The 121,896-nt window shown below is 37.2% G+C and overlaps 1 protein-coding gene across 6 annotated transcripts; it reads right to left on the bottom strand.

Annotated features, from left to right (window-relative positions):
• Nucleotides 1–484: 484 nt before the first annotated feature.
• Nucleotides 485–111,066, bottom strand: ADGRG6 (adhesion G protein-coupled receptor G6). 6 transcript variants are annotated; one of them, XM_071549197.1, is made up of 26 exons: nucleotides 110,747–111,066; nucleotides 105,148–105,248; nucleotides 69,336–69,677; nucleotides 63,295–63,915; nucleotides 58,054–58,122; nucleotides 54,869–54,952; nucleotides 47,671–47,756; nucleotides 46,357–46,409; nucleotides 46,224–46,277; nucleotides 36,952–37,094; nucleotides 36,157–36,271; nucleotides 32,965–33,026; nucleotides 31,328–31,535; nucleotides 30,684–30,849; nucleotides 27,569–27,709; nucleotides 23,909–24,025; nucleotides 22,729–22,774; nucleotides 21,153–21,259; nucleotides 18,314–18,441; nucleotides 16,796–17,064; nucleotides 15,223–15,337; nucleotides 13,873–14,156; nucleotides 9,904–10,005; nucleotides 7,602–7,754; nucleotides 5,415–5,461; nucleotides 3,223–3,308 (listed from the first exon to the last, which is right to left on the bottom strand). In XM_071549197.1, the coding sequence occupies exons 1-25, from the start codon at nucleotides 110,986–110,988 to the stop codon at nucleotides 5,448–5,450; spliced, it is 3,822 nt and encodes a 1,273-aa protein (XP_071405298.1). In that variant the 5' UTR covers nucleotides 110,989–111,066; the 3' UTR covers nucleotides 3,223–3,308; nucleotides 5,415–5,447. The 6 variants fall into 6 exon arrangements, with proteins under 6 accessions (XP_071405296.1, XP_071405303.1, XP_071405302.1 ...); XM_071549195.1 differs by lacking the exon at nucleotides 5,415–5,461 and having other exon boundaries at nucleotides 485–3,308; XM_071549202.1 differs by lacking the exons at nucleotides 5,415–5,461; nucleotides 110,747–111,066 and adding an exon at nucleotides 110,245–110,443 and having other exon boundaries at nucleotides 485–3,308.
• Between the last annotated feature and the right edge of the window lie 10,830 nt (nucleotides 111,067–121,896).

Genomic DNA, 121,896 nt, shown 5'->3' with positions numbered 1-121,896 from the left:
ATAAGTGTGTGTACTAATCAAGTGATTGGCTGAAGAAAATATTTCAGCAGTGAATCAAAGTATGATTACAAGTTGAATCAAGTTATTGATGAGGGGCTAAACTCAGCTGTAGTGAAACATATGAAAAGAAAAAACATTTGAGTTTTAGATTATTCATTTTTATTACTTTAAAATATCATCTCAGCATAATGTCTGTTGCCTTGATTTTCCTTTCATTTCTATGACATGACTGCTACCATAAATAAATGAGCTTGCATAACTTTCAGATCATTCACTGAATGTGGCATTGAGTAAATTACAGAAGGGAAAGGCACATTCTGACAAATGCATTCCTCTGACGAGATAGTGTTAGTCTTGCACATTTATTTCCAACATTTTGGCTAGGCTTGTACCTGCCTCATGTACTTAATAAACACAAGATTATTTTCCACAATTCCACTGTGTAATTTTTGGCATTAAACACTAAAAAATAAAAAGTCAACCATTCACTATTAAAAGACTTTAATTATTTGGAACACTAACATCAAAACTGTAAACTTGAAAAAGTTTCTTTTCACTTTAGTCCATCTTCAAACCTGTTACACTATATTTTACTGGCTAGTATTACGAATTACACTGACATGTTTCCTTATACTTGTAAAAGATAGAACTACAGTAAATTGTTTCACAAGTGTTTAGAAAAAACATATAACAATGTATTCTTTCCCTCTTCTTCTATAATAAAGCAGAAACATAGTTTTAAAGTAACAAGAACAGTCATTATATGGCTGAATATATTTGACATATTTAACCTCACAAATAAATAAATATATACAAGGGAGGTTACAGCATGTCAACTACAAAACAGAAGCTTTACACTGTAGAATTGAGAGTATTCAAGAGCACCTAACTGACACAGATAGTTTAAGATTACTACATGGTAGTAAAAAAAAAAGAAAAAATCTTAACTCAGCAAAAATATAGGTAACTGTACATTAAACTGATAGGTTACAGCTCAGCTTCATAAAGGATACTGTGTTTTCTTTTTAATTAAATTTTGCTGATGTTTAATTTTTCTGATATTTATATTTTACTTATGTTTTATTGATTCCTCATTTTTTCAGGAATGTTTGGTTTTCCTTCGCTTCCCTTTTGAACACCTTAGTCGGGTAGAAATCTCACAGTAAGCTGCTATGTGAACACTATTATCTACAGTAGTTAAGCAAGTAGGATGATAAAATATAAATTCAGTAAATGCTTGTACATAATCTCTCCCTAGATTATTTCACTTATTAAAGATATGACAACACTCATCGCTGTTATTAATTACATCTAAGATAATCGGGTTGACTTTCATTCATACCACTACAAAAGTATCTGCAGTTATGAGACTGAGGTTTCATTAAGCTTCATGTAGCAACAACAATGTTTCTGGATGGAATACCACCAAGACATCCTCCTCCAACAAGGTGTTTGCAGCCAGGGAAAATATGTCATCTGTGCGGTCACAGCATTAAATGATCTCTGCACACACATTTGTGCAAAGAGCAGAGAAAGCACAAATCCACATCCCCACTCACTAAGCATCCACCTGCTTGGCAGCTGAAAAATTTCAGCACAACTTTTTGTTACCTTCTTAATGCAAATAATTAAATATTTGGCTAAAAATAATTTGCTAAACAAAACTTTTAAAAATGACGACTTCCTTTAGGAGACATGACCTCTGAAAACAGTACTTGAAAATACCTGTGATGTTTCAACACATGCCTTCAGAAATGTGTGCAGCTACAATTTTTATAAGGCCTGTCATGGAGTGAAACATGCTTTATGAGGAGAGATGCCCTTTTGGTACTCATGGCCACATGCTAATGCGTCACATACTTATAGAGATTAAAACAAGCATTTTATGCTCTTGTCTATTCTCTGCACATACAACACCACAACCCTCAGTATCATTATGGACACAGTATAGCAATGCAAAATTTCCTGATATTGCCTGAACACTGTTTAAACTGTGTGCCTCCAACAATCTTGATCAAGTCATCCAATTAGGAGGCAAGGGAGGGATACTTGATAACATTACGTGCTTGGAAAAATATTTATTATTGGTAAATGTATTCCAGGTTATTCTAATGTTGCAATGTGATCTGATAGAGGTGTCTAAACATACAGTGTACCTCAAATACAGGGACCGACAAACTCGTGGATTTACAAAGAATTCATCTTGTATTTAAACACTTCAATCTAAGTTTTAGCACAATCCATTGTTTTTAGATTGTCTGTGGTACACATTGTGGTTTCCTCTGTCATATTTACTGTGTGCATTATTATAAAAAACTGTGTGGGGAGAGTTGTAGGTATGTATTTATAGATCTATATATAGTTGAATGTCTTCTGTTTTCTTTTATGAAAAAGAACATTAAACATTGACTTGTGATGGGTGATGCTGCATTTCATACACACCAATCAATAAATGCTGAAACATGACTTTGTGTAAATTGTGTTTCTACGTATATGGATATAAAATGGCATGAATTTACAGAACATACTGTTTTGGTAAGTAAGATTTGCCTGATTAGGTCTCTTTAGTCCAAAATGGTTTAAAAAACTTTTAACATTGGTGTTAGTGTTTTACTCACTTCTGAATAAAAAACAGATAGCACTAGACAGTCAAGAGGCAAGAATCTAACAAGTGTCATAGGGAAAAATCCATATTTTTCAAAAGAAAAAGACAATCAGCAAACTGTTCAATGAAAGCTTGCCTGTAGGGTGTGAGATGTCTTCTATTTTCTCCAGGAGTCACAACTTGTTTCTGTTTGGACTATGTAATTTAAAGTTAGGCTTGTGGCTCTTCAGCCTTAAAAAATATTTACACAGGATTACAATTAGCTGTCCAGGCATCATGTTGTCTGGGACACATTTAAAAACAGCTCTACCGTGGTGGAAAATTGTCTTTTTCCACAACAGTAAGACGGTAGAGAAAATCAGTCCTTAAGTGGAAGTTGTTAACAGCAGAGCATTATAAACTGGGAAAACATAACTAAACGGGTCACATTCTATGACATCTAGTATTCTCAATTTCAGGTAAACTTTTTGTCGCTCTTTGATTAAAAAAAAACCAAACAAACCAACAGAAAACCAGAAGCCCATTTAGAACTTTGTGCTACGACTAAATGTGTCAGACATGATGATATTTTTATAGAAGTTGTCAGAGTGAGGATTGCAGTACCCTTTGACCTTGTCAATAACCTGGTGGACAGGGATGATTGATGTCTGTTCTCCATCCTCTTGGGCAAATTTTGAAGATGGCTTGTCAAGAAAAACATTCTCTAGGAAGAAGAAAAAGCAACAAAAAGTTAGGGCCTCTTAAGCAAATTCATTGTTTAAGAGATGTGTCACTTCTACATAGCTATGCCTTCAATTGCCATTACTGCTGAATGCAATCATTGCCCTAAAAGCCAGAAAGGAACTCTGTGGCTTGTCATTATTTCTTCTAAATTCTTCTGAGATGCTTGGTTTTGTGGGCAGATCTTTCAGGTGTCTCTTGAAATTATCCCCCTATTCTTTTGTATAAAGTGTAACTGACTTCTATGATTTTTTTAATATATTATTTTCCTGTTAATGCTTTGTATCTTGCAAATCAAAAACATTTTGATAGCACTGCAATAGGGATGACCTTTGTAAATAGCATCACCACATAATAAAGTAGAGGAAAACGACGGTAAACAGATTTAATTATTTCAACAGTGGATGTTTTGAACTATGCACAGAAATAATATAATCTGTGCAGAATGTAGCAGATGTCCTGCATTTTAAAGCAGATAACAAGAGCTAAAACTGGCCTAAACTTTACTTGTCTAGCATCACCTTGTTTTTCCCATAACGTGGAAGGTACAGGCTGAACAACTGTGGGGGGGAAAAGATGCAAAAAATGAACATCCCTTCAGAGTCCATGAGCTATAAGCCAAGGATGAAACTGAAGTGAAAAAGAGCAAGGCAATTCCCAGACAGACTGGGAAAGTCTGCTTCAGCAGCTAACACTAGTGCTGTTCAGAGAACAGTCAGTAGGTAGAGCTCAAGTAGTGAGAAATGAGGAGAGAGCTTGTCTCTCATTTTCTCTAGTATATTGCCCCAATAAGCAGTCTTTCTTAACTTTTCCACTGTAGTGAATAAAGCAGCAATTAATTTTCTTAACCCAGGCAAGGTTTGCACCTTTGCAGGCTGACAGTAAGGTAGAATACCCTGGGAAGCAATGTTTTCTACAAGTGACAGTTTTGATGGCTGTTAACTAGACTTTGGTGAAATCACCTTCAAAAATTCCTTATTAAAGGATCATTTCAGAATGAAGTTTATTACTTCAAGTATGATTTCATAAAAACTTTTTTCTTAGAAATAAATTAATTAAAAATAAACAGAAAAGTAACTTGCCCCTGCAGAAGTCATGATATCAAGCCATAAAAGAGTATAAAGTGCTGCAAAGGAGAAATGGATTGCAGATTGAGAAATCAAAACAGTTTCCCTCAAGAAAACAGAAACAGGCATGTTCAGGCATATTGGCATGACTTTTTCAAAGCACACAAGAATGTCCATGAATAGCAGCAAATAGCTCCATGTCCAAAAGCAAATTTCTGACTACTGTGTCCCTTTCAAATATATGCATTTACTAACCAATGGCTTCACAACCAAGTACAGGGTTAAATCATATATCACTGAAATAAATGGGAGCTGGATCACCAAATTCTCTGCAGAGAAAATCTTAACTTCTCATTCATGGAAGTGTAACATAGGGTATTTAAGTACTATTTACAAGTAGTTTGTTTCAGTACATCTAGGGCACAAGATGCCAAAGTCTTTCATCCACCCATGAGGGTCCACCCAATATTTGTCTTGGTGCACTCTATATTCAAGCAGCAGTTCACAGGATGGCTTTCAGGTATATACATTTTGTTATTCAGAGTTATTTTGGGTGTGACTAGATATAGAAAACCCCAATGTCTAGAACAGTAATCTGATAATGGCCTTAGACGAAAAAGAAATACATTATCTTTGAGTTCCTGTAATAACTGCTATAAATACTAACAAATTTTCTGGAACTCCACCAGATTGGTTTTGCTTTTTAATGTATGCCTTGTGTGTGAGTATTTCAGAATAATTTCCTTTACCCAGACTACTGTACACAGGCCCTAACGTCAGGACATGGTCTGTTTTCTAAAATGGTACCTTCCAAATGCTTCGTGCCCCATGCAGAGTGCAGACACCCAAAGTATGAAGCAAGCTTATCCTCTGATTCAGCATCAATGGCACAAGACATGATAGTGAGAAATAAGCAGTGTTTTTGATTAGCAAAAACCTTTGTGGCAATGAGGACATCATGCAAGAAGCATCCCTCCACCCTGTTTCAACCATGCATTCAACAAAAGCAAGTCTCACTTTACCTGTCATGCTCCACCACTGATGAGGAAAGGGCCTTAGAAGACATTATCTATACCACAAACACATGAATGCTTGTGTCAATTCCAGGGAGCACATTATAACCACTTTAACAAGACTTGCCAAGACATGTAGCTATTACATTATTTGCCTGCAATTTAGCTAAGTCAACAAACTGAGAAGTTCAGCTGTATTAAAAAGTAGAATGTTATTTTTTATTATTTTAACACATAAGAAGATATGTCAGTAAATGTTAGCAGAAATTCCTGTGGAGTATCACAATAAGATGTGTATTTTTAGAGATCAAGCCAAAACACATTAAAATTTTAAAAATAAAACTGTCATACTCCCTTAATGGCCAATAAACCATCACATTACAAACTTTGATTACCTTGCCAATTGCAATACTTTTTAGGAATAATTTATGCGTGAGATTAAACTCATCATTTTTTAAGAAAGAATATGAGCAAATTTATTTTAACTTACTACTTCTTATCTGGTACGGTTTCTTTGTTTTGATTCAAGAACACACTTCAAAAACTCCAGCTCTCTCTTTTTAATTTTCAGCCTGATAAAATGCTCTGAGTCCAACAAAACATTTTAGTATATTTTTTTAATTAATCTCAAGACAAAGGGTCTAAAGACTGATCTGCCATGAGTACAAATGAGAATTCTCTGTCTGCAGACCACAAGGCTCTCCTACTCTACTATTAAATCAGCAATAGCACTGTGATCGGTGGGTTTTAAGGACACAGTTTGTGGGAGACTGATGGCAGAAGTGTCCCTTCAGAGGAAAGAGATGAAGTCAGCTTGACCAGAGCAGCTGGGTGCACTGCACACCAAACCTGACATGGTAGCAAAGACAGGCAGCCTAAGGAGGCAGCCACCAGCCATGTGCTCCCAGTTCAGTTGTGAAGAGCAGTCCTGAGAGCAAGCTCCAGTGTTATCAGGGAATTTATAAGATACCTCTTATTTTTACTGTATTCAAAGTGCATGTACATCATGTACATTCTCAATAACCAAAAAAATTGTGAAGTCTTAAAATACCTGATTCACAATCCCTTATGCTAATGGATACACTGATTACTGGTCAGTGAGAAAATAACTGTAATTCTTAAAAAAGGGGATTTCTAGACAAAAACTGTGTGCCTAAGCAAATCAGGTAATGATCATGAATTTTAAATAAAGAAGGTATTTCCTGTAAACTATGACATGATTCAAGAAAGGAGAGCGTATCATCTTAAAAAAGACAGACTTATGAAAATAATTTATACTAAAGAAACATCATAACTTTCATTTGTAAAATCATCTACTTCATATCCAAACATTGTTTCTAATAAATATTCTAAAGCAAGTAAACACATCTTTGGATTAAATATGTCAGCAGATTTTATTTCCACTATGTTTATAAAAGAGTATTCTGTAATAATGCTATGTGACTTTACACAGGACAAAAACATGAGTTCACAAAAACAAAAGTAACAAAAAAAAATGTGAACTACATAAGTGATTTTCTGAAATATAATCTCAGACATAACCAAACTTGTAAATCACTCCAGCTCCTCTCTTTCTTTACTCCCTTAAAGTCTTTTTAAAATGAGCACATTTTCATGGTATGAGCGAAATACAGATGATGCCTTTTATTACATATACCATTGACATCTAAGTAAATAAGCAGCAGATATGGCATGCTATTAATAGACGGGCAAGACAATGCATACTCTAGGAACACAGTATCCATTTCCAAGTAGGCTCCATTTGTTGTTTTACCCGTAAATGTTCTATAGTTAGATGGAAGGAGTTTAACCAAGTGAATCAGCTGTGGACTTGGACTCTGAAGACTTGATTCCTATTTCCAGCTGTGCTGCCAGCTTTCATGTTACCTTGGGAGTTGAACGTCATCTCTCTGTGCTTTGGCTACCCTGTGTTTACAATAGGATAATAAGCAAGATTTGCTTTCATCACACCTACTTTATTCAGTATGGGAACACACCAAGATCAGAACTATATACTGGATGTATTGTGTGTTAGGTAAGGATTCTTATTAAACAGTAACATATATTTTAAAAATACTGACACAATACAAATTGATGAAATTTTCTCACATTAACCTTTGGACAGAAACAACTACTGTATATTTAACACGAAACTGTGTATTCACAGATTCACTGTGTTACAGTGCAGGAACTCACCTGTATGGCTGTTTCGTTTGCAGTATGTATTTGTTGTAGATTTTGATTTGGATGTTAAGTAGGTTGAATTGGAGCCGATGGAACTAGAGGATAAGGATTTCCCAAGATTATCCGAACTCTTCTTTATAATATTGGTTGCTGTTTTGCTCCAATCTAAAAATGATTGGAAAGTTTTACATAAATAACTACCATAGATACTAAATGCCTAATTTATTCAATTATGGTTATTTCAAGTAACAGATGCATTTCTTAATATTGCTTGTAACAAACAGCCTATCCTTTTCCTGTTTGGTAACCTTGGTTCTTAAGAATCATAAAATTATTCCAACTTGATTTACTCTACCACTGTAGTTAAAAATTGGTGGCTCTCACACTCTAGAATTCATTTATTAAATTAGATTTGTTAGATTAGAACTGCAAGTAAGGCCTAGCTTTCCAGGATGCCAGAGAGGAGAGAAGTTTCATGATCTGAAGAGCAAAATCCAAAGGGAGGGATAGGAAATGGATGGATAGGATGATTTACAGTGAGAGCTTAATCTGCTGAGAAAGATACTACATACTAAGACATTTACACATGTGGTTTAGCGTATTGGTGCACCATTATCTAATACTCTTTATTCAGTCATTTGCATTTGAAGAGTTTTGTCCAAACCATTAACACAATAGGCTCTTATGCTGGAACAACTTCAAAAATTAAATTAAATAACTAATACTAATAAACTGAGTGAGAAAAAATAACACTGAAAAACTCATCACAGGTGTCCCAATACCAGGAGAATAAAAATATCTAACTACTTTTTATTATGTACTTGCAGGTAAGTGCAGGAAGTTTCACTCTTGAGTCATCTTGCCATTATTCTCTGTACTTCAATGAAATTCACAAAATGGAAAAGAAGTCCAAACCAAAGACACATAGGCCACTTTAGCCTTGATTTAAATCAAAGCAAATACTTTATCCTGAATCATTGCTAAAGGGTTTAAGTATGTAAGTTCATACTTGATTTATATTTCAGTGTTCTGACTGAAAACCGTGACAGGTTCATGGAGATTAACACCAGCCCATGGAGGTTGACTAGTTAATGCTAGGCATAATGACATCACATTAACTAGACCACTGAAGCATTGACATTCTTCGTGTTTTTATTTCTATCATATTCACAAGCTGCCCAACAGCAGCATGAAAAAAAATTGAAATACTTTGATCCATCTGTGTTATTCAGTTCGGAAGTTACAGCAAAAACCACAGAGAAACTGAACCCATAAAACAATTTGGATGTCTAATCAGAATGAATATGATTTCTCCTGATTTGTATTAACTCTTTGAAATAACAAAGCAAGTTTTCTTACTACAATGTGAAACATAAATATAGTATACAATGGGAATGCACTCCCTGAACAAAACAGATAAAGACAAGAAAAAGTCTAGATAGCAAAGCAGTTACTTAAAGCCTTGAAACAAGCCTTGGATGCCAAGCGACAAAGGACACATGGGTATATATAAAACTGTGATTACCTGGGATAGACAAGCTTACTGTAGTAGGCAATGACCTTATGCCACCTTACATCAACTGTAGATTTGAACACTAAGGAAGAACCGTATGAGAAAGAATTATATGGTTCAAATCACCACATCAGGCAGCAAAGCAAGACCAAGTTGTCTGAACACAGAAGTCTAATGCCATCCAAGATGGCCAAGGGGCAGGAAACTATAAATGCAATGGCCCAAGTGTTGTACTTTACATGTCCAAAGCAACTGCTTTCCTTCCTATCTGACTGTTGCAGATAAATTTTCTAATTTCTGAGTGTCTAATGGTCTCCTAAATGGTGAAGGAGAGACCATTTAAAAAGGCAAAGATAAAAGCAGAAGACAGAGTATTTCTACATGCTGTTTAAGAATTACTCCTACATCAGCTAACAGTCTACACAATTCAGTCAACATACTTTAATGCAGGAGAAAATGAGTAAGATGGATTTTGAATGACAGAGTTTGAATCTCTGAACCCTTATATATATATTTTTTTTTTGCATGGGCCAAAGGGCCTGCCAAAACCACGCTTATAGCACTACAAAATTTACCAGCTGCCTTCGGTGGAAAACTGAAAGACCTGGAGAATTTTTATGAAGCGATATCTGAAAAGCCCCTTGGCAACTGTTAGTACTGAAGTGACAGCCTATGATTAATCTATTTTTCCACAACTCTGGCTTACCTTGTATTATATTGAAAATGACATAGCAAGCTGTTTACCTGGACTTTTAAAGACAACTGCAGCACTGAAGGGGGGGAGCTGTGAACTGCTTTTACCTGAATTATCTGCCAGTCGGAATCTGCCACAACAGAGATGTCTCCTCCATTGTTTCTGCACATTTTCTTTCATAGCACAATGGAATACAAATATAAATAAACCTGTGACAAGAGCAAACAAACACCAAATTAAGCATGTATTTATAAACAGATTAACTAAAGTCTATTATCAAAAGATTATGGAGTACAACCAAGGAAAAAAAATCCCAAGACTTTGTTATTGTCATCTATGCCTCATTTAAGAGGTATGGAAATTAACTAAGGTTTTTCCATCCTCTAGTTACTATGTGAGTGTCTGGGATATCAGAATACAGAGAATAGGACCCATTTTATTGGCACATTTGATACAGATTGAGCTCGGTGTTGATTTTTAATTTTTTTTTTTTTTCTTGCTTAGAGGAGATTGATTAAAAGTTTTTTTCTTTGAACCAATTGACTATTTTGCATGCAACAGGACCGCAAGAGACAGATTGTAAAATAAACACAGACACTATGACATTAGCAAGGAGATATTTTATCTCCTCTCAAATCTGTGTCTACTGAACTGTGGGCTGTATTCTTTTAAAACCAGAAGTCTCATAAATTGCACTAACAGGTATCCTGAAAAAGTACACTTGGATTTATGTGCATCACACGCATGTACTTGAAATGATTATGAAAATGGTAAGAATATGTTCGCAAGTACCAATTAGGAGTTCAGCTACAAAATTCTGAAGAAAACTAACTTATTTCTGCATGCAATTGCAGTAGAAGTGTTTAAGTATGTTTTTGCAGAGTTGACTTTTCTCATGCAATTGTAAAATTTTTGTTTTCAAGACAGGAGATAAGCATCTTAACATGTGATAAAGTAGGTCTTAATAAGGCATATGGTACGATTTCATAATCTTACAGATGTACTTTGGAGCTAAATATAGTAGTTGGGACTCTCATATGCTCCTGGCTCTTCCCAGGCAGGCCCTGTCTGTGGAATCTTGTGTTGATCTCCGGCTTAGGCTGTTCTTGTTTTACTTGTATTCTCTGGTAGAGAGCCAACCGGAGACTGAACACCTGATGGCAAAATTCTACTGCCAAATCCCTCATGATTATATCTTAAACATGAATAAATGCTACATAAGGTGGGCAAACGTGGTCATGTGCCTTCCTCTAAAACCATTCCTTTATGATTGTCATGAATAGTTCCATATACTAATGTCTACTATGTTTCAGCTAGTATAACAAAATGGCAGGGTATAGCTTGGGTAATAATGCTCTGGAGAATCCAACTATCTTCTCTCCTACAAATTGCTGAGGTCTAATTTTGCACTAATGCATGTCATTGAACTGGACCTGTATTTGCTTATAGTCATCAGGCCAGGTTGAGATGTCTAGATCAGTTAAATTTAGGTAAAGGTTGTGTCATGAAATACATTTTTTCCAAAATTTTTGAAGAGCTGATGGGGAAAAAAAAGGAAAAATACAATTTAAAAAAGGCAAACATACCTTCAGGCATCTCATATGTAACTTCTCTTGGATTATGCTTATCCTGTTTGCATTTAGTGAAATATTTTTCTGTGTGATTTGTTTAAAACACAGAGCAATTCCAGTGCAATCACTACCAGCTCTTACAGGTTCAGAGATTTGCAGTCGTTTGTGGCCCAAAGATCCTCTTAGAGCTTCTGCATAGCTATAAACTTTGTAAATTGATGCTTTATTAAATTGCAGTGAATGTTTGAAACATTCTGAATTGTTAAGAAAGAAAATGCATATTCTGTTGTAATGCAAAACAAATGTACTGCATTAAGTACTTTGCCTTTGCCCTGTCTGGGCTTGGTCTCCAGATATTTTTTCTCTGTATTTCATTATTCATTAAGTTTACAATTGCTTTTAGTAGTACAGCTTTGGTTTTGTTTCCCAGAGACAAATCAGACCCTAGGCTTGGCTCTAGCTTGGCTCTGACTTCAAAGTATTTGGCTTGCCCAGGCATACATTATAAAATGAGCAGCCAAAAAAGAAATGTTCCCAGATTTTTTACTCTGAGTGTTGAGGAGAGAAAAGTAATTTCCTATGTAGATGAAATAGCAAAGTACAGTAACACCAGCAGTTGCTGCAATTTGCCTTTTCCCTGCCAGTGCACAGAAAATTGCTGATGCAGGCTGCTGATACGGCCTAAAATACTCATGCAGCTTTCAAAAACTTGATGGAGAACAAACGTGTTTACCAAGGTCTTGATAATTATGCTCATACTAATACTGATGAAAGACTTGTCATATGAATTGCTTCTTTGCTGCTAGGAAATGGTTGCTGACACAAATCCTAATTTTTTCTTTGCTCCATTCTGTCCTCTCACTGGTACATGAACACTGCACCAGTTATATGTTATTGGAAACATCCTATTCCTTTTCTCTTTAGCTCTGCCTCCCTCTTCCACAGCAATAAGCACTTCAGATAGGAGATTGTTATCGTTCTATGCTTGATATGACATGCCTGAGCTTATATTGTGTCACCATTGCTACCACAATCCATGAAAAGCTCATCATTCTTCTTTTTGTATTTACTCCTCAGCTTTTTCCTTTTCATCTTCTGACTTAGCTGCCTTCCAAATATTCCTTTTCCATTAAATAGTGCTATTACCCCACAGAGACTTAAACACTGGTGGTCAACCTTGTGTGCACTTTGCACATACAAGCTTAATTGATTGCACTGGAAATTCTGGTTACAGAAAGCTTTGATCCTTGGCACGCTTTTCAGAATTCAGATCTTTTTTCATGTTCTTTCCATACTTCTAATCTCTCTAGGCCCTCTGAATTTCTAACACAGACACAAAGCAGCAAATACTTCATTAAGCTGCTAAGGGAGTATCAGAATCTGTCCTTTGGAAAAAAAGGATTTAGTAAGAACAATAAACAATTTTTGCCTTTTTGCCTAGCATTTTAGGTTAAAACTGACCCAAACAGAACTCCACAACATTATTCTCTTTTCATGAAAGCTCAAGAAACCTTTTAGCAGAATTAATACATCTGAACTGTATCAGATAAATCCACACAGGGCAACATTAAGTACTTTTTCCATAAAGGGAAGATATTTTCCTGACCCTAAGAAAATTTAATTTTTATCTCAATATTTCTGTTGCACAACACATGCTCCTTTCATGACATTCTTAAGTTCACTTTCTGCTATGTTTCTTTTTCCTGGCAAATTAATTTTTATATCAATATGTGTGTGGTATAAAACATGCCCTTCCAATGATCTTCTTGGGTTTTTCTCTTAATTATGTTTCCAGTTGTTCTCTATTAGTGGGTAGGGCAAGTGTTGGTAGAGGTCTTATGGCATTTGATGCATACACAAATTTTAGCTCTGAGCTGAATTGTTTTTTAAATGTCAGCTATATAATTCTATAATTTATAGCCATTTGGTCACAATTTTACAGCATTTTTCAGAAAGACAAACTAACGCTGGAAAATTAAAATATTCAAAACTTCATTAAAGGAAAGGAAAATAATCTGACCATAACAGTCACTGGATTTTTCTTAAACAAAGAATATGCCAGAAGTCTGTGCTATCTCTCCACACTGAAACAGGAAAAGAGGTCTGAATTTTGTTGTATGAGTTTCTCACGCCTTCATAAAATAGTTGTGAGCTTTACATATTCCCTACAGGAATAAATCAAGGAAAAATGCTTCCTGTATTTGAAAAGAAATGTTGAAGGTGATACAGCACCCACCTCAACAGAGAACAGAGACTGTTAGTAATACCTCCATTTATAATATATTGTATTTTATGGAAAAGACTTTGAAACGTTCATTAATTTATGAAAGATATTCTACTTATATGTAGTTGGTATCATTATTCCATATAAGGGAAACCAATGATGGTTTAGTATCAATGGAAAACCTAGAGCCTGGATGTGAGCCCCAAGTCAAAACACATAGTATGCCCCAGAACAGCAATAACTCAAATATTATTTGTTCACGGAACAAAAATTGAGCTTACCTTGCAATGAATTGAAAATTGAGAAGAGGTACAGGAAAGCAAGAGTTAAGGGACCCCAGGCAAAAAAGGCAAATCCCCATGTCATGCCCAGCAGGAAGGTTAGGCTGACCACGCTACGGAGGTTCCTCAGAATCTCTTCCTTCAGGCTCCGATTAGTTCTTTTCCCATTCCTCCCACAGATTTGCACCATCACAACAATAAACATGGCAATATTCATTAGAAACATGATTCCAAAGTAGCCAGCACAAGTCACATAAAAGACAACTTCATTCTTGATCCAGCAGCTGTAAAAAAATACAAAAAAAAGATCATTTTTGGCTAATGCAAACTATCCCCTAATTAATCATATGACAACAAGGAAAAACAGTCTATTTCTGATTTCACTGACGCAGAGCTACACCTTAATATGAAACCTTTGTCCATTTTCTGTTTGGAAATAGGATGAAGGCCGGAGGCATCTTAAGTGACTATGGCCCATAGTATTGTCATGTTGGAAATCTGAGGATTGTATGACATTTTAGTCAAAACTAATCACAAAGGAAGTCCAACCTCAGATAGAAGCTATGGGAACTGCAATCCCATAATGAAAAGCTTAAATTTAGTACAAACAGCTTCACCACTGCCATCTGTGTGAAGCACAGCATATTTTAGTAACAGAATGGGCAAACTTGGATCTTCAGTGTCAAAATCTCAACTTTCTGCCCCTGGAGCTAAGGAGAATTTGTACCTGACTGGAAAAGAAGCAGGACTTTTGAGGTAGCCATTTGACAGCCAGACATGTGAGATACCTATCTTATATCTCTAGCAGCAAATGGCCTGAATGCTTAGCATGATACTGGAATAAAAATACAAAATGACACTTTTATTTATCATGACGAAGCTTTGCTAGGTAAGGAACAGAGCACTCATATAAAAATTTCAGCATTTGGAGATTATTAGCCGGACATAAAGAGAAGAACACAAAAGACTATTGAACTACATTGGCAAAAACTTGACTTACTTACAAATGAAACTATTTTTATACTATTGCTTTCTTTGCTCTTACCTAGAAAATATAGCTTTCATTTAAGATAAACCAAATTTTTATTTATATATTTTATTTTCCTGACAAAACTTATAAATTATTCTTTTGCCAGAGGAGTGCTTGTACCTGTCACTGGGTAATGCAGATTTCCCTCCAATTTTTCTTATGGCCTTCTTCACGCTTCAGATTTAAATAATTTAGAAGACAATTTTGCCCATTTTGCTTCTTTAATACATCTTTGACTTTTCCAAAGCAACTTGACTGATGTAATTTTTTTTTGCAGACTATAAATGCTGAATTTTAAACAGATCAAAAGAAATACTCACAAGTCATCTCCTCCTTGCCCATTAGCATCTTTGCCATATAACTCTTTGCCATAAACATGACTTGCATTTGTATTAGCACTTGCTAAAACAATTGTTATCACCAGAGCTGGCAAACCTGAAACACAAGAAAACTTGGGAGCTTTCAAATCTCTTACACCTTTAAAATCACCATGCTAAGCTGAATTATTGGTGTCCATCCCTATTGCTTTAGGATAGAGTATCCTGAGAATACTGCACTGAGAATACAGAAGAAAACAATTTTTCAAACAGTACAAATATGTAGAATTTTCAAAGCACTTAACAGGCATTAATGAATAAGTCTCATAATTTTCTGTAAGGCAGAAAACGTTATTTTAGTATGTGATATGGATACTAAAATAAAATCATCTCCCTTAATAAACCAAAGTTAAATTTGCAACTTCACATAGACTCTAGTGAGAAGATTAATAAGTTATTAAAAATGAGATCTAATGGAATGATGCTATTGGGATTTTTTGAGGGATTTTTTTTCAGAGATGCTAATGTGAATTCAATAGGTTGGATAACTGGGGGATATGAACTTAAACCTGTAATTTCTTCACCACTTCTCTCAACTGTAAGCATCCCTGCCCCATAATTCTTAATAATAAGGTAAAGGGAGCATTTTGGGAAAACAAACAACAATGCAGAAGAGAACCCTGTGCAGAAAGGTATAGCTCACACAAAAGAAATGTACGTTTCCTGATATGCCTTTTTTACATGTCTTATCCTTGCTATAACAGAACAGATTCAAAGGGGAAGAGGTTAATTTGCTTTTCCGACCACTCAGTCCTTGTCCTCTGCTGAGGTTGCCAATGGAAAGACATCAATTATCATCTGTACTGAGGTCAGTGCTCTAGCCATAAGGTTAATGGTTTTGTATTGTGTTGTATTATTTCAAACACAATATGTGCATTCAGGGAGAAGGCACACATTCCTGATATAGACAAAAATGAAGAATAAAAGCCTTGCTGCCTGAGCCTTGCAGCTATTTTTCAGTATTACATTTCCATTTCAGTCCTGCTTTGTACATTGCTTGGGGCAGCCACAATCTCTCTGTGGCTTAAACACTGTGCTGAAGCTCAGAAAATTTTGGTTGTCTCTGATTCTGCCTTTGTACTTGTTGACAAAAAAGTTTTTTTGTTTTTGAAAATCAATGCAAAGATCCCCATAGGATTTGCAGTAACTGCAAGAGTTTCTGCATTCATTGTGGGCCATGGGTCTCAGTCTCTGATACAACACTCAAGTTTTCCCTCTCCCATTCTGGCCTCTCTGGAGAGCAAGAACAGTCTCCCCACTCATCCTGGGGCTGTGAGCTGCTTGGGGTGGAGAGTGCCAGTTATAGTGTATTTACACAAACTTATACAGGGGAAGCTGGTGACAGAGAGGACTGGCTGCATGCCGGCACTGCTGCGGGCCAAGGGGAAGGAAACACCACTCTGATACTAATTCCGCTCTGCATTTCTGATAGAGAGCTTTTATACAACAGCATTTACACAGAGCATTTTATATAGCAGCATACATGCTAAATAAATATTGCTTCTTCTGAACTTACCCCAGCCAATGATGCAAAACTTCAGTATGTATCGCCGTATATACGTGTTGAACACCTTCACTAGAGCAATGTACATATGAACAGCTTCTAGTCCCATCCATGTAAAGGTGGCCAGAAGAAAAAAGTGCAGGAGTGCAGCTACAGCTATGCAGAGGCCATCAATATCAAATGATGCAATCCAGCCATCAAGCAAAAAAACCAGGTTAAGAAAGAGCAGGGCTGTGCTCAAATTCATCAGGATTTTGGATGGATAATCTCTTCGCAACTTCCTAATGAAAGAAATACAGGTGTACATGATTAACTTGCTGCAATCATGCAAGCCACTTACAGCAGCTGGATTTACCAGTTCATAAAGTCAACAAAAGTACAGGGATCTCCCAGCTGCGTTAGTGCAGTAAGACATAGTGATGTGTACTTCTGTGTGAGATTGCTGAAGGCTTCTGCTGTGTGTAGTGGGCTGTTCTTTGGGTCCTTAATGAGCTAATTAATTGCCACACTATTTTAGCAACTGTTTTTTTTTTAAATCCTTTCAATTTAAATATAAAACAGTACTTCATATTTTAGATGAAAACTGAAGAAAATGAAAACAAAAATATAGCTGATCAGAAGGTCATTATATATGTAAATCTTTGCTTAACTTTTGTAATATATTTTCCGGTCCATGTTGTTCTCCGTTTGTTTAGTTGGTTTTTGTGAAGAAAGACTGAAGGTCAAGTAGTTTTTCTTAAGTGATACCCATTCAAATGTAGGATATGAGGGGCAGACAAAAACTTCTGCCCTCTGGGACCACAACACTATATCATAGGGAATTTAACAGGAACGAAACCATTGAAGATACTTAAAACTTGAAAATCTCCATCTCTCCCCTCACCCCCAGCAAACTATCATTCTTTAGCAGCTACTATGTCCTGTCCTGTTAAAGGTGAAATGGTTTCTATGTGTTGACATGAATTCATTTTCTCTTTTCACAGAACTGTATCACTTCAAAACTTTTGTCTTCTCTGGAGTCACTTTCACATTTCAGTAGGACTGCTGTTGAAATTGCTGTAACACTTCACAATTTGTTTTATCTCTCTTCCCACTTCTTTCTGAAGGGCTTTAGAATGTAAAGGTCCTAGTTGGAAATTTCTCTTTTTATACCTGGGTCTTGTTATGCTCACATAGGCAAGTTTTGTTTTATTTTTTTATAAAAAGTGTTCTTGAGAATTTTAAAGTAATATGTATCTGTTCAGAATCTAGAGGATTCTGTATTTCCAGAAGAGCAAAATTTTGATGTACATTCACCTTATTCCCAGGCCTGAGTGGCACACCAGATTGGAAACTGGAGGAAAGACTCTGAACTTATGTCCCTTTTAAAAAAATTTTCACTTTACAGCAGTGTAACCATGATTTTATAGGTTTGATTTTTTTTAAACATAGATTTCCCTTCTTAAACCACACTATCCATATAATTAATTTACTTTTTTCAGCAGGTGTAGGTACTACCTTTGTGATGCTTTTCAGAGAATCACTACTTACTCAAATGCAATGTATGTCAGAAGAGTTGCAGCTGAAAATATAGCAGATATTCCGCAGCCTATGTAAGTGATAAAGGTCAGGACCTTGTTATTCTGTGGATCTATTTGCGTGCCAGTTCTCTGAAGGTCCTGTGTAAGAGAGAAGGAAAAGACATCAGTTATAGCCAACACCTCTTCTACGGGCACAACATTCTCTGTCGGTAATTAGTCAAGTAAAACTCAAAAGCACTTTGGCAATACCACTACAACCTTGACATTAGGGTTCAGTTTTACTGAGTGTACTTAGTCTATCGTTGCTATACCTCTCACTTCCTTCCCATAACTCTTCAAAACATTGTGCTTTAAGTATTATAACTGCTGGGAACAGCAGGTACTCAGAGCCTGATTCTGATCCTTAAATTCAGTACCAGGAATTCAAATGTCCTTCTCTGGAAAAGTTTCTAGTTTTCAAACTTTTTAGTTCTCTTGCTTACATACAACTCTCTTTCAGGAGACGTAAGATTTTGGAAAATGTAATTTAAAAGTATTCATACTGAAATGTGCAACATTCTTGGCAGCTTCTCATATTACTTTTTGTTATTAAAAGTTTGTAAGAGTTAATGTAACTAAGTATCTACAGATGAAACCGAGGGCAAGATATTGCATTTTGGTTCTATGGTCTGTTTTGACATAAATGCTAAAATTGTAACAGAAATGGTCAGAAAAGTAGTAACAAAGACAACAGAAAAAAAATTTGGAAGTGAAACAGGAACATTCTGAGGATTTTTTTCCAGTTTTCTATCTAACTGTAACTGTCACATAGTACCATGCAAGAATAAATGCCAGTGTTACTTCCTTTCTTAAGGACAAGAAAATATAAGAATATTTGAATCTATATCACTGCGGAGAAAATGCAAGCAAGAGCAAATAGATAATGATGTCCATTCTACAGTTAGTGTTACTGTTGGCCTAGAAAAACTATCTAGCAAAAAGAAACAAAATGGTACAAAATTTCACAGGCTTTGTAGGAAAAGGCAGGATCAGTTTGTTTTTATATCCTGTCCCAACCTTATGTGACAGTTTATATGTACCTAAGAAAAGTATTATTTGAAAATAATTTCACAGCCAAATTAAAGTCAGAAGTGATTATTTAAATGTAAAAGCAATTATAAGGATCAAAACTGTGTGAAAATCTATTGGAACACAGCACAAATTCAAAGAACTTCTGCCTTATTTCCTACAGCAAATGAAGTATTCAGGGAAGAGAAGGGACTCATTGAATACATCCTAAAGAAAGACTTTTCTTTCTCCCTTTGAGGATGAAAAGTGAAACAAGATCACAATTTATCTTGCAAGAAGACTCAAAGTTTGTGGCTTTTTTCATATCGACAACTCAGCATGATGTGAAGAGAGCTATGCTATTAAGAAGGGTCTTGAAGGCCACAGCTGAAAAAGTCAGAGCACGTCTCTCTTTTGGGGTTAAAGTCTTATATGACACTGCCAAGTACTTCCACTTAGGAGCACTGCTGTAACCAAAAGACAACATATTTTTTGCAGCTATGTTTTAAAGGCCAAAGAATGTTAATTTCATCTGGAAAGAAATGTTTCAGCCCATTACTAAGCATAAACAGTGACCAAATGTTAAGAAAAGATAGCAATATTCCATTTTTTCATGTTGGGCTTTTTCTTCCCCTGAAAAACTCTTCACAAAGTGCAAATTGTTGGAGGCAGGTGAAGGCTAGAGGCTATGCTACTGAGGCTGAAGTGCACTATATGGTTCCCTCTTTCATCTTCGTGGTAGGCATTGCTATACCTTTCCCCCTCACCAAGTCTGGAGACTTTGCTTAACACTTTGACAGAGTATGAGCTACAAGTTTTGTTCCAGCGCTCTGCAGGCAGACTTTTTCTAAGAGCAGGCCTGTAATGGAAGGCATCCCCAAAGCTGATTAAAGCCAAGTAACAAAACAACGAATACCTCTTTACTCATTGCACAAAAGAAGGTACTGCTTTAAACTTTTTGACATTAGGTTAATCTTGTCAGATTTGCAACCTATATTGGTGAGTGACAAATTAGCCTCTTGATCTAAGGATGAAAGGGAATTATAGTGCTCCCTTGACTTTTCATCTTTATTAGCAGTTTTACTGACTTTAGGACATTCCCCCCCCCTCTGTTTTTGCTGACAATATGTATCTCTCTTCCTTTTGTTCTGAAAACAGCACTTCCAAGTTTTTCTCATGATTTTTTTTTCTGTAAACATCTTCCCACTTTCCCAATATGAAAATTTCAAGTATACTTAACTTGTTTCTCCTTCACTTCCCTCTTGTTACACGCTCCTGTCTCAGCTGAAGGTCAGTTTTGACAGATTATACTATTAAGGAATATGTCAGGGATCCCCTGCACCTTAGGACTCATTGAGATCAATTTTTTCTGTTTCTCGGGGGAAGTGTTAGTTCTGGGCCTTGGTTGCACGAAACTGGATGTTATAATATGCTATTTATATTTGGTATTGCTCAGGAGTCGCAACCCCAGGTCTTTTGTGGCACAGCATTTTCAAAATTTAGAATACTATCATGGGCACATACTACTTTTTAAAAAGTAATATTTAGCTACTTGTAAAGAACATAGTGATAACAACAATAATATTCTTTCATTACTAACTTTATTCATTATCTCATTCCTGAATCCTTGTCACTAGCTACTTTGTTATGAAACTTTATGACAGTAAGGGGGAAATTATTATTAAAAATCATATGCAAAAGAAATAATCCAAGTAACAAAAATGAAAGTTGTCTTGACACAAGAGAAAAATTGCATTGCTGTTCCTAGGAAAGGTAACTTGGTGAAGAGAGAGTTTGCCTACCATTAGAACCCCAAAGTGCGTGAGGTGGTTGCACAAGCACACCGTTTCATTTTCATTAGACTCTGCGTCCACTTGGCAGCCTGCAGGGTTCCAGCCACCATTGCCACCTGTGGAAATGAAACACGAGGAACAGCTGTCCAACAACCACAAGTTAACCTCTCTTAACAGATTTCTCACTTCATCTTGTACAAATGCAGAAGTGCTTTCTCAAATTGAATGAGCGAGCATTAAAAACAACCAGGAGAGAAGCAAGTGTCAGATTTTCTAGTTTCTGCAGAGAATCACACCAGATGAGTGTCATAGTAATGGACTACTGAGAAGAAGCAATACATGGAAATCTATAATGAAGGTAGGGAGCTTTTAGGTTAGTGACTATGATCTCCAAAGTGGATCACACTTTAAGACACACCTTAGTTTTACCCAACAATAAGATGGTTTTAGAACTTCCTTTTACCCCACTGCTGTGATGTCTGTGCCTGTCTGTCTCCCACTCATACATCCTCAGGCACGTGAAAGCATTTATGGCCCAGGAGCAGAGGGTCCCACCCTTCCTCCCTGCAGCATGCAATGCAGAAGGTTAGAGTGGATAATCCCAATGTTCCCTTGTGACCTTATTAAAAAAACACAAAGTAAACTATTCCCTACTCACCCCACCCAAAAAGGCTATTCTGAAAAATAAGTAGAACGATTTTATTTTTAAAGATTAAATGTTAAAAACTAGAATCTGTGGGGTTTTTCATTTTTTTCCCCTTCTAAAACATGAACTAATCTTGTGGAATAGTTTATATTCTCTGACTTTTAAAGACATTTTTTTTCACAATTCCTGACAAAATTCAGCATTATTTGCTCTGTAACTTCAAAAACAATCTGTGAAGATGTTCCAAAACCACTTAAAGCTCTTCCCCACTTAAGCAGCCACTGGGAATAGTTTCTTCTCTGCGTGTTTCTCCTTTAATGTGCTTCTTAAGTTCAGCTTCCTAACTAGGTTCAAAGATTTTTTGCTCATTTTTATCCTCCTGTATTCTCAGTTGTTCTGTAGTGCCTGCTTTGAAGTATAAGTTTGAACGGTAAATTTTATTTCTTGCAAGACTCTCTGTACTAAACCGCTCCATCCAAAATCCCACTCCTCTATCTGATTAATTGTTAAGAACAGTAACATCTCAGTAGTGATCTCTAAAATAGAAGGATATGGAAAGTCATCCCAGAGAACAAATGAGCAGCTAAAAGTATGGCTAAGAACCATTCATGCATCTGAGTAGCATTACAATTTAATTTGTGCATAAAGACAGGTCAGTGAAAAACTGCAATCAGATACAGAAAAGCAGAGAAACCTAACTGAAAAATTCAAAATGTTAGAAACATTTACATTAAAAACAAAATTTAAAAACGAATATATAACATCTACTGTTACAAATATCTGCACTAACCACAAGAAATGATATGCTTGATTGAATGAACTTAATTGAATTCTGTCAGGATTGATTAGGAAGCAAAATGGCAAATACTATGCCTGATTTTAAAAATCAAGACAACTTTATTCCCCATATGAAAGAACTTACAGTATTTTTAAACTTACCATTTTTGTTCATATCCCAGAAGACACAGGTAGGTTTAGGATCTTCCTGAGAACAGATGCAAAAGTAGACTTTGTACACCTCTTCAGGCATAAATCTTATCAATACTTAAAACAGCTGTTGTAATGCATCTTTCATTTAATGAACAGAAGAATCCATGTAACTTAGATTGTTGAAAATTTGTCTAGTGCCAAATTAGAATTTATTCTGCTATAAAGACAGATTTGTCCAGATTGTAAAATTTGTAACACTGCTTCTCTGTACTTTACCACTGTTCCTTTTCCGCATCCTCAGAATAATGAAGTTTTACTGTCTCAGTGAAGTTATCCATGAGTGTGATGTCTTTATAGAATCTAAATTCTTTTTATTGTTCACTTCCTTAGGGCTTCTGCATGAATCCTCTATGTACAGTCTTGACAATATGCAAACACCTGCTGAACCAATTTGGAAGGTTGTTTCGCCTCACCTTAAAATATTCATTGTAATGAAATGCAAGATAAAGTTAACTGAACTGTGAAAATTACAAACTAGGTTCTCATTACAAAAACTATTTGCTTTGGTATTGCAATTTAGCATTTTCCTTCTTGACATCTCTAGTACTATTGCCTCTTTTGGATTAGATACTGACAGCATGTCTGAGAACAGAGTCAAGCTCGCACATTTTTAACTGAAATAGTATGTGCCAAAAGGTTGCATTTGGTCTGTATTTCCCTAAATTCGCTGTAGTCATCTTTCAACAACATGTTTCTGTCTATTCCTCCTTCGTTGAAAACCACATAACAGCAAAATAATTCAGGGAACCATTAACTTCTTAAGTTAATAAAAGCAATTAACATTTGATCAAATAATTGAAGTAATTCTAAAGTTTCAGTGTAATAAGTCATGTCCTTGGTCATGAACATGATCATGAACAGACATTTTGCTTAGTTATTGGCACAGAAATTGCCTGAGGGACAGAATCAAGTCTTTCAGATAATTCTCAGGTAAGGAATGGAGTGCAAAAGCAAGAGGATGGAACAGGTTATTTGTTTTAACTTTTTGCTTACCTGCTTTTGTTCTAGGGTTTTAAATTTCCATTTATGTTCTTACTCAAAATCCATCTCAATAAATCAGGCTTTATACTTTGCCTTTACCATATACAATCTGCATTCTTGTTCTTCTGAATAATCAGTCTTGTTTTACCTGAATTTTGGTATGCTTGATTGTGACCTTCACATAATCCTCAAGATCCTGAATGGTTAAGTTTCCAATACTGCATGCCACCACAAAACTGGTCAAATTGGCAGGATTTTCTGCATCCTTCAAAAGATTAAGAAAAATATAATAAATGCTTACACAGTACATAACATAAAGCCAGAGTACACAGTTTCATTTTTGCCGTGTGCCAGAATAAGTAAGGCGTCAGCATTTTTGTACTTCTGAACACAAAATATAAGAACATTATGTTTATAAAATCAAATTATGGGTTAGCCTCATAGAAGGTTCCCTTGTAATCATAAGCATACATAGGTACAACTATAGAGAGAGGTTAGAAGACAAACAAAATTATAACTCAAACAATGTAACAGATAACAACTCATGATATGATTAGCTTATTTCCCTAAACAAGAATGAACTGGCTTTCTTACTGTTGACACTACCCTTTTTAGTAGATGTAAGGTTTTTAGAGAATAACCTGTTTTCTGTGTATGGTTGCTAAATCATCCTTCTTCAAATGAATGATTAAGAAGAAGTAAATAAATTCAAAGTAATATTACATACCACAGGAGGTAGTATTTTATGCAAGATCTTATTTAATGGGAATTATGACATTAGCACTGTGCAATAACATTTTTAACCTGCAGCTAAGAATTTTCCAACTGAGACGTTTTGCTTGGAAGCTGATTATTTATTAAAATGGAAATACTATTTTCTTTTGATGGGCTTCCATAGAAACCTGCATAGTTACATGCCCAGTTGGGAAGCCTGGTCACTGCCTGTGGCAGATCTTAGGTCAAATGAAGCCTATTGTCACTCACTTTCCTTCCCAAAATCTAGTCGGTCAAACTGCTGAACCCTCAATTCCTTCTGTCTAGAGTTTTTATGAACATAACAGGAGATCAGGTATCAGCTCAGCACCGGGCTCATGAGATTCCACCACCCATGAGAGACAGAATAGCTTCAGTTTTTAAGTGCATATTATCCTGAGAAGAATATTTAATTTCTAAAAAACATATCCAAAAGTTTGCAGATGCAGTATTTCAGATTATATTGGAGCTCTGTGACAAAATTTCCTAAAACCTTAAAAATGGAAGAGGAAAGAAAATCCAAATATGTAGACAGTTCTTGAACATTCAAACAAGAGAAAACCTCTTGGCTACCACGTAGATTTCAACATCTGACCACGTCTGTGAAAGACATATTTCTACAGGTTTCAGGGGATTCTGTCTCTAGAAGATACAAGAAACTAGAAATACGTCTCAGTTGGTCTCTTCAGGGAAGGCAATTTCATATATTCTTACTTATCCTTAGAAAAGAATAGAAATAATGTGTGCATTAAAGTAAAATACAGATAGCGACTTATTTAGTTGTAAGGCTGTGTTCAGCTAAAGGGGAAAGTTTTTAGCCAACACAATATACTGAAGTACAAAGCTAAGCAATTCTGAGTCTAGTGTCAACGCCATAAATCTGGTCTAGTCTGGACAGTCACTACAATTCACACGTTTATCATATCTGCAAATATTTTCACAGCCCCAGAAGTCATGAGCATGATTCTTTCAACCTATCTCTAAACACATTTAACAAGAAAATGTCTAGAACTGATGCAGCCATTCTCACATTTCATAACATAGTCAATGAAAGGAAACTACCATCCAGGGCATAATTCACTGTACCTATTCTATACATCTAGGTCAAAATACAACTTGCCTAAATATAGGTGTCCATTTTAGAGGCTTTAGGGTTTTCTACCCAATCTCCAGCTCCTACTGCAGAAGATCTCACATTTCTTACAGGTTCATTGTCTCATCTGTCAGTACCTTTGTACCTTGGGTATGTCAAATTGCAATTGTTCCTCTGTCTAGAGAACTGATGCTGAGTCCTGCACTGAGATATGTTACACCTCAACGATGTCCATTCTTTTCCATCAGCTGGCTTTGAAGGCAACTTATGGACAACAATTCAGGCATGAAAATATACATAGAACACACCTGCCTTTAGTGAAATGAATCCCACCTTGAAGAGCTTTTATATTGTAATAAATGAATAGCTTATTTATATAGTAATACAATACTGTAACCATCAGATTTAAAGGAATGATAAGATAAAACTTACTGAGTTCTCTCACTTGCAATAAAAAAATTCCTTCCAGTGCTCTAAAGTATGGTTTTTTACTGTTACATTGACTATTTGTAAGAAATACGGCTAATAGCATTCAAATTTTTTAAACTGCAACTGGAATAAATATATCTATGAAATACTTTTATGCTAATGCATAAAGCTACTGGGTTTGAGATGACATGTAGATCAATTTATTTGTAGGCCTTATTTTAACCACCTTTTTCTTTAACTTCCTTTATTTTTAGACTTACTAAAAATGTGAGGATTACACATTTTTAATTGTGTTGAACATACCACCCATGAATAGTTTGAAAACCACAAAAATTGAAAGGCATTATAGTTTCAAACTCAGAAACACATTCTAAAATCATGAAAGGACACATTCTGCCTTTATATGATTTTATGCCATTGAGACAAGTCTCCATCTGGATTCTTCTGGGTTTCTTGCTTAAAGATATCCATCCTGTTTTTCTCAAAAGCAGGCCTAAAATTAATAGAATTTAAAACAGCTAAAGTTACTTTGGGGTATATTTCAGAAGGTAACTGTGGGTCATGGATATTTTCTTGCCCAGATTATCTGAAGAATCTGGATACACTGCCAATAAAAACGATAATATAGGGACAATACAATACTACAGACTTCTACGGATGCACAAGAGCCAAAGGTCACGTGAAATACTGATGGGAAAACAAACTCAAGTCTTCTGAGACACATTCTACAGTTCACCCTGAAACAAAGTTTTCTTCTTAATTAACCTTTTTTTTTTTTTTTCCAAAATAGGTATGGTTTTGGTTATCTGTTTTTCAAGCTGCAAATTCTTCCTAATTTTTTCTGGCATCTACCATGCAGGCATGATTTACAATTACCATTTGATGGCACCCAAAAAAGAAAAAATGCAATCTGCCTGAGTACCTTTAGTTTTCAGGTGCAAGCATTGTTATCCTTATTCCCTATTAAAATATGGTATGCTTCTGAGAACACAGATATAAAAAGAACAGTACATATAGCAATAAAAGTTCTCTGGCTGCTGACCACCAGCCCACAGTTTCCAACTGAATATGAAGTAGTCAGCTGGGTCTGATTACTAACCAGCTCTTAGAAGGAAAAGAGAGCACTTGGAAGTGTAGGCCAAATTCTCTTCTGATAGAGAAGAACCTGGCTCCACTGAGCATCAAGGACTTACGTTAATGAATTTTAACACAAATTATGCACTTTAAGAGGACAATGCTATTTGCCTGTGATTATAAACAGTTGGGATATTGTTTTCCACAGACTACCCTCAGAAAAGGTTTATCTTATATGTGATAGGAATTTGCAGACAAAGCATTGACTTCAACCCGCCTTGGGTACTTCAACTATATTGTAATTCTGAGCATAAGGCTGTCGTTAGTGCCTACATATGCTATCATCTTTTAATTCCTAAAACTCACAAAATGCTGTGAAATTATTACACTACAGGAAACTTTTAGCAGCTGGCTATGACTCTCCCTATCTGAAATTACTTCAAACACATTAATGTTTACCTGAAAAAGACCATTTTTATTGAAGAAAGTAAACTGGGCCCTGGATATAACTTCAAATTCATCTTGACTTAAATTCTTCAATAAACTTGGTGGCAGAACAACAGAAGCAATCGCACTTGTCTGATCCTTGTCAAAATCTATCTGTTAAATAAGAAAACAGAACATGTTCAGACAAAAACCAAACTCTATTGTACACAACTAGGTTCACACTTTTACACAGCGACATAGGTCTAGAACGAATCAACATAATATGACCTGTGTCTATGTAAGAGTTGATGCAATAAATAAATCTTTTAAAGGCTTGGGAGGTTTTCCACCTTTACAGCATGAGATCAGCTTCTGCTACAAAAAGGTGTTAGATAAAACCAGTAAAGAAACAAAATCCACCACTGCTATAAGGATGATTTGGAAATGACAAAATTGCAATAATAATTTTCAGTAATCTTCAGGATACTTTTTCTCATAGCAAACAATGTTGAGAACTAAAAAAATATTCTCTAAAGCCTTCTTTCTTAAGTTTTATTAGTTGGCTTGATCTGCACATCTGAAATAAGTCTCTTAGGAGCTTTTATAGTTTCTCTACTACAGAAAGGAGATTTTAATATAATTATTACTATAACCTCTCTATATTTATTGTGCTATCTAGCAAAAAAAAGACATTTTCTGCTGTCAATATAAATTTAATATACACAGGCAATGTGTCAGACATCTAAAAGCCCTTGTGGCCCGGGGATGTAACAAGGAGTAGGAAATAAATGAGGATGCAACCTTGCATTTTATTAGCAATTCTATGACTGCACACTTTCCCAGCATGGCATACTCAAGGTGTGCCACCATACTCAGCAGAGGAACAGTGGCTTTGTAGTATAAGCGTTTAAGAATTTTACTGAGAGATTATGGAAACACACTTCTGACTTCCCCCGAGGCATCCTGGTCATGTATTTATGGCTGCTACAATCAGATGTTTGATTCTAAAAGCACCATTAGCTAACAGAAAGCTGAAAGTCATAGGCTACAGACAGATTATTCACTGGTTTACTGTGAATAACAGACACCCTTGGAAATCAGTAAGAAGTGGTTCATAGATATCTCGTGACAGGGATAAATGTAGTTGAAAAACAGGTTTACAGAGGGTAATTCTGCCACAATAAAGAGAAAGTGTATGTGTGATAAAGATTAGGCGTTATCTGCAAATAGAGTGTAAGAGGCTGCCATAAAGAAGTATGGATATATTACAGGAACAATTTAATAATATGAATCATGAAAACCTAACTTAGTCAAAGGTTTGGCAAGAAACATAAAGACACAGGGGACTGAAATAGAATCTTTCCAAATTGCCATGGATACATTTGCTTGATATCTACTTTAAGAAAAAAAAATGAAATAAAATCTGGAAACATCCTAACAGCTTGAAGAGTTTACTGTTCCCTGATGAGCCTAGGATAGAAGACCACATTGGTGAAAAATCTGGGCTTTCACAAGGGAATCTCCCTCCTGGAGGGACAGCAAGTATCTTTCCTGACAAGTATGGAAAATATAAGCAGTGACCACAGCTGCTGCAGGCTTTTCTGGTAGGAAGGATGCTAAGAATTCTCAAGCAGCTGTTGTTGGAAATATGAAAGTTTGAGAAGAAACTCGTGTTCCGATAGGAACATTATAAATACTTTGACGGAGTTTGGATTTTATGATTATTTAGACGGTGCTGTAATAAATGGTTCCAGGACGAGAATATTCCTGGATGTCCTCAAGTCACAGATGGTCATTCTTATTATATGTGCGAACATACAAAACCCAGTTTTGGAAATTTTCCTTTCCTCTTTCCATAAATAAAGGATGAAATCTGGAGGAGAAACATTCCTTTGAAAACAAAGAACAATCAGCTACAGAGCTTCATTAATATGAGAGCTAAACAAAAGATTTATGACCATAAAAAAATTTTAATAGAATTGATTCACAGAAATTTTGGCCAAAATGTCTATGAATATAAATATGTGAAAACTCAATTAGATTAAATCTATTTGTATCTATTTAAACCAGCATTGGAGTTTTGATCCTAAGTCTGTATACATGTAAAAGGCCTGAAGCCTACTATATTACTATTACCGTGTAAGGTTAGTCTCTTAGATCTTTAAAGATTAGTATTTAACTGTTGTCGTAATGCCATGTTTTGATGAACTCAATTTTTGTTCCTCTGGCCCAAATGACAGTAGATTTTTTTCTTTTTCTGTGTAGTATTTTTGGTGTGTTTCTCCAAGTAAGGCTCAATTGTACTTGAATGGTTAAACACCGAGGAAACAGATTACATTACCTCTGTCATAGACTTGCTATTTAACTGCAAAAATAAAAGTACCATTGTACTGCACTTTTAAAAGCATTTAGGTGCCATAAGATGCAGTTGTACATACAGTGAAATTTAAACACTTTCAGATGTCTGACTTTTTTCTATTTGCAGAGAAAAAAAGAGAAAAAATATATTTGACAATAAGTAACTTTCCTAACCTGTCTAGATACTGTAGCACTGGAGACTTTCCTGCATTTTGACTGATCTCTGTTTCTTTTGTTTTTGTCTAGGCTGACCAAGCTCCACATGAATGACGAACTGCCTCAGACATCCTAAATGGTACAAGCCTATTAACCTATGATTGGACAATAGGATCAGCCTAAGGTCTCTTTGAGCAGTAAGCAAAAGTTAAAACCATATTGGAAGATTGAAGATCTATTGTATCTGAAGAAATACGTATGTAGATGCCTACATCTAGGTGTCTCATTCTAAAGCTGAAAGGCATCAATGGAGTTATTAGCTAGTGTACCATGGGTAATACAACAGACTGCTTATTTTTCTTTTTCGCTAGTAAAAAACCCTCACAAAACTAAAAAAAGGTCAAATTTGTTTTGGATTTATAAGCAAAATACTTTTTATCTGCATGGAACATGAGTTTATCTGTGTTTCCTGTCACTCAAGGAAATACTCCATAAATCTGTTTGGATGATTGCAGGAAGAAGGAAATAGAAAGTAAGGGGAGAACTGGGAGTCGTAAGTGGTTTCACAGGGACCGCAGTAAACACGCTTGGAACAGGCACATTTCACATTCAAATACCGCTGCTTGTTCCGTACCTGGAAATCAGACGCATTATTCTGTGGACTGACACTGAAAGAACCACCTCTGAATGAAGTTGAATTTATAGAAGACACTCCAAGTGCAAGATTTCGTGTGGAAATACTCATGGATGGTCCAGTGAAATGGATCTTTAAAGCCAAGGCATCAATAGTTTTTAGAGCCCTAAAAACAGAAACAAAATTATTTGAAAGACGGAATACAGAAAAAAGACCCACCTGTGCTATGTATGCTCCCTACATCACATGACGATTCTCTTGTTATTGAGTATGTTTTTATTATCCATCTCTGTATTCATAAGGAGACTCTTAGACTGTAAATTTATGTGCATCTCTTGAAAACAGTTTTGACTAACAGAAACTATCAGACTATTTATCATTGGTCCTGACATAATTTTCCAACAATACTATCTACGCTGTGTCATGTATCAGAATACTTCTTTTTAATCCAAATACTTTGTCATGTACATTAATTTTAGTATAAGAAAAAATATTTGTGTCTCTAATTTGGAAAATTCTTTTTGATGGAAATCAGAAAAGTTTTGATTTTTGTGCTGCAATTGTTTGTAAATACATGGAAGGATGAATCCTTACAGCCTTGCAGGTTGTTCTCAAAAACTTGTCTCAAATGCAGAAATACTTACTCTGAAGATGAGGCTGCCAATACACTATCTGAACTCGTTAGAATATTGGAAAAAATTGTCACCACAGTAGAACCCAGAGATTCATCAATATCTTCATCGTTCACAATTTTTTTCAGCTTCTGCACAACATCATTTACTTTGTCTGACGTTAGCTGCTGGCCTTCACCAGTGAGATTCAGAAGCTGATTTGCTATATCAGCTGCATTTTCTGTGAGCATACAATCAAAAGACAAAATAATGCATTACAGTCATGAAGTAATCCAGAAATAAAAGGTTTTATACTCATTGCTGAAATCTAGAGAATGTTCTGTGGTACTTGGAATGAACATAGGATTTTATCATTTTGTCAAATTCGTAATTTTATGAAAAAGTATCTACAACCTGCTGTTGTAGCCTGACACCGGCTATGTCTTTCTTTTCTTTATTTTGATTTGAGTTTGTAAACCAGAACTATTATTGAAAGAGCTGATGGAAAGAAAAAGTAAGGAATAAACAGCCTATTTTCTCTCTTTTTTTCTTATGTTACCTTTTCTTTTTCACTGGGAAAACCATTTTCATTCTTAAAGTGAAACAAATGCATTCAAAATGACTATTACTGAAAAAGAATTCACTCTTTTAGGAAAGTCTGACCCTGTTGTGCATGTTTCAGTTCTTTTAGAGGATGGTTGTCTTATCAGAGGGCTGGCAAGCATGACACATAAGCACATTTCAAGAGAAGAACCTTCCTGGTAAGGAAAGTTTGATAATGTGTCCAGTGGCAAAAAATTAGTGTAAATCACATGTTAAACTGTAATTTCAATGCCACCTGGACAAAAACTAATATAAATGCAAACTTTTTACAATATCAAAATACTTGAGATTTATCAGAATTTGCAAATAAGATTTTGAAAGATCAGCCTTCTTTGGTCTGCAACAGGCTGTGAATTTTTAATGTTTTTTGGGTTTTTTTATAATACAGCTTTTGGTACATTTACTGTAGAATGTTCATTTTACAAGACATGATGTTTTCATACAGTCTGACTGCAAGTACTCAATCAACTAAGTCAGCTAGCCAGGCTCCCTAGGACAGTGAAGAAAGAAGAGGCTTCTCCAAGAAAGCATTTCAGAACAGGAGCTTACTTGTAGGTGTTCTGAAATACATACAAAAGTATTCTTTTCATTAGCTCTGGTATGAAAAAAGGGGCCATAAAATTGTTGTCTTTTTATTTTAGTACTCCTTTATGGCCAGAATGACATCAAGGGGTATTTTAAGAACTGAGAATAAATCTGAAAATGTCTGATCATAAGTTCAGTGAAGAGAGTGGGAGTCTTTCCCCTGGCAGCTGCAGGTATTAGAAACATTTAAATATTTGTCCTAACTTGAATATCACATAGAGGCAAAATATCACCTTCCTCTAGTCTTGCTTAAATTGCCTGAAGAGTTTGATTTATTTAAGTAATTGGTATCCAAAGCTTTTAATGGGTGAGCTGAATTGAACTTGGTGCCTTCCTGAGGGTTTAATTATTTACTTTGCACTGATTATTTAGAAAGATTTAGTATAAAGAACAAAGATATTCTTTCTTAATGCAACTTCATTATAGTAAGCAAAGTCTAGCACAATATTCCTTTAGACAAAGACCAACATCAATATACCCACCTGTGCAATTTCTAAGATCAGGCTGACCCCAGTATGAGGTGTAATTCTGCAGACCCAAATAGCTAAAGAGGAAAAATGACAAAATTCACGTGAAGTACTGTAACAAAATTACATAAATATTTCATCATTCTTATGCAGGTGGTTCACTTCTCTCAATTCACAACATTGCTAGCAACATGGCCCCTAGTGAAACAGAATATGAATACTTGACATCAAAATATGTTATCAATTAAGTGACAGTGCCGAGAGAAACCCTAGTTCTTTTGGACAAATTTCAGACTGATTCCAATACTGACTTGACAAACTGCTTCAGTGGACATTCTGGCCTTGCATTTCAGGAAAGGCCCAAATATTAACACAAATAATTATGCCCCTATTATGCCTAGTCAGGTGCTGTTTCTATAATTTCTCCTTGATATAAATTGCTTTGATCAAGTCAATTGCAAGACGTAACACCTCTCAGAAGAGGTATATGAAGTATATGCGCAGGAGCTATATGAAGATACAAATGTATGCCACCCATGAAAACTAAGGCAGGTCATTTTCAGATCTAGATCCAAAGTAAGGGGCAGATATAAAGATTTCTCTTAAAAAAAAAAAGCCTTACCATAGCAAAATACAGAATTACAGAATCACAACATGGGTCAGGTTGGAAAAGGCCACAGTAGGTCATCTGGTCCAACCACCCTGCTCAGACAGGGTCATCATGGAGCACACTCCAGTGAGGGAGACTCCACAACCTGTCTGGGAAACCTGTTTCAGTGCTTGGTCACCCACACAGTAAGGATGTTCTTCCTCATATTCAGGTGGAATTTCCTGTGCATCAGTTTCTGTCTTGTCCAGTTCAGTTGTCTTTTGTCCTATTGCTTGGCAGCATCAAGAAGAGCCTGGTTCCATCCACTCGACACCTTCCCCTCAGATAGTTACAGATATTGATAATGTGCCCAGCTCCCCCAGCCTTTTCTTGTAACAGAGATGCTCTAGTCCTTTAATGATCTTTGCCACCCTGTAACAATGGCTCCAAAATTAAACACACTTTTTCCTCAGTCTTCTTTAAAGACAATCATGTTATCATAGCATGGAAAAGGAAGGATGGTGAAAGGGGAAACCTTACCCTTTCACTCAGCACAAGAGAAAATAACATTATTCCTCTGCTGATCACAATTATTGTAACCGCACATTAGCAGGTCACTTTCTACTATGGGATGCACAGGACTAGAAGAAACTTAGAAGAGCTTCCTCTTCTTTCAAAACACATCCCATCAGTGCTCCATATTTGCAAAAACTAGTGGAGGTAGAGGCAAGGAAAGCCCTGCACAGGGCAGAACAACGTAATTTTTTTTTTATGGGAAGTGCTGTACACAGACAATCAATGGTATTGTGTAGATCACAAATGAACAACAAAGATAAGCAACACTGGGACAGCAAAGGCCAGAAACCTTAATTTTTAATGATTCTGAGGTTCTGACACGAAAACAACTTGACTTCTGCACTACTCATTCTACAACAAAAGTCAGTCAATCAGAATCAGTTCTTTTAAGAGATTAAGAGGCTGAGGAAGTGAGTTATTTAAATATAATGCAGGTGGCTTTCCTGCTTGGCACAGAATCTCAAAGCTGATTCATATCCATGTTGCCATACTGTTTTCAAGAAGTAAGAGATCTGGTCATCTCAGAACATGTTACAGATGCAATGTGGGTGGATAAGACTAATAAATTGTATTTAATGGTAAATACTGAAGAAATTAATTAATATTGCATCATCCTAACCACACTTAAGGCACTCAGAGGAGATCAAAGCCATAGTGTTTTGGTAATATATCAATGGAAGTAATAATATTCCCATTTTACAAATGGGAAACAGAGATAAGTATTTTGAGAGATGTTTGCAAAGGAAGCCTACATTAGGAAAAATTTATCCTAAACCTTAAAAATGCAAGTTTAGATCTTTAAGCATAAGATTATCCCTATGTTCAATTAAAACTAACTACTGTCAAAATGTTTGTTTTGTAATTTCTTTCACTTTCCCCTGATGAGATGAGATGTTCCAGATTAGATCAAATACACATCTCAAATTCATAGAGTTTTTTTCTATTTATAGCAGTGGAGTGGTAGCAAATGTGAAACTTCATTTTCAGTAACATAAACATCATGGCCAAGTGCATGGTCCTGCTTGTGAGTAGGGCAATCTCAAGCACAAATATAGGCTGGGAAGAAAATAGATTGAGAGCAGCCCTGAAGAGGAGGATTTGGGTATATTGGTTGAAGAGAAGCTCAATGTGACGGGGCAATACGTGCTTGCAGCCTAGAAAGCCAACCGTATCCTGGGCTGCACCAAAAGCAGTGTGGCCAGCAGGTCAAGGGAACTGATTCTGCCTCTTTCCTCTGCTCTCATGAGACCTCAACTGGAGTGCTCCATACAATTCTGGGCCCACCAGCATAAGAAGAATGTGGACCTGTTGGAGAAAGTCCACAAAGCGGATCAGAGGGCTAGAATACCTCTTCTATAAAAGCACGCTGAGAGATTTGGGGTTGTTCAGCCTTATGAACAGAAGGCTCTAGGGACACCTTATAATGCCTTCCAGCACCTAAAGGGGGCTACTAAAACAGGGACTTTTAATAAGGGAATGTAACGACAGGACAATTGTGAATGGTTTCAAGCTGAGAGAGGTTAGATTTCAGCTAGATATTAGGAAGAAATGTTTTCCTCTGAGGGTGGTGAGATGCTAGAAGAGGTTGCCCAGAGAGGCTGTGGATGACCATCCCTGGAAGTATTCAAGGTCAGGTTGTCCAGGGTTCTGAGTAACTTGGTCTAGTGGAAGGTGTCTCTGCCTATGGCAAAGAGGTTGGAACTAGATGACCTTTAAAGGTCTCTTCCAACCCAAACGACTCTATGATTCTATGACTTGAATACAGTAGTTTCGTTCTCTAACAAGGTGCTATTTTTATAGTAATTTTGAGCATGTATTATTTTTGGGTCTCAATATGCTCTACAAAAGTTGTAGAAGAGCTTTTTCTCTTGCCAATGAAGTCCATACTCTTACTGTACCCAAATAATATCTTACGGTGCAGAAATAATTTTCTTGAAATACAATATAAGCCAATGGCAACCATTATGGAGAATGTAGTTTAATTATATAACCAGAAAGTGGCATCTGAAGCAACTCAGCTTCTCAGACTTTTGAACACCTACCAGGTTCTTGATGCAGTTTGAACTGAGCTCCCATGGCAAAATGTGAAGTTGGTCACAGTAGGTCTGGTATCTGGCCAAAAATAGTTTGGAGGGTTTTCTTCAGCTAAACACTTTTCTGTAAAAATGAGTATATCTATGTTAATAAAAAAATTCTCCATCTAATCATCTTCCATTTCTTGTCCCCAGCTCATCAATCAATCTACAGCAAATGAAATGCTTGGTTGTTTGCTATAGACTGGCAGTAGAGGGTGCACAACAGGAGACTGTATATACTACTGCTGTTCAAGGGAAAGAGTTGAACGTGGATCCATTTGCACTCCACCAGCCTCCACCTCCTCTCTCCAAAATGAAGAGCAATCTTTGACTGGTAGTAGTTGAATGGCAAAAGATGAGAGGTAAAAGGAGGTGGATTAAGGGCAGCAGCTGACAGGAGCACAAAATGAATTGAGAAGTGAAGATGAGGGGCCTTGGAGGTCCAAAATGTCTCATTTTAGCTCTGGCTGTAAAACATAGTCTTTACCCTCAAAGTAACAGAGGAGCTATCAGGAACTGTCCCAGCCTCTGAACCAGACAGCAAAACACTGACTAAAGCAATCTCGACAACTGTGTTAGTGTTAAAAGTGATATCTTGAGCATGGCTCTCTGAGTTTAGTGGAACAACGAGGCTTATAGGGACAACTTAAAATCTGAAACAGTCACACCATTTGGAAATGTGAGATTATTTTACCACTGAAGATGCTTATTAATAGACAAGCAAACAAAATTTGCAGTGTAACAAAGTTGAACATTACTTACCCACTGGATCAACATCCACAGTATGAAGTTCATATCCTTCTTCCATGGTTCGATTATTATTTATGAGCTTCTGTCGGATGTCTTCCTCTTCTAAATTGATGTTGTTTGTAGAATTATAAACCAGAAGAGCCAAAACACCAAAACTGCAAGGAAAATTACCCCAGTGTTTGAGTCAGAACAGCAGAGGCCAAATGTGTGGAAATAAAAATATCTGACAAACTCTGAGTATGGAACAGTGTTACCGAGACAAGGTTGCACATTATCTGTAAGTAATTTTTGTATATATAGGGCCACGGCAAGAAAATATTGTAGGGAAATTTCAATAAAAGAGCTAAGAAATGTTTTTAGAAGAGTTACATTATTTCAAAAGATGAAACCAGAGTTGTGAGTTCTAAGTGGGCCATAATGAATTTTAAAAATCTGTTTGCTGATGGCTTAGGAACTTAAGAGCTGATTCATCCCACCTCACAAAACTTGACAGGATGGAACAAGTCATCCTCCCGAGGATCTACCTCTACATTGACTACAGAGGAAGACTAGAAGATTAACTAAGAACAGATGCCTAGCATTTAAATCTCCAGATTTTGATGGAATGAAAAACACCCTGACACACTTTTGATGCTTTTAGTTGTAATTAGGAAAGTCAAGTTGCTCAGATGAGTAATTCAAGTTTGAGCACTAATAGCTCTTTTGTACTGTAGCCCGCTGCTACTTTCTTGGGCACAAGAAGTAGTTCAAAGTGCCCAAGTTGCTTTCCTGTAAGAGAAATAAAACAGTCCCCACCCTTGTCCAAAAGCATAGTTTTTCTGGAAGGGAAATCATGAACAGGCAAAGCAGCTCCAGCAGGACACAGAAAATAAGCTCACAGTGGAAGGCCCAGAATTTTCCTCTTGAGACATAAGGGAATACACATTGGAGATTGCTTGGCTCTGGCTAGTAGGAGGTGATGCCACTAAAGCATGGAACACTGGATCTCCATGGGAGCCAAAATGTGGAAAAAAGGAAAAAGCAAACCTGCTTTGGGCTGTCTTCATCTTAGCCCTGCCCTTGGATAACCATCAGTCTGAATAAAGATAGACCTTTGCAGTATGGGAGCTGTTCCTGGCAGCCTGGGAAGCGACAGCACTGCCAGCATACATACAATGCACAGGGCACACACTGATCAGAGCTGCTTTCACCTGTGCCCCCATGCAAGAAACCAACATTGAGCTAAAGGGGTCTTGTGGTCTACAGAAAGAAGAGAAGCACAAAAAAACCACAGGGGTGCTAAAAAGGGTTACTAGGGTTTTGAAGTACTGCTTCCTAGACAGACTAGGACTTCAGTTAAAAAAAAAGTCTTCCAGAAAGACATCCTCATGATAACAGCTCAGAACTGTACTTTCCAGAGGTGCCTAATCTAGTAGAGTATAAAATTACAGCTTAGTGTACAGATGTTGCTCTAAGATGGCAGATTTAACTCTCTCTCTGTCAGGCATCATTCTGAAAACTGAGTAACTAGCCAATAATTCTGAAGTACCCTCTCATTAGTGAAATGGCATTAGAACAACTGGCATTAGAAAACAACCTCTCAGTCTAGGAAAAAGAAAATAAAAAGAAAAGCAAAACTAATAAAGAAATCACAAATGTGAACTAAATGCTCCATACATAACTTTTTCAGATGTAAAGAAATAAGTAAATAAATCTACACAGTCCCTGCTTGGTAGTTTTTGGCTGGTTGTTTACTTTTATTGCAGTTGGACACTTTTGTTTTTTCTTGCCATATTCACTCTTTTACTGGTAACATGGTGCTCGAGAAGAAAGATAAAAATGTGACCACTTGCTGGCTTGGCTTGCTTTTTTCCCAATGGATATATTTCAGCAGAGAAATTACAACTATCCCTGGTCATGTTGGTCCTGCCCTGCTCCCAGATATACTGTGTTCCTCCGAACATTCCTTTGGTTTCTGTGGAGTGTTTAACATACATATGGCAAATAGTCTCAGTAGGGTGGATACCATTAGCAGGCTTTTGCTGTATACCTGATATATTACAAGGCACAAGTTTATTACGACACTTATTTTTAGCAGAAGCATGGAAATTACCTACTGGACTGCCAATTGCTTCAGTCCTTCAGTACTTCAGCCCCAGAGTCTCCTGGCACTTAACCATTTTTCCTAAAAGATCCTGGCTTCACTTGTCTATTCCCTTTACTTCAGAGAGGAAAACTTAATATAGTGATGCCACTCCCTACCTCAGCATTCTGGCTGCAAAACAGAAGTTCTGAACAGTCATCACTGCTGCTAAGCTGCCTGTCTCAGGACTCCCAACTAACCAGAATTATATTTAGTATCCGTAACTGTGCAGATGGATAATGGCACCAAAATAGAATGTATAATGATAGATGAGGTAGAATTGGTTGCAGTTATCTTGAAAAATTATAGAGAAAAGTATTGATAATGAAGTAGTAATAAAAATAATCTCTTAAACCAGTCTGTTACTTGTTTTCTGAGAAACTTAGATTGCAAGACACGTATACTTTATAATAAGAGCCTACTCCATATTATGATGAAAACAAATCCTATAAACTTTTCAGAATGACTCATGCTAGTTTCCCAAAGTAAATAAATACCTTTTAACTTGACAGCTGATGCAATATGAAGCTGAGTGCTTCCTTCCACTTTTGTCACACTCAGATCACAGAAAAAAACCCATTTTAACAGTGAAGAACAAATTATCGATTTGGGAAACAGTAGGCCTACGCTCAAATAAATGGCAATGCTGCCATGCTCTGCTGGTGTCACTGGATTTGCTAAACCCAACTTAAATTTTTTTACTGCATACCATATAAAAGCAGAGAGATCTCACAACAGTAATGAATTACAAATTACACCTCATCTACAGTAACCTGCACTGACAGCATTATTGCTGATATTAAAAAAAATGGACCATGGTGTAGGTAAATATGTTTCTCTTTTCTGTGACTGAAATGGTGACAGCTGGAGCAGGCAGAAAAGCAAGGGAAGAGCAGTGTCTCTCCCACTTTGTCCTGGTCTGTTGAGCTAAGCTGGCTCAGAGAGAGGAATTTACAAAGCTGCACCCTCATCAGAGGCACAGGAGGCGGTGGTGGAGCCTGTGCTGCCATGGCTTGTACCACAAAGCCAGCTTTATTCTCTGGCAGTGTGACTCAGAGCTATTCCAGGACAGTGTGCCTACACACGGGCTGTGGTCTCACTGCTACATGATGCGAGAAGCCTGAAGGAAGGATTAACAAACCATGTGAACCACGCATCATAGACTGTCTTGCACCTGAAGAGATGTGGTTGGTAATTAGCAATACATATTTCTCCTTTCTGTTGTATAAGACAGGCGGAACTAATACTGAATAACTGTTGTCAAACTGTTTCACAAATCACTATTAATTTCTTTCATGGTTAATGTTACTTGATTTAAAGAATATAAAGAGCCAATTTTAAAGAAGCTAAGTACTCAGGGAATCTAAATTTCCACTAAAAGTCACTGGGAATTTCACTGCTAGCTGCCTTGGCATATTTTAGAAAGTTTTAAGATGTCAGCATTAAATATGTTACCAATCTTGCTGTTATGTTGGCTCTGAAAACAAGTAGCGATGGGTAGCTATAACTCAAGACTGGGAGCACAGATAGGCTTATAGAGTTACCAGTGAACAGTACTAACTTCTTCACATTCACCAGACAGATAAAAAAAGAGCTGACTATTGCATAAGTGACTCAGTGAAGATGCCACACAAAGAGCAGACAAAATAGAAAACACACACAATGAGACAAAATAAACATGGAAGTAGAGGGAAACTAAAAGCATTCTACAAAAGCATGTGAGTTGTGGATAAACTCCTACTTGAGGTGACTTTGACTGCAATACTATTAAAATGTTCAGAACAGAGAGTAAAAAAATATGATGTGGCTTAACAGACACATTCAAAGTAACATCAAGGATGAAGAGTTTCATTCTCAGGAGGAGGTGATGTTATAGTTAAAATATAAAATCTGAGACTTCAGGACACAAAAAGAAAAATTGCAGCTACTTTTTGGACTATTAAAAATAAAAGCATCGTAAGCCTTCCTTTTAAGTTAATGACCACTGTAGCAGAACAGTGCTGCAAGCCCCATGGTCATGCCTCTGTGCCTGTTTCTTGTGTTTCTGGGTCTTTCTGCTCCTTGCAGATCTGGTGTAGGAATACAATGAGCTATGGTTTTACAACAGAAGGCACTTATAATATGTGATAATTTGATATAAAGGCTATTCATTATTACAGAATGCTGCAAAGACCCAAACAGAAATGGCTGGAATCCCTCACATTTAACAGTTGGTCTTTGCTGAAATGAGTTTTTGGTTACACTTGGACTATATTCTGAAACAATCAAGAAACCCCCCATTCCTCAGTATACTACTTTTCTAAAAACATCATCTAACAATGTCAGAACTACACTAAATCTATTTAAAGTCAGTGGAAAGACAAAGGAAGTAATGCAAGGTGAACCAAGAGCAAGCAGCTTCAGCAGGAGACTAAGAAGGGATCATCCTTCAGTCACTCAAAATGAATTCCCAACTTCCTCTATCTGTGATGAAGGTTTTCTTTACAAGTCATGGACACAGGATGCCATCAGGGCACTGTGGAGAAACCTGAGGAATTCTGCTTGATGCTTTGTTGGCTGGTTTTTCAAACAGAAATACTACATGTAATGTGCACATTATGTGGCATTTTAAGATGTTTGTCAGCCCTGATAAAGGCTGCTGTCCGCTACTGCCTTTGCTAACACTGAAGTTGAAGTTGCAAGGCGTACAGATGGGCCAGGTCTAAGTCATTCCTAAAAACTCCCCAGCAGAAACCAAGAAAATTTTTAAAATAGGAGTAGACATCACAGATGTGATCATTTAAACAAAAATAGCATAATTATTTCATAACAAATAATTTGAAGTAATCTACAAAGAATGTAAAAAGCCTAACACTTACTTAGGACTAGAAAGGCAAAATTATGTTGCTCTGATGTTAACTCCTGTCTAAAACTACTACATAATCTAATAAACATAAGTTTTATCTAAGTGCATTAAACTTTACATTAAGCAAAACAACATCCAAGAACACAGCAAGCAGGAGCCTGAATGTGTCTCACTGACTCTGGTGGCAAAACTCCCATAGACTTCAAAAAGCAGGACTAGGCATGGGAAATTCTGACTTCCTCCTTTCCTCTCTATTTTCATTCCTAAGAGAAGGGATTTCTGTTTAAGTTTAGTAGCTTTTACACACCCAGCTACCAGTGTGGTTTTTAATTTGGACGAGATGTTTAATAATACTAACATTAATGTTGTTTCCCATAGTAGAAGCAATTGACCACTGGAAATAGGCCAAAATTATGACAATCAAGCCGTGGAAGTTGGAACAAGCAAAAACTTATTTGTATGTTAAGTGGAGAAAAGTTATAAATTAATTAGGACCTCAATTATAAAAATTGCTTGCAAAATAAAAGAAGAAAGGAGAAGCCGGGGAGCTGAGATGTTTATTAAAGACCAGTTTTCCTACCGTGAGCCAGCACTATATAGTCATTTGACAAAACCTAGGATCAATAGGACTGCTCTGAGAAAAGCAGCTGCAGCAGTCACAGCAAGTTTTGACAAAGCTGCAGTCAAAAGAGGAAAAGAATTATTGAAAGAAACAAACACATTTATAGTTTATCCACATAAAATCCACAAATGGGTTTCACTTTGAAAGGCTAGTGCAAAAACAATGGGGAACAAAGAAAGAGCTGTGTCCATAAGCCATAATTATGAATTCCTGTCCATTTTGAACAGCTGCCCTCTTGTGAAGATATGGAAACAGTATGACCAGAGGAAAAAATTAAACAGGACACAAAGTCAAATATAACCATGATAAAATTCTGTCTATTAAAGTAGTTAATAATCTACCAAAGTATTAACTTGATATATACTGGTGTCAACCAGGGATATTCTCAGTAATAAAGGTGCTGATAAAAATATGCACTTTTGGACTTCAAACTCTGTCTCTCATCACCAGGTACACAAATGCCTAATAAGCACGGTGTACTTTGTATTTATGCAGCTCATAGAAGACAGCAATGACAGAGCAACAATCCACTTCAGTAATTTTGTTTTGTTTTACTCTTCTCCAGAATGTAGCACAGTTTAAAATATGTTTTTGGAAAACACCTGTTTTTAACGTGACAAAAATAGCCAGCTTCTTACCTCCCACTTCCAGCTTCTATTTCTTCTCTGAATCATTCTCTCTAATGATTCTTCCTCTTTCACATGCAAAAAGACCAGGTGAGGAGACTAAAAACTGAAGTCCCTTGATAAGGTAGCAGTGTGGTGAATTAGGATGAAGCAAAGCAAATACACAGAAAAGGTTGGGGAAGGTTGATTTGTTAGGTTTTTTTGGTTTTTTTTTACTGCTCTATAAAATAAGAATCCAAAAGTAAAGAAAAACAAATGTATGCGATCGGAATGATAAGAATATAAATTCATATAAAGAGAGGAAAAACCTTCTCAAAGGGCAATTTTCAAGAATTAAGATAGTGTCTCAGAAATAAGAAGGCTATGATCTTGTGGAAAATTCAGAAAAGGGAAATAAGGCTTAGTGAGTTAGAGTTAAGAACGAGTATGTTCAATTCTATAAAAGATAAAGTTAAAGCCATGATAGTTATGGGTTAGGTCTTAAATTTTAATTGTGGACTGAACTTCTGTTCAGATCAATATGAAAGTAAATAGAATAAGAAGCCCTTAAAACCTAAAGGAAATAGTAGAATGTCTAAGACTGCAACAGACTTTTTCTTAACTATCCAAAATGGAGAAATAAGAAAATATTTGGACAACTATTCACAGAAATATTTTAGGAGTATTTAATTAACAGCAACTGCATGAAACTACACTGTGAGCAAGTTACATATGATAACTCACCCGTAACATTTCAGTGGATTATCTGGGCAGTGATAAATTACCATTATTTCCATCAGGTATTAAGAACTTCTAACTGAAACTTGTTAATTTTTTTTATGCTCTCAAATGCTACCCTACTGTCTTGTCAGATTTTCGAAGAAAAATCCAAGAAAATGAAAAACCTAACAAAGAATCTTGAAAGCAATGAACAGGAAGCAGTAGGGAAAAACGTTTGCTTTCTGGATCTTCAAAAATTCAACAGATTTCTTCCTCACAAAATCTAGTAACTTCAAAAAACTGGCAGTGTGGTTACTAAAGCCAGGAACACTGAAGACTACTGTGAAGCTGATCCTTCTTTTGTTTCAGAAAGGAACGATGCATAAGCATAGATATATACTGACAAGAGCTAAGACCTAAAGCTGCTTCAACCAACTTTTCCCAAATGTTTCTCCTGTAAGAGGTAAATAATGTGCATGGAAATGTATGCAAGACATGAGAGATATATGAAAAAGGGCAAAAATCCTGTGTATATATACTTCTATATATGTGTATGTGCATATACAATGTGTAAGAGGTGTAATTTTCATTAGTCATGTATCATGTAGCTCACTTAAATTTTTAGTTATCCCTGTGTTACCACAACTGGTTTTCTAGGTTGGGCTGAATCTTTGGCTTCTTTTTCAGTTTTGTTTTCTAAGAAAACATTCATGGCATAACACTCCTGATTATCTGGAGAACATCAACATTTTGTGTGACATGATTAGCATTTACACTAAATTATTCAGAATCATGACAAAGTGCCAGCTGACCTTAACACAAAGGGTACTAGAGCCTATGAGAAGACTCATTAGACCAGGCCTTCCTTGAAAAACTTCATGACATATTATGAACACTTAATTCCACTGCCTCTGAAATTACATATGATGATCAAAATAAATAGAAATGGGGTTACTTCCCCGTAAGAGCAATACATTATGAGTAGTAATTTAGCAGCATATTGACTGTATGTCAAAAGAGGGAGGAAAAGGAAAGGGAAAGGGAAATTATTAATTTCTTCCTCTTCACCTTTTTTTTACTAGACCAGGAACAACTAAAAAAATCTGAGGACAAGATCGTGGGAAGGTGAGATGAGAAGAAATCAGGTGTGCAGATGGGCTACTAGCCTCATAAATGATGCAGGAAGAGGGATGGGGAAAGCTTAAAATTCTTCAGCAGTCTTGGATTGTTGGTAAGACCTGAGGCATGGTCTCCACTTGAAAGGCATTGCTGGCATAACCATATCATTTAGAAGTGTGAAAAAAAATCCTACCCACATCACTACACCCTACTGCAAATTTAGGTCAAGCAGCAAAACAGCCCATTCAGAGACTGGGCTTACAGTGTACCAGTTTTCCCAATAAAAGCTGTCAGTCTGCTGTGGCTATGTGGGGATAAGGTACTACTTTTTACAGATCTTTTCACATCTAGGTAAACTCTGTAGAAAATTGGAAGCATCACTAGCTGCTTCCTGATGGTAAATTAAGACAACCAGGCTATCTCTGATATTAAAAAGCCCAGCTCTTACTGCCATTATCATGATAGTTCTCAACAGTCAGCAGTTAAAGCCATTTTCTGTGGGACTTTTGCCTACACAGCAAACAGATACATCCCATACCCACTAATTGCCCCATCCTCACAAGACTAATTATATTCTGGTTTCCTCTCTTTAACTTGGTTCTAAGATTCCCTCCCTCCCCATACATCCCTCACAAATCAGCCTGCTGCTTTCACAGAAACCCTTGAAGGCCAAATTTTCAGGGGGTGTGACCCATTTAACTTTCTTTGGCTGCCTTTGAGGTTGTTCCAACTCCAGCGCCTCAAAGCCCAGCAGAAGTCAGGAAATGAGAGCATATGGTAAATAGTTTAACTCACACTAGTTTGGCTTTCAATTCTAACATGATTTTTCGGTGTTTTGCATATACTAAGATGTCTATTAACTCAAAAGGCTCTGGTTAAAGAAAACAAATGCAGTCAGGGTGGACAGATAACAGTGTACCAAAGCTCATTGCTAACGAAAGCTGGGTCTGCCATACAACTTAAATATCATATATCTTTTCAGTTCTGTGACAGATGAAACCTGAGGTCTCAAAAAGAGATCTGTTAAGGTTTAAAGCTCAGGAGGTTTAAACCAAAACAAACATGATAACCAGTATTAAGTTTATAAACACATACAGAAGACTCAGTTTGTCAGTAGTCATGTATTTACAGACTTGCAGCATAAGCCAAATAATAGACAGTAAATCCAAAAATAGACAATAAAACCTGTTGTAAAGCCACTTGTAACAGCAGCTGTTGCCTCTATTGAGAAAATGTATGTTAAAATGTTACCTTTTAATACTTCTTTTTTCTCTTGCTCTCTCTTTTATGGAGCCTGGGTAGATGCTATAAAGGAATAGACATTAATTAGGGTGGGCTAATTCTCCAAAGGAATACAGCATAAACATATTCCTCCTTAATTTACCTGATATTGACCACATATACAGTGTAATTCCAATTCTGGAAAGTACGGTTCAGCTGAAAAACAGGAAGACATTGATAACATGAATGGTGAGATGATAATGAGGCTCTTTGTTGCTTGAGGCAGAGTTAGAATTTCACCCTTTTGTCCCTTGAGAAATCCCCTTCAGTTCTGCCAAGCAAAGAGAACACTCTCACATTTCAGTGAGGTGAATGCTGTATTAGATGTACAACTGGTAGTGAGAAATGTGGCCTTTTTTATGGACAGAAGGAAATCTCTATAAGGTCATGACACAGTGAATAGGTGAGTACACAGGATGCTGACCTTTTCCTTTTCTCCCTCTCTTACACGTCTTAAATTCTCAAAAACACTTTGTTAAGAATAGATTTCCTGACAAAGCTACCAGGTAAATTTTCACCTCGAAGTCTTCAAACTTATGATCATCTTCTTTTCAGACCTTTGTACTATTAATTTTGAGTGCACAGTGGCTGCTCAGTTTTCCTCCCAAAAGATACTTTTGCATACTTTGCTAGGGCCAAGTGACACCATTCTGCATTATTTGGCTCAGGCACCTAAAGTACTTTGCACTTCTGGTTTGTAGATTACTATCAGTGGTTTCCTTAGTTTCTGAAAGAAGAAAAATAATAGTTGTCATATATCCATGAAATATTTTCATGTAAGTAGTTCATATAGACTACTTACAAATTGTGTGAGTGTGACTTTGTGAATTGTCAAAAAAGACAGAGAATATCTATATTCCAACAGGAAGAACTTTAAGAGGCAAGAAGTTTAAGAATCCTTCACCCAGAGGGCCCAGAAAGAAGCTTATGTCTGCTAAAATGGGTTTAAAAACAGAACCTACTAGAAGCCTCAGCAACTGACCCATGGCAGAAAACTTCCAAGGTAGAGAACATTAGGATAAATTGGAAAAGTTTGTTGCCTCACACAAGTCAACACTACTTGGCTTTTTAAAAAATAATTTCTTTCACAGTATAACTTCCAAACCATGTTACCATTTGGGCAGAATGTGTAGTGATGCTGGAACTCAGACATCTACCTCTTTCAGCAGACAATTCTGATTTCTCCATACTTTCCAAAGTGTCATCTAATATCTACATTTCTTAAGAAGCTAGTTAGTACAGTGGAGACATTTCAAAATTTTATCCATAGCCTGAAGAGCCTCAGTTAGAGCTGAAATCATTACTGCACAAATCAATTATAGAAAGATATTTAGAGAACACATATTAAGAGTTTATTTGGTAGTCTATTTTTGCCTTTTCCAACTGTTAAGAGATTCTTACATGAAAGAAAACTTACCCATTCTGCAACGACATCATGTACTTTTGACACTGAGTTGGAGTTGGAACTAAAGACAGTTATAGATATTCTGTAGAATAGCCCACCTGTCCATTAAAAACAGCATCATTATGTTAGAAACTGAGGAAATGTACCTTTTTAATAATAAGACTTTAGTTTCATAATTAATATTTGGTCTGAACCTCAAATACAAGGGCAGTTGAGGCTTTTGTTGGCATTATAAAGTTTGAAGTGAAAAAGCCCTGTAGGTTTGGCCCCCTTCTCACTAGTCCTGTTGATTTTTGTAAGATTCCCCCCCCCTCCATATTTTCAGAGATACTTGAAATGTAACATGGAAACTCACAGACAACACATATAAAAATATTATTTTGCATATGCCTCTAATGTGGTGTGCAAAAGCAAGATCATGAAACTGCCATGAATTTAGAAAATTATTACAATTAATGAAGTCTGTAAATATGGATAAATTCTGTTCTTAGTCATATTGTTATAATCCAGAACTGAACCACTGCACATTACATTTAAAACTTTGTGAGAGCAGATAAAGCTCATCAACTAAAAGTAACAAGGCAACTGAGGACAGAATTATGTGTGAGAAGAGATATAAAGCTCTTGTTTCCAAAACACAGTCTTGCTCTCAAGCCTGGTGATGGCCAGAGGGAAGAGGAACTCACATTAACTTTACAAAATCGGCAGCTGAACAAACCATCTTTCAGTCACAAAATGTGTAACACTTGGCTTGGTGCAATTTTATATTCAGAAAACTGTTTTGAAATGTCACTAGGTAAATACAAATTCTGTTTAAGCTCATGAGTGGGTAGACAGCATTACAAGATTTCAAATCTAATAAAAACCATCAAATTATTTCATGGTTATGCTCTATGTTAAAAGTCTGTACTTTTCACAAGTCACTTTTTTTTTCATTACGCTACTAAATAGTCTGTAAGGTCTAGCTGGGTAAAATTTCCCAGGATGTAGGGGAAGTTTAAGAACTTCTAGGTGAATTCACTTGCATTTATGTGCTTGTGTGGCATTGCTTGGTTCAGAGCTGTTAAAAAATGAAGTTGTGGGTCTTGATCACAGATACATGTATTCTTATAATCTTCTGTAAATCTTACAGAGACACTATATAGGACAGAACAGGACATGACAATAATTATATAGAAACCTCTTCTATCTCTGATTGTAAAGAAATTGCTCTAAATAAAAGACCTTTTAAATTGAGCAAATGTCATAATTTTACAATTTCATAGACGGTTATTGGAAAAGAGCTTGAAATAGAAGTATCTGGAAAAACAAATCTGAAGCCAGCATTTTCCAATTAAATTGTGTATACTATCCTATTCATAAGATGGCTTGAGCATTGTTCTTTCTCATCAATATGGAATTAATCATATGAATACTGAGATTAGTAGGAAAATTCCTCTATGATAAAATATTAAAGAAGACAGCTCAGTAGTTACCTTCTTCGGTAAGGTACAATTAAATTTTAGATATGAGTAGAATAAACTTGCTTTAAAATTTTATGTCTTTTTTTTCCTCCCTTAAGTCAGGAAATACAAAAATTTGGTGTACAGTTTAATCTGAAAGGGTACTTTAGGTTTTTATTATTACTCTGATAGTTTCAATTAAAAAAGAAAAAGATGAAAAATGAAGTCTTTGGAAGCAGAAAATTTGACTTTGAGCAAGTTGAAAACACTTGCAAGATCTGGATCTCCTTTATATGTATGTATCTCTGTATACAGACATATTCAATTTATATCTATAATGTATGTGTGCTATACAGACACATACATACAGATAGTGTGCAGTATATATATTCTCACACATTCATATATATATACAATTATAACCTTATTCAGATAATTATGTATATGAACAAAATCACCTTAATATAGGAATATGCAAAGTATTTTTAAAATCAGACACAGTAACTACAAACTAGTCAATAACTTCAAGATCACCACCAGATGGTGACCCAAAGCATGTATTCAGTGAGGCGAAAAGAAGAACAAGAACAAAGAACTAATCTACATTTTAGAACACTCTCAAGAGACTGCAGTGGTAGATAGTAAAAACTGAAAATTATTTCTCACTCTCCAAATTAAACTCTGGAAATCCCACCTCAAAATGCTGAATGAAAAAAAAATTATGGTAACAAAACTGATGAAAAGTAGCCAAAGATAATTTCAAAAAAAGAGAAAAAAATAGCCTGGAAATCAATTCTCCTCACATCCACCACTAACTACAAAATTATAATGATCCCTGAAATATCAGTGGGTTTTTTTTTAATTCTGTTATGCAAATTATCCAAGCATTGCTTTTTAAAAAAATCTTTGCTTTTTGAAAGTAAAATCCTCAAAAACATGTAAGTGAAAACCATTCTTACAAACTCAAACAGTAAAATGGCATAAAATTATATAAAACACATGGCAACCAATATATTATCCCTTCAGTCTCATGACAGCTGTCTTAGAGAAGCACACAAATACTAGAAATCACATGTTAATGACATGTACTATCACTAAGGTGTTACAAATTCCCTTCTACTGTAATTAAATTATTATTCCAAAACATCTTTATATGCTAAAAGGATATATATCTAAAGGATGAAAGCCAGCTACTTTTACATTCAGTCTACAAATGGAATATCTAAGAGATAGGATGATTTGGGGGGTTTTCTACATCTAACTTAATGGCTTAACATACTGTACTTGAGCTCAGGTTGACACAGGCAGCCCAGTTCACTGAAGGAGACACATGAACAAGATAAAAGAACGGCAGCAGAGCTAGTAAGTTGACTCAGTGGTGTGTGAGGGGTGCTGTTTTGGCTTGTCCCAGATGGTATATCGGCCAAAGAATGAAAATGTGACGAAACTGATGACTGATAGTATGTTACAGAGGCATCTGGTGTTTGGGACTGCATGAGAGAGTGATCGATGGCTGCTGCTGCTGTGTCTGTCAAGATAGTCTCTTTGGGCTGAGTAACAACTCCACTATATGAAGATGGCAGAGGTATCACATCGTTCATTATCACAGCTCTGGATGACTCCAAAAGAAAAGACAGACTTGCAAAATGTCCATAATCAGCATTTGCAAAATCCAGGGCCTGAGTAGTAGTAATATTCAGAGAAGACATTCCTTCTCTGTGCTTGCTTAAAGATCCATACACCTCCCCTTCTGAATCCCAGTCAGAAAGCCCCAGTATGTTTCCTGGTGTCAAAACAGCAAAATTCCTTATGTCTTCGTTATTGTCAATGATTTCTTGTTCTACTGCCCATAGAGAGTATCTCAGACTGTCCACTTGATTTTCAATGGAGTTTTGTCCTAAAAAAGTTTGATAATTTCTTGGTGTTTCTATTGTTGGCAAGCTTAACTCTTCTAATTCCTGCTGAGAGATCAGACTTGGAGAAATTGTATCAAGATAGGTCTTAAAATTTTGTGGGAGTGGAGGTGTGGAGTAGCTGTTAGGAGGTACGCTGACTCTGAATTCTGAATCTGCATGAAGAAGGTGCCTTAATTCTAAAGACAACGTCACTGGAATGAAGTAAGAACTCACTGGACCGATGCTTTTTAAAAAAATACCTGCATCTATTTGAACTTTACTTCTTGCTTTATCAACTGCATTTGTTACAGCATTATTCTCCCAAGGACTTTGAGACTGTGGAGTTCCATGTGTTGTATTGTTTATCAAACTCTTAATCCAAGTAACCTGAGACCCAGGTGTACTGATCAAAAAGGGAGCTTGGCTATCCCTTGAACAAGAAGGCTGGGTTCCTGAAAGTGTTGGAAGGACATAAACAGGCTGATGCCTGTTGTTTAGGAAGGTCATGCTGGTTTGATCACTTAGGATGTCAGTTCGAATTTGCATGTGCAAACTATCAAATATTAATTTTTCTGTGGAGTTTTCAAGTACCTGATCAAAAGGACTTACCTGTACCCATACAGAGGATTGGATGAAAGGTGCTTCCAGGGAAGGGAAAGGAAAGTCAAAATAAAGTTCCCTGTTGTAAGTCGCAGTTAGGTTTGCAAAGTTCATTGTTGACTGCAATTGAGATATTGTCCCACTATTACTTTCTGAAATTCTTTTTGAAATGCCTGGAATAAATGAACTGAAAATTTGTTTTTTCGAAGTTGATACATGACTAGAGAAATCAATTTCTTCAGCTCTGTGAACTAATAATCTAATGGCAGATGTTTGCTGAGAGATACTGTCAGACTTAGCACATGAACTAGTGAACAGCAATCTCTCTGTTGGAGAAGAAATCAGTTTATTAAATGAGTGCCACCAATTTTCTGATGGTTCCACAGAAAACACTTGTGAGGCTTCTTTCAAATGATGGGAAACAGTCCAGAAACGTGCTCCTAAAGAGGGGAGAATATCTACATATTTTGTTAGAAAATTCAAGTAACCTAAGTTCCAGGAGTTGCCAACTGGATTCACATTCTCTGGCTCTAATATGGAAAAAGGTGACTCTTCATTTTCATTACTATCATGAAATGCATCTAAATTGTTCTCCAATATGCTATTTCTGAGGGTCTCGCTTGGCTTTTGAAAGTATGAATGGTGTAAATAATACCAGTATTCAATATCAGATATAAATATGCTGTCACTTTTCAAATATGTGCCAGTCAATGGTCGTTGATAAACAGGCAGGGTTGTTACAATATGCTTAACTGCAGAGCTTGTCCAGCCTGGTCCTACTAGAGATGCCGAAAATGTTAGTAGCTCTCTACTGTGTCCTAGGACTGAATTTTTCAGTTGGATGTCAGGGATAAATTCTGTGTGTGTTGGGTTTGCACGTGGAGTCTCTACGGAGATTAAACTTGTAATGCCTCCTGAATTATGTTCCTTAATGTACGTAGACTTACTGAACTGAAATGCAGAGTTTGCTGCTAACATAGAAAAAGTTTTTCTATCAGCATTGCCTTGTATCATTTCCATGTAAAAATGTTCAGGTGCCAAGTCTAGCAAATCTAGCCCACTTTTTTGGAACGGTGATTTCTCCTCTGTAGATGATACAGATATGCTAGAAAGAGAATGGTGTCTGCCTTCTTGAATGTCAGAGGTGATGGGATGATGAAATGCAGTCTCATTCCACCAGTTCACAGCCTCCAAAACATGCATGAAATTGGTTGTGTCGCTGTTGGAGGACGAAATCCACACAGTTTCTTTTTTCTGTCTGTGAGCAGTGCTGCTGCTGCTGCTGCTGCTGCTGCTGCTGCTGCTAGCAGGAGAGTGGAATGCTGGCTCAGACCCAGAATGACCCAGTTCATTTGCCAAAGTCCATGCTAGCTCTGCATCAGGATCTCTGCTGTGAAGAAGGGAAACTGCTGTATTCACAGAAGGCTCTGCAACTGCATCTGCTGCATCAGAAGTGCCATGAAATGCACTTCTAGGATAATTCAAAATATTTTCATTTGGCAACTGTTTCCTCACAGTATTATCTGGGTTGATGTTTTCTGTAAAAGCAGCCAAGGTTTCATTGCTGGTTTCCTCAGAAGCAGCTGATGTGGACATAGTTGGAAGAAACAAGCTGTATGGGGGGTTTTTTTCTGTGTTCTCATCTGCTGAGTTTTTACTGAAATGCAGAGGCCTTTGTTTCACTGGCCAAATAATTGGCGTTGAGATAATTCCTATGGTTTTGACCCCTTCTATCTTAGACTCTTGCTGCCTCTCTGGTCGTGAATGGGAGAATTCAGGTGAATTTCTCTTCATTCTGAAGATAAGCGTAGCAGGAAGTGTGAATTCCTGCAGGGCTGTGTGTAGTAAGCCACATGGTTAATGGATTAAAGAAAATATATGTACTTTAACCCTCTGTTCTTGGCTTTCTGCTCTCAAACTAAAAATCAGCTTACCGAAAGTGGAAAATGATGCCAGTTTGCTGAGGGAACTTTTAATTTGCTTCTGCCATAAGTGAATTTGGCTTATTTTTTTAGTCTTTCTACTTTTTCTAAGGCGTTTCAAAGCCACGGAAAGGACTTAACTGTGAAATTTTTATTCATATTAACATTAATAAGATCTGGTTTCTTCTGTCATTAAAAAAATCAGAGTTAACAGCTCATGGTGAACATATAGTGAATGGATTCACAAAAAGGAAACAAACACAACTTCCAAGAAATTTTCAGTATTTTCTTCTCACTTCTACAATTTACTAAATCGAAACAGTCTGGATTCAGATAAAAGCTTTCACATTGTGTACTGCACTGCCTGATTGCCAATGGACAATAAATGATCTGCCAAAAGAGAAAATATTCCAAGAGTTTTAAATTTTACAGTAACAACTGATGCACTGGGGCAAAAAAAACCCCAAACCAGCCAACCTAAAAACTAAATGACGAAACACACCCAGATTCTAATTTATTTCTGTGGAGCACACTGAAAAAATAAATCTTTTAAAAATGTATCTTTAAGCCTCAGATGAAAATTGCAGAAATCTATCTCTGTGTTGTTAATAATGTTAAACATCCATCTTTAACAAACTAATAAATATTTTCACAACACCTCACAAAATGATGTTCAGTCTTTAGGAGACAGTGATATCATAGAATTTGAGAAAACCTCAAAAGAAATCCTGGCTTTAATCCTGTGTTAATAATAGGCTCATTTACTACCTTATTTTTTCCCTTAATCTTTCTAAATGAAAAGTAAACGATATGTGATACTGTCAACATTTTCCCTAGTAAAGTCTGATCCAGCTCTTCTTGAAGTCAGTGGAAAGATTCCTGTTGACTCAGTGGAAGTGGCTTTGCTCCATAGGAATGGTTCCACTTGGCTCCTGTGCCTGACTAGTGAGGAACAGAAAATCCAAACTACCACCCTGGCTGCTCAAGCAGGGAGCTACACAGTGCCTCACAATCTGCAGCCTTGAAATGTTTCAGTAGTACAGTTCTTTTGGGACCCTTTTTACAAATCCCTCTCCCTACCTTTGTTCTTTGCATGGGTAAATACAATGCAAGACACTAAGTTAGTCCCTTTCACAGAACAGGATACAAATAAACACCCAGTTTGCTTCTGCTCTCATTTACACTGCTCTGAAATGGTCCAGTGAAGTTGATCTTGATTTATTTCAGTGTAAATGAGATCAGAACTGAGACATGACCCTTGACATTATGATAGTCGGAAAAACACACCTTAAAATATAACAAATTTGCTTTATACACAGTACAAGGAAAAATGTAACACAGGATTTCTTACCATTGTTTGGCTTATCGTTTCTATTAGTATCAGGCATGTTAGTGGTGACAGTGGGTGGTGTAGGAGTAGTAGCATTTACAGTAGCTGGTAATAAAGATGAGAAAGAGGTGAACTTGAATGAAATATGAATGTTAATAAGGTAAGACAAAATGGGAACAATGCATGACCATGTAAATGACACCATCTACACACAATGCCATAAATGTTAAATAAACACATTATTTTTTTTCTGCACAAAGTGATGAATAGATATGAACTGAGGCCCCAATCCTGCAATCTTCACTTGCGCTGACTTTAGTGGGAGTTTTGCCAGTGTAAAGTTTGCAAGATCAGTCCTGTACTGCTTTCATAAACTCAAAATCCTCTTATGAGAGCTTTAGATCCAAACAGCTGTGCAAAGACCAGAAAATAAGTTCTAAGATGCATGCACTTAGAATATTGCCTGTGAAACGAATCTTTGTCCTGACTCAAAGACTGAATATGACAAAAAAATGAGAAACTAAAACACTCATGTAAGCATCCAATTAACTCCACCAAACTCCAAACAATGAAGAGAACTGAAATGAGACTTGGAGTAGGTAATGAGGAATATATATTTTGAAAGATTTATGTAGGAGCTCAGCTCTACTATTTCTACTGACCCCAACAGGAGTCACCCCACGCAAATTTGGAGAACCATCTGAACACTTTTCAAAATTAGAGGGAGGAGCGAAAACTGCAAATTTCCCTCACAGTGGACTGAGAGGGTATATGTGCTACACGAATTCAAAAATCATGCCATTAAATCTTCAAATAATGATTTGGAAAATAATTTAGCTTTGCCCAGTAACTCCCAGGGAATGCAAATCCACTCCCTGACAGATTTATTTTGTTTCTGAAACTATTAGTTAAAATCTGAAGTTTGGTATGGTAAATTCTCACAATGTTACATGGCTTCAGAAGGTTTTCACCAAGAATCAACCTGGAAAGGTTGAACGATCATATTTTGGGCAATAAATTGCATTTTTATGTTTTGTTATGTTGATTTTTTTAACCTTTAGAATCTGAAAGTCATAAATTCAAGTCACAGCATAGGGAGTAGGCTCATGTTCAGGTTTCAGTGAGACAAGATGATTAGGGAAAGAGAAGGAAAAGCTGCACACTGGAGCAAACAGGTTCTAACTGGGAAAGTGAGCATTTAAAGTGACACCCTCTAACATAAAGAAAGCTCTCCTTCCATGAAACTTCAGAGCAATATTGTCTGAGAAACAGGTTATAAAGCTTCTAACAGATTGTATGTTCCAGTCAATGCTGTTAAAGAAGCCATCTTCTAATGAACGAAAATATTTATTAAGCATAATGGAGAAAACAGCTCTTCCATCAGATTGTAGATGACATAATCTGGCATCCACAAACTTTTTTTGCTGGTGTCATTGCACAGCACACAACAAACAACCAAAAAAGGAATCCAAACTGGCCTTTCGGTTTAGAGAAAGTCTTCAGTGTTGACAGAAATAGACAGATGACATCTTCTTATGATTTCCATTATTACTACAGAAATGATGATGGTGCTCAATGGGGTAAATCTGATCTGGCATCTTATTCCAAAGTGAGAAATTGAGCACAAGGGACATTTTACTAACCACTTCTTACAGAAGGAAAGAATATTACATTCATGAAAATACTCATAGTCTTTATTGAATATGTGATGTTCTAAGAAGTTAAGAGAGGCAAGTTTGAAAGGTAGCATCTTTCATTAGAGGCACTATCTTCTACTAGACAAGTTAATAAAGCTGGAAAAGACAATGAGGCTTTCAGAAAAGCAGGGCTATTTTGCAGAAAGTGTGCCCATTTATGCAACCATATTAGCTGATGTAATGAAAGATAGTCTCCCACTCTCATACCATGCCATTTTCATGGAGAAAAACACTTGGAGTTCTTCCAAGAGAATATACAAAGTTATTTATATGGTAGTTGCATTACCCTTTACATATAAAACTTTAATACTGAATAATTGTGGATGCCTCACTTACCCAAGGTATTTGAGTGGTAGTATTCCAATCATATTGTGCTTTGTGAATATGATCCCTGAAAATTACTGTTTGAAATCTGATTATGAACATTAATGCCATTTCACTTTCCCTGTGGAGACCAGTACAATATGCTCCAAGAACCTGAACCAAATTTACCTCAGGAAAATTTGGGAAAAGTACATTGAAGACTGACACGGATCCTCTACTGGCTTTCCAAGAAGAGTGCATTTTCCCTTTTATTTTTATGCTAAATTTAATTTACTTGTAAATACTGGCTTTGAAAGAGTTCTGAGAGTTCTTCTTTCCCTCTTACATTTTATTCTCTCCTGTCTCATTCTTCCACCGTTCAGCCAGAAAAGCATTACACTGCCAGACATTTTTGGTGCAGGTGCTGCTGAGATTAAAGTTTAACAGAACATGCCAACACATTATTAGGTTTTTTGTTCATGAAGGTGTTGTGAAAATGCACTGATGTTGTTCATGTTAAGCACTGTTAACAAAACTTCAGCATCTAAGCAGAACAGAGAAAATTAACCATCCTTGCACGTTCACTGATTCACAGGACATGGATATCTTTAGGGTTCGCCCACTTCTTGCACTCAACTGAGCTGACCTTTAAAGACACCTAATGAATTCCTGTAGGTGGTGATTTTTACACTATTAAACCATCACTAAGTGCTGTAGCCTATATTTCATTAACAAAGGGCTGCTGGATTTTTCAGTTTGATGTTAATTTTTTTACCTGCTAATCTCAAAGTATCTAGCCTCAAAATAGCTTATTGAAAAAAAAAAGACCTTAATACTAGCCAGTTCCTTTATTTCCATCAGCTCATTTTTTATTTACAGATGTACCCATTTCCTACACTGGTTAATGTTTTACTGTCAAAATGTGCAGGAGGAAAAGAGGTGAAGAAAGAAACGAAAGCAGTCAAATAACTCAGTTTTGATAAAATAGAGACTATTTGCAAAATGTATTATCAAGGGAGCAATCAGATTTTTTCCACATACAGGACACCCACACACTTGATGAGACTAAGGAATTCCTTTCCTTGCTATTTTTTATTGCCACTCACCCTTTTAGAAACAATAATAAAAAAGGAACGCAATAAAAAAAACTCAGAAAAATAAGGATTTCCTGAAAATTAAACTGTGAAAAGGACCCAGGCTTCTTACCTTGGCAAAGGCTTCCTAGGTTTGCACAACTGGTTGGTTCAATCGAAGAAGAGGGAATTAGATATGAGCCTTCAAAAGAAGAAAGTAAATAATTAGAAAGGTTTGGCTACTGGGAATTAAGCTATCATGTCTGAAAACACATCTTTCAGGGCAGTGATCTTCCTAATTTCTCTCAGTGGCAAAACTGACAGTGCCATTTTCCTGTAAGACTTTGGTGTTTTCATTTGCTGTTTCAGCTGAGGGATCAATGAAAAACCACGCTGCCTTGCAGGCTACAGTCACTTGCATATCCTCCCATGGTTTTCTTACCTTTTATTAAGTAACATTGCATTAAAGGAATGCAGCTTGTGTGTACTGTGTGAAATGGGTTTTAGCAAAGCGGTCACTATGGCCATGGCATTTATGCAATCTTCCTGAGTAACAGTGCATGCCTTGGAGAAGCAACTACACTCTGCTACTGTAGCACAGGTGACCCACCACACACTTCTGAGTAATCTGCCTATGACAGACACCAACCAGATAAAAGGTGATTAAACTTGTTCCTCTGCCCAGGGCGTAGATGTGATTAATATTCTGGTATGCATGACTTATAAAGAGATAATGTTATAAGTCTGTATCTCTACAGAATTATTCATAACAACAAGTATACACTTTGATGATCTGGAAACCAAAACAAGGCACATAAGAAAAAGGCTACAGAAAAAGAACTGATGCAACTGTATTATATACACTTTGAGTATCCCAGAGGTTCAGCTGCAGATACAGCTGCCTTTGTGTGGAAAATAATGGGACTGTAGAGCACTGGCAAAATGTGAACCTATTAGAAGTGTTGCCCTTTTGGCTCTTGCTTTACTACTTCAGAATCATATCAACTCAATGAAGTTCTCTCTTGAAACTCCTTCCATAAAATTAAATAGTCACCACGCATCAGCTTGTAAAGGTAGCTAAGAAAATACTTCCTGTGATGCAAGGACAAATGAAGCATGGAACCTTGACATAGAAATCATATGGTGCCACAGATACCACTACATGTATTGCCAACAAATTTAAGGCAGAATTAAAAACATGCAATCCTCAACAAGTAATAAAGCTCAGCATTTTTTTAATGGTTTCAGAGATAGATGCAAGTTCACTTCCTTGGTATACTTCTTATGAACTCCAGGAAGGATGTTCTAAATGAATGTACTATCTCTTGCATGAGGGTATTTTCCCCCCCCCAAAATAAATGTTAATATTAAACAGTTAATATCAAAACCCACTGTAAGTTCTGTACCATGGAAAGATGACCTGAAAGTTGGTTGGAAAACCTGTGGGCCTTCATATTTACTTCACTGAGTATTTAAAACAAGATTGGGATTTTATTTAGTGAAACAAAAAAAAAATCCCATTCAACTTTACAAAAATATTTAAGTCAGAAGTCTGTTGTACTGAGTTTGCATGGCAACGGTTTGGCAGCAAGGGGACTATAGGGGTGGTTCTGTGAGAAGCTGTTAGAAGCCTTCCCTTTGTCTGATGGAGACAATGTCAGCCAGCTCCAAAAATGGACCCACCACTGGCCAAGGCCAAATTCATCAGCAATGGTGGCCTCTGGGATAACAGATATTAGAAGGGGAAAGGTTATAGCACAACAGTAATTGCAGCCAAGAGAAGAGTGAGAAGGTGTGGAACCAAAACCCCACAGACACCAGGGTCAGTGAAGAAGGAGTGGGAGGTGCTGGAGCAGAGATTCCCCTGCAGCCTGTGGTGCAGCCTATGGTCAGGCAGGCTGTCCCCCTGCAGCCCACAGAGGTCCAGAGTGGAACAGATATCCACCTGCAGCCCATGGAGGACCTCACACTGGAGCAGCTGAATGCCTGAAGGAGGCTGTGGCCCCATGGGAAACCCACGCTACAGCAGTCTCCTGGCAGGATCTGTGGACCCATGGAGACCAGAGCCCACTCTGGATCAGGTTCACTGACAGGACTTGTGACCCCACAGACCTGTACTACAGACACTTTGTGTGACATATTTCAATTCAAATATCTAAGACTCAGCATCTGTATCTCCTTGTCATGCTAGACTTTCTTTATAGTCAGTGAAGAGGAACAGGAACTCCTACAGCAAAAAACTTCAGACTTCACTGAGACATCTTCTCTGGTATGACATGCACTGACCTGTGGAATAGCCTTTTTGATTTCACTGTTCATAAACAGCGCTGAGGGCAATGAGCTCAGCCTGAAACATTGTCCAGCTGTGTAAGGCAGACACATCCCACACTGAGTTAAACCTGACAGTGAAATTAAGAATTCCTTTGGCCTTTGGGAATGAAGAACGCCTATGAAATGCACATGAAAGAAATGCAATTGCAGGCATGGACAGACATGCTGCCATGTTAAACTTAAACTGGGTAGATCATATCCTGCTACAGGTGTAGCCAGTGCAGGCTTCAAAGTCAGAACGTAAGTTGATTAAATGGTCCTCATTTTGCCTGCACTGAACTGTGAACTGGTGTTCAGTAGCAATACATCACTACTGTTACCTAGGCTCCTTGTTTTAAAATTAGTCCAGATATCTGGGCTGTGTATGTATACCTTTAAGTGCAATCTGCACAAAGGTATGGCAATAAAAACATAATTCTGTCAAGTCTTGTACAAACACCCTACCATGACTGCACAGCTGTGAAAACATTAGTCTAGGGAATAAAGTAGTAAAAAGTAAAACCATGAAAAGATTATCTAAAACAAATTGCCAGTGTTTTTATGCTCCATAAATCTACTTGTTAAAAGCTTTGTCTGAAAAAACATGAAAATAATACCCCTTGAAAAATCTAAGCACCGTTCAGGCACAGATATGTTGAGATCGCTGCTAAATGCTTGGTTTGCCTTTTTTAAAGTTACATGCCACTTCCTGGTGAAGCATAATTGAAGCTGTGTGAAAACGTCTTTGCTGCATAAATCCTTCCATCGCTGTTAAATGAAGCCTAATAAGATAGTCAGCTCTCCAATGTCAGTGGTTTATTCATGGCTGATAGTCTGACTCACCAACTCTCCTGTTGAAGGATGGTTTTACAAAGAAGGCTTTTACTTGAGGAGCGGGAGGAAAGAAAATTCTAACAATTTAAACTCTAGGATTAGTAACCATCTTTGAAATGGTACTGTACCCAGTATTTTCTTTTAGGAATTACTCCAGCTCAGGAAAGCCTGTATCACAGAGGGTGATTTAACATCTAAGAAAGAAAAAGACTGACTAGTGAGTTAGTTTTCTCACGGCTAATTTAGAGGAAATAAAAATGCTTATGTAGATACCTTTTAGGTGACTTGTACAGACTTATGGTCCTCATGCAGGAACACTAGTATACTTTTTCTAAAACAATGCTCTGTAAGAATACTGCTGAACACTGACAACCCAAGGAATAAAACTGCGCAATGAAAGTAAGTCTATTGTTTCTATGACCACAGCTGTGATATTACATTTGTGTCACAGGACCATACAGTCTTTAACAGAAAGAAGAAAAAGACCCCTACTTAAGTCAAAATTAAATGAGACTGCGGCTTTTACAAAGGTCTTGGTAAGCTGTTTGGTAAAAGTGTTATGGTAGTCATCATGGTATAACAGTGTAAGAAAAGTAAGATTTTCTTGGAAGTTATTCTCTGTGACATCAGTTTGTATTGATGAAATAGAAACAACATTTTGTCCAGAATGCCTTCATAAGTCACAGTCAGATCAGCCTTTTCTTTGTTCTGGTAGGCAAGTCAAAGCGTCTAGTTGCGTGTGGTTTTACAGAGGTGTTCCTTAAATTTTTTAGCAGAGGCACGCTGAGATCTGTATCAGTGGGTCTAGATGTGATTGTATCTCACGCTTTGATTTGAGTAAACAAAAGCAAGCAAGATAGCTTTTTTAGCCACCTTAATCCTTCATGAACCATTAGATACAGAAACTAGCATGCCTTAATGGTGCCAGCTTGTGTTACAAACTAATGACTCTCAGAATGCTGATAGATGCTCTGTCAGGAGATGCTTATATTGATACTATTTTAACAATACTTAAAACAATAAATAATAAGGTGGCTGAGGAGCAAAAAGGCAAAATTGGAGAGAACAACATTAGATACAAAGTGACTCCATGTGGTTCAGAAAGAAGCAATATCTGTAACTGTTTACTCTGACTTTTTGCTTTTGTTGTAAACAAATGTGTATTTGCTACTGTTTGAGAGCTCAAATTCTGTAGACATGGAGTTTGATAGCAGCTGATTTTTACAAACATCATATATATATATATATATATATATATGTATGGGGCATTGTTGATCATGGGTCATATTTTCCATGAAACATTTTATAATTATTTAAATATCTCTAAAGTTATTAAGCAAAGCTTTCTTAAAAATATTACTATTATTGTTGTTGTTGTTGTTATTATTATTCCAAAGAGACAAAGAGTTACCAGTTTTCATTTTCTTTCATTCCAGTAGAAAATCCTCAACCAGCTGTAGTTAACATAGACATATACAAAAGCTACACCTAGACACTTATGAGAATCAAGTGTCTAAGACATGAAATGAGAACACATTGGACAATGTATTGAAATTTGTGTTCTAGAGTAATCTACAAGAAAGAAAAAGACCTTCAGCAATTACCAATTAAAAGAAAGACTGATAATATGTCATCAGGAAGATAACATATGACAATTTTGATCTAAATTGTCAATTTTGATCTAAATCTCTTCCTTCCTGTCTGTCTCCTCTAATTTAATATTTTCCTGCCTCATATGCATTGTTGTTTTGTCACCGCTTTTGCTGGCTCTGCACACAAAGTACAAGGCTACCAAGCACTTCTCTGGCTAATCAAAGGGTGAAAGGGCAGGTACAAAAATATTTAGTAATTAGTTAGTTAGCATACTTTTTTTTCCTCCAGAGACCACTGTAATCTTACTTGAGGCTAGCAGATACTTGCCGTTATCCCTCATTTGTATGAGCCTATAAGGATTGTTCAGGAAAAACTGTGATCTGCAGATAATTTCAAGCAGCAACTCAAAATACTTAGGGGGAGACTTGTTCTTTTCCTTTAAGGGATCAACTCTATACCCTTTCAAAGCCTCTGTGTATGGTAAGAGTTGAGCTGAAGCATAAGGAAGGTAAGACCTAGCTAGTTTACTTTCACAGGAATGCTCTCATTTTTTTCCATCTTGGTATATGGTATGTTCAGCACAATGCAGAAGTGTGGGGGGAAAATAAGAAAAAAAGTTTTGGCAAGGCATACTCACCACAACTCAAATTGTTTTCTGCTTTCAGTGCTGAAGTTGGAATACTCCAGAATTCATTTTCCCAGTCTACAATGTTTCCTTTCACATCGCAGCTGAGGTTGGCCAGTGTTTGTGCATTCATGGTGAAATTCCAGAGGCGGAAGTTGTAAATGTCCCCATTTAGAGAGCTCATTTCATTGCTGTTAGAGCCCAGCACCAGCCTCCCATTTCCAGGGATAACTTTGTCAAGGACACCCGGACAGTACACTCTATGGTAGGTGCTTTTGGCATAAATACCTATAGTGCCTGAAAAGCCATCCCACACAACACAGAGCTGTTGAAAGGTTCCTGTGAAAAACTCTGCATTTCGGGGCAATGCGTTTTCAAGGCTGCACTGTGTGCCTGAAATGGACAGAAAATGGCCTTTTGTGGTCTTTCCGAAGCTGAAGAATTCTGTTGACAATGCATGAGTGTAGGAGAAGACCTTCCAGTCATCGTTGTCATCGCTGTTGCCCTTGGTTGCTTCAAAGCACAGTGTAAACTGGCTAAGCTCTGGCACTGCGACAGACTCTGCCACAGACACAGTATCGATGTCAGGAACCTGGGGAATGATGACTTTCTGATTTCTCAAAGACACAGCAACTAGAACCAAAACCAGATAAGTAAATTAACATAAAAGAATATTTCATCATAGAGAAATAAAGGCAGACTGGCAGCAGGGGTTAAAGTAAGATTCATTAAATCAAACATTCATCAGGTGGTTTTTATCTCTGTAATACACCAATAGCACGCACCAAGAGGAATTTGACTTAGGAGTGCACTCGGCAGGAAATATGCGAAGATCATTTCAATGGCACAGAGAATGCTGCATGACACACAGTTAACAACCGCCTGTGTTGCTTTAAGAGCAATATTAGGACATATTACCTACTAACTTCCAATTCTGTCTCAGCTCAGTTTATAACAATTACTACTCATTCATCGACTAAGGATGAATTGGGCAATGGAATAAACCAGTTATTTGAAAAACACAGTATGACTTGCTTTTAAGGCATATTATTTTCATTATTTGTCTGCATGGCTGCATTACACCAGTGAAGTTCAGGCCTTACTGCTTTTAACTATTGCAATAGAAGAAAGCCATTCCTTGCCAAACTGAAGCCTATTGTTCCTGAATTCAGCTAATACATTTCTGCAAAGCATTAGGCATCTTCTCATTTTGTCCCCAGCAGCTTTCTGGTTGACCACTGCAATCATGTGTTTATGAATATTTATATCCAAGCTGTTCACTATTTGATAACAGCTGATCAGCAGTTTTGGATTTTGCATAAGTATCTAGAAATGCCTACTCCTGTAAATTATGTACTGCTGTAAGGGTATTTACACATGGAACATGTTGCTGTCTGTAATTGTTACTAAGTATTCTCACTTGCATGGACAAAATGGCAGTAACCAAATGTGAGAAAAGGTATCACACAACATATGCTTTTTCTCTATGAATACATTAATGAAATTCTGTTAACTCTATTTTGGAGAACATTAGTTTTCAAAATAGAATGTCAATATGCTCAGTTTTACTGGCACATTTATGGCAGCAAAATTCTTCTGGCAAATTTCTTCACAGAATGAAGTTTCCAGCTATCAGACATGCAAATGCTGCCAAGATCCCATCGCAGCAGCCCTTGGTCTTACTTCTGGCTCCATAGTTCTGTGTCAGACCATATCTCCAGCAAATGTCTGCTACCTCATACACATTGTCATAGCATATATTGCTGGAAGTGAAACTGTTTCTTGCTGCACCTGAGGAATAACTGCCACAGTAGTTAATTTCTAGTCTCCTCTGGGATTTTTCAGTGATGTCACAATGCTTACACTCATTACTACATACCTGTTCTCTTCTCAGAATAAAATAAAACCCTTTGAGAGGGTGAGACATGAGGGAAGGGTGACGGTCACATCACACTCAGGGAAAGACACAGACATATGGGGTATAAGGATTCTGTGTTGTTTGTGGTACTGCAAATTCCTTTTGCCAGCTGCTTGGAGACTCTGAGCTCTAAACTACTATATTTGGATATACACAAGGGCATAATTTGACCAATATATTACATAGTCAAATAACATAAAGCATCGCACACTATTCACCAACCCAGCAACTGCAGAATGGGAGGGAAGAGAGAAAAATACTGAGCTTTTATAGTTACTGCATTTACTTCATAGATTTATTTTTCTTCCCATGGGAAAAACTATGTTGTAACAATTTTATAGATAGAAAATGTGTTCAACTCTCCATTGAAAACAGGGACATTTTTTTAGTGGGGTAATTACACTGTAAGCTTCTTTACATAACATGGAAACTGTTCCAGAAGAAGTATAAGGATTCCAGACTTGGAAGAGAAAAAAGCTTATTCATATGAGCACTATTCAGCCTGTGTTAGGGTGGTCACGAAAGCTGTGGACCACCTGGTCACATTTAAACAATATAGAAAGAGAAATAAACAAGGAGGATGCTGCTCCCATACTGAAGAAATCTCCTCAACTTTGCTGTATTCATCTGACAGTTTTAACCTCCCTCCGTACACTGAAATTACAAAACTCTAAGTATTTTTTCCATGTGGAGAAAACAGAATCCTACTATCCACAGACTGCATATCTCTTTCCTGATTGTTGTTGCACAGTTAGTCATCACACTAGTAAATTTCAGATGTTAGTACTAGAGAAACTGGTTATTCTTTAAGAAAGAATATACATATATTCTTGGAATATTCATCCAGTTGTTTAGACAACTTTCAGAATGATAAATCATTACTCTTAGGAAGATAAGTGGATTACTACGGACATGGGTTTTTTTGACACATTGCTATTTTCTCATGAAGAACATTCAAAAATCTACTTTACTTGCATCTCGTTATCTCACATCTTGTATACTTCTTTATGCATAAGCAAGCCAGGAGTCCCTAGACTGTATTTTACCATCTCTTGCAGGGAAAACTGATGAGTTTTTCAATATAGTTCAATGCTTAAGTGGTGCCTTCTGCTGTTCTAGCTTCCCTGCTTTCATTTGTCCTGTCACTGATGCTGGAAGAAATGTGTCAACTTCAATGAGGTCTGCAAGTGTGTACATACCAAGTACCTGTTTGAGAATGTTTTGTTACCACCTCAGTGAATTGTGCTTATAATCTGAGCTACTGCAGTACTACTCAACTGTATGCTAATTTTACATGATATTGTCTCAAGCATTTCTGTACTAATAGAGGTCTGTTGGGCTCTCCTTCCTCCCCTTTTGGCAACTGACTCCTACTTACTAATGGAGGCATAACTTATGCAGTTAACTGTTACTAGAACTTATTCACCATGCTAGCTCTTCAGCTGGTGTAAATAGACATAATTCCCTTAAGACTGGCATTCATTTACTGCAGCTGAGGATATCGCCCACCATCTGCTGTTCGTGTGTTGCAGAAGGTGAAAACCAGAAAAGTCAATATTTGTGTGGGCAGCCAACTTGCTATGGATAACAGGATGTACTTTGCAAAATTCAGTTTGAAACTGCTCCTGTATAAAACTGAGCAGTCACACAAAAGCTGTTCTATTCCCAATCTACTTCCCTCCCAAAAGTCACTCACTCTGTTATATTGGTCTTTCCCCACACCTATTTTGTCTTGGGTACATACTGCATATTAGGATGTACCATTAATGTCTTTTTAAATGACATTTCTAGATAGAAAATTGCTGTCTGAATGGCTGTTTACTTTACAATTTTGCAATACTTTGTGAAACTCAGAACTGAACAAACTACTTAATTTTGTTAGTTACACATGATCATTTCTGAGAAATGAAAGACAGTATAAGACCATTTCCTTCATTCTGGGAGAAATTAATGATTTTGCTCGGGTATCACGTCTGTAGTAGTTGACAATGGCGTCAACTTGACGAAGGAGCTTTGAAACTTCATTGGGGACCTGAAATGACAGGTTGTACAATCTTTCTGATGGCTTTGGAACTCTTTGCAAGGATAGAAAAGCATAGCACTGGCATCTGCCAAGAGGATGCCTTGTAATTTTAATGTGTGTGTGCATTCATGTTCTATTGTCCACATGCTTTTATAACGAACTTGAAAAGAAACCAGTACATTAGAATCCCTTTTCCGAGCCCATTTCCTATATCTATTTCCAGGTTAAATGCCACTATGATCTTTGTCTGTAACTGTTTTCTGAAACTAACATAGCTGCACAACTGTGGGCAATAAGTAGAATATAGTTATAACTTGCCCTAGAAGTGTGCAGCCAGCTTTCCAGGCATCCACGATCAAAATCAAGATGTCAGGTGAAAGTTACACATTTGGAGTAATAAAGCCAAATTCAATGGCCTCAGTCCAGGTGCTTAACAGCAAACCTTAACATAGAGCTTCTGAATTAATATATATGAGAAACATAAAAATACCAGTCACTTGTGAAGGTCTCAGAGACTTAAAATAAAAGGATATGTTCCAGGACTATTTAACTTTAATGATGCTATCCATGAACATAAGGTACTATTCAATTTGAAACGGATGTAATATTTTTTTGCTTTCGTAGAATTTACCTGTAGGTGTATATACACAAAGGGCTCTCTGACTATGTCTGTGGACCTGTCCTCTCTTCATCATTAAACACAGCTGAGGGCAACATTGCATCTTTCAATTCCAATTTTAAGTCATTGCTTGTAGTGACACTTAAAGATTATTAAACAGGAATAAAGAAATAAATCATTTTGTATAATATGACTGCATATAAATTTTTATGATCCGCTTGATTTTATAACTTCTTACTGCTATTTTCAAATAGAGAAAGCTTTCAGAAAATTTGCTTCCACTTTGAGAAGAAAACAGGTGCTCCTAGAATTCTTACTACATTCATTTTGTCAGCATGAAAAATAAATATTTTTAGCTCCTTTGTGACATTACTTCTTTTCTTTTAAGAACTGCACACAAATTTTGCTGTCATAATCAGGCCTACTTTTGACTGATGATTCCTGGGGTTTACAAACTTAATTATTTTAAAATATATGACATGTGTAATATATATTTTTAAAATAATCATGAGGAAAATGTGCTGGTGACTGAAAACTGCCAAGCCTCCCTACTCTGTGTTTTTAAGGGAGCCAGCCAACCAACAGAACATAAAAAAGTGCTATAATAATGTAAATGCTCAATGCAATACTAGTGTTCAGTTTATGGTATGCGATTTCTACAAAAAGAAAGTCTACTAAGAGCACGCAACTGGAAACTTGGAAACTATAACCCTCCTGAAGTGGAATGAACAGTGAACTGCATATGGAGCCTGTCAGTGACCATTCTAATGCACTCTGTTTCCTCCCTGCTCTTTACTGTCATGTAACTTCTAATTAATGCTTTAAATAAACCAACAAAATACCAATCAGAAGCTATTTGCACTCTTATCTTAGAGGAGAATAAGCATGACTGTCTTTTTTTTTTTTAAGTTTTAGGCTTTTTAAAACCCTTAAAACCAATGTTCCCTTGAGGAAGGCAAAGAAAGTTCAAGGAACTGGAGAAAAGCTACCCATTTTGCAATGTCAGTTCATTCATGGGAGTTTGTTCCTGAGACTGGATGAACTCTGAGGAGTTCTGCTTTCTGCACAAACTCTTCCCCACCCCTGATCACCTCACTGGGCCAGAGGTTCAGGCTAGTCTTCTTTCTAAGCTCGCAATCACGCTTTCCTTCAGGTTTCTATGTCCCTCTCCAGGTATGCTGATCTGAAGGACAGGCATCCTGCTTCCAAATCCTCCAGCATAAATTGTCAGAGAGAGGAACTGTTAGGCCTAAAATCTTTACATGTGAAAAGTTTTTCTAACACATTTCCTGTCATATGCCAGAATAAAATAATTTTAGTCCAAAGAAAAACAGATTAGTTAAAGAAACATACAAGAGAACCCTATAGCCTGTGTATAGCATCCTTTCCCTTCTCATGGAGGACTTGATTCCTTTGGGAAGTGTCATTCTAATCCTCATAGAATATTTCCTTCTAACATATGTAGAGGGATGAAATGCTTTGAGTTTACTTACTTCGTACATAACTGGCATTAAAACCTTTCTTTTGGATACTGAAGTCGCTTTTAAATGACACAACCATTTCATTTCCAGTAGAGTTATAGGATAATCCTTTGGCAGTGATGCCACAAAGGTTCATTGGGCTTTCTCCATTGTCTAATGTCAGTGAATCATAAATGCAGCCTGGGGCTTCTTCAATGTCAAAATCAATAAATGTTAGCTGTATGATAAATCCATGAGGTGCTCGGATGATCCACTTGCACGCTTGGCTGTTGGGATAGTCACTGGGGAAGCACGGGGAAGTGAAAACTCCGGAGGGGTCAGTTAGCACGGTCCTACAGTCGTAGCATCCATAAACTGACAATAAAAACAGAGAAAGGTTGGAGGTCAGACAGAAAGGTAACTTAAGAGGAAAGTAATTATCAACACAATAATCAGTCATTAACACAATTAGTAAATGTATTTCTATATAGAAAAACATATACATAAAATCACAGAATCATAGAATCAGGTGGTTTGGAGAAGACCTCTGAGATCATCAAGTCCAACCCTTGATCCACTACCACTGCAGTTACTAGACCATGGCACAAAGTGCCACATCCAGCCTCATCTTAAAAACCTCCAGGGATGGAGAATCCACCATCTCCCTAGGCAGCTCATTCCAATGCCTGATCACCCTCTCTGTAAAGAGAAGACCGACCTTTCTAGTGGGCAAAAGGCTGGAGGAATAGTACAGCAAAAGAATCCTACAGCAAAGAAATTACACTGCTAAATATTAATTTCTGCACATGATACATATTTTCCATGTATATTGGCCTCATAAAGACAAAGTAAATGCAGTCTTTTTGAATTCAGAAAAGCAAATTCTGAAACTGCCACTTTAAAAATGATGACTGAAATAATTTACATTTTTTGGCTGCTGGTCTGATGCTGACTGATGGCTATCCCAGCAGCTCTATGCCATGCTACTGTTTCCAGAGAAGTGACCCTGTAAAGAAGTGGCACAAGAGACAGACTGAAGAGCAGCAGAAGCAGCAGTTCCCGAAGGTTAGTCATCTGCATTTCCAGCTAATGCATTCCACACCACCCAAAAGGTATCAGCGAGCTACTGGCTTTTGAATCAAGAGTGTATTACTGTGTTCTTCCCATCCTGACTCAGCTCCATTAACATATTTGTGGCAGTCAGGCTTTAAGAAATTCTTATCCTATTCCTCATACTCCTTTGCTCACCTGCTGTGCTCTTCTACAAGAATTTCAAGCCCAGTTAGTCACCAGGGTTGCATTTCTTGTTTGGTTTACATTTGCTCATTTATCACATATTTACTTAATGTAATATATGGTATAATTACCGTGACATTCCTGCTGCTAAAATCTGTAATAGTTTGCCAAAGCAGCAGTGAACAAACTATGTGGGAACTGAGTATCACCAAGAGATAGCCTAAGAAAGTAACTGGGACATTTATGCTGAATTACTTTGCAAACACTCCATCAAGTCACAGTCCTGCATCAAGTACTACAAGTATGAAAAAAATAGGACAGTGCGAATATGTATTATTAGCTGCCCAAACTAAAAACAAATAAAAAAGTTGTCAAATGCAAACTACATACGAAGTGGCTATAAAATAGGAACAAATGCAACTCACTTCTCTGAAGAGCCCTTGATGTTTCTTAGCACTGCCTGAGGCCTGACAGTTTTCAGTCATATTTAAATGCTGTTTGGCCTATTCAGTCATATTTAAATGCTGTGAAGTGGCATGCTGAAAAAAGTTGTTTACAACTGCAGGTAGAACTGGGAGGTGTATTTTATAGAATTTTTATGATTTTTATTTGCAGAACACAAATCATGGCCCCGAAGAGGTAAAGAGACCATTCATTATTTGGGCTCTCAGAGCCAAATGCAGGCTGATTACATTAGAAAAGCTCAGTGGAATCCTTCCTTGTTCAAATGAGAAAAAAGGATTGGTTGAAAGGTTTTCAGGTAGCTTTGAGAAGAAGTGGCACTCCTTGCATTGGAAAACTTGATCTGTGTAGTACAGAAGCGTGTCCACTCTTAATTTCTCTGCAAATCCTTACAGTCAGAGGACTATGCTCACCTGCACTGCAACTGTGGTGTTCCAATTATTAATCATAGAGGGAATATTTACTTATTAGTGTGGTGGACTATAAATCCTGCAGTTGTACAAACAGATGATGGCTTCACAGAGTGCATTTTTTCACAGATAGGTACCAGTTTTCAGAGAATCACCCCAGACTGAGAGGAGGAGGAACAGGAAAAGCATACTCTATGCCACAAGCTGCTGCAGGCAGTCTCCTAGTCCAGGGCAAGTGAGCCTCTACAGGGCACTCCATCTGGATCTGCCTCCAGCTGGAAGGCCCAGTGACTCATGCTCCTGCCTTCCTTATGGCTAGGATGAGGGCTCATAGGGGCTGAGGATTTGGCAGCACACCTCACTCACTTTCCTACTCATTCCTGCCAGAGAAACGAATGACACAGAGCTCTCTGGGCTGTTGAGAGCTTTCCCTGGGCACTTAGATGGACCTGGAGTCAGGGACTAAGTGATGTAAATCCATAGAGGATCACGGGTGTTAATGTACAGTCATTCTTCCTTGGACACCTAATTTAATTTTAAGGCATTATAAAACATTGCTGAACCAGAGAAAATATGCTATTTGTCACTAAAAGCGTATCCCTCTTTATGGTAGAATATTACATTCAACCTGAGACTGGAACAGTAAAATTTGTCCATCAGAAAGAACACTGATGTTCCTTGTCTTTATTAATTCTATTGATCATCAACAGCCAAAACAGGACTCATCTTTTCTCCTCAATTCTCCCTTGAGTATCTGTCATTGTTTCTAAGCTATGTAAACAAAAAAAGTCAGTACACATGAAAAAAACCACTTTTATCCCTGCTGCCTCTGTAAATATGAAAACATAAATGTTATTTCTGTTATTGTTTTTAATAATTTAATCTTTGCAGAGTATTCTCATTTTATTACATCCATACAGTTTTGTTGGTTTTACAGAACTAATGCAAAAAAACCCCAGGCCCTAAATTTAGGTAGGAAAATACATGCTCAAAACTTTGCATGCACAGAAGAAACAGATTTGGTAAGCAAAATAGTTTACTTTTTTTGAAGTGGGTTGGCTCCATTTTGGCATAGTAGCTATTCTGTCCATGACTGCAATTTGAACGAGAAATATCCTGTTTGCATGCAAATGTCCACAGTAGTAAGTAAAAAGAAAAGAAAACAAACAACAAAACTATATATAAACTGAATGGTTTTGAATGGAACTTTTTGCACAGCTTCTTATGAGACAGTTATTTTTCTATAAACATCACCTATTTTACTCATTAAAGAGAAAAATTGCTGTGGCAACCTTGGGCTGTCAGCCAAAGCTGACAGATATTTTGCAATCCCATTGGCCCAGAGCAGTTCTGAACTGTGGAGACTGAATACATGTTGCAATACAAACCATAAACATTTCTACAAGCAATCCAAGATAGGTTATTGATTTTAAAGGGAACAAATTTAGGTATGATATTCCTGGTCAGGAGCCTCACATAGGCAGAATCTGCCTGACATGTAATTTTTACCACTGTAGACCACAGGAAATTCACTCTCTAAATATATTTTATACAATAAAGGCTTTTCTCTTTTCTCACCCCTATTCTTCCCCAAACCAAAAAGAACACCTCTACAGGTAGCGAAATTAAGCACTTAATTTCAACATTTCCTAAACTGAAAGTTTTGAGGTTTTTTTCAGCATCATGCTCATAATTCCTATAATAAAATAATAATTAAGTACTTAATGTGATACTTCAACACCACACTAAATGGGGAAATTAATAAATTTCTCTGGAGTAAGTTAGAGCTTTCGCCAAAGTTATCTAAGTGATTCATGAATGTTAATTGACCTCAAAAGGGAATTGACTATAGTGAAAATGGCTTTTTTCCTTCTATCATGGCATGGAGATAATGGGACAAAAGTGGCAATTTTGGGTTCCTCAAAGAAGAAATGAGACTACTGATTATTCTTAGCTGCTTAGTAACTATACAGGGTTTTATATGCCCAAAGCACATTATCAGTGACTTGAAATTGCAGCTGGGAGAGCACTCTGCCAATCTGGCCCACTGTAAAAAATCAAAAAATGAGTATTTAGTGGGCAGTGGAAAATTTTGGTCAAAGCAATTTGGCCATTTTAATAGGTACTTTTCAGTAAAGTCAGGGATAGGATCCCACCGTCATGGCTGCTAATTCTCCTAACCATGAAACCATTCCCTCTCTTCTATAAGTCTCTTGCCTATTTTACATACATACCTTTTAATTTCTATGAGGAGAAAAGTGCCCTATACTAGTCTTTCCTACACCATACTGAATCATTTGAAGACTGCCCTAAAACTAAGGGGATGAGTGAAACAGTATGTGACTCATTAAAGATTGCACCATACAAACAGAAGTGCAAACCTCATATCCTATGAAACAAAGTTAATTGCCCGTCATGTTCCGTCTACTGATTTTGTCTCTTTATACAGTCCCCACAGAGAATTCCACAATTTGAACTCAAGAAGTCACTTGTAAGCACTGAAATAGGCGATTTGAAAGAAATTTTCATGAGCCATTCGTGGCCAGCTGAAGCAACAATAAGACCCAGAGCTACAATGCTTAACGGCAGATTTGGGAAGGAAACATTCTTTATATAACTTTATCCCATACGTTCATACTTCTCTTTTTTAAATTTTTTTTCTTAAATGACTGACACATTCCAGCACTTGCCTCCAAAGTATGTGTTAATATTCATATTTTCCTCTAGCTTCTCAAGCTTCTCTACTTCTTTCCATTGTCATAATTTTCCCCCCAAACCTATCTTCTACCCTATTACGCTCTGCACTTCTTTATCAGGCGTGAGTTTTAACTTTTACCTTGGAGAAGTGCTGGACAACAAATTTTGTTTGGCCAAGAGTTTGTGTAAGAGCACAAAAGCAATCTGACTTGGGACACTGTCTATTTCAGCCCTAAAGACCTACATTTTGTGAAGGTTAGGATCAAAAGAAAACAGTGTCTCTGGGGAAAAGTCAGCACTTGCAATTTGTGCATTTTCCAGTTAGTTTTCACAATAAGTTAAACCTGGCATTGGGTCTTTCTTTTTCCAGCTGTAAGATGCAGCATTTTCCACCTGACAGAAGTGAAAATGACTACATATGTGTAGGCAGTGGCAAAGGATACCAATGATAGCCTGCATGGGTTGAATTAACACTAGTGGTCTTTTTTTTTTTAATACATTAAAAGGTTCTCTCATAAAACAGAATGCTGCTGGATTGTATTTTGGCATGAAAATTAAATTTACTTCTCTATGTAGATGATACCATTTTCATATGAAAATTCCCTAAAATAAATCTACATAGCTCTGGAATTGAATTTTCAGAAAGCAAACCAAGACATTTTATGCTGACTATTACTGTATTCAAGTGGACTACAGAATCTTCCCCGTCTGACAGAATTAGGCCAATTCTAAACCACAGAAAATCTTAGCTAGAGTACTTAGCACTTTAGACATAAAAAGCAGCACAGAATTAATTATAATTTGATTTCATGTTGACATGTGAGACCTTTTAAGCACTTTATTTGCATTTGAAAAGGCAGCATCTTTTTGTGATGGTCATTTAAACTAAGTGAGAGAGAAGCACAGCCAGGTGACATGACAGAGGCACTTGCAAGTGTGTGGTGATGACCAAAATAGAAAAACTTTACAAACATTTCCTGCGACAGCATGAAAAAAACACCTATTTTGATGAACATTAGGTGTAAAAAAATTTTGCTTTGTAATAATCAGTTAATGGTCAGGTGTTTTTTTTTTCTATTTCAAGGATGTTACAACACAAATACGGCCAAACATTAGGTTAGATGTATTTATGACTGCAAATAGATGGGTGAATGAGGTCAGCAATGGGCACACCTGCAGACAAGCAAGAGGAAGGGCCAAACCACCAAGATGTGGGTGGGCTGGAATGGCTACAGAACAAACAAACCTGTGTTATTCCAGTGAGACACAAACACCAAACTCAGAACACCTATCATATGGCAAAGCCTTCCACAGTAGCTTATCTTCACTTTAAAAATAGTTTCAGATGTAAAGGGGAACTATAGATGTACAAAAATATCTATATGCAAAGAGTGAGCATATTAATTTCAAAGAAATGTCTCATCATCCTCTCTGAACATAAAGTAATGCTCTGTTCTGCTTACTCACTTGTAAGTTAGTTATGAGATATGACCTATATAATTTCTATGCAAAGCACAAAGCCCAGCACTCTTCTGGAGCCTCTGCTGACCAAACCATGTGCTCTGCTTTCTGTGCAACCCACACTTTGATTGAGTTCAGCCTGAGAACGTACAAATGAGGAGATGTGACAGGTTTGCTTTTGCTCCTATATTAACTTTCAAATTGTAAAAGCTGTTTGATCTCCCCTAAAAGGTCTTTATTCTGCTGATAAATATTACTATATACCACACAATTTAATATTAGTATTTATTGTAATCCTCAAATTAAACAGACACTCCTATTTTAACATTCAGATTTAAAAAATAAAACAAAGGTTATCTCCACAATAAATAGTAGAGAAGTAATACTTTCATTCTAATGTGTACAGAAGTTTGTCTCTGCACGTACAATGTTACAGGGCTGAGATCTACTGTTTGGAAGTATGACTGTGTCCACCAATACACAATCATCAAATGGAACAATTTCTACTTCAGAAATTCTACTAAATGTGCACAGCTCTAAGTTCCCAAAAGTCCTAAGCAAACCCTAGAGCCTCGCAGATATGATTCGAATTTAAGCACGGACACAAAATTCAGCAATTGTCTAAAGTCCTTTCCTGCACAATAGTGCCTTTGAGTTCTGTATTTGAAGCTCTACAGTCCTGTCTTCAGCCTTGCAGCCCCCTCAAGGCTGAATGGGAGGGCATGACTTCACCACTGTTGCCATCTGAAAACCACAGGGGAAGCACTGCACAGAGACCAGTAGTCAGGAAGGCTGCGCCATCCTATTCAGTTTTGATCATTTTCCTTTTAATGAAAGGGTAGTAACTGAACCAACACAACAGGCAAGCACCAGGGAGAGAATTCCACTTTCAAATACACATGATCTGTATAGAAAGCTTGGTACCATGTGAATAAGTAATGCTGATTGAATTTGGGGGGAGACAGGTTGATCTGGTATACAACACTGTAACAAAATAGTTCCTTCCAAATTCACTTCCCAAATTACTTTCTGCCTAAAGACAAGGAAAGGCAAAGTTTATAGAATTCCTAACAGAATAAACATTACAGCATTTTTCTGTGAAATCACCTGCATAGACAAATGCAGTGATATAACCAGCATAAATTTATAAAATAATTTATAAGCTCTATATGAGTGAAACTTTATATTATGCTGCTGCTATCCATAATCAAATGTATTTTTCACAGTGTCAGTACAACAAAGCTGCAATTAGGAAGAATTTTTTGTATCTGTGTTACATTTTGTTTGCAAATGTGACTTTTTTGGTTGATTTGTAAGAAAACACTATTTTAACTGCTATTAAAAACTCAGTCCAGACTCTTCTCATTCTGCATCATTCCCATTGCATCATCTTCATAGTACTTCTTGTACCCAGCAAGAATTTAAAGCCTCCATATTCCTGACTGGAAATAGCACATAACCCTGGCAGAGTCTTTTATAATTCAATGAAAGACAAGACTGTGCTCTCACAAAATAATTCAACAATTGGGTTTTGGCCACTGAACCCAGGAGACAAAGAGAGTACTATGCCCTGGCCAGTCCTATCAGCTTGCCTTGCATCATCTTATGCTGATGCATTACGTCCTGCAACATATGCTTTAAAGGGCTGAACCCGTTGGTGCACCTAAGAATAATGCGATGGTAGGAAAAAAATCTGCCAGGGTAATATAGAGGCATATGAAAGGGTAACTGTTTTCTTTGAAGTCACTTATTATTCCTGCTTCCTGTTGCACCAGCCCTTTTTGCTTATCAGTTTATTAGCAAATTAAAGTTGTCATCACATGGAATTTGAACTGATTATTTTCTCTCTTTTGTAAGATGAACAAAGCCCTTAATTAATGAAAATTTATGTGGCAAATTGAAAACTGATAAAAGACAATATTTTCTCTTATGTTACAACATCAACCTGTGTAACTCGGACCTGAAAAGTATCAAAGCAGGGAACATAAAATTCAGAAAGAGAACAGACATTTTTTCAAGTATCTAATAGAACCTCTGAATTCTTACAGGTATAAAATCATTGATGAGACATAACTGTAAGGAATTGTAAACCTCATGACTTATGTTTGAAATAAATGTTAACCGACTGATAAGGAACAGTTTTAATAGCTCCACCTTGCTTGTGGACACACTCCCAGCCTCTGGAACTCGACTGCCCTTATAGCCACTGCACAAGGCTCTGGCACTGTTCAAGGTGGTCCAGACAGATCGTCGACAAACCCTTCCTGGGCACAGCTGAGCAGCCAGCACAGGTCAGAGGCCATTCCCAGCATGCAACCTGAATACAGCTACTCTAGTTTTTGTCACTGTGTGCACTTGAGGCACAGCATGAGCTGGCCTCTGAGGCAGAGAACTGCCCTGGACATATCTCATTTACTGGAGTAGAAGTGGCCATTGCACATGTGGCCAAATGAAAGAGGCCACGTGAGGCAGAGCACAAGGCTCTGTCTTGTGTATCTTACATAGCAGCAGTTGTTGCTAGTTTTAATGTTCAAACATTACACAGAAATCTGGGAGAAGCAGGTGGTATTACATCCTGCTTCTACCATGATAATCAAAATTATCTTTCAGGATACATTTGAGGTCAGTAACAGTAATAATGTACCAAAAAAATATCAGGAAGAGCAAAGCTTAATTTTCAAATCGGGTTAATATTAGAAATGCAGGAGTGAGAAGAGTAAATTACTGGCTCAGGAAGCATTTACCACGAACATAGGCAGTAATCAGCTACTACTAAACCCAGTAGCAAGCTTTTCACTAAAACTGAGACAGCTGAAGCTGACTTGCACTTCTTCTTGGCACAACTGTATAATACAATCCTATACTGAAAGAAATCATGTTATTTATTTTCTCAGAAATAAAGAAACCTTTTTGTAAAGGACACAGATGGAGCAGAACTTTACACTGATTTAGGGTGTACCATTCATATGCTGGCTGTTGAGATTTTGGAAGGACATTTCAGGGAACTGACCTCTTGACTTCTCAAGTATCCTGTCCAGCCCTCAAAGGAGTTCCTCAAGCATTGACATTATCAGCACTGGTTATATGCTAGATTTTCAAAACTTTCTGATAGTCCTGGAAAGGTAAGAGCTAATGCTCTTCATTCTCTCAGAATGGGATGGTAGCACAATACAGAGACATTCGAGATTCATTGTGCTTCCAGAGATTCCATACGGCCCCTAGGCCCCATTTTATGCTGGAATTCAGTAGATATTTATTTCTGTAGGGTTATTATTGCCCTAAAAAATCTCTGACCCCCCTTGATCACTCTAGCACAGATACTCTACCCCCTGACAGCAACAAGCTTTATCACAGCAGTGAGTCCAGCAGGTTTTGATTGATCTGGGAAATTGAGGGAACCAGCTACAATAGAAGAAAATACTTTCAGAGCCAGGGTAGGGGCCCTGCACTGCCTGTTTCCCCTTAGTTGTTTGGTTTTGTGCCAATGAAAATGGAAGTAGAAACAAACACACTGACTGGGTAAATCTGCCCTGACCCAAATGAGTGGAGTTCACACTGTAGACAAAGTTATGGATTTCCCCCAGAGGGAGGGGGTAATGTGAAAATCCTGTGTTACACCCATTGTAACTTAAGAATATTTTCATTGGCATTCCTGTGACAATCTTATAAAAATAACAGAATTGACTTGCTGGTTTTGGCCTGAGTTGGATTTTTTTTCCACGAAGTAGCAGAAGTTTGGGACAAAGAGTGGCATTGTCAGTTCAGTTCAGACATGCTGGTTAAAGTAGTATTAACTAGTTAGTGTACAGGTGAATACAGTAAGCACATAGGCTAGCATGCATGTCAGTAAAGAGAAAATTAAGTTAGGGAAGGGACAGGTTAGGAACAAGTGAGGTGTTTTTTGTAAGGTTGCTGAATGTAACAATGTTTTCAATCTGAAATCTACATACCATACTCCATCACAAATACTGCTAAGATTTATGAGAAAAATGGACATCAAGAATGTTGTGGTTTTGTCTACTCCAGCAAGAAGTTCTGACTGCTGGCTCCTAACTGTTCAGCTGCTGAACTGTTATAAAGAGGATCACATCCTAAGCTGGAGTAAATCGATGAGCATAGTTAGCTTCAACACAGCTACACCAGCCTGCACAAGCTGAAAAGCTGTACAGTTTATTAGCAAATTAAATTACAGTAAATAAATTCTTGGGTATTATTCATGCAAACAAGTGTCATGCTTGTCTGGGAAGCTGTTCAAAAAATGAGAAAACAGCTGACAATTTTTAAGCGAGGTGTGGTTTGTAGGAACTTGAGATCCCACCAAATCACACAGGAACTGATGGAAATAACGTTACATCTGGGCATAGGTCATCTTCTTAGTAAATCTCAGTCCTATAGATGTATACAAGAAATACATTTCTTCTACATATGCACTGGAGATAGAATAAAGAAATTGTTAGAATAAAATTTCTGGGTAACAGAATATTCTATGCAGTGACAATAGAAAATACTGCCTTTTTATTAGGTGCTTTAGCCAACAAATCCAATACACATCCAATATCCAAAGCAATTTCTATTTGACCCATGACAAATTCAACATCTTTTATTGCTTGTAACAGGATAGTTCAATTGCAGAGTTTTCTCTCCCAGGCTTCAATGCTGGAATGCCTTTTCTGGCTACTACTATCAGTATTCTGAATAAGCATCATTTTTAACTTCTATGAAAGCCTCTAAAATCACAAGGTAGTGGGGTTACTGTACTGCTTATCAGTGCTATCCTTCAAGCTCTGTGTGTTTATAGTTCATATTTTGTGTTTGGAAATTTTTTTTTAGAATTGTTTAGCTATCCCTGAAAATCTGCTATTAATTTCACGGATCTCTTGCAGTAGATATTGAAACCACATTTTGTTGGTGTTTAACAAGATATAGAAACTAAGCAAATTTCCTTTACATAGAATTCACTATTATAATACAATACCAAAGCATTCTAGACATACTGGGAAACACCAACTCAAAATCGATTTCATAGAGAGCCTTAGAAACATTTTAAGAATGCTATCACCTGTCCTTTATACTAGTTTTCAAAGTATCTAATTCAGTATTATTTGGGCTACTTATATTTCAGTACTTTAGTATTTTCTGAGTCCTTTTATTAAGCCATTAAAAATAGATGCTGTTAGCAATATATCTGTCTCATCTCTTCCACAAGCAGCAGCAATGTAAGTCATAATATCTGTAATTTTTTTAACATCATAAAATAATACAGAGTTTTTCCACTACACACAGAAATATTCTGTTCTACCCTATGATAGAAAACTAGCCATTCTTTCACCTTTCACAGAAAATAACATATTTAGTGTTAACTCTTATTACTCAACTGGTTCTGCCCAGACCAAATTGAAAAGATGCCCTGAATAATGATATCAAGTAATTTCTCGCACACTGTTAATAGAGAGGTGAGGAGACCGGAAAGGGTTCTAGTCTCTTTGCTAAGCCAAGCTTTCACTCTTCCTACTTCATTTAGGGACTTGCTGGAAACAATGCAGCTACAACAGTAAAAATGAGATCAGAAATTATTTCTCAGTATTTTTCATTGCTGAGAACAGAATAATGCCATGTACGATATGGCAGACTAATATCTCTTGTGCTGGGAAGCATTTGCATTTTGGAAATTTAGTGTTACTTTGATCTCTCTAATGCTGGTATTTTTGCTATATATTCTCAAACAAGGCATTCATTATAATTTTGAATAATTTCAGTGATACAGCATCTAGAACTGCTTTCTTATTATATTGTTTCTATTACATGTAAAGAAGGAAAGGAATGGCATACCTCACTCAAAACACTAATTCCTTCACTGCTGTATTACTAGTTTCCACCTCTAGTTTATCAGTTTCTCCTTTACAAAACAGTAGAAAACCTTATGAACAGAGACTGCAAAGTCTTGTAGTAAACAGTCAAGTGTCTTCTTAGTGCTTCATTAAGCTAACAATGACTGATCTTTGTGTGACTGTATCTGAACCTTTAATTTTTTGTCACTCTGGGCTATGTGGTTTATTTTCCTAACCTCCATCCAGTTCTCCAACTGCGGTAGATACTGAACTCCCACTGCAATCAATCAGTCTCCATATACATTCCACTGCTTTTTCCAACTCCATAAGCTTTTTATACCTGTTCCCTAAAGAAAAATATTCTGTGAATGAATGGACCCCAAAGCTAAGAATTTGTTTCTGATGAAACTACATATATTTAACTCCTTGAGTATGAATAGTATGTACCCCACTTCTCTTTTCTGCACATTGTTTCTTTACTGAAAGCAAAAAAACAAATTTACAATGATCAAATCAGAAATAAGTGATTAACTGTGCCTTTTTTGTTAATTATGACCACTTACCACATCAAAACTTAAAATATTCTCTCTTTAAACAATACAACTATGATAAGCTTGACCAAGTTTGGCCTCTGTTATATTCCAAAATGCTTTATGTGTTGGTTTCACTATTTGTTTACTCTACATCTTGAAGAACTGCTTTCCAAATATAGTGTGATGTTTTTGAACATGTCTGCTACAACGTTAAACTAGTCTCCTTATTAAAAACATAGGCAGCATTTAATTATGCAATACTGGACAGCTTCAATCAAATACTAGGAGAAATTAATTCTTCACTGAAAGATGAATTCTGAAAATAGACTTCTTCTTTGGGGAAACGTCTTGTTTCCCCAAATCAAAATCAGCAAGATATTTCGTAAGAACAAGAATGGTTTCTTAGTCTTAACAGAACTAGCTTCATATGAAGGAATTTGTTTTCTGTGATGGTTCTGCAGTCATCAGCATTATTTGGAAACAACAACTAAAGCACTCACCATTTAATGGAAACTGCAGAGTTTTACAATTAACTCACTCTGCAATTTCTGAAACCAAACCAAGCCAATCAACCAAAGGAAATCTCTTTCATGAATCTGTTATTTACATATAAAGCAGACAGGAAAAAGGTATTTTGTTAGCTCTGGAGACACATTTTAAGGAGGTTTCAAAAGATTAGGAAGTATAATGACAGGTGCACAGTGTTCCTTAAAATGAGACGGGAAGTGAGTATGAGACAGAATTTTATGGCATCATCCTTCTGTAAAACTAAATGAACAAACTGTTCTCTCTTAATAATGACTATACCTAACATTCACAACCCAGTATTGTGCTTTCACTTGACCTTTAACACATTGTACTGCATTAATTGCCTTAACTATTCAATTAATAACATCCAAGTCCTGGGTTGCTTCTATATTCCTTCTGTTTGAGATTATTTTTAAATTTTTTTCCTGAAATATTAAACTCTGCAGCTGTTTTGTATTCAATAAAACTTTGAAGTTCAAGCAGGCCAACATATGAATGCATCTCAAAACTTAACATTCTCACCATGCAATTTTTCATCTAATCTTTCTAGCAAAACCTACCTCAGAGAATACCAGTGACCATGGCATTCTCCTTCTTCATATAATTTCCAATACCATTTGTTATTACATTTCAACTGTTTCATGGAGAGCCTATTTCAAAGCCACAGTGAAAAAGATATCTTCTTATTTAGAGTTGAAGTCCATTATCAATTTTCTCTGTCTTTGCACCTAAAATATGAGCTAATAACAATAAGAAAGTCACTGAGTAGACAGATTATCTGGACACCTGTGAGAATCAAAGCCCAGTTTGACTGAAAATTTTCTATTGCTGAAATTCTCAAACCCACAAAGACTGTATTCTTCAGGACACAAAGTTCTAGGCCTTCCAGTGATGAAGCCTGACTGAGATCAAAATAAAATGAGCCTAATAAAAGAAGTAAATATGGAAGAGACACGAAGTAAACTCTAATATTGATCATCTGATGCTGAATTTCCAGGAGTACTAACAATTCCCACTGCTTTCCCATTACTTACCTTTTAATATAGTTTTTAATCACAGTGATTCTACAGATACTCAAAGTCTTAAAGTTTGCAATATTACAACTTTTGAGCTTGCATTTGAAAAAGCAATGGTGCAAGCCCAAAAACATAAGCATACCAACGCGGAGAGCATAGGCATACTTCTCTTAAAGAGGGAGAGGATTTTGCTTTCTGAATGTATATTTACTTTGCAGTAAAGTGAATAACAAAAGTTAGAAACAAATAGTTAAAAGTCAGTATATTTTTACCCATGACTAGAGGTTTATGATTATGCAGAGTTGCCTGCAAAGTTTGGTGCAAAAATTAGAAATATCTCAGTGTCATCAAACAAAACAATTAACAGAAAAGCAATTTGCCATGTGTGACAATTAATAAAAAAGCAGCAAAATATAAAATATATGCCCATTGCTACGACACAATTCATTATCCTACCAGTATGATCCTTCACAATGCACTAAGTAGAGCAGCGAGGTGTTTAAACTCACCTCCTACAACAAACAGAATAAAGCAAGAGTTCTTGGGGTTCTCTTGCTGGTTTTTTGGTTTGTTTCTTTTTTGTCTAACTTCTTCACATATGTTGTGTAATCTATTAAACTGCAGATTTGAGTTCATAAATGAATGACTTTTATCTCCACTGTTTTAGGGGTTATCTCAATGATCATTTCCCTGCATTGAAAATTCACTTCAGGGGCTATGAAGCACACCAGTGCAGTGTTCAAAAGCAGTCTAGGGAGACTGGTGGGAATAGCAGCTGTCTCCCACATCCGTAACCTATCATAGTGTCAAGAAAAAAGTCACAGTGAATTTTGTTCGCTGTTGTCCACCCAGATATTCTAGCTACTTCATCAAAAGTCTGGATGAACACTTAAAAATAGGAGTTCAGGGTAATAAATTTAAGGTTTCGAAGAAGATACGCTTAAACACATTAAACAACTAACATACATAAAATATATCTAATTCTCTTTATTTTAGTTCAAAATTCCATGCTGAACCAAAAGATTTTATCCTTTCATCATCCTTGGCTAGACATCTAGTTTTAGTCTTCCCCCAAAACTCTTAAAAGAAATGTTTTCACTGTTTGCAGTGGGATTTGAAGCACACCTTATAGACTCACACATGAAAAACTGTAATTGACAGCAGTGAAACCTGATAGGGTGGTCTGAGTGCAGGTCACGTACAGTTTCTGTTCTAGAAACAAATGACTTACCTTACTATCTGCACACATAAAGTTCAACAGAAATATAAAAGTTGCTTAAGGTGAACACCTGAAGCATGGCAAGCTTTCATATGGAAAGCATACCACCTATGAATGACTGTCATATCTGATCAGAAAACAGCAGGTAACAGAGTGGAGAAAATTCTTATTAGTAAACCTAAAGTGTTAGTTTAGAAACATTATTCAATGTGCTACCTACCATGCATACAAAATGAAGAGAAAATCTACATAAACAAGAAGTAATCTGAAAAATTGTTCCAACAACATTGCTTTATGTTCCTCTAACATCTATCTGAATGCAGCAAGTAATAAAACCTGTAAGATAACGAGGCAGATCACAGTACTTTACCAGAGGGAAAGAAAAACATAAATACAAGGCCTCATCTGGGCAATGTGTTAACTTTATAGAGGTAGCAAAGGTGAGGAGTGGTCTAAAAACATAGAATAAACTTGTTTGGTGAGTCTTGGCTGTAACACAGAGTCACAACAGGAAAACTATAGACACTGAAAATAAGGTAAGGCATAGCATAACAAAACTGTACTTGCTAAATGATCATATCATTGTACTCACACAAGGGTGGATCACAAAAAAGCAGACAAAGCCTAGTGAAAAAACAATGAGGGCTGTATCTGACTCTTTCTTTCTCCTAATAGTATCACCTGAATATGATACTCAATATTCTGAGAACAAGGACATTTCAAAACATCCACCAGGTCATGGCACAGATAGGAATTAGAAGAGGCATATTAATGCTGTGCTATATAGGTTGGAACCCGCTTAATAGACCTGCTAAAACACAGTTCAGCATACTTAACAAGTCAGTAAGTGTTCCTTTGCCATATCATCGTGAGATTCTTTTAGTGGGCATGTTTCACTCATGCCAGCAAGAGAGAATGAGTCATGAATCATTTTGTAACAACTCTGAAGAAATTAGTCCAACACCAGGGCTGTGGGAGAACTTAGCCTTACTGTCAGAGCACAGAGAAACAAGGAGACAAAGTCCAAAACTGTCAGCAAGAAGCAGAGAGTAAAAAGGATAGAGCCTGTGTAAACAGGAAATAAAGGAAGTCTTGCATTTCACCCTGACCATAGTGTCTAATTGCTATGGATAAGAAAATTAAACAATTTCTTTCACACTACTTATGAGCACAACCAAGTAGTCATTGTACTCTGCATGCCGTTTGGTCAACCTAAATCCACCTTGCTACAATCCTGTGATAGCATTATTTCTTCCACACCAAGTCAGTGACTAAGCTCAGAACTGTGGCAGACTGCTATGGCAAGAATGTCAGTTTTGAGGCAGATCTTCTGAGTTTGGTCATAAGATCAGTCAATCAAACTAAGTGACTTTATCTTTGCTTTCTTCTAGATGTTTTTTATCAAGGACTGTCAGCTAGTAGCTCAATTCAGATACAGTCAATATGAAGAGCTCCTTAGGGAAAGTATTCCTTACTTTTTCTAATTACTCAAGTTGACCCTAGTGCCAAGTCTAGTCTGCAAAACAGCTGCTGGCCAAGAGTTAAAGAATTATTGTGTCTACTTCCTTAAGAGACAGGCTATTCCAGATCTCCTAGTACTTATGAAATCTATTAAATCTATTTTAGTAGCTGTGTGGCTGGCACTAGCATCAATCATTGCAAGTTTTTCAGCAAAAGTTGCTGAGCAGTGCGTGCAAACCAACAGGGAAATCTCCAGTATGGTTCAGAATGGCTTCAGTATAGCTCTCCCTTAGCATGCATGGAAAAGTTGAGAAATATTTTAATACCTGGACGTATTAAATATAATATGAACCTAATACCTGGTCAGCTGATTCAGACATTAATTTGGTGTAGCAAAGAAGGAACTGGGAAATTATGAAGATGATAGATGCTAATCAGACCTCTTGAAAATAAGAAGTATTCATATACCTAGATGGGAAATCTTATTAAAAAAAAAAACAAATATCCTTCAATAAATATCCTGCAAAGTAATAATAAATAAATAAATAAATGCAAAACCATTTCATTGCTATTGCCTTCAAAACTTTTTAAATATTGAAGGAAACTCAAAACAGTGTCTTAAAAATTTGATTTGAATTTTCAAAGCAACATTTTTTTTCTCCACCATTAAAACATTTAAGCTAGACCTTTTATCCTGTCACTTTAAAAAAAAATTATATACTTTTCAGTTTCAACGAAAACAATATATTTGGGGAAGAAAAATCCATTTTATTTAATAACAACTCGATTCCTCATCCAAACTTTCCAGGAACTCTGGTATTTTCTTTCCTCTATGTAGTTTTCCTAAGTGATATTGTGCAGAAAACTCTGCAGTGAGACAGTGCTGGAGACCCATCTATAGTCTTAAAGCTTTTGTGTATGGTAGACAGCTCTTCAATGACTCTCATGACTGCAGGCTTGTCTCCATCCAGGCAGTTCCCATCCCCTGCTGTAGTCAGACTCAAGACTGTTCAGCCAGAATAGCCAAAACAGGCTTTGACAGTATACAGGACTAACAGCAATTACAGCATTTTGTAGCATGTGGTAATTGAGTCATTATGACCAGGCTGTAACAATTACAAGAAGGAAAAATTCTTATAATAGCTCAGATGGTAACTGTTTGCATATTATCTGCAGTCTGGATCAGTTATGAAAATGGCAGAGCACTCCTGATGATCAGGTGAAATGCCTTCCTTCCAACAGAACCATTTAGGTACCACTTTTATCTATGCAATACCACAGAAACAAAAAGCTGATGTCATCTAAATGTCATCTAAATGGCTATGAAACTGTGACATCTTCCAGTACTGAATCACACACTGCACTATGGAGAAGTAATGGTGGCAGTCTCTAAACACTTTTCTTGGCTCATCTGGTAAGCAGCGTCAGTTTATCTAAACTTAAATAAAATGAAGTGCCAGCAGCAACTTTAAACAATTTTTAGTTAAGGAAATGGCAGAGTTGTTTGTAAGGCAACTCCTAGATTTATCACCAGCTGTGACTCGCAAACATTTGCCGTGTCTTCATTCATTTATGACTAGACAGAAAATTGCACCTTTTCTTTCAAAGCTTCTTGGCTCTTCACAAGTGCTATCTCTGAGGCTGACTCTACTGATGAAACAAACACAAAATGAAAACAGAGACAAAAATATGAATAATGCAGTCTAAAACAGCTTATCATACCAACCTTCCAGGTGAGGCAAATCAACAAAAATAAACACCATCATGCTTACATTTGGATCTTATCATCTGAACAAGAATGGCCTTATTTTGCCTTTCTGTAGAGAATAGGCTGTGATGAAGCAGCTTCAGGTAAGTATTAGGAAAAGAGTGAGCTGAGTGATACAGGTGTGATGCAGGGTTTTGGAAAGCCAACCTTGCAGCACCTACTGCTTTATCACTTACAAAAGCATGAGCATACATTCACATCCCTTCCCAAATGGCAGCAAGGCCACCTTATACTATATATGTAGCAGGACTACAGCTGTTCTGCTGCCTATAGCAGACTTCGGTTTCAAACCCCTCTCTGCTCTGCCTGAAGCTAGTCCTTCTCCTAGGACTGTGTACCCAAGACTAACCAAAGACCCAGTTTCATTTCAAAAGCCAAAGCAGGAACTATAATGGGAAATCACCTTGTTCTTGTAATCTGTGACTCCTAGCACAGATGCAATGTGAAACTGTGACTTTTAGCACAGGTGAAGTGTGAAATGCATTATTTCAAGGAAGTTGAGGCTGACAATAAGAGAACAGTTACAGTGTACAAATTTCTAAAACTTCAAGGAGTCAAAGTGATAGTAAACACAGTAGAGGACCAAGATACTATGGGAAACAGATATACTAGAAATGTATTACTATAATCAGAAAATGATTTTCCTTCTTTTAGTCACTTAAAGTGGTGAACTATAACTTTAACAGAGAAATGTGGAAAAAAACATTCTAGACAAGACACTACGTAGCTATAAAGAAACCAATTTTTTTTATATATATATATAAAATATATATATATTATTGTGTGGAATATATGAAAATGTGTTTCAGTTGCAATACTGATAGCCCCAAAGAATTAAAAAGTCAAGCAATTTTAAAAAGTCAAGCAATTTAAATATAATAAACATTTTGGGTATTCTCCTTCACATTACTGTGTCTTATAGTTAACTCTCCTTTAAGCCAATTTTATTATTCTCTACAAATGCAAACCTTGCTATTTTATTTACAAGTAACAAGCCTTGCTGTTCTGAGAAAGCAATTACTTTCTAGGAAATAATAGTATCAGAAGTTTTTTTTGCATTTGGGCTTAATAAAAAACCAAAACTAGCACAACAGTTTCAAACAGAAAGGTCTAAAAACATCTGAAGTCTGAGCAAGCTGATCTCTGAACTGCCCATCAATAAGAAATAATCTATTTATGTGACCATATCTGAGTTTATATGATGATATGCAGAAGTGCTCTATCCTTTTAGAGAGAGGTAGAACCATTAGGGCCATGGCTACCAGATCTGCACTGGTGAAGAATAGCAGGTTTGTTCCCTCATTTGTGAGAAAGAACTTATAGCATATATTGTGAATTGCTGACTATCTTGGTTCCTTCTTCATCTTAGTTTATTTCTGTCTCTTCTGCATTTCAGAAGAAAGCAGAAATTAATGCTTTCTTTTTCCAGTGATGGTTCTTTTCTCTCCTTCACAGTCTGAAGGAGCATTGTATGAAAACCAGACATTTGACATCTTTGTCAGGGTTGTAAAACTGGTCTATCTATTTGTTGCAACTGAAAAGGTTCTTCTGCTAATGTTCACAGTTGTGAGGAAATAACACCCAAGTGAGCTGCTTGAAGCTTTCATTACATTTTAATAAAGTACTAGAAGCACCGCTTAGTCCTTCCCTCTACTTGTCTACATGATCAAACATATCCTATTATTTTTGAGCCCATTTCTGCCAGATGCAGTCTTAGTCTAGAGCACTTGGGACAAGACTGCAATTAAAAGTCTCACAACCTCAAGATTTTCTAATAATGTTAACACCTGTAAAGGTTGCCAGTAACTGGCAGTCAGGTAAAACTTGTTTACTACAATTTTTCCCTCTGACCAGAGCAGAGCCTTTGCTACCACAAAGGATCTGTGGTATAAGAAATGCTAGAATTAGTGGACACCTGGATAAATAAAATCTATTTGGGATTGTCAATATGACTTCTGTAAAGTGACATTTTGTCTTTTAAACTTCTTGGAGTTCTCTACAGGGTTCAGTTGTCCTATGTGGGTTAATATGACCCAGTTGACATAGTTCACTTGGATATCCAAAAACTTTCTGGCAAAGACTTTCACCATAAGCTTTAAAGGAAACTAAGAAACCATTGTATAAAACTGCTCTGGCACAGATAAGTAGCTGGTTAAGAGCAAGGGCACAGAAGCAAATGTGAAGCTGCAAAAACACAAAAAAGTCACCAGCAGAGTTCCACAGGGGTCTTTGCTGGGATCTACATTAATCAACACACTGAGAAAGTATCTGGAAAAGCAGTGGAAGAGTACAGACAAAGCCTGCTGATTGATGGAAAGCTCCTCCAGACAGTAGATACCTTGAAGGCAAACTGTAAGGAACAGAAAAATGCGTCTCTTATAAATAAGACAGACTGACTAGGCAAATAAAATTCAACATAGATAAGTGTTACAGTGCCCTGAGTGCACTAAAAGCCCTTAATTGGCTCTCAGTTCTTGCCAGACATAGGCTGAAGGTGTATCTGTCTCTGGCTGCTCCTAACACAACTCCCTGCATGGACTCTGGACCTGCTTATTTTCCTCACCCTGTCTACTAACCCACCTCTGATACGGTGAGACTGTGCTGAGACATGGGCAGAAGATACATGGGTGTGGGTGCTGGGTGGGGATGGCCAGTGCAAGAGAGGGAGTAATAAGATGCTTTTCAAGCTGGGAAAGAGACAATATAATGAGGTCTGACAAAGGGTTACAAAAGGTCTGTGGGTGACAGGGAAAAGAGAGATAGGGAGTACCTGCTTGCTGTTTTCATTTGGTGGTCTCTTGTTATAGAGCCCAGGTTCAAAGTAAGGAAAACAAGGTGATTCTTCATGAAGCAGGAAGGGGACACATGGGACTCCCTGCCTGAGGACAAGCATGGATATGCAAGTTCAAAGGGAGAGTGGGCAACTAGTTGGCAGAAATCCATCGTAGACTACTAAACGGGCAAGCCACACAAGCCTCAGTGAGATTTATATTCCCAAAATGGAAACAGTTGAAGACTGGGAGAGTTTTGAGGGGAAGCATCATGTACACAGGCCTTGTTTTAACTCTTCTGTTTCAGGTGCCCGTCTATAAATACTGGGCTGCTTTGACCTCTGGCTTAAACTGGTAACACATCTACTTCTGTTCCAAGGGCACATGGGCATGAGGATCTTGCCCACAGTTACAGGAAAATTAAATTATTTGATGACCTGTAATCTGAAAACTGCCAGTTATTACATATGTCCTAATTTCCAAAAGACTCATTTGTCTTACCACTGGCTACATGTCTGGAGGGTAAGAAAAACAACCTTAGCTCTAAAGGAAATCCTTTTTCAAATCTGCTGTCTTAAGGATTACAATCCTTGTTCTTTTTGAGGATGTTGGCACCAAAGGCGCTAAGGAAGCAGGAGGATGATTGCCACTGCATGCCAGTTCTAGTCTTTCATCTAGCAGAATATCTTCACATCAAAGATATCCTCCCCTTGATTGAATACATTTATTTATTTACTCATTTTATTTATTGCTGAAGAATTACGAATCTTTCCACAAAGCTCCAGGCACCGTGCCACTACTTCATATACACAAAGATTTTATGTGTTTCAGAGAATCCCACTTCCTAGTAAAATGCGACCTTCATTCAAACCTCAGTCCACACAGGACCTACTCATCCAGACTCCAACACTCCCCAAGTGCTCCTCCAGAAACTAACACTGCAGAAGTAAAAGCCTTAATATCTTTTCTCTAGATAGATACTTTTTTGTCACTCTTCTGCTAAGTGGAACATTGAATCCTCTATTCCAAATGACAAGTGTTCTGTTTTTTATTTCCAACAGCATGACACAAATCAATCATTAATAAACTAATAATTACTGTGCCTTAAAAACAAACACACACAAAAAAGCAAACAAGTAAAAAAACAAAAAGAAAGCCAAAACCCACACCAAACCAAACCACACCCATGCACAGTATCCCCCTGGAGAGAATACTGGAGAAATGAAGAAACTGTATTTTTCAAATGTGCAATCAGAAATACCCATGGAATAAAAAACTGAAGAAAAAAAAATTCTTTCAAGCGATAGGAGCATGTGGGAAGTTCTACAACAGAATTCTCTGTTCCATTTTTACTTTTGTGTTATGAAAGACTATGTTCTGATGTTACACAGGTCATGCAGAACCAAGTTGCTGTTGTTCTAACTACTGGCTTATTCAAATGCTACAATAAATAATTAAAGTTCATCTACTCCTAAGCAAATTGTTCGAAGGGAAATAGTTCAATTACTCCAATCACTGTCAATCTCAGCCTTCTTAAGCTGTCTCAAAAATATAGTGGAGAACATCGTGATTAAGTGAGAATCAATGAAACAAGAAAAATAAGTAAATTACAGTTTGTTAACAAGACTTTCTGCTCTGCATATGGGATACATTAAAAATCTGACTAAGCATCTCTAAGAGTAACTATATTTTTATCTACATATACACAGACATTTCAACAATACAAACCCCTCCCAGAAACATTTAGACACCATTAGGACTGCACAATCAAGGACTACTGAAGTTAGGAAATGCCATAGTTAACCTTCTTCTGACCTTTGTGCACAGATAATTGAGAAAAAACTTCAATTATATAATCACATACTAAAATTTTTGCAGGATCTCATTTAGCGCACAGGAAGGACAAAATGCATGAAATAAGCAACTTTGCAGTATCCTGCTTTAACTCAATTCTTCAACGTGTTACCCTCAACCTTGAAGCACTTCCAGTCCTCTCCTGAGACATAATCACTGATTTCCTCATGAGCTCTTCTCTGGTGTTCATTAGTATAACATCTAAACATTTCTCCAAGAGTTATTTTAATTAAAAACTTACAAAATGACTGTGAGGAAAGTAGTATTCTTAAACTCATTTTACAGACGTGTAGCTGGGGAATAACAAGATCAGAAGAATCTTCTGATGTTAAGTATCTCATTTCAGACACACAGACCTGCCTTACTTGTGATCTGCAGCATTACATAGGTGTTAATATAGTCAAACACAGTTCCTACTCACTTCAGTTGCAATCAGGGATGCAAAACATTCTAAAGGTTTAAATTGGGCACAGAAAATGAGACATATTAAAGACAGCAATGAAATTCATTTGCTCAGTCACCCCTAGCAGAAAAGAGTCAGACGGTTTTCTAACAGCCTTCAGCCACTCTAGTCATGAGATCTTGCAATTCAGTGTCTTGTTCAGTGTACATACATATTACACCTCTGGCTAGAGTTTAAGCAAAGATCTTAGAAACCATGTTTGTTTTCAGCCTCATAGCACATCTGCTCTGTCCAAAGCTGGAGGCCAATGACAAAAAGCAGGTGGCTTTGTAATAAAACCCGCATCATCACTGTGTATATGAAAAACCCATAGGCAACCCAAATTCTTCAGTTCTGTTATTTCCAAATTACTGGACTGACAGCCGTCTAGCCTTAGCACTTTCTTTCAACTCCTTTCTTTGTAAAGTCTTCTTCTCTTGGTTAAAATATGTCAAATTTGAAAACCACCCTTGTGTGACAGTCAAAGGAAACCTATCCTGCTGGTCTACCACACAGGTCTCTGACATTTCGCCTGAATTAGGAAGTGCTGATTCTAGATTATCATTCTTTATTTCACTAGCTGAATCCCAAGCTTTTCCTCACCCCCACATTAAGACAGGAAATTAAAAGAAAGTAAAAATTTGTAAATGTCTTACTCTCTGTCAGAATTGGTGTGACTAAAGAGGGTTGTGTTACTTCAAAGCAGACAAGTAATAGACATTTAATAGCATGTGGCATTTCATAAACATACTGTGTCACAATTAGAAAAGATAGATTGCAGGGATATGGCAATACCCATATATAATTGGGAGCCTGGATACTCACTCAAACCTCCCTTACTGCTGCTGATAAAAAGGTGCTAACAATGAAAATCATTATTCATTCAAGTCCCATACAGATATGTTTTTCCATGACCAAAGCAGTCTATACTCAAGAACATAATTTACTTAAAGTGTGGACAAAGGCCCTGTGCTATTGGGCTGGACTTACAAATCTGTCAGCGCACACAGGCAGTACAGGAGATCCACCTGCACAATCCAAATAAGCACAATACTGTGTATTGAAGTTCAAGTTGCATTATAAACATATGTTTCAGGATCATATTTGTCAGGCATTTTTAGACACATATAATTTATATTAACTGTATTTTTAAAGTAGTGTCAAAGGATAAGTCAAGTACCTTTATTTATTGCAGTACACAAGCACAGGGTAATGGTCAATTCTACCTGCAGACAAGGTATCTCCAGTGAGATACGATAATGCTAATTAGTATTAGTTTATTTATGAAAGTTCATGCTATATGGAAAAAATAATAATATTTCCCTATTATTACTATTTAACATTTATATTATTATCTTATTATTACTTTAAGGGGATAACCCTCCTGGAGTTGCTTTATAGCTTTAAAAATATAACAGGTGAATTGTTAACCTTAATGAAAACTTTGTGTGTGTAATACATACCACAATCCCAAGAAAGGTCCATAAGGGAACATATTCACTACATCAGTGTTTAGACTGCACATATTGATCTTCAGTGTTTTTCCTAATTGTTGACAAATTTTTAAGTATAGCCCAACACTGGTTATCTAATGGTGCATAATATTTCCTTGCATTTGAAGTAACTAGTTCTTGAATGCATAGACTACCTTGGCCACACAAAGTCTACTTGCATAACATTTGACTATTATATTTGTTATCATTGGTATTTGTACACATACTTCTAAGTTTACACTCTGACATTGTAATTATTATGAGGAATGATGATGATAATTATTGTAAGGGCCAGTATAAAAAACTGAACCACAAACATGGAAACAAATTATGACCAACTAAAGAACAAATTGCAAGAAATATAGAAGAGCTTCTTGGCAAGAAACAAAAAGTTTCAACAACTGGTATTAAGTAATTTATGTTTGTGACTCACAACAAAATTCATGTTTTGATGATGAGATTCTAGTTTGAGACCTTTCTTTGTTTTTAAAATATGTAACATTATTTTACATTTTGCTGTCATTGTGTCATTTCTGATATTGAATTCTGTAAAGGAAAACTAATAGAAACCTAGTGTCAAATATCACAAATTTCTAAGAGACCAGATTTTTTTTATTAAGTTGGGCTTCATCCCTGGTAATAGAAGATGTTTCTTCAGATTTCCACATATTTCAAGTGAATAAACACAGTAGCAGATTAAGATAAGAAGCACTGCAGACCTCACCCTAAAGATTAAAACTCTGGCCTGGCTGAGCAGTCTTCTCACTAGAAACAGAAACTACAGTAAAATATGAGAAAAGCTCAAAAAATCATGGCACTATAATCAAAAGCAATCCACTTCAAGGGGAAAAAGAAAGCTTTCGTCTGTGTGTTAGGATTAAAAACCAGTCAGATTATGGATGGATGGGTAAGAAGAAAAAAGAGTGGATGTCTGGATTCTTACAGTAATTGAACTGACTCTGCCAGTTACTGAACAATCCCCAACTGGGTGCAATAAACCTAGCTGAAAAACAGGATGATACAGCAAAAATGCTGCCTTCTCAACTCAGTTTTTGAGTGCCGAGAATGCTAATTTCCCACTGAATCTCTGGGTACCAAAGATGCTCTGACTCCTGCAAATGGCACAATGTCCTGCACAAAGCATGAAAAGAAATGGAATTAAAATGCAATATCAGTCCTTCCACAAGAATTTGTGCATCTGAGTTTTTTTCTGGAGCTCAAGTCAGTTCTTAAGTACCAAGAAGGGATTCGCATGACATGGGGATTACTTAGACAAAAAGCAGAATACAAAAATCTCTTCCATTTCACTGGGTGAGATCACAGTAATCTGCAGACAAAACCCACAAGTTACAACATATAATCACTGCCAAGTATACACAACAACTCTTTTTGAGTTCTTTCAGCCTTTTTCCCTTTCTGAACACTGAACAGCAATGATGCAGCACCATGCAAGTTAAATCTTTTAAAGTCAAGGGGCACAACTTTGGCTTCCTCTAACACAGGAACATTGTTTGGCCAAGAAATGAACTTCCAAATAGTTTCTATCTGGACTTCTGGGGAGGTTTTTTCCAAAGAGCTCCATAGTGATGTACTTCTGCTCTTATTCAAAGGTATTAAAACCTGCACTGACTTTGGTGGGACCCACTAAAATCAATGACATGCAACTCACTTAAAATGGAAAAATGACCAGACCATACACAGCTGAACATTCACTGAAGAGCCTGCTTATATCTTATTTCAGAAGTTGTGCAAAAATATTTCAAGATTAAAGCAGATTTGTCTCGATTTCATTACTGCTAAGCATCAAAAAGCATACTGCATGATTCTTATGAAATTATTTCATTATTTTTAAATCATATTATTACTAAGAGTTTTTTTTTACTTTTTTTTGAGAATAAAACACCTCTGTTTATTTAAGAAAATTAATTCTTTTAAGAAAACACGGTGAAATTTTAAAATTAACATTATTTTCTCCTTCAAATTCAGAATATTTATTACATCAGAAAACTGATTAAGATGATAAAGCAAGATAAATGTTTTGAAAACAATAGTTTTAAAAACTGGACTCTTATCAGCTACATTTCTGGCATCTGATACATTCCAGTCCTATGATGTGCTATTCAGAAAAGATTTATGCAGCCAAGCATTTTTTTCCTAAGATCTTGAGTTCAGCTATTGAGTCTGTGATTAAATTGCCAGTTACTCCCTTTTAATATGCTATAAAAAAATGGAACTACCTTGCTGAAGGTAACAGTTAAAGCAGTCAGTAACTACAGGAGGTGCCTTAAACAGGGTGCTTCCATCACATATATCAACACTGCCAAAAATGAGGGGAAGAAAACCACCCAAAATAAAAGACTATGCCAGATATTATCTGCAGGTAATTTTCAAGTCACCAGTGTTTGGCAAGAGATTTAGAAATCATTCATTTGATATTACCCACAGGTGAAAAACGTGCATATTGTATTAGAGGGAGGGATTGTATACATAGGGAGATGTTTGCCTTTTTAATCCTTAGTACTACCTTATGATTGCGATGTGCCACCAGAAGAAATTTATTCTACCAATGCTACACCTGCCTTTGTGACTTTCACCAAGACCCTTCCAAGAACCCTTGCAGAAGGGTTAAATGCAATTCACTTGTAAAGTAGTGAAATAATTGCTGAACAGAACAGCAATTCTTCATATGCAGAGTTAGACACAGGGAAGCCCTTACTGGTGGCATTTCTGAAACACAATGCCTTTGCCAGTTCCAATGGCAAAATCATAGAAGAAGCACACCTAATTCAAAATAACATGAGAATCCTAGACATCATGGAAAGAGTCCAGTCACAAGATCTGACAGGTCAAAGAAAAAAGCCTATGTGTTATAAACTAGCTACATGATAAACTAACTAGAGCAACTGGTGCTCACAGAGCATTTGATGAACCAGGCTTACCCACACAAGAGAGGGGGTTCATTATTTTTATTGTTACATTTCTTTTAAATATTTGTATCACTCAATTTCCTTTTTTTCAAAAGCCCCACAACTTATAACTTACTGTATGAATTATGTCTGTATTCAACACCAACGTTTTGCTCTTTTATTTTTGTGTGTATATTAAATAGATACTTGAAATATAATGGTTCTCTAAACCAAAGCTAAAATCCAACATGAGTTGAACACCATTTGGGTGATATGTTGTTCAAAACATTGGATAGGTGGGCACCCACATGCAGTGCAAAATTTCTAAGTTATTTTAGATTTCATTACAAAAGACATACTACTGGTGTTCCTTTGGGGATTTCTAACAACTTGTCAGACAAGATGATTTCAGGACTCTGTATGCTTTCAGTTTCTGTAAAATGCAGTATAATATATGACTAACACTCTTTGGAAGTGGAAGATATTTAGACAGAATTAGGGGAAAAAACCCTAAAAGACTCAAAATTTAAACCATTTATAGACCTTTCCTGTAATTGAAGACAATGAGAAAAAACCGTTGCCCCTCACAACACAAGAAAAAAAGTCAAAGAGGACTGGATCACTTGTACAAATGCTTCTGTGATAACTTCAACCATGAGGTCTTTTTCTCCACCTAAAAAGCAAGTTCTGATTAAAAAATGCCTTCAGCTTCATAGTATAGATTTCTCACTGTATAGTTCTTAATTAAAAGAGCTGTGAGGAGCCAGAGCATGCACCCAAATAAAACAAACTCTGTTTGAGATAGGGAGTTGCAGCTTTCTGGCTGACACCCATTAAGAAGCATATTCATGAGGGAAAAAGCTGGAATTTGGAAAAAATCTGATCACATTGTATCCTTTGAAAAATTAGGTTAGCTGTGTGTCAGTCTTGTCACAGATTTACCCTGTGTTCTGCAAGAGCTAACTCTCACAGATATTTAGCCTTGGAAAAAAAGGAACTGTTTCACAATGCACTGGCAGACTGTTGGATTATTTGGGGATATCCAGAAGAAAAATTGTTTCAAGAATAGGAACTAACTTTTTGTCACACTTTAATTGACTAAAATATTTTCCAACACACAGTTTTTCAGTCTACAAGAACTTTCAAAAAATAAGTTCTCTGAAAATATGCCTTGCTGACACTTGCATACAATATTAAGTATCTTACATCTTAACTGATACAGCTGTAGCTTTAGAGCATTATGCAATGTGAGTTACCACTGTGGTGGCCTCTATTGTCAAATTTGACTATTTGCAACACTGTAATTTGAACAAGCCAGTAAATAACTGAAAAGATGTTTGGAAATTACTAAGAAGAAAATTCTTAAAATGGGAATTGGAAAACACATCTGTGAGATGAAAGCTTGAGGACAATTAGCAAAATTGTTTCCAACCAACTAATTGAAAACAGTCAACATACTGTTCATGTGGTTGTAGTCCCAGACAATATGGCAAAAAACTAAAAAAAACCCCTCCTACAATATGAAAGAGAAAAACTACAACATGAAAGATAATAAAAAAGAAGCACAAGTTCATAGTGGTACCAAAAAATTATGACTGGAGTTGGGTTTAGAGTGGAGAGTGGCCTGATCTTTCAAGAAAAGGCAAACAAAACTAGTGTGAATGGTATCTGGAGGCCAGACCACATAAGCAGACCCCTAACTATGAATTATACACTTAATTTTCCTGTACTGCAACAAGAATTAGAGCTTGCTCTGTCATTTACAGGAACTGAGCAGACCACCAAACATAGAACCAAGATAAAACAAGAGGTGTTTCTGGAAGCTCTCCCTTCCCCTGATATGAGTTTTGGTTCAATGTGTTACTGTAAGGGATGTACTTCTCTGATATAACTTACCATTATTACACTAATATTTTAGTTAGCTCTGTAGAAAATTTTCACAGTATATAGCTAACATACCTGATTTTTCTCTCACAGGAGAGATGTTTTTCCCTTCCATGATTAAAGGAAAAAAACTGGAAACCATACAGCTAAATTCTTTAATTAGAGATATGTCTTACACAATCTTAACAAGGAACATAATTTTCCAGATGACTTTTCTTATCTCATACTACCTTACTAAATTGTAGCTACAATTCTCTCATGTAATATTTTTCATATTCTTGAAAAATAAAAGTCATACATGCTTTTCTTCCTTTTAGTATTATATATCTATCTCAGACATCTCTGTGCTGTGGTTGTATAAAAATGCAAATTTTAGCATTTCAATTATCAAAGAGTTATAACTGAGGCCTTGATTTAATGATCATTTCATGTTACACCTTGTGTAAATCTCTTAAGCAATCTCATTAAGTAACCAAATCCTATATTGTAGCAAAACAATCACAGACATAGCAATAGGCATCTAAAAGTTGCAAGATCAGCTCTTGTAATTAATTGAGAAATGCTGACTTTCCAGTGGTAATCACTCACTTCTAATAGACCCACTGGGATATTAAATCAACCATTTTAATTACTCAGTAGCAGTGTGATGCATACTGAAATGCATATCACATAATTGCTACACCTGTATATAAGGAACTTTTATCTGGAAAACTTCTATTCCTAGTTAACACCTTCACTTTTCACATTACTAATCCACATGAGAAAAAAGTGACATTCTCAAAGACTTCAGTCTTTTAATAAGATAGAAGCACATTTTGCTCTAAAATGTTCATTCACTGTATTGAGAGGAACTAACAAATACCATACAGATTTTTTTTCCACATAATAACCTCTGTCAAAGGCAGCCTTTTATAAAGCACAGTCACAAGTCACCTTTATTATCTGTTGTCATAGTCAAACATCTAAATTGTTGTTGGCTATGTTTTTAATTTTTAACAGTGAACAGAAACAAATGAGTCAAAAATAATTTATAAATGGATTCTAATATCCTGTAGGTCATGAAGACTGGACCTCCAGTTTCAGAATGTTTTTTCTTTAAAAGTATATTCTTTATAGAGAGGTAAATTATTTAGCCTATGTTCTAATAAAGGGTACAGAAACCCTGTAAGATGAGATCCTAGTCAGCCTTTAAATTCTATGATGTTTGAGCATGTTCCATGTGGGTTTGGCTACCAGTGCATATCAGAGGAGGGGGAAAAAATCACTGGGCTTTTAAGGGATTATTGTTATGGTTAATGCAATGAGGTCCAAACACTTGAGGGAAAAGAATTATCAACACCATAAAAAAATAGCTAAAAAAAGTAAACAGAGGTAATGAGAGGCAGGTTCCTATAACATTCATTTCAGCAGTAATTTACTTTTACATTAACAAACTGCCAACCAGGGGAAATACAAGAAAGCCAACTAGCAACTTTTTCTCTGCAGGATTTGTATGACCAGAAATTCTAAACACATGCCTCAAGCCAGCAAAAATGTAGATATTAAACAGAACATAAGGAGGGTTGTTTTTCATATATTTTGCTTAAGCTAAATTAAAATATAAAAGAAAACTGTCACAGAAAAGGGAAAGAATAAAACTACATGGGAGTTAATAACTAAATACGGAGATTCCTTCTGACTAATCTATCAATTACTCATGATGTATGTATGTCTGTATAAGGAAAGACACTGCCAGACCAAGGGTTTTTTTCAAACTTTTTAGGTTTCCCGAGTTTTTCCATAGTTTTCAAAAACATGAATTTCCATGCTGTTCATTACCTAGGCACACTTGTTCCCACCCCTGGGATGCCATGAAAGAAGTTTCACAAGGCAACTGTTAACAACGTTATAAAATCATCCCCACTGAACGTGAGGATTGTGCTGACTGACAGGGTTAATGCCTTGGCACTTTGGTTCTTGCAGTGCACATGGTAAGAAAGAGGAAGACAGGGAATGTGCTGACAACCATTTCATCATTTGTTCAGTGATAGGATCTCTGGCCTCTGTCTGGGGTACACAGCTTGAGATCTGTGGTGAAAAAACACACTTCCTGACTTGGCTGTTCCAGATAAAACTCATTCCATTTTCACGGATGGCAACGTCACTAACTCTTGCTGCTAACGTTGGTGGCATGAGCAATATTTCCCACCATACTGACTTCCCACTTCTTATTAGGCTCCTGAACCCATAGGTTCAATCTGAAATGCTCCCATAAACCAGGGAAGACTTTAAACTCTCCTTTATCTACATAGGTCCAGTTAAGAAGCATGATAGATAGAGATGTTCTGATATTGGGGACCATCATCAGCCATGTTGGTGAAGGACCTTTCAAATTTATTCTTTTTTCTAACCTCTCCTTCTTGATGAATTAAATACAGGACAAAATTTTGCTTTGAATCACCACTAAAATGTAAAATTTCAAGGCCTATAATAGAATTGAAACTACTCTTCAGTGAGTTTCTGGGAATTGATTAAACCCCTTTTGAAGATATGAAAACATGACTACAGACACCAGTGCATTTTACTGATAGATGACCAAAAGAACAAATGCTGACTCTGGCATTAGCTAGTCATAGTAATTCTATGATAATATCTATATGGAGCAAAAGAAATAGTGTAGTAAAAATAACAGAAGTCCTCATGGCTTTACTAAAATACTTGCCACATTCTGAATAAAACTAAAAATGGCTGCACAGCAGTCAAAATTTAAAATGCCTACTGACTCTTACGTGATTATGTCCATTAATGACATAAGAAGGTAAAAACTCTTACGAGGATGTTGCGATCTCCTCAAATGTTCAGGCATTTAAAACTCTAAAAGCCCAAGACACTGACAAGACACTTGAAAACTAGACTTGTAAGTAATTATGGAAACTGGAATCTGCTTTTAAGGTCAAGTGAGGATACATGAATGAGAGTTCTGCTCCTGGGTTACTATAGAGAGCACAGACAACCCCAAAAGATAGCACAATGTTAAAACACTGGACATTTTGCTATGGCAACAGAGAAGTAAAAAAGCAAGGGAGGGACTAAAATGAACATTTTTGTGAGGTTACACACATCTGAAGCAACTGATTTTTACCTTCCATACTGAACTGCCACTTCCTTATGTGAGATAGAAACTAAGCCATTGCAACAGGACAAACACCAACACAAATTTTGTGCAGAGCAAAACCACTGTCATATTCTGAGAAGTGCAATTTCCAGAGGATCTCATTTCCCAAATTTTTAACCAAAATAGACTCTACAGGGCAATGATTAAGGAAGCACTATAGAAATTAGGGAAGTTTGGAAATTATCTAATGTATTTCTCAGCCCCAAGGAAAGAGGATTGTAGATTCAAACCATTTTTGGCAGATATTGCTATACATTCCCAAGGACTGAGATTTCCTAGTTTATCTTGGCAGTCTATTCCACTGCTATCTAAACCTTTTTATGAGATATCCTCCCTTCATTTACCATGCTGTAATGTAAGCCCATAATTTTTGCCCTTTCAACTGCCCAGAAAGATCAGTCTATCCCTTCCCACTGCAGCTATCTTTTTAAATATTCTCAATTATTACACATTCCCCCTTTTGACTACTCTAGATCAAAAAAACTTAGTTCTTTCTGTCTGCCTTCATTAGTCATGTTTTCCACAACTCTGTTCAGTCTTTTTGTTGTCTTTTGGGCTTTCTGAAACTAATGAAAGGTACATACAAACAAAAAGTTCAGAACACTTGAATGTGATATAAAATCAGATTTAACTAGTTCTGTTTAAAACACCCTCATTCTAACATCTCGGCTATACAGTCCTTTCACTGGAAGGTAGGGAAGCTATTTACAAGGGAGGCGAGACATACACTCAACATGGGGAAGCTGAGGCACAGCTAAATTACTCACATAAGGACATCAGGGACATCAGCCCCAGACAGGTACAAAAACTTGTCAGATTACTAACTCAGCTGTGCCGTAACTTCACCCAATGTCACAACACATGACCTGAAGTCAGCATACCAAAACAGTTTTGGCTGCTGAGATTTTAACTAAAGTGCATGTTACATTTTTATAAGTCCTTTCATTTTAATAATTTCTTTGTGTTTTTCTGTTTCCAGTGCCACAGCCATTGATTCCTCTGAGGTATGAGACCTATGTTTTGGGATTGGACTCCATTGCTGCACCTGCTTGTGAGTACTTTACTTATCAATTTGTGGCTAAACATTCTTTCCACAGACCATCCAGCTCCTGTTATAAGTTTTCTGCTGTGTAATCCTTCCCCTAAGCTTTGTTTCTGAAAGCAGGCCAAGTATTGTAGCTTTTCTCAAGGTAAACTATAAAATTTTTTTTTTTTGCATTTTTCCATGTCACAGTGTGACTGATATCTTTATCTTTATGAATAGCCCCTTAAATAATCCATTAAACCTGGACCTGATGATTTTAATCCCTCTCTTGTATGTAACCTCCTCTAGGCAAAGCTTGATAAGCCCCAAAAGCTTTTTAAGCTTACAGTTCACTAGAGAGGCTGGATGAATGTCAGGCTTTATGATATTTCTACTGTAACTTCAGTAAAGCTTAAGCTGCCAGAGAGATTAGGAATACCATATAAATCCACAGCCAAAGTGACCAATACCTTTTAAGAACACAAAATAAAAATGCAAGAGCAACAGTGTTTCCCACTTTGCATGTCTTGCTCTATTAAAAAGAGCAGATGAAAATACTCCATTTTGCAACATAACCTATGCTTTTACATCAACATACAAAGAAATATGAATCCTGGGGGTCTACAGACAAGTGCTGCCAAGTGACAGGTTCCTGTAAAGGTAAATGTCTCATTTCATTTCAGTTGAGTATTAACAGCAAACTACCTATCATCTGTTTCACTGCTGGACAGCAAACATTTATCTATTGAACCTGGGTGTTTCCAGGGTACCTTATTTATCTACTTATCATCCAGGCAGACAGGAAAACATATTTTTCCATTTATTGAAAGTTTTGACAATTTCAAATCTTTTCCTGTGGAGGCAAAGAAGAAAAGGCTCCCACCTTTTTCCAATGGCAAGTCTGTAAAAGCAAAACTACCCATGCTATATGGAATTCAGTGAGCACGACAAGCTGCTTCAAAATTTTCATATGCTCCAGAATAAACTCCAGTGACTTTTTCCAGTAAAGCAGCTGGAGCTCCTAAAATACTTTGCTCTCTAGTGGCTAGGACAAGACATGTAGTAAATGAAATCTCTCCTTCATATGTTTAAAGAAAACAGTCAATGTGTTAAATTATGCTGTGCTGAAGTGTCATCAGATCAAGATGATGTTAAAAGTGTATTATTATCTTATGTACATATAAATTGCTGAGAAACGTTTTTATTATTTGAAGCACAAAAGGATTTAAAAATAATAAGCACATTACAATTATTTCACAACTCTGAACTAGAGTGAAGAGTTACTGAATATGCAATTTACATGCACAAACGGTACTGTGGAAAATGGAAGAACCACATGATTACTCACAGTATTCCAACAAACAGAAAAAATTCAAAAGAGATAGGCATTAACGTGGTAAACACAAAGGGCAAAATGAGAGAATTTAAAGAGAACAGCCAAAGGGGAAAAATAGTAACAATTAATAACAAAAATAAAACCAAAACATAGCAAAATTATATAAAACAACAAAAAGAAAATTCAGCAGTAGCAGAACATAGGACCCAAGTTATCAAATCACAGCTAATGATTAGAATGCATAACTTTCAACAAAATGTTATATTGTACATAATTCAGTCATACATAAGCACAATCCTGAGTCATCAAAACTTTGGCTCCTAGACCATTTATTTATGCAAGAAGATAAATTGCTGGCTTACCTGCTTCCTGCATGCATATAATACATGTCATAAACAAGCAGAGATAGTGTTGCAACTTCCATTTCCAGGGATAGCACCACATTTCACTTGCATGAGACATCCTGTGAGGGAAAAAAAAGCAAGAAAGAATTCAGCGAATTTTACATCAAGGCAAGAAAATGAGGAAAATACTGTTGTTAGTCAAATTAGTAAATAGCAGTAAATAAAGTAGTACTTGAAAATTATGGATGGCTCTACTATTGCTTAAACGGGGACACAAGTCTGCCAAAAAGGATGAGAAATTATATTGTTGTCTGGTTCTTTGCAGACAACAAAGAGGAAGACTGGTCAGCACTGGGCTTCTAAGTAGATAGATGTGCATGGTATTTCAGTAAAAAAAACAAGAAGCACAGTCTGAAAAAGCCAAGGTGTAGGGTTTTTTTGAAATAAGAACTTTTGGTTAATTTACCTAATTTACACACATAAACACATTTGTGCTATTTAAACATATATAATACATACATATATTAAGATGGTAGGTGATAATTTGCCTCTGCCCTTAACAAGGCTTTCCACTTTTCTGTCCTAATATTTTGACAGTTACAACATTTTCTGCTGACAATTTTTATGAAAATCCTGAAACTTTCTTTGACAAAATCTAGGAGTTCATCTGTGCGGCTAAGGAAGTCAGGGACAGCTTTTTTATTAAATAAAACAAATGCAATTACATAAAAGTCTCTACCAGTTATAGTTTGAAATTAAAGTTTCCTTTCCCTTGAAGTGTAGAGGATATTTAACAGCTAAACCAAAATGTTTCCATCATAGTGGGCAGAAGAGGAAGCAGGTCTTTAACCATGTATTCAAAATGAATGGTGCTCCACCACATTAACCGTCTAATTTTATTGAAGAAGTTAGCAGCAAGCAAAAGGAAGCAGCAAGTAATGAACCACAACACGCATAATTTTGACCAACTCCATCCCCTCCTATTTGGTGATGATAACTGGCTTTTGTTCAGTAAGAACCTACACTGGGAGAAAACTCTTCTTTCTGCTCCACAGAAATTGCTGTGAACCTGTTAGTGAAAGCTGGGGGTAAATATAAAGCCTTTCCTAGTATCAGCTTCTGTTTCTTCCCAAAGTAGAAGCCAAGCTCAATTCAGCAAGATAAAACACTGTAAAGAAACAAATAATGTTTTGGTTTAGAAGTGGTAGTTCATCAAAGAACTCCCATGGGCCAGACGCCAGTGGGCCCAGGTAAATGGCACTTCAGCAGACTGCTGCAGTCAGCTAGGCTTTTCTTTAGTGCAGTGTAACACAGCACAGGTATCTGATTACAAAAGAGGTTCAGTTCTTTGTGGGTAATTGTTTCAAATTAGGAATCTGAAGCAGATTTTTTTTCTGAAATATTGTAAAGTCAAACTTAACAAGCGTTGAAGACAAGCACAGAAAGCACTGGGCTCTGAAATACAAGAATCCCTTTGATGAAGCCAGACACACACAATAACTGGATTATCAAACAATAGAATTATTGTCCTTCAACTTAATATCCAAAAATCCCTATTAAAATCTCAGACAACAGAATGCTGAAGTTTTGGAACCATTACTGCTCAACGTATATAATTCATAAATCCACAGTACCTTTAATTTAGAAAACTTAATTTGAACAGAGTTCAGAATTCAGTATGCAAGCACATACAACATGAATATATACTCAGATACAAGAGAATGTTGCTGTTCCTACAGAAGGAAGACTCTTCTGCAGGTACTGATGAGCTACATGCCATCCTCCTGCATAATCTGCCAATGCAAACCCGTTACATTACTGGTTTTTTATTGTGGTTTTGTTTTAAGAAAGCACAGTTACATTTGTCAGACTAGGAAACAGTTGCAAACATTTATTAATTCAGAATAAATCTGTGTTGGTTTTCATCAAACCAATATATTGTCTGTATCATCACTTTTGATGTCTCTGTGAACTCAGCCTAAGTTTTTGCTCACTTAATAGCTGGAGAATCCAAGACACCAAGTTTGAGATACCCAAGGAAACATAACATGGTAAATTTCTGCTGCCTAGGTCTGGTGTGAATCTACCCAGTCACATTGCCTTTACTGCCTTTCTTAACTGATGTGAAATTCTGCATTAGTCTAAACCAGGTATTTAATTTGGTTAATCTCTGTTGTTAATGCTCATTTGCATTGCAGTAATGTTTACAAGCCAGTATTTCATGGTATTCCATGATGACAATTTACAGTCTGTTTCCTCATCCTTATTCATGTAAGAAGTACAAGTCAAGAAAGATTTCAAGAACATGCATAATCAACAACAGAGCAGAGCATAAATAAGTGCAAACAATAAGGCAGAAAGGAGTAGCTATAAAGATTTTTCCTTGGAGAAAAAAGCTAGATAATTATACAATTGCTATTAAAAAATATACAATTCTCCACCAAAAAAAATAAACAAATATGCAAATAATAGCAAAACTGCCTTCTCCAGTTACACTTTTTTTTTTACTGTTGAAGGACAAAACAATTCTCTTTACACCACATCTTCTCAGTTGACAAGAAATAAAGGTTTATCAAAGTCTGACAAGAGAAGCATGCTACCAGAACACTCCACTAATGTGGGCACCACGTGTCACAACTGTTTCTTTCAGAGAGCATTTTTGAAGAACTATTTTACAAAGCATAACCTCTAGTTGAGTGCTACAAATGAGTGAGAAAAATCACCTCATTTATTTGTATGTTCTTAGAATCTCACAGGGAGAAAAAGTCAAAATTCAGAAAACTGACTGCTTACAGCCTTCCACTGTGATGTGGAACACCCTTGTCCAAACAAGAAGTTATCAGGGATGTAAGTCAGCTAACACACTGCCAACAAAAAAGGCTTCTTCCACAACGAAATCCACCCCTGGTACTTTTATAGTGTGACATCCCAAACTATTATGATAAGGTGTCATAGTAAAGAAATACTCCCAAGCATTAAACCCCCACAACTTAGTTGCAGATATTATCTTCTTAATACCCTCTATGTTTATATTTATTTAAAGGTTCTTTTTCTTGATTATTAGTGTTAATTAACATATAGAAGTAAATCCAAACAGCATATGAATAATTACAAAGAAAAATTAGCAAACAGTTCTGGGCTAGTTTATATCTTATCAAGGGATGATATGGTCCCTCTGACAGCACTGACTTCATGGCCCAAAAGGTACCCCTTTGGTCTTGTGCTCTTAATAGTACTAAAAAGATGTGTTCTTTAATTTAATACTCATTAGCAGCACAGCAATGTACTAAAACACACCACGAGTAAGCAAAGGGAGGGATCTTTGTCCACAACAAAAATCTCAGAACATATATGGATTATTTCACTCTTAAACTTTGGTTACATTAAAATCGCTGAAAGTATAGTAAATATTCTTCTCTATTTTGTATCAATTTAAATGAGAGAGTCCTGTTCTATTCCCAGTTGGTAATACACTAGCAGCTCTGAAGAACTCACTGTAGATTGTCAAACGCAGCACCAAAACATTTTACCCAATATATTTGGGAACTATAAGGGCACGTGTGACAGAAATACATCCATTACAGTTGGATATAGTCTCAAAACAGCAATCCCTCTGAACATTTTTGGGTTTTTTGGCCTTCTATGGAGTCTGATTGAAATACTAATTTTTCCATGGACTTGCATTTCCTATTGCAGACACTGAGTGACATGACCAGTTATGCACTCCAGCTACCAATTCAGTACAGTCCGGTCCACAGCTACTTTCATTTCCTATAACATAAGGAGACAATGAACTTATTCACAATTCATTCCAGGAGAGCAAAATAGACATGTAATTTATCTAAACCATAAATGGATGGTAACTTGACATAGTTCAAGATGGGATTACTGAAAGTTTTGTTAAATCCAACTACTAAATCTTTTACTCTATGTGCCAGTAGCCAGCAAGACAACATACACAAAATGTGAATAATCCTGGAGCATTTCATTTGTATACCATACAATCGCAAAATATGCAATACAAATTTGAATACACCATCTTCCTTGTTCAAAGCTTTATCAAAGTTCTCTGAAGTAGGATGTGAATTCTACAGTGTGCCTTAGGCGCAGTGACATGACTTTCTTTGGTCTTTGACATGTCTAAAACTATTAAGGAAAACTATTGCTGACACTTTAAAATTAAAAGAAAAATAAAATCAGTTTCACAATTTTTTTCTCACAGAGATTGTAAACAAAAATACTTTAAGCTTAATCACTTGGAAGTGGAACTACAAGTGAAAGGTGATGGCAACTCAAGAGTTTAGTTCCCAAAGGTTAATGATGGCAACTCAAGAGTTTAGTTCCCAAAGGTTAATGGAGGAGTTGATTTTAACTTTGAAATCCGTGCTTTAAACTATAGTACATGAATGTCTTAAAAGATAATTTACACAATATCCCTTAAAACTTTTATTTTGTTAAGCACTATTTGTTCTTAATTATTCTTACAGTCAACCTTGAAAACACCCTCATGTTCATCAAAGGAGATGGAAAAAAAAAGATGCTGCCTTGTAATTTAAACACTATCAGCTCTATCAGATCAAGCTAAGTCCCTTGGCTTTTGTTTCAAAAGGAACTTTTCCCAGTTGCAGGCAAATCCGCTGTCTGTTTCCAAGCCGGTAGCACTGCAACACTAGGTCTTTAGAAGCTCCTTCTCATTCCCTGCCTTAACTTCACGGTGAACTGTGAAGACCCCCTACCCTTTCCCCCTTGTACGGATACCCTCGAGTTCAGCCACAGATCCTCTCTCTTGGCTGCGAACGCACTGGCAAAACGCCTAACCCCAAACCTCAGTACTTCGCCTTACCTTCGGCGAGAGACAGTCAGTAAAGGAGAAATATCTCATGGAAGGCGAGGAAAGGCCACGGCACTGGCCAGCCCGGGGCCAGGGGTCGTAAGGAAGGGAGGGAGATCCGCCGCCCGCCCCTCGTCCCCCGACGGCAGCGGAGCTCCGCGCTGCCCCCGATCCACCGTGCGCTGGGCGGAGAGTCGCGGTGGAACTGGGAAATGTTTTATGAAGCCCGCTCGGCTCTCCCTCTCCCTTTCCCTACTTTTTCCCTACTTGTGCTGGCGCCGCACCTGGAAGGCTGCCTGTGGTGCCAGGGCTCCTCGACGTGAGCGACCAGGGCCCCGAGCCGAGAGGCCGGGGCCAGGTGGGTGCCGGGGCACCGGCGTTCAGGGCAGGCGGCGAGCGGGGCCGGGGGTTTCGCTACTGTCTGCAAGCACGGGGAAACTCTCCAGAGAGGCCCCAAGGACGGGGTACAGTGCCCTGCGAAAGGCGGCGTCCGCCCGGGAGCCTGTAGGGTAGCTACCGACGGACGCGGAGCTCGGACGGGGCAGAGCTCCGCGTCAGCCCTGCCCTCTGAGCTCCCGGCGTGAAACTCTCCCGTTTCCCCATTCCTTCAGCCTGCGCGGCTGCAGCCTGGTATTACTCACCACTTACTGTGGTGGTGGGGGAAGCCCTGCCGATGTGCCCGAGGTTCCCTGCCCCACGATGGAGCCCGCGGGGATTATCGGCGCGCCCCCAGCGCCGCGGGCGGCCAGCGCAGCCCTCGCCCCAGACACCGGAGAAAAGACTTACATGGTGACATTACGGGACAGCTCTCCTCCGGCTCTCAGCAACCATGCTCCCCCGTAGCCGCTCGCTCTGCCTCTGGCCCGTTCCCTCGCCGGTTTCTCGCAAAGGTCATCATTCCTTGCCCACCTCTCTTCCACGCCCGCGCCGACCCGCTCCTCCTCCCCCGCCCCCCGCCGCGCCGGGACCTGCCTCTGTCTCTCCTCAACTCGGGGAAACTTCGGTGTCTCGGGAAGCCGCTCCCGCATAGGGTAGGGGCCGCCCCGCCCGCCGGTCGGTCCCCGTGCCCGCTGCGCCCCTCGGTCAGGTGGCGTCTCCGGCGCAGCCCCGCGGGCTGGCCCGGCCCCCTCGCCGCTCCGGGGGCAGGACGGGACCGCCGAGCCGCCGCCACCGCGCACTTGCTCCGAGAACTTTCCCTGCGGGACCGGCGCGCTGCTCTGGGGAGAGGGGTGGCTACCGGGACCCCGCCGCCCGCGACCTCCCGGAAGGCGCTCCCCGGGCGGCACAACGCGGCGCTTTCTACGCGGTCACGGCCATGCAGCGTCCCGGCTCGCTGGTTAGGGGCTAGCCCAAGGGCGTGCAGCCTGCAAACAGCCCCCCGGACAGGGTAGCCACAGGCCTAAAGCCACGCGCAAAAGACACGGGCCTCCTCTGGGAAGGTTCCATAGCAGGGACACTGACCTTGCTTGGTGGTCACAGCGCCCTGGGCATGTTGCACCTCGCAGCATCCCAGTGGCAGTAATGCTCCTGAGGGCAAGCACACCTTGCACTCCCAGCACTATGTGCACTGTGTAGGAGCTGAGCGCACGCAGACCTGCCTGCTCACTCTAAGAAACCACAATACCCCTCTGTGTCCCAGAGCTGCTGACACAGACCCCAAGGCACCCAAAGTGTGCCGGTTTCCTTTGAAGCCCACAATGCACTATACTTGGGAGACAGGATGTGTAGGTGGAGGTGACGCAGCTCCGACCCACTTTCTGAAGCGTGCAAGGTGCTGTGCTGATCCCACATTGAGTATTGGCCCACACCTGACTCCTGGGCAGCGTTTTAGGAGCATAGTAGTTTGCGCAATTAGCTAATGATCCTAAGTTGCTTTGTTCTGTTAAAATCTGTAGGATGTGGTACTGCTCTACAGGTAGGCAGGAAAACATTGAAATGATAGGAAAAAGATCAGCAAAGAAATCCAAAATTTTCACAGTACTCCATGGATCTGAGCTAGCAGGATGAGGAAGGAAGAAGGAAGAAAAGAATCATTCAATGAAGTTAGCAGCATGCAATGACAGTTAAAAGCAAACGGAGTTCCTGCTTTAAAAAGTAAAGAAAACATCACTAAATTTTTCATGAACTTTATACTGAACATTACTATTCACTTATTCTGGTCAATTTTTATTCTCTGTCTTTAAAACCAGTAAGCAATAGGCCTGCTTTCATTGTAAATTCCTGGCACTGAACACAGGTGCAGGAACCGCTGGGGCTAGGTTAGCCAAGTCTACATGGCCAACAGTGCAGGCTTGGGAAAAATCAACGTACAAGTTCTCACCGCCTGGATTTTCTATACACCCACAGATTGCATTTACCTCATGTTCACAGTTCCAGAATGCTCAGTGAGCTCAGTGTCTCCTGGGCATATTGGACCCACCGTGTACGAGATGTGCAGAGTAAATCAAGAGCATCTGGAAGAAGTCATTCTGCCATTCATAAGGAGATTAGTGATACGTGTGTAGTGTATATTTGCTGGCTGTGTAGAAAACTGACATCTTCCTTCCCTACTTGGAAGGCATTAAAGGTGACTGTGATTCCAGAACCTGACAGTCAAGCTAAAAAAAGGGAAAAAAAGAAATCATGGGATTTTTTTTCCCCATCATGTTTTTGTTGAGTTGTTTCTCGGTTAATTCTCTGGTTCTGACTTTGCTTTCATATACTTTTGCAAACATCAGTCTGGTTTCCCCTTCACAGAAGGAGTACTGCTACTTCTGGATCTCAAACTGGACACTGCCCAGTGAAAAATGCTTGTTCTGTCCAGTGGGGATAATGTGGAGTGTTGATTTTCTGGACGATGATGTAGTGTGTTGCTGGAGACAGTCTCAGAGCTGCAGAGCAGCGAAGAGAAGCCTAATCAGTCATGAGAAGCCTAATCAGTCATGAGAAAATGCCCATCATTATCTGGCAGCAGCTCATTGTGCCACATCTGCCTTTAATCAATAGTGAAACAACCTGACGTGAAGTCAGTAGTCAGAGAGGGCTACATTTCTGGCTGCTGCTTAGCAAGAGTGAGAGTTTCTGTGTGCAGATCAGTGATTTGAAGATCTTCATCTCAGAGTGAGAAACTGCAGGCTACCTTAGAACACTCATCTCAGGTTAACATTGCAGGCTATGTTTTGCACTGTATGATTAAGAGGGAAAAAATTCCCAAAGTCTGGAAAACAGTGCTATAATCAACTGCTGAAAGGTACTTTATATTGACATCTAGTGAGCAACACCAGCAGAAATGAGAGCAGATCTTTTTATTCTTTTCTTACTGCATTTGTACTGACAATGTCGCTTCACACTTATTTTTATTACACTACAGGCAGTGGTGTCTGAATATTGTTAAGTACAGGGGTAGCATATTTATGAATAATCCAGAGTGTTTAATGAATATTCTGAGATGATTAGTGAAATATTTTCTATGAATTTTATAGGCCCCTATTTTTATGGCTTTTTTCATTTATTTCTTTAAACTTAGGGTGATGTCCTTACATTTTGTGACATTTTGCATAGACTTCTACAGATATTTATAAGAATATTAAAGAATGCTTCATAATTGACAATGTGAAATACCATATTTTATGTCTAGATACTTCATTTTAACCTTTGAGACACATTTTTCACTGAACTTTTGTTTTGAAAACTTCCTCTCTATTATATCAATTACATTAAGGAAAATCTGTGTTTATTTTCCAAAGAAGTGCAAATACTGGAACGTTATTGCCTGTAACAGTGAAAAAGAGAAAACACTTAACCTGTAACAATAAAAAGGAAGCTGAAAATAAACAGTGCAGTGCTATAAACTCATCAAGAAAATTCAAGATCATATGCATTCCCAAAAGTCCAAGGCAGAGGTGGGGGGGCAGGAATTATCTTTGCATTCTGCAACTATTCTGGGCTTTCTGCCTGACCTTTCTTCTGTTTTAGAGAAAACATGATAGATACCCACAGCTGAATCTGAAAGTTCCAAGGTGAGCTCCCAAAAGCTGGTTTTGAAGATTGAAGTCTGGGTGTTGGTCTAGAAGGTGAAGTAGCAGAATTAATGTGAACTGTTAGGAACAGCAGTTCACATCAGTTAAAGAATTTAAGAATTACTTCAGACTGTTGACATATAGCAACAAGGACTTTGTTTCACTATGCTTTTATGTTAAGCAATCTCTACAGTCTTTCCTTTTTGAGAGTCTTTTATCCCTCTAAAGACTACTTAATCAACTCCCAGATTTCACAGCACTGATCAGCCTTGTTTGCCCCTACCTGGGTCATTACAGAACCCATTTTTCACAGTCTGGAGGACAATCTGACCAAACTTCCTGGCGTTTCTACTGCCAGGATGTCTCTAAACAGCTCTTTTGTTATTTTCCCTTGTCTGAGAGATTAAGAACCTTATGTTTCTGTTTCAGGTGTAAATGCTATGTGAACTGGATCAGGAGCATGTTTTTGTTTAGTTCCTTTTTGTTTTCTCTGAAGAGATGTTTTTCCTTCAAATTTGAGATGCCATCCAGACAGGGCTGGTTCCCATTAGTAAGAGACTGAAGAGGTGGCAAGTCAGTTTTCACTGTGGCCCTTGGTGCAATGGTTTCACCCTAAGTACTGGGCAGGAATGCTGAATGCTGGGTGAGTGACCTTGTTTTAGAGGCTGGTGACCCAGCAGATAGGGGAAAATGGCATGCAATTTCTGTGCTTAACCAAGTACCAAACAAGCATGGGCTTCTAGGAACCTGGGAGGTAAGGGAGTTGTAAGCACCATATTGACTAAAGTTAGTACTTGGTGAAACTGCCTATAAACAACATGTATGTTCTCTGAAAGCAAGCATAAGGTGAATTGTTACTCCAGTGTATTTTTACAATGCATACACAGAAGTTCAGGGGCTAACATACACTCATATGTTTGCTTCTTTGGTACTGTGTGTGCTTTCGTGTGCATAAAACTTTGGTTGTGAAATGTTTTCTGTCAGGGAAGTTATCACCAGCTATAACTATGTGCTTTATGCCAGATGAGATGTCTGATGAAGTACTGAGAGCATGGCATATCTAGTGCCTGCATACATTACACTCTGTAAAATTCTGTAAAGTCTGTAACCTCAAACAAAGCAAGAGATAGATCAGGTAGCAAATTAATTTGGATAGTTTTCATAAAACATTTCATGTCTTTGATCACTGTCTTGTTTTTTGAACCCATTTCAACTCCTTACCCTTGATCAAGCACTCCAGGAGTCCTAAACCTTATCCTGCTGGAGTATGCTGCCACTGGTGTTTTGGCACACATTTCTGATCTGTGGGGTTGGGAGGATGGAGGTCCTTGCTTCCTGAACTTTGATTTCTCCAAAGGAAAAAAGAAACCTCACAACTTTTTCTAGCTTCAGATGAATGAACTTGGAAGTCACGCTCACTTTACATGGTTATGCACTCTTACTATAAAAAACCTGTAGAATGATGCAATGAATAATTACCAGCAGCCTGATCTGAGCTGGTGTCTGGTGTTTGAGCAGGAAAATAAACCTGGTAAGAAAGAGCTTGTAGAATCAAAGGATACACAGGGAGATCTAGTCATCCTTGGTGTGATACAAAGCACAAGGGGAAAAGCTCAGTAGTGAAAATACAGGCTTCATCAAAGAGAGAATTCATTACTGCCAAGTATTCTTTGAACTTGTTAGATACGAATCAACAGGGTAAAATCATTAAGTTGTCCAATTCTTTTGTCTAAAAATATGCCTCTGTGGCTGCAAGTAATTTCAGTGATAAATTCAACACCAGCTAAACTCCCCCACCTCCTCAATACATTAGCTCTGAAATTGGAGCTATTTATACAAGGTAATACTGATAGCTAGGGTCTCCCCTACAGTGTTGATGCTGGAAGGAAACACACTGATAATTTTGTGCAAGACCAAGATAACCTTTTCACACCAGGATCCGTGTACAACCTTCTCATGAATGAATAAATACTTGACTGGAATGAGAATACTCATCCCTGAAAGATTCTAAAATGTCAATAAATTTGAATTTCACTTCACATACATTACTTCACAAATAACTAAATTCTAAGGAGCAACAGGTTTCAGCTGAGTAGGACTATATTTTTATGGTACCACTTAACCTGATTCATCTCTAATTCCAGATTCTTGAATTTTTTTTCAGTCATGGATTAGCCAGTTTGGAGGAGTTAAAGAACCCAGTCATTCACCTATTTTTAGGACCCAACTTTTCCTATAATACAACTTCTGGGCAGAATTTCTCACTTCCGTTTTCTGTCCAGATGTTAAATATTAGGACCAACTGGAAGAAAAGCTGATTTCATGGTATTTCCATCAGGTTCCACTAGTGGAACAACTGGAAACCTCATGAGGAAAGCCCTTCTCTAAGTGTTCAGACTAGTTTTGCAGACTCAAGAGTTTAGGAAAGTTTGGATAAGTTTTGAGTAAGCATCAAAATATTTGGATGCTTATCAGAACTGAAACCAGAGAGAACAGTATTCATCATTCTTTGTAAAAGCCGCAAAAGTGGTAACAAAATCATAGGATCACATAGAAATGGAAATAATTGCGTGCTAATCATAATCAATTAACTTTTCCCCATGTCATAAAAAATAATATACTTCTCATGCAGAATGGAAATCAAATGCTAAATACAAGTGCAACATTGAATTAAGGATTCAAAGAGCATGGCTGCAGTTCTAGGGTGAAAGCAGTAAACGTACAGATGTATAAAGCCTTTCTAACTTTTAAGAGAACAAAATAAAAATGAGCTAGTACAATCCTTGTGATTAACTAGCCATCCACTGCTCCTCTGAAACTTTTCTCGGTGTTCAGGCTGAAACCACAGGAGTTCCATACCATTGTTTTAAGACCGTACTGTAAAGTATTGTTTTGAAGATACGAGAAGAAGTCCTTGCAATGTCAAGCTTAAATAAATTACACAAAATAAACCCAAAACCAATATCGGTTCAAAACTATGTGAAAATTTGACCTACCTTGATACCTTAAATTCCATTTCCTGTGCATATGCATTATTATAAATTACAAAAGTATATATTGTCTGTTCCACAAGATAAGAAAGCAATGAAGCAGCTTCTCGAGCCTGAAGCACATGATGGAGTGATACAGGTAACACTTGGTCTGGCAGCCTTCAGTTCCTCAAATTGAATGATTAGAAATGCTTTAAAAGCTGAACTAAGTAGGGCAGACTCTGGTGTGAATTCAGAGTAGGAATTAAATTCATGTTTTGGACCCCCAGGCCCCATTCAGTATGAGAGCAGTTAATTAAAATAAAAAGGTGCTGATCTGAGAAAAATAATTCAAACCCTGAAATTTTCTAAGTGCATTTTGAATTACTCTCACTATTCTATGTGGATGGTTGATTACACTTGAGCGAATACATGGACTTACTGTAGTTTTCCTAATAGAGAACTGACAGACAGGGAGATTAAGGGCAAAATTACAGAAAAGTGACACATATTAAGTGTCCAGACTAAAAATCTGAGGATATTATTTTTCTTCATACTTTTTGTGCTAGATTTGTAACACTTCTGAATGTTTTTAGACGTATTCCTGTTGAGCTCAGGATTCCTCACGGTAAAAGTTAATAGGGACATATAAATACAGCAGTTAATAATGATTTTTTTTCAATCTAAACCACTTTATGGCAATGGTAGGAACCAGTTCTTCGTAACTTCTTTAAAATATTTTTTTCTGCCTTCAACTCCTTTCCCATGTGTTGGTCCCCTTTTCTTCCTGGTTGCAGGTATTGCACAAAATAAAGAGGCATCTCAAATTCTAAAATTAATTTTGGTTCTTGCGGGTGTATGTACAGACTCCCATCAGTGAACAGAGCTGGAACCTTGAGGAGGGTGTGATGAGAACTGAAAGGTTATATCACAATATATGATATCACTACTTCCCAACCACATTCAGCTCAAGGAGCTCCACTACAAACTGAATCATGTACATCTAGAACCTCCAGTTAATTCACTGTATATTTGACTCCAAGCTGACCCGATATAGATACAACATCCTGCAACTAAAGAATAGAAAGCTGTGAGAGAAAATAGTTAATCTGAAACAGATTATAACATATTTACTCAAAGAAATACTCTAGATGAGCCAACGTGAGTTCAGAATAACTAAATTAATGCATATTTGCCTTACTGAAATCTGGACTTTCCCATAAGAAGATACAGGAATCCATATCTCTGCAGACCTCTTGGCTACTTCTTTGTATCTTCTCTACTCCTTTCACAGGCAGAATACAATTGAAAACAAAGGTAAAAACCAGTGAAAAAGCACTGAAAAGCGAAGGCATAACCTCATTAAGAGACTACTACTGGAACAGGAGTATATTTATGTGATTGTGGCAGAAGAGGAGAGGTATTAGTAGTGACTTTCCACAGAGCAGCTGCAGAACAGAGAAAAGAATTCAGCAGTGGACAAACAGACATCAAAGCTTTATGGACAGATTTAATTCAGACTTGCCACAGAAGACTTAGTCTAGCATTGAACATGCTCAATTCATTATGAAAGCTGAGCTAGATGCATATGTTTTGGATTTATTTTATTCTTTTTTAAACACTGCTGTGGCTCTCATTATAGAAGCAAGACTGTATCTACTTGTACTGCAAAGTGAATGCACAGTCCCATCAATTTCCCATTTAGTGAAGTGTAATTAAGACTATGTTTGTAGGATGTGCTTTTAACTTGTGATATCCCAAGTCACACTTAATTTTTCTAAAATATTTTAAATCCTTTGTGAAAGTTTATGGATTTTCTTCAGTTCTAGTGTATAGTAAGACATAGTAAAACATCCTAAAATACAGTCTCAGGAACTGATTTCATGTACTCTTTTAGTGTTACTTCTATGGGGCATGTGTTGAATGGCTGTATCTATACTTTTTTCCTTAATTTAAGAGAGAGTGCATGAGAAAAACAGTTGAGTGTATTTCCTCATGATGAATAAATAAGACCTGGAAAATTTTGTGGGGAAGGGGAAAGAAACAGTCTCTACTTCTGTAACTCAGAATTAGAGCTTGACAAGTCACAGGAAAATATGCAAGGAAAAAAAAAGGTATTTTCCATTTTACCCTGTGTGAAACTTTGGTGTTTCATTCTTACTATTATAAAATTTTTCCTAGCCCTCTTTTCCCCTTGTTTCCTTCCTACCCTGCTTCCCCTCTCTTTCCTATCCCTTGTCCTCACACCATCTAAATAGTTGATGGTACAATTGTTCCAATTTGTAATTTTAAAATAAGTGTTATTCAACTAACTCTATATTAAGTCCTCCATAAATTAAAAATATGACATACATTTTAAAGTATAAAAAAATCTGTATTTTGTTTTTGTTTTGAAAAATAGTGAGATTAATAGGTTTGTGGGAAAAAAACCTGAAACCAAAATCTCCAGGCTTGCATTACCTAATCAGTCATTTCCCTAAATTGTACTGAAATTTTCAAAATATAATAAAAAGAACAAACTTTGTTGCAGAACAAAGTCAGTCAAAGCCTCTATGTGGGGGAAACACCCCCCCACACCCCCCACACCCCTCCCAAACCCTATCTCTAACTTCTATTTTTTTTTTTTAATTTTTAAGTGCTTTTTTATTTCTGTTTGGGAAATATGGACCAGTCCTGTCATCAGCAGAGGTGTCTCCTGTACTCTTTTCCTAGGACCTGGAGACTGTTTATTTCACTTCCTTAAGCATTGGCGATATATGGATGTATTAGGAATTATATGGATATACAAAGTAGTCCTGCCACTGTACCCCTGACTATCAGGAGGAGTTTAAATGCAGATATAGCTGGCAGTGTAATCCTCCCCCATACCACAACCCTTTCCCCAGGGCTGGGGTTAAAAAGGCACAGGACAGTGTTTACCAGTGGAGCAACTGCAGCAAGAGAGAGTGGCTTACCCACAGCAAATTCCAGCCCATGAGAAGAAATCACCCATAACTTACTGAAGTGAGAAGCAAACTTTGCCCATGGACCAGGACACAGGAGGAGAGGACATATCCCACCGGCAGGAACTGGGGCTGCTTCTGTGTTCCTGTGGCTTGCTTTGCATTTCAGGCATAAAATCTGGCTAATTATGAGAGCTGCTATTACTTATGTGCTCTAAATCTTACATTATAACATTTATTAGGATTACTGTGCTTTTAAGACAAAAGAAATAAGCAAAATCTCTTTAATAATTTCAGTTATACTGACTATTTACATACACATCTAATCTCTGAAATCTATTGTAATAAAGTGACAGAGAGAAACCACTGCAAATAATGTAAATATAGGCACAAGTATAAATATTCAAGATTCAAAAAGTTTGAAGACATTTGAATATCATTCCCATTTAACTTTCTTATTTTGCTATTTTAAATTATTTTCATTAGTAGGCAATTTTGAGAATACTAAGGGTTAAAGAACAAATTCCAAAGAAATACCTTGTATGAAAACTTCTGAACTTATTTTAATGATCCTTTTCGATAAGCCACAAAGACTAATTGAAAAAATACATTCTTTTGAAGTTCACCATTTTCATTAGGATGTTGAAACATTTTCCTGCAGCTAACCTTTGTCTAATCTATCCTGAACATATTTATTTTTTTAAAATAGAAAAGGAAATTCAGACAGTTGAATGTTAGTGCTGCTTATTAATTTCACAACACTGATATTGTCAGTAATTCATTAAACTTGAGATATTTGGCTAACCAATTAGAGTTAATGACTCAGCAGCTGAGTATGTCCCTAAAGCAATGATCTCATATACAGGTTCTTTTATGTCCTAAGTTATTGTAATCCGGTTCTCAGTGACTTGGTTTTACCATCATCACATCATAGCTCTAAACATCTGCCTTGGGATCTTTATTTAAAGTCTCTGCAGAGAAGTGAATGGGACTGCAGTGAGCTTCAACCTCTCTTTTATGGCAGGTATGTACCATTCCACTTACAGACAAGACATGTTTGCCCTATGACCTGGGAAGGCAGCAATGTGTATTCCAAACTCTTTCTATGAAAATGTCAGCAACACTGGAATCCCACTTTCAAATAACCCCCTTAGGACATTTAATGCAAGAAGTATTAATATATTAGTACTGTTATTCTGTGCATCATTAAATGACCTTACTATAAACTGCTGCATTTAGCTATTCAAAGTGGGTGTTCCTCTGGGTGCTGTCCTTTCCCTCTTCTTGCAAAACATGCTTCCTCCTTGTCTCCTCTCTGCCCTTATTCCCCCATGCCTTCTTTGGAGGATGATGAAAAAGGAAACATCCACCTCCACCTTCTGCTTGCTCAATAATAGGCAACTGGGTCCACCCTACGCTGGAATTTCACACAGCATCTTAGCAAAAAAGGCACAGGTAAACAAAGGAGTACAAAACTCTATCCACTACTGAGGAAGAAGGGTGAGTGTATGAAGTGACAGAAGAGAAACATCTATAGGGGGATTAAGAAGATCCAGAAAATATCGGGAAGTGTTTGTTCCTTTGTGCTTCTTGATGCACAGCATGTGTAGGCCTGTAGAGATGCATTGCTGTGTTTTTCCCCTGGCTTTTCAGAGGAAGTGGAGATGAGCTGGAGGAGTGTGTCTTCTTCTGGATTCCAGTCCATCTCTCTCATAATGTGCTATGTAGAAAAGGGAAGGGAAACACAGAAAAGCCTGGAAACATCCTTTAATTAAGTCTAGATGGTGACTAAGGCAGGTGGGAAGTTCAGAAGGAAGATGCAGGGAAGATGGTAGAAGCATTGAAAATGAATTAGTGGAAGATGACTGGAGGGATGAACCAAGTAGGTACTGAAGAGGCATAGGCAGGGCCACATAATGGAGAGAAGAGAATTGGAAATACTATTAAAGAAATATTGTAGTGAGAAGAGGAAAGAATGGAAGATGATAGGAGGTGGTACAGAAGGAAAACAATAAATCAAATTGGAA

This window comes from Pithys albifrons, chromosome 2 (genome assembly GCF_047495875.1).
Source record: "Pithys albifrons albifrons isolate INPA30051 chromosome 2, PitAlb_v1, whole genome shotgun sequence".
Classification (NCBI taxonomy): Eukaryota; Metazoa; Chordata; class Aves; order Passeriformes; family Thamnophilidae; genus Pithys; species Pithys albifrons.
The sequence above is the reverse complement of the archived record's forward strand: the minus strand, read 5'-3'. Positions and strand labels throughout refer to the sequence as shown.

What these genes read in the sequence shown, in the direction of transcription:
- ADGRG6 (XM_071549195.1), bottom strand. Translation starts at nt 110,988, where the DNA reads ATGCGGGAGCGGCTTCCCGAGACACCGAAGTTTCCCCGAGTTGAGGAG. An exon ending in CCGACTGGCAGATAATTCAG is followed by an intron (nt 7,755 to 9,903) that starts GTAAAAGCAGTT and finishes AATCATTTTTAG; the next exon opens with ATTGGAGCAAAACAGCAACC. An exon ending in CAAACGAAACAGCCATACAG is followed by an intron (nt 3,309 to 7,601) that starts GTGAGTTCCTGC and finishes TCTTCTTCCTAG; the next exon opens with AGAATGTTTTTCTTGACAAG.